Source organism: Apus apus, chromosome 2 (assembly GCF_020740795.1).
Source record: "Apus apus isolate bApuApu2 chromosome 2, bApuApu2.pri.cur, whole genome shotgun sequence".
In the NCBI taxonomy this organism is placed as follows: Eukaryota; Metazoa; Chordata; class Aves; order Apodiformes; family Apodidae; genus Apus; species Apus apus.
Window position 1 is genome coordinate 149,123,185 of NC_067283.1, and position 144,179 is coordinate 149,267,363.

The 144,179-nt window shown below is 43.4% G+C and overlaps 1 protein-coding gene and 1 long non-coding RNA gene across 5 annotated transcripts; one reads left to right on the plus strand and one right to left on the minus strand.

Moving 5' to 3' along the window:
* Positions 1-3,195: 3,195 nt before the first annotated feature.
* ST3GAL1 (ST3 beta-galactoside alpha-2,3-sialyltransferase 1) lies at positions 3,196-81,053 on the minus strand. 4 transcript variants are annotated; one of them, XM_051612106.1, is made up of 8 exons: positions 79,290-79,355; positions 58,115-58,214; positions 27,435-28,270; positions 17,932-18,128; positions 16,176-16,355; positions 11,688-11,733; positions 8,064-8,183; positions 3,196-7,424 (listed from the first exon to the last, which is right to left on the minus strand). In XM_051612106.1, the coding sequence occupies exons 3-8, from the start codon at positions 27,744-27,746 to the stop codon at positions 7,251-7,253; spliced, it is 1,029 nt and encodes a 342-aa protein (XP_051468066.1). In that variant the 5' UTR covers positions 27,747-28,270; positions 58,115-58,214; positions 79,290-79,355; the 3' UTR covers positions 3,196-7,250. The 4 variants fall into 4 exon arrangements, with proteins under 4 accessions (XP_051468066.1, XP_051468064.1, XP_051468067.1 ...); XM_051612104.1 differs by lacking the exons at positions 58,115-58,214; positions 79,290-79,355 and adding an exon at positions 80,934-81,053; XM_051612107.1 differs by lacking the exons at positions 58,115-58,214; positions 79,290-79,355 and adding an exon at positions 80,336-80,589.
* Positions 81,054-112,525: 31,472 nt separating this feature from the next.
* On the plus strand, positions 112,526-126,959 carry LOC127381587 (uncharacterized). Its single transcript, XR_007888762.1, has 3 exons — positions 112,526-112,605; positions 114,163-114,348; positions 126,477-126,959. It is a non-coding gene; the product is annotated as an uncharacterized LOC127381587 (long non-coding RNA).
* Positions 126,960-144,179: the final 17,220 nt, after the last annotated feature.

The following is a 144,179-nucleotide window of genomic DNA, read 5'->3' on the forward strand; positions in this document are numbered from 1 at the left end:
AATAAACTGAGATGGAGGAAGAAGGGGATGGAGGGTTGATTTCCAAAGTGGCAGTTGTTCAGACCCTGACTGAACATTGGTCTGCTGTTGGCAGGTAATGAGTGTTTGATTGTCATTACATAGCTTGTTTTTTTCCTTCCTGTACTGATTAAACTGTGCCTTGAACAATGAGTTTTCTTACTTTTGTTCTTTTTATTCTTTCCCCCATCTCACGGAGGGGAGGGAAGGGAAGGGGAAAGTGAGCAAGCAGCTGTGTGGGTGCTTGCCTGCTGGCCAGGGTCAAATCACAACAACATGTGTTGCCCAATAGTATCATCAGCCTAATTCTCTCCTGGCCCACCACAAAGAAATTATTAAAACACTACTTTTTTTTTTCCCAAAGGTTTTACTACAAGCTCTATTGAGTTGATTTTTATTTACCCTGTCTTGCCTTCAATTCTGTCCATTTCTACTTCCTTACCTACCTATTCAAATCAAACCTTTAAAAGACAGAGCCTGTCAGCTTGCAGAACTTCTCCCCACAGCCAACTCTTTCATGTCCCCAGCAATGAACCATCGCTCATCAGTCGCTCCCATGACTCTCCCTGTGACTTCACTGCAGGCAGAAACTCGGTGCCTCATCAGCAACTTGGGGAACTTGCTCACACATCACCACCTGCTTGATATCTGAGCTTGAGGATATTATTTGAGATCCTCCAACACTTACAGAAGAAATAAGAGTGGAGATCGCTCTTTACATTATTTTTTGCCATATGGAATCCACTCCAGCATGTGCGCAGGCTGCACACATGATGTGGCTGTAAATTGGACATGCTTCAAAGCACAGCTCAAGTACAACCAGTCTGTTCAAACATCCAGCCCCAGACTGGGGATTTGGGCTGGGGCTGGGTGAGCAATGTGCAGCTCCCCTGGGTGATGACAGTCGTCTGGGGCCAGCCCTGGGAAAGCAAGGAGGGGAACACAAAAATCCACACAGGGAGAAACTGCTGTGAGGGGCTCCTTGATGCAACACCTGATACAAAGGTTTGGTCGGGGCATCCTTGGAGGAACATCAAGATGCTGCAGGGTGCAGCATCAGTGGCATAGGCCAGGATGCTTTACTTACTGATTTAATGTCTGGGTGGAGAGGGAGGCAGCTGGTAGTTGCTGTGTAGTTCTGGAGTCTCTGATTATGTGGAAAACGTATATATTCTGGGAAATGTCCTGTCTTAGTAGGAGTGTTGATGTCACCGGTCCAGACGAATTCCCATATGGATCTATTTATGTGCTGCCAGCCAAAGGCAGTCATAGAAACTAAGGAGTAAAGCAACACACTGAATTTCCTATTAAAGAAAATTAAACTGAAAACACGGAGATTTACCTCTGCATAAAAGTATCTAACCTTGGAGAACTTTTCGCTGTGTGAACCACATTTTATTTCCCATTGCCTGAAGATAACAAAATCTAATGAGATTTGCTCCCTGAAAGTCTGTAGGAAAGACAAGTGAAAACAGAGATCTTAAAAGGTGGTAAAGGAGTCCCTTGCCTTTTCATTTGTTGGGTTTAATTACTATCCTGAATGTGAGACATCAAAGGAATCCATGCCATGGACTGAAGCCATATTGTTCCCCTGTGAGTACTTTCTTTCTTCATTTGATGGTGCAAGCAAAGTCCTTTGTCCAACTCCTGTGGTTGGTCCATCTGTCTAGATGTTGCTGTTGTCACTGCTGCATGTCTTACTGGTCTCAGGGGGTGTTCAGATTGTAATTTTATGCAAACTACTTTCCTGACAAAATCATTTCTGACCTGGAAGCTGCATTTCAGTGCTCTTCTTGTCAGTGGACATGAAGCAAAATGCAAAATTATTTTCAAGAGCAAGCTGTTCCCTGGTGTTATTTTGCTTTAATGAGGATGAGAGGTTGCCCAGAGAAGCTGTGGATGCCCCCTCCCTGGAAGTGTTCAAGGCCAGGTTGGATGGGGCTTGGAGCAACCTGATCTAGTGGGAGGTGTCCCTGCCCATGCAGGGGGGTTGGAACTAGATGATCTTTAAGGTCCCTTCCAACCCAAACCATTCTGTGATTGTGTGACAGAGAAGCAAATGCTTTTGCATCTCCTTTGCACAGTGGCAAGTGTGAAGATGAAGAACCACTATGAAGGACAGTTACATTTGATATCCATCCAGGTTAACACTCCTGCTTTCTCAGGAACAACCCTGTGATCAGACTGGTTATAGAAGCCCTGGGCTGTAACCAGGCTATGGGACCAGAAGTGACTAGGATAGCTCCTCAGACTCCTGAGACTCTGCTTCCCATTGCTTTTCAACAAGTGTGATTCTGGCTGGGCTGTATCCATCAATTGTGGTTAATGTCTCACTGATGCAGCATGTCTGGAATCTGGGTTGAAAAACAAAGTGTGAAGCAGCTCTTCAGCTTTCCCACTGGGAAGCAGCCCCTACTGTGACCATCAGACCCTTTATCTAAATAGAGGCTTCCTGAACTGCCCTGTGATGACATCTTGAGCTTGTACCACTAAGTGGTTTTATTTCAGTGGGCAACTTGCATCTTAGCTGGGCTGTCTACCCTGATCACTCCCTTAAACAATGAGTGGAAATGGCACACAAGGAAACTGAGCAGCTTATGAGGTCCACAAGAAACAGTTAAGGTGGAGTCTTCCCATGTAAAGCCACAGTCATGCAGAAGAGATGGTGGCATACTGAAGTGATCCATGACCAAAGATGTCCATCTCCTAGATGGAGTTCTTCTAATGGACAGCCTAGGCCACCCATGACTAAAGAGCTTGTGTGGTCACAGCAGCTAAATTAGGCACTTGAAATAGGAGCCTGGGGTGTATCCTCAGCATCTCTCCTATGGAGGAAGCCAGGTCTGTCAGCGTCAGAGAACAGGTGAGTTGAACCTCTTCTCAAGTCACTGATTTCTGAGTCTACAATAATTTTCCTTAAATATAACCTAAGTACAGCACAGATCCATCAGGAGACCATGAGCGTATGAAGTGTAAGTTTTTCTCCAAAGAGATATAGAGCTACCATAAGCTGAGCAGTGTGATGCCCATGACCACAAGCTTTCTAGCAGCCTGAAGAATCCAGCGTCACCTGAAGGATGGATGAGAGGGAAGTGGATAAGGCTTCCTTACTTTTATGTGACAAAGGCGATTCTAGAAGAGAGAAGTGCACACAGAGAGAAACACCTTTGATTTGATTACAATAAAAAATTATTTTTATTCATATCATACAGAAAAATTAAATAAATAAAATGTCAAAGAATGATTGAGACTCCCCACCATCAGGGAAAAAAAATATCATAATCGATCATGTAGACAAAGAAAAATAGGAAGAAAATCTGATTGTGGGAGAAAAAAAGTGCTCAAGAGATTTGGCTTTGGTAAAAAACGTAACACAGACTTAAGGAGTGCTTCAGAGACTTTGCAGTGGGGGCAAAAAAAGTCCAAGAGTTATGAAGTCATGACATGTAGCTAAATATTTTACTTTGTTGTTGTTGTAAACAAAATAAACCCAGAAATCTTCTAGCAGGAACACAGTCTTCAACATCGGCAGTAGGAATTCATTCTGCCCTCAGCATCATCTGTTGGTGTCTCCTTATTATGAAGGCATTTCAAAGAGCAGCAAAATTGTAGAGAAACTGAGACAAGGATCTAACACAACAGTCAGCTGCCTTAAGGACTTGAGAAAAAGTTCCTCTGGAATAGAAATGTGATGGCACAGACTATCGCTCATCCTACAGCTTGAAAGGTCCACTCTCTGCTCTCCCCATGCTCTGAAATATGAACATCAGTGGCAGAGTTACTGCTTGCTGTCAGCAAGAAAATTCAATGGGAATTGCAGCTTATTCCATGATGAAGACACTAAATCTATCCATGGTAGTATGAGCCACGATGTTTCATATCTGCTGTTACAGGCAGAATATTCAGGGAACAACTGGAAATTAAATTTGGACAGCAAAAAGAAACTTCCAGAACAACATGGACTAGAAAATGGATGGGTTTTTTTAATCACTTTCTTTGATCTCCAACTGCCACCTGTGATGAAAAAAAATCTATGGAAATTGAGTATCAAACCACCACGAATTTTTTTTACAAGTCTTTCTAAAAATGACTGAAACAGCTAGGAAGTGTTTCTGAATTGCTGACATCTGTCCATGGAAGAAAAAACTGTAAAATATTTGAAGTTCATTACCAAAAAAAAGTGTCTCTAAAATCCAGCCACAGGGTGAAGATACCACTGGAGTGTTCCATGGAGGTCTTTTTCCTCTTAAAAGTTGCTTTGCTTGTATTACTGTGACATCTCATCAGAGGTATATTATTTAACAACAATTTAAACAGTGGGAATGCTTAAGAAAATCAAACAAATACAGTGAAGGTAGAAATGTTTTATACTTTTACAAAGGACATGTAGAAGGCAGTAAGCCCATTGAATTTGCTGCACCTGTGACATGCAGGTGAGTTCTGCTGGCCACCATGCTAGGAGAGGGCTTCTTCACATGACGATCATCAACAGGTCTCAGCATGAGGATGTGAAAATCCTGCCCTTTCCATATTGCTAAACTCAGGGTCGTGTGTGTACAGCAAAGGGAGCTCAGTTCCCCACACAGGCATCCGGAATTCTCCTTCCTTTATACACTGTGAGTTCAGTGACACTCATGCAGGTACAGGAGGTCATGTTGGCAAGTGGTGCTGTGGCCCAAAGTATATTCCAGCAGACCATGCCATTGTGATGTGAATTGCTGCCCTGGGAGGCCAGCTCACTTAACAGTTGGCATGGAAAGACAAGGGGACAAATCCTGGACTGAAGCACATCACTGGTTGTAGGGCTAGGCTTTCACTGAGCTCACATACTCATCTGCTTGGACATCCTGCCACAACTGGTGCATGAAAGATGAGTTATTTAGACGATTTAAATTGTCACAAACCCCAACCATTGTAATTCACTACACACGAAATAAGCCATTTTTTCCAAGCCTGATCTAAAGTCCTTTGAAGTCTGTGGTAGGAACTCCATTTGCTTCACCAGAGCTGAAAATGGGTCATTAGTCCATGAAGCCTATTCTCATGATAGAGGGAACTAAAAAAACCACCACTGTTCCTTGGTTCTTCACCACCATAACTTTGTTCTTGGATTCATACTTTTATCTGCCCTCAAGGATTAAACGTGTTGATTGCAGGAAAAAAATCTGTGGATTTTGTCCTGGTTTGAGCCAGGATGAAGCCAATTTTCCTTTTTACTGATTTTTTTTTCCTTCAGTAAGCTTTCTTTTAACTAGCAACAGTGTGTTCTTCTAAAGCTGATAAGACAGTGGAATGTTTTTCTAACTGCTGGGGCCTCAAGGTCGCACCTTCACTCTGCCGGCTCAGACACTATGAGAAGATCTTTGACATCCCCATAGGAGGCTGAGTTGGATAGACAGCAAAACTGGACAGAGATATTCCATTCCATATGTCTACGTAAGGTCAGAGGAAGGTCAGAATTCACAGAAGACAACTTCCTTCTTCTTCCCTTCTCTTCCGTCCATGGCCAGTGTCCAGGGAGGACTCCGTCCATCCAGCACCATCAACCCTTAGGCTTGAGCTCTCCTGACCCTCATCACTCTCCGCTTTCTCCAGCAGCAGCTCTGGGATTTCTCGGGATTGTTCCAGCTCAGGGGAGTGTGGTGGGAGTTGCTGGGGGTGGGGAGAGGCGAGAGGCTCTTGCACATACCTGAACAAATCTGTATATAATTGTATATATTTTCTTATATCATTGGTGTTTAATTAAAGCTGTGTAGTTTAGTTTTCAATCCAGCCAAGTCTCTCTCTTTTTCTCTCTCTCCTTCCCTACCTGGGTGGGAGGGGGAGGGGATCAAGAGCATTGTTGTTGGACCTGAGTCAAACGGTGACAGATAGAAACTCTTCTCACTGCCTAGAGGTACTGACATTAATACACTCATTCCTCCAGGGATGCACGTAATTTTGAAGTCTGGCTTACAGGACAGGATCAGCTCACATAGATTGTGTCCTTGGAGATGCTGCTACAGGGCAAAAGATTCCTCTTGTATTACCAGCTGATATTCCAACTCATTATATTTCCTCCATTTCAAATAGACACATTGCGAAGAGATTTGTAGAAAAATAAGAGGAAAAATTTCCTTGGAATTTCTGGATATTTTCCCATAAAAAAGGTAAAAGCTACCTTTAAAAAGCTGTTTGTGTTTGCTTAAATACAATATAGGAGTTGTTCTTATTGTTCCCGACTACAAAAGTATACCACATGGAGGCTAGACTTTGGTTAATTTTCCCCCTTTTCATAAAAAAAGCTCAATTTAGGATTTGTCATCTTTAAAAAAAGAAATAAATCACATATGTTGCACAATTATAAAAGGCACATATAAAAAGACTGAAAGAAAAAAGTCCACTTTCCAACCTTAAACTGATTAAATAAAAATGAGCATTCCAGAATATTTTCCACAAAAAAAAAAAGAAAAAAGAAACATTATATATAAAACCAAACAAGACAAACATACAAGTGGCTAAAAAGGCCTTTTTTTTTTCCTTTTTCTTTTTTTGCTGGAGTTTTCAGTGTTGTTTCCTCTCTCATTATGGCTGTGTAGAAAGCAATATTAAATAATAGATGATCAGAGATTATTTGATCCATATTTTCTAGATGTTATCAATACAGAATGAGGCAATGGCTGAAAACTTTACTCCTTCAGGCAACTTCATCATATTTTTTGCTTAATACAGCATGAAACCAGGAGTAACACAGGAAACAGAAAAGACAGTTCAAAAAGAAGATCAACAGCAGAAATGAAATTAATTTCTTTGAGGTAATCCTTTCTATGATGTTCACAGCTGCCCTAGTGTGTCTCAAGTCTCAGAAGTCATTTTCACTCTTCTTCAAGGATCTCCTGCCTTACTCGAGGAGAGAACGGACACACAAACAGCAGTTCCTGTGCCCAGAGTTTTTCCTTAATAGGCAGATCTTTCATCAGTAACTCAAGATTCAAGCTGTGGAGCCTAAGCAGAGCTTCATTAATTCCCACGAGTGACTGGTAGTTCCCAGATGTCTGTAGACAGGAAACCAGGTGCTGCATGGAAGTTGGGCCTCGGCCGAGCTCCCTGCGCTCAGCACTGCAGCAGGGAGAGGCTCCAAACCCGCCGCCGATTCCCGCATTCAAACCTGGCTGGTGCCCAGATCATCTTCACTGAGCTTTCTTCTGCTGCATGTTGGAAATTGCAGCCCTCACTTCTCCCCATGGCCAGGGTCATCTGCCCTTGAAAAAATTTATTTTTTCAAGGGAGGCAAGAGTCAAAGTCACATTGTACTCAAAATCCCCGTCATGGACACCTGTCTTCCGGAAAGCCCCAGCTGAAGCGTTGTTTTCCCAGTAGTGGTGCCAATGGCCTTTGCTGTTTGCTCCAAAACCATACACATTCACCTAGAAAGTAAGAGAGATCTAGTGTTATGGCCTCGAAAGCTCTGAAATGTTTAAGGAAGCCTCTAGCTTCTGTTTATCTACAGGCAGCAGGACCTGAGGACCTCAGTCACGTGCCAAGCTATTCTACTGCATGAGATGATGCAATCACAGAGTAACAGCTCAAGGCTTGCTCAAGGACCTATGCTAAGACCACCACCATATCTGAACCCAGACAGAAAAATACATTTCTATCTATGAATTCTCATTTAGCAATATGAAAAACACATTCCTGTCCTCTAAGCATGATTCTAGGTGCCTAAACAGTGATACAAAATACAATTTGGGTTTCCACTAACAAACTGGACATGGACAACATCCACACGTAGATGTCTTTAAATGCTAAGTGGAATCCCACTATTTATGTTTAATTATATTCCCCTGGAATGTATCTCAAACCCTACCACTTGCTGACATTAAAAAAAAATTCAGTCACTGTCAGTTGAATATATCTGTATGCTACTGAGGACTCTGCATGTTTGAAGAAGCACATGGCAGACAAGGTGGAGAGGGAGAAGGCTGAGTGAGTGGCCTGGGTGTGTTCCTGGCACTTAAACGTGAAATGTCCTGACATTTTATCCATAAATCCAAACACAGCCAGACCTCATCGCATACGTGGAGTGCAAATATCAAGGACAGGAAGCCTGTCGAGGGGTATCTCCCGTGATTCTGGAGCCAGTTTTCATAGACATATTTCATAAAAGCTGGATTATAAACAAGGACCTAGGCAAAATAGGAGAGAAAGACTTATTAGTAAAATACTCTGGGAAAAAATTAATTGTAGCATGTCATCCCTAAAGGAAACTGGTGTAAAGGACTGGGGGAGAAAGGAACAATAGTTACTCCCTGAGGGCAGGTGAAAAGGAAAATTAAAGATCCATAATTAAGTGCATTCAAGAATATTTCACATATGCAATCACACATGAACCTTCCTTCCTTCATCTTGATACCCCCCTGGCTTATACTAGTGTTAATCCTGGGTACTTTCTACTGAAACCAATGGATATGAAATGGTGAGAAAGACAATTTGTCATTCAACTCTCCCTGCAGCTTTCTGCTGTAACACAGGTGAGCTCTGGTGAGTTGGAGGCCTGAGCAAGACTAGTGTAAGATGTTGTGCCAGATTTCATAGAATCATTTAGGCTGGAAAAGACCCTTAAGATCATTGAGTCCAACTGTAATTTAGATGGGAACCTAGGAGCATCTGCATCTTCTGCACAGCATCATAGAATCATAGAGTGGTTTTGGTTGAAAGGGACCTTAAAGATCATTTAGTTCCAACCCCCCTGCATGGGCAGGGACACCTCCCACTAGACCAGGTTGCTCAAAGCCCCATCCAACCTGGCCTTGAACACTACCAGGGAAGGGAAATCCACAACTTCCTTGGGTAACCTGTTCCAGTGTCTTACTACCCTCACACTAAAGAATTTCTTCCTAATATCTAAGCTACGTCTACCCTATTTCAGTTTAAAATTATTACCCCTCTTGGTATCTCTAAGGGACAGATCTAAGGAAACTGGGAGTCAGGTGTAAGCTATCAGGAAGCCTATTAGGTCATGTAAACTGCTTTTCTGCTCTTTCTGAAACATGCTATTTCTCTATGCTTTTTCTTTTTTTTTTAATATTTATGTTTTTTTTACAAGACAAAAATTGCACTTGCTTATTTTCTGGGGAAAGCATGAGGCCATCTAATGGAGACAGGACATTTAAGAACAGACCTGAGTGTCCACTAAATTCAAGGGCTGGTGGGAGCTCTTGGTTTCAACTCCCTTCCTAGAATCAGGCAGAGAGAGGCTTTCCCCTCCATGCTGTGTTTGTAATTTGAGTGGCAGTGTTTCAGTGCTCTGGTGGTTAGCTGCAAGGCTTTTTCCTTCATGAAGCCAGAGGTTAACTGCTGATACGGTTTGTAGCTGTGTGTAATCACTTCTCACAGGGTGTTTTGCACTGTGCAATGTGGGATGATATACAAGCTCCTCATCTCCCTGCTTGGGAAGCTGCTGCTTATCATGAGCCATATGTTAGACGTTAGGAAGAAATTCTTTACTGTTAGGGTGGTGAGACACTGGAACAGAGTGCCCAGGGAAGTTGTGGATGCCCCATTTCTGGAAGTGTTCAAGGCCAGGTTGGAGGGGGCCTTGAGCAACCTGGTTTAGTGGGAGGTTTGGAAGTAGATATCTTTAAGGTCCCTTCCAACCCAAACCATTCTATGATTCTATACCCTGGGCTGGTGCTAGTCAACTGTGTTTAACAGCCTACCACAGTGCATTTCACAAGGGTTTTGCAGAGGTTAATGTTTTCCTCACAACAGGTAGGCATGAGCTAAAAGATTATTTAATGCCCCCATGAAGCACAAGGATATAAGCTGATACGGGTTAAAGGTCTCACCTGAAGCCTTTGGCAAAACCTGGATTCCTGAATGAAGAATGTGTGCTTTAATCTGTAATTTTAATGTTCTGGGGCTAATGCCATACTTTACCAGCCCCTGTGACATTCAGAGCCCAAGCTCCTCTGAAAATCATCCTCTCCAAAGGCTGAGAGAATGAGACTTATTTTGCTGGAAGGTTTGTGGAAGAGGAAACAACTTTCACCTCTCCCTACATAGCCTGCCTTGGTTATGCCCTCAAATCATGCAGCTACAACAACAAAAATCTGAACAGTGACCAAAGGTACCAACACAGGAATGACAGTCCTGCTCCATGGAAATCCTGCCTCCAGCAGCAGGGCATGTCTACTAAACCACAGCATACTTGGGCAAGGAGTAGGTATGCGTGGGATGGACTCTCTTCTGACTGTCATAGGGTGGGCACCAAGCCTGTCTGTCTTTCTCCAACCTTCTGACAGTGGTGAGGTCCCCTGAGTGATTGCCTTCTACACATCCACACTATGAATTAAAATGGGTCAGAGGAGTTTTGTTAACCTTGAGGGAAGTGGCATGGCACAGATCCTGTCCACATTACTCAATTCTGTCCCTGTGCAAACTGGAATATCCCCAGATCTGTGCTATCCTCCAAACCTCACTTGAACATTGCCTGGGAGGGTATTAATAATCAGCATGGACTTGGCCTGAGCCCAGTCTCCAGGCTTGTTTAATTGGGTACAGACAGTTATATTACAGCTGTGGGCTGAGAGCTGTCCCCAAGAGCCATTATACCATCTTGAATTTGCCATTCACTTAAAAACACACAGCTTTATTTGTTCAGAATTAACTTAACTCTTTTATTACAAGAAACTGACCCACAAGGGAGAAACATCCTTGGCATTCAAATAGTCAAATTATTTTTAAAAAACTCCAAAGTTTTTCCACAGCTCAAAGGGCAGTTACATCCAAATGACTGCAAGGGTTGGGAATGGAGCAACTGCTGTGGAAGGTAAGCAGTTTTGTGGTTTGTTTTTATTATTTTTTTGAATGGTTTGACTTGGAAGGGATCTAGAAGATCACCTAGTTCCAACCCCCCTGCAAGGGCAGGGACACCTTCCACTAGATCAGGTTGCTCAGAGCCCCATCCAACCTGGCCTTGAACACTTCCAGGGATGGGGCTTCCACAACTTCCCTGGGCAACCTGTTCCAGTGTCTCACCACTCACACACTAAATATTTCTTTCCTAATGTCTAACCTAAATCTCCCCTTTTCCAGTTTTAATCCATTACTCCTTGTTCTCTCACTACACACCCTTGTAAAAAATCCCTCCCCAGTTTTCCTGTAGCCCCTTCAGGTACTGGAAGGCTGTTATGAGATCTTCCCAGAGCTTCCTCTTCTACAGGCTTAACAACCCCAACTCTCTCAGCCTGTCTTCATAGGAGACATGCTCCAGCCCTCTGATCATTTTTGTGGCCATCCTCTGTACTCTCTCCTGGAGCTCCATGTCCTTCTTATGTTGGGGGCTCCAGAACAGTATTCCAGGCTGGGTCTCACAAGAGCCGAATAAAGGTGCACCTTAAATCTCCATGGGCTGTACCAGAGGAATCAACACAACGTTCAGAACAGCAGTAATAAAATGACATCCTGACAAGAGTTGTTTCTTTCCAACCTCAGTTATTTGGTTGTTGATCTATGGCCTGAATGGCACACAGGAGATTAACTTTTAGCTGAGCCTTGTAAAGTGTGTGTATTCTGGTTACAGTTTTTATGAATGTCAAGGAGCTCTCTGGAGTATTTGCAGTCTTGGAAAGAGGCAAAAAACCTAAAAATAGATTAGCAGAACAAATTCACAAATCAGCATTGCTCACCTTTTCTTTTTTGACTTTGATCTTCCGTGGAACTGGAACATATGTGCTGTTAGAAGTGTTAAAAGGAAAAAAAAACACCAGAACATCAAGATTAGTAAAAGCCTAATATATTAATATTTTCCTGTATTTCCAAAGAAAGAAATAATAAAGAATATTCTTAATAAATTCTTAACACATTAAAATTATTTGAAAGCAATACATTCAAGAAAGTGCTGAAAAATGAGGCTGCAATTAAGTAATACAGCATAAAATGAGCTGAGGTGTCACTGAAGCAAGTTGAAAGGAAGCCATTACTTTTATAAATCTCCAGGTTAATTATTGATGGTAGGACACCAAAGATTGTATTGACAATATATTGCACAATCTGTATTATGTGAAGCCCATGACTTCTCATTCTTGGCCCACAACTGTTGCAGCAAGGACTTTCCAATAAATTTTATGGCAGAAAAACCTTTTCCCACCAGAGGGAGACTTTTCCCCTCCTAATAGCAGCTACTGCATGATTTTCTGAGTAGGTGGTAGCAGAGTTCATAACTTCTGTGGTTATGTGCAGCTCTGGCATTCCCCCTTCACAGCCCCTCTCCAACAAGCTAGTCCCCTCCCCCTCAGGGGATTGCTGAAGGCTTCCTGCAGTTCCCAGCATCAAACTTCCAAGTCATACCTTATGACTGGGTTGAAATCACGAGTCATGTCTTATAAACAAAAAAATCTTTTTTCCCCCATGTCTCAGGCACAGTGCAAGCTGGCACTGCAGAGCTCATCACAAGTGCTGTGAAAAAAATACCTCCCTGAGTTTGTTTCAAGTGAGAAAATTCTGAACTGGCCTTGTAACTGGACTAGATCCCAAAATACACTCTGCATGCTTTCTAGATGGATTGTGATAAATCATCAAAACTTTCCATTAGTTGAAGCTATTTTTTTTTGCTTGATTTTTGGTAACCACAAAGGTTACTGCTGTTAGTGTTTAATTGCTCTTTGAACCATATATCATCAGCACTTTGAAACATTAGTCTAAGTCTTCCCAAACCAGTGGTGACATGGTAATGTCCTCAGGTACTTCTGGACACCCCTGACCTTAGATCCTTGCTGCAGGCTAGATGTAGTCAAAGATATGACCAAGGGGCTCCAGCCCCCCGAGATGTGACACAAGATGCTAAAAGGGAAAGGGACACCCATACGACTTCTTAACCTACTCCCAGCAAATCTGCCCTTGTATCTGCTTCCCACACCTGACTGTGGTTAGCAAAGTTGGTAGAAGTAGGCTTGGTGATCTCGTGTCCTTTTTGTGGTTATGAAGACATAAAGGGCTCCTTTGCTGGCAAAATCTCATCTTTATTATTGAAATAAACAGCCAGTCTTTTCTGAAAAGGTGATATGGAGGAAACAGGAGGGCCATATTACACGGACATCCAGCCAGGTGCAATAGAAGACCAAAGTGAATGGCGTGCAACATTCAAGACAGCATTTGCAGTGAGCTCTAATCCAACCAGAAGACTACTGCAGCTCTTGTCAGATTATGTCAGCAATTTTAATCATGGCATATTTCATTTTTTCAGAAGCAATACCCAAGTCCTGCTGTCACTTGGCTGCAGAATTTCATATTACTGCATGGAAAGTCTTGGCACACTGATTAAGACCAGATGGAGACCTACGCTGCTATGATCATGTAAACACTGGGCTGCATGGAGCCAGGGAGTTAGTGACCCAGTAAATACCACACAGGAGGAGGACAAAGAGTGAAGCCTGTGATGAAGGGGGAATTCATATAATCTGGAAAACATCTTCTATGAGCCACTTGGCAGGGCTCTAGTGAAGTCTGTCAGCATCACTGGCCACCATGTACAGGATGTCTACTGTACTATTGACCACAGTGGAAGATGTGGGACATTTTAAGGAGTACAAAAATAGCTCTTTACTAGATCACAAGGAGACACATGGAGCTTTTTTCACTATGGAGATTCCTAGAAGACTTGCAGGAGGTAAGTTAAGGCAGCTAGACGAAATATATTACTGATGAGGGCCCGAAGGTTTTCTGCCCCAGAAGGCTTTTCTTGGTCTTTTCTGGGACAATGCTCAGTCTTAGAGGATCAGTTTGAGATGGGACATCAATCAGTCAAATGGGATACATCTGAGATAATAATTTGCTTATCAATTCAATCTAATATTAAGGCCACATGCAATTTGGCTTTTATTTTGAACCACAGTACAGGATGCTTATCCTTTTTATCTGTAGATGCACTAAGTTGAGTATTTTTCTCTTCTGAAATACTAGGGGTTTATTTTTATTAGATGCCTTCTCCCTTTACAAATATCTAGTCAGCAATCTCCTTATACACTGTATCTGACATCATTTGTTTAATGCATGCTCACAGGTTTATTCCATTAGCCTAAAATTTTGTTAAATGTATTCTTATGATTTGTGTGCTTATGATTTTCTGGTTTTATTGCTCCAGCATGTGCCACTGTACTAATTATGCAACTTCTCTGCTTCAAGTATGGCAAAAATCTTAAAATACTGATGTTTCTTCCATGGGGTTAAATACACAATAATTTATACCAGATGCTTACCAAGCTCATGTATGGAATCTAATTGTAAAGATATTATATATCCTGTAATGTATTAAGCAAATATGTTTTTCTTTTCATGTGCTGCAACTGCCTGGTAATCAACCAGTTATATCTCCCTAACAGGCTAAGTGCTCACTCAGCTTTACTGCTGCAAACCACTTGTTGCCAGTTCTGAAGGAAAATAATTGATAAAAAATAGCAAATGGCTCTGGGCATAGAGCAGTGACAGTGATGGAAACACAGATGGGTGATGATGGCAGAAACTGGCCCTCTTTGGGCTCCTCTTCCTAGTGTAGACATGGATTTGACAAAGATGCAGCAAGGGGCTTCATGCCAATGCCAGTGAAGGCAGCTGGGAGCTTTCCATCACTTCTGACAGGAACTGGATACAGGCTAAAGGGTGGAGGTTCTCAGCTTGTTTTATCAATATAGCTTTTGAAAAAATAACCCAACCCTTGCATGAAATGTCATTGATACTTTTTAGACCATTTTCAACTTGGCCTGATTTTTCTGAGTTGCATGTGCTGAAGAGGGGACTGTTCAAGACAACTTATGGTTGTATATACTAAGTATTGGGGGGGAGAAAAAAGGTAAAAACAGACTAAAACACATTTGTTACAAGTTAAGAGAATCTTAATAAAAAGTGAAAAGAATCAAAACGCATTTGCAGAGAGAAAAAAAAAAAAAGTAAGAAGTAAAATTCCATTTGTTGTTCCATCAAAATGTTTTCCCTTAAAAACGAGACGTGGTTCTTATCCCATCAGCAGAGACCTACTTTTCCAAGCTTTTAATCTTCTGAGACTCTGAAATTGGGAAAAACAGTTAAAATGTCTTGAAATGCTTCTCTCTGCAATAAAGTAATCTGATCTGCTGTTGCTGTGTATGTGTAGCATGGCACCACTGAGCAATCCTAGTAGACTGTGGCTTTACATCCAGCAGATAACCTCTCACCCAGTACAAATGTCACATATTTCATTCTCTGGATTAGGAAAAACCAGTTTACAGGGAGGGAGAGAATCTGTTAGCAGGCGTTCAGAAGAAACACGCATTTTGTTCACATTTCTAATTCTAGTGCTGCCACTAATGTCCTGAGCAGGACAGCATTTACTTCTGAAAGTACTCACGAAGAAGAAATGGAGAATAAATACCACTGTGGGACATCATTGCCAGGCACAACAGATAAATTTAAGGTTAAGGTACGCAGGTGACACACTAGAAAATGGTGTGTCCCCAGCACAGCTCTTAATCACGTTCCACCAGGAAGAACAGACCAAGCTCCTGACCCACCTGTCCAGGGGAGGATGCTGTGGATGGGGGCTGAGTGCCATGGTCTGCTTCTGCTCTCACAGCCTTGCATGAGCAGCCTTCACATCCCTCTCTGCCTCCCTGCCCCCTTCTGCAACTGGGATAATATATGTTGGAGGATCACTTGGCCACCCAAGTGTCTCATCTCAGGTGAGATAATCTACTACTGAATGAGTAACCCTTCAAACATCTGATTCTGCAGGTGGCTTTCTAATAAATACATCTGGGTACAGGCATGCTGGCTGCACCCACTGTATTCCCAAAGGGCTGGAGAGGAGGAAGTCTAAGCAGAAGCCCAAAATGAGGCACTGAACCCCAAAGCCCAGAAAGCTGCTGATCAAACTGACCACCTCCAGCAGCAAAAACTCCCCCTTTCATTTCTCTGAGGCCACCGTGTTGAGTTTGGAAGAGCTGGATCTGGATCTTCACCTCAAAGGCTGCACTGTAACATTTAAGCTTTTCCTAGAAAGCAAATGCTCAGGACAGAACCCTTACTGGAGAGGGTCTGTAAAGCTCCCTTAAGCCTTATCAAGAGTAGGGATTTGCCCAGTGTGGGCTTTTCTGGCCTATAGCAACATGTGAGAGCTCCCAGCCCTTCAGCCTGCCCTTACTCACAAGTTGATGGTGCCTGTGGTGAGAGCAGTGACGACCCAGCGCAGGTCCAGGGTTTTGAAGGGGATCAGGATCATGCTCACGTTTTCTGCCAGCTCTTTGTAGCTCTCAGGGTAAACAAACTGGTGAGTGGTCTTGCTCCCAACATCTGATTCGTAGCCAGTGGTAGGGGCACGGTTCATTCTGCAGCCCAAATGCAAGAGGTGAGAGAGTGAGGAAGTGGGAGAGGAATTAGGTAGGTATAAACATGTATTATTCTTTCTTGAATAATTTGCTTGTGGTAGAAGGAAAAAGCTCCCACAACTTAGGGGAGTGCTGTGTGTGGGCTCTTTCAACGGCCTTGACAGGGTGGTCCTCAAACAGGATGAAAAGACCATCATCCATTTACTAAAAGTAAATGAAAGCTCAGCTTTAGTGTGGGATTCCCTGGACTGAATGGGAGTTTCTGCCAAGCAAGTGTAACTCTGAGCACAGCCCTGGTTTCCCTTTACAGTCACCAGAGCAGTGGGCCCATAAGGACACATCCTAAAGCTGAAGCCTCCAGTAGGTGAGAAAAATATTACCTTGAAGTCCATCAGCTTGACTTCTTGACATTTCATTCTCCCCCATCTGCTCATTTCTATTTGGATGTCTAAGTGTCAAGGTAACAAATCTATGATAAGTAGCAGCAAACATTTCTTATGGTCCCCCCATGAAAAGGCAATAAAGTAACAGTGTCAGATTCAGAACCTACTGCTGGCACCTTATCTACACAAACCTTACTTTGTAGTATGTCCTCAGCTTCAATACATCTTCTTAGGGTCACTCCACACAGTTGGTGTGGTCTCAGTAACCCTGAGGTCAGTGCATGGGCATCTGTCCAGGGCCCACAGGCCTCAGACTAAATGTGTTGGCCAAACAGGGCTTCCTTATGTTTGGCGCATCAGGGAACAGAGCAGGGGTTTCTGAACTCAGGACTGCAGAAATGCCTCTACATTTGTGTCGACTTCTGAAAGCAACTTTGGGGACATTTCAGCAATTCCTTCTTTGACTCATCAGCTCACTGCTAGTAGAGATCTGCATGTTTCTGTGGTGCAGCGTAATGGACATTAGAGATCCCCAAAGTGTCCCTGAGTGACCTTGAATGAATCCATGGTGCTGTGCAACACCATGGAGAAACTCCCAACCTAGCTCTGAGAAGAATGGCAGCCCAGTGGAGTCATTTGCAGAGACATAAGCTGAGGTCCTGGCAAAAATACAGGGAAGACAAGGAAGGATGTAGCTGACAAGATGATACGGAGCACTGCACACTGCCCTACAACATGCTGCCCTGGTCACTGATAGTGGGGGAGCTCAGAAGGAAGAGGTTATGTGACCCTTTGCAAGGGCACTACAGCCAAACTGTAGCTGCAAGGTAGCTGCAGCTGCCTCCCATCCATCGCAAAGTGACTTTGGCTTTCTCATCCCACTATTGCTTAAGAATGAACCAGTGCAAGAAAGTAAAATCTGACACAGGTTTTTTCACCTGTATTTTTTAACACAGGCAATTATGGATAGTACAGAACAAGCTACAGTATCAACACCTATTGATGTGGGGCTTTTTCCAAGCTAAAACATGAAGTCATATCTCCAACACAAACAGCTTACATCCTGTGCACTTAGATTTGACCTAAGCACCAGATTTCACTAGATTGACCCTGAAATCTTATTTGCCCCCTTGTCCCCCAAAATACCAGTGAATCTAATTGAGATATCTGGAGCTGAGATGCTGTCTACTCACCTGAGCACAAAGTCATGGGAGTCAATGTCTTGTCCATACTGAGACTGCAGAAGATTCCCAGAGTTGCCCACGACGGCACAGCGTCTGCATGTGTAAGTGCCTCGCTCCTGCAGTGGATCCCGATCCCCAGGAATGATCTCAAACAGTTCCTTGAGAGTAGCATTAATATTCTTCGGAGTTTTCTCTCTTTGCAATTTCTGTTAGGGAGAAACATCCCTCCAGGTTACCAATATAGCTAGCTTTTCTGAGAGCAAGATGTAACTTCAAATGTCTTCTCAAAGACCATTCTTGCATCTACCTGCAGACGCTGTCTCCTGCACTATGCAATACAAGGCTTAGAGTTGGGAGCAGAAGTGTGGGGAAAAAAAGTGGAGAATTCCTTCCCAATAACTTTTTTAACTTAGTTCCCCTTTTCCCTTCATTTTCCTTGGATTCCCTCACCTCCTAAGTCTATCCAGACGTGGTGGAAATGATCATGTGATCTCCCCAAGGCTGACTCTAGAACAAATGTCCCTCTGTTGTCTATTAACCTAATCCTATCTTGGATCAGAACTCTTCTTTCAGGACATGTATAAGATTTCTTTTAAAACCTCCTAGGAAGGATAGAATCTGATGGAAGACAGATGTGCCTGACATCCCTTCCACAAATTTTGGCATATGCCAGAAGTGGAGATCTCACTGCTGCTTTTCTGGACTGTGGAAGAACCAGCTGCTATGGCATAGAAAACTATGGGAAAAGTTAGCCCTGATGGCTGGACATGTAAATCCATCTAAAAAATTCTCCAGGATGAAGAAAACCACCCGGACCTTGGCCATTGTGCCTGTTGCCATGGAGGGAAAATCTTTTGTAGCAGCTCTGTGGTGCATGGTGGAAACAATGGCTAGATTGGGAAGGTATAGGCAAGGTGCAGGGCAGGTGGTGCTCAGCCACTCCCTCTCTAGAGTTCTGCTCTCTGAGGGCTACCAAAGAGGTCAGGAGCACTGGCAGGCTCACAAAAAGCATTGTCCACCCTTGTGGTGCTACTTGCTTGCAAGTTCACAAAGGGAGTACAGCTCTTAACACAAAATCTGACAAAAGGCTCTTTCCTTGCTCTGCTACCCCAGGTCAAGGAGACACACAGAGAGAGGGAGGAGAAACACCTTTTCCCACGACTTCCAGCAATGGCCATGGGGTAATTTGGCTTTAGTTTCTGATGCTTTAGTTTCCCCTGATTTCACCAGGAACTGTTAACTGGTCCTGCTCTTTCGCTCTGTCTCACATGCAAACACAGAGATCTATCACTGTAATTTTTGTTTAAAATTCATGCTGTCTATTTTCAGATCCAGGTAGGTAAAGCCACCTTATTTGCACTGAAATGAACAACATGTCCATGGAACTCAGAACTACAAGACAACAGTGGGACCAGGGACTTGAAACAAAGACAAAGAAATATCACATAGAAAGACTTAATCTTCCTGCTAAACCTTGCTAGTCTATACAGTCATCTATGGACTGCACAAGGTGATTAGGATGCAAAGTAATTAGGATGCCCAAACAAGCACTGTCATTATTACCACGTATGTCACTATTCTGTGGATGGCTCCAAGTGCAAAAGGTTATCATCTTCTAAATTTGTGTGTGATGCTACAAACATGTTGTTCACATATCTGAACACATCTGATTTTTTATTAATCCAGTCTAACCTATTTTTAAAACTCTGAATTTATGAAAAACATGTAATGTTAGAAAGCCTGCAGCCTTCGAAAGAAATGTAGACTCATCATAGATATCATGGAGTGTAGGCACAGGTGTATAAAGCAGAGAAGTACAGTTTTTTTATAAAAAAGGAACTTCATTTGAGTTATTTGAACACTTATGTGCATACACCTATGTATACCTTCTTTATCTATAAGTGAACTGACTTTAATTGTCATTAAGAAACAAAAGGGAAAGCCACCAAATACACACCAAAAGACTTCTAAGAACGCAGTTATTCTGGGGAAAAAAAACCAACAAAACACCACAAATACCTAATTTTGAACTGCTTTACCCTGAGAAAATTCAGAAGAAGATAATAATTTTCAGAATATCCTAAGCATCTGAGCCCTTTTCTGAAGTTAAAGTAGCCAAAATGATAGCATACCTAAAGGAAAGGGAGTATTTTCTTCTGCTTGATGCATTAAAATTACAAGAAACATTATCACCTCCATTTACACAGAACAGGGATCTACCTTTTCTTTCTGTTATGCTGCTACCAGCCCAGAGTAACTCTATTGCATCTGAGTTAAAACATGGGCACTGACACCAGCTGGAAAGCAGGACAGCATTGTCCTGAGATCCCCTCAGCTGCACATAACTTCCACAGCAGAGATTCTTACGGATTCCCTGAAAGACCTTAAGTTGGATGATGACCTTACTGCACTGCATGCTGGACATCCATACAGTAAGACATGCATCCTTAACTTATTAAAAGTGCTGTTTTAATTTCCTCTGTGATTATCTGACTACACTTTTCAGGCCTAATCTTCAGACAGCACTGGTTAGTCTTTGTTATTTCAGCAAAACACAGCAGACAGAGCAGGCAATGAAGCTGGTTAACTCCAAGGAAGATAAAGCTTTTAAAAGTTCAAGCTTCATGTGCAGCCAGTTTCTTACTGCACAATGTTTACTTAACTTCTTGAAAAAGATAATTTTAAGAGCATTACAATTACAAGCCAATTATAGTTCACTTTCCCACGACAAATATTTGTGAGTTTTTTGAGCAATGTTGTGGGGTTTTTATTTTATACTTTTTAACAACCTGACACCAGTCTGGCCTTTCCCATAAATCAACAAAAGCACTGAGTGAAAGTTTGCCCATGTCATAGCAAGGCAGAGCCATTTCAGTGACATATGGCTCTGCTGGGACAGCATCTTCCCTCCAAGTGGCTACAGCTGCTGTAAGTGGGCTTAAATATACCTGACCCCTATGTCCTGAGTGAAGTGGCTGTTTTTCTTGGAAGTCTGTGCAAGCAACAGCCATTGCTTGCTAATGACACAGCTTAACATCTTGCCCAAGTCCAAAAAGCACTTTAACTCACCTTGTGTCCACATATAAAATACCACTAGATCACTTACCATTCCAGCTGCCCTCCGCAAAATACTTGTCTGACTCTTGAGAGTCAACTCTTCACCTCAGGTTGTTAAAAACTATAATTAAGAGTCCAGATTGAGAAGTTTCCTCATCGTCTTCACAGGGAAGACAAACTACCCTATCCTCCCAGCCTTACAAACTCTCCACTTCATATACACAGAAGCTTATTAGGTGGTTTTGCAACTTCTTATTGAAAAAAAGAAAGGAAGAAAGGAAAAAAAAAAAGCACAAAAAGAAAAAAGCAAGAAAAAAGCACCTGCAAAATGTATGCACTTATTTTCTTTAGACATGAATGGCTTTTCAAGGAAGAGTCTCTTGCTCCTTCTCTCATCACTGTGTGCACACCTTCATTAAAGATGACAAGGGACTTTGCTGCTTTTACAAACTTCTCCAAAGGCCTCCCTGGGTTCTTCAGTACCATCACATCACCAGAGGTCACCAAGAAGTAATACTCACACTCAGCTAAGGGGACGCAAGGGGAGGATGTGAATTCAGTCAAGGGTGCTCAGAGCTAATGGCCTTGGAGTGGTGAGGACAGAGGTACCATCAGGAAAGCCTCCAACACAAGCTCTCCTGGTGCCTCTGCATCCCTCATCCATGGACACCAGTACCTGAAGGGGGTCTACAGGAAAACCAGAGAAGAATTTTTAGAAGGACATGTAGTGAGAGAATGAGCGGGAATGGTTTAAAACTGAAAGAGGGTAGATTTAGATTAGGTATTAGGAAGAAACTGTTTAATGTAAGAGTGGTAAGACACTGGAACAGGCTTCCCAGAGGAGCTGTGGATGCCCCCTCCCTGGAAGTGTTCCAAGGCTAGGTTGGATGGGGCTGTGAGCTGCCTGGTCTAGTGGGAGGTATCCCTGCCCATGGCAGGGGGGTTGGAACTAGATAGTCTTTAAGGTCCCTTCCAACCCAAACCATTCTATGATTCTATGATTGAATACACCTTCAAAATCCCAACTTATTAGCAGGTAGAAAACATCCTGCTTAACCTGTAATCACTGCTGTGATGTGGATACAAATGGAACATGGATTGAGTTGCAACCCCACATGGTGGACAGGCAGAGATAGGTGTAGGTCTGGCAGCAGCCAGCACTGCTGGGGCAGCCTTTTGGCAAGCACATGGCCAGACAGCCTGGGGAAACTGGGGTAGCAATACTGTTATTTGTGGCTTTTCTAATTTTTAACTGTTTTTGAAAGATAAAGAGGGAGTAACGTCCCATGAGAATCTCTTCTGCACAGCTACAGATTGCGTCGCCACAGCAGTTCGCAGGCATTAAAATACTCATGCAGTGCTTTCCAGCTATAAGACATTGTACAAAGATTAATCCTGGCAACAGCCTGGTGGGGAAAATCCAGGTAATCTCCATTTTGCAGACTGAAGGAGAGGTAAAAGGAAACCATCAATTTTAAAAATGTCTCCTTGGTCTGGAAAATATGGCATTATTATTGTTATACTTAATGTTCTGCAATTACTATGCATCAAAGTGCTTAAGGGGAATAATACAGGGGCTTTCAAGAGTTTGGCCTTTGTTTAATGATTCGTGTGTGTTAAAAAATACACATCCTCAAGTACGATTGTAATGTGCATATATTATGGATTGAACACACAGTAACACGGGTATGACACATTGTATGATTTCAGCCTCCCATGGCTGGTGCAGGTCACCTTCATGCTACTCTAAGGAGCAAAGATCCTGCCTGCAGCAGCTCTGTATGCCCTTGTTTCTGGCTGCAGGACGCTTGCAGCTCTGTAGAGCACACTGTAGTACTTGGAGGGACCCCATGAGCTTGAACCATCTGTCAGTGCCATAGGAGACCCTGGAGTTGCAGCCCAGCTAGGTGTTTGTAGGGGCTGCCAGTGGGGAGAAGAGGTAGCTCAGGGCTGGTCTGAATGTCACGCCTGCACCCAAGCAGCACACGACCAGGTGGGACTGGGCATGTGGCAGGCACCGGGACTGCAGCTTGGGATCTGGGCTGGATTTGACACCACCTTCTGCTGCAAACACGCTACCTTCAGATTACTTGAACCCTTTGTACTGCTTTCAAAGTATCACAGACAGCATCCCAGTTTTAAAGAAGGCTTCTGGTGATCAAAGTATTTGGGCAAATTTTCTACAAATAGCATTTAAAATGCATGACTCAGGTGCCAAGTAGCTCTGCTGCTGCCTTAAAAATAAGTGCAGCTTCCATGACTTCCCCAGCACACGTGCTGGGGATGCCCTTTCGTTCACCGTCTGGTCAGCAAATCTTTAAACCATATATTACATTTTTTCCTATGAACATAAGGTCTAAAGGCTAAACATTTTCTTTTAGATATACTAATCACATGGCTCCAATAGCTGAGCTTCCCCCCTCAAAAATTGAAGATAAAGAAAGCAAAACCTGCAAATACTTAAGACTCCAAATAAAAAATGTGGGAATGTGGTAGTTTATGAACCATGTGCTACAGATTAAGATTGCCAGGGAATTCTGAGCCTGATTTTACTTATCACAGCTTTAATCCCTCAACATCATGAGGTTATTTCGGATTTAGAACAGCAGGTTCTGATCTCCTAGTTTTCATACTTTCTGACCATCAAAAGCAACCCCTCAAAACCCCTGAGAATAAAATAAGAAAACTATAAATAAATGCCATGTTGTGCTACAGTATTTGGTTTTTGCCCTGCGTCCTTATATACAGGTCACTAAATTTACTGGAAATGAGAACAGCATTTGTGTCATGGAAACAACAATGAAAAAATTGCAGGTGAACTGCCTCAGGGAGGTGGGAAAGAAAATATAAACAGAAAGTAATGCATCACATAACATGAAGTGCCAACTCCCTGCATCTAAAATGAGGGAAGGCAGAAGGACAGACAGGAAGAGGGACACACAGGTAGAGGAGGAGGAAGAGGAAGGAGAAGGGGAAGGGAGGAAGGGAGTTCTAACAAGCTGGTTAAAGTCCAGGGTGTTATTAATGTCACAATCATCTCTGAGATGAGGACTCCAACTTTAAGTCACAATAAGCACAGAGCAACCACAGGAGGAGAATTTGGGCGATTATTTGTTATGTGACTGAAGTAACTACGTGAGAGTTTATCAGCTGGGTAGATTTATGCAAATGAAAAGTAACAGCCCTGACAACAGCCCCTTTGTTTCTGTGAACAGAGAAACTGCCACGTGCATCTTCAGATGCCTTCAGCCCTGCTCCGTGCAGCAGGATGGGCTGCTGAAGGACAGTGGCACTGCCCTTTTCTTCCCTGCTCCTTCCCACTCCCACAGGTGGTACCGCTAACTCCAATACGGACAATGCACTTTTATTCACAGCAGCCAGAAATATTTTCTTCCAAATGGCCACATCCTACCACGCTGGAAGAGTTTAAACTGTATGTTGTCCAAATAAACCGTGAAGACGCCTGGCAGCCATGTGAAGAGGTATAGACAAGTGAAACCACCCAATCCTTTACCACCAAATGTCACTTCATCTCAAATACTGGTCATGCTCTGAACTCAGTCCTCACTTCCCTCAAAGCGGAGGAATACTAATGCTACGGCATTATTTGGGTGAATAATCCTTATTCAAATCTTAATGGGAAGAGGGGGTGGACTGAGCTTGGTAGACAGACAGCTCTCCAGCAAGGACTCTGTGTTTAGTCCAAGCACATCACACGGGTCTCCCCATGACAGGAAAGCCACAGCCCTATAATGAATAGCTCCAGTGCAGTCACCATCGTCTCAGTTACAGCATAACAAAACCATCACGTTGTCTGAAGTCAGCTCCTGAGAATGGACACACTGTCCCTTCTCTCCTGAAATGAAGTTTAAGCAATCTCAGGTCTCCTCATGCTCCAGATATAGTAAAAAGTCACAAATCATTGAGTTGGTAAAGTAATCAACAGTAAAACATTGCCATGAGCAATGTCTTCTTTATGAGTGGCAGAAATTGCAGAATCACTTCGAAGACAAGCCTAAAAACGGGCAACGAAAAGGGATTGCAGTCAGGATGCACTTGGGAATTCCTATAGAAATGACACTTGGAAAGGCTTAATCTGAAGCAACATGTATTTAGGAAATAGGTTGCAATGAGGGCCTGAGGCCACATCATGCCTGGATCTTTCAGAGCAGTCTCGGCACCTTCTCCATCCACTACAAAACAGAGTAAGCATTTTCAGTATGCAACTGCTTTCCAATAAATAGTGCAGTCTTGGGGGACACCAAAATACTTCACATGTTCAAGTTGAAAATAAGTTCTGGCTGAAAAACACATGGTGGATAAAGTATAGAAACTTTAGATGATTCCTTTTTACCATCGAAGAAAAAGCTGCTTTGATTTTGTGTTCTAAAGTGCTGTACTCCCTTTGAACTTGACCTGAATTCAAAAAGTGAATGAAAACACTAAAAATAGTGTTAGACAGCACTGAAAATTAATGGATGAGCTTTTATTTGGGCTAGGAGAGGGAGAGAAAAAAAAACAACTTCTGGCTGTCCTGAAAGACACTATTATTTAACTTAGCTGAAGAAGAAACAACTGTCCCCCAAAATAATCTGTTTCAGTTTGAGCTGAAGTCAGATATTTGTGCCCTTTATTTTTTTTTTTTTTCAGTTTCACTACAAGGCGAACAAGAAATTCAGACTGTACTGAAAGTCCTGAGCTTCTTCTTACTTAAAAAAAAACAACAAACAAACAAACCCAAAACCCAAGATAATGCACTGAAACCTCATGTTTAAATTGGAGTGAGGTCTGAAAGCAGAATTCAGCATGGCTTTGCTGATGGGTGGTGATGTGCAGAGCCCTCTTAGCAGAGGGGCCACCCTGCCACATCTTGCAGGACTCCTCCTCAGCCTGGGTGCTGCAGGAGCTCAGCCACCCCACCAATGCCAGGATTTAGGGTTGATCATCCTACTCTCTCCTTGGCAGCTCCTGGAGGTGCTGAGTGCTCCCAGTCTGTATTCAGAGGCAACAGGGAGGCACTTCACAACTATACTCAACACTCATGGAGTCCATGAACAACCTCATCCTCTCATCTGCTGAATCTGACGTGGGGCATCTTCCTTCCTCCAAAAACTGCCTGTTGTTAGAGCAGTTGTTCATCCCTGCTGAAACCTCACCCTGGGGCACAGGGAACCAGGACCTGAGCCTGCCATCTTCCCCTCTCATGGTTCCACCAAAGCCCAGCTAGGAAATGTGGGCACTGGAAGGAAAAGCACCTGGAGGCTGCAAGAAAAAAACGTTAAGTCCCAGGAAATCTGAGTCACGGCCAAGGGGCTAGTGTGAAAGCATAAGACACCTGAAATATGTGAGACTCACAGCGAAAATAAGGGTTTCACCACAAAATGAGAACATCCTTTATGCAACAGTTAAAGTCACCAGAGTTCTGTGGCATCTCTCACTGCTAAATGCAGCAGCCAGCAGAGACAGAAGTGATAAATCAGAGACAACCTCATTCCCACAGCACTTGGACACCTCCTCCGAAATCCAAGTCTCCCCCCTGCTGAGGGGCCTCCCGAGAGCACCAGGGAAGGGCTGAGAGCTCCATCAAATTCCACATTAATGGTACCCCAAGTTACAGGCAGTTGTGTGTTCAAAGAAAGGCACAGGGAGACCATTTTTGTCTAAAGAGGGGGAAAACAACCCCTAAAGAAATGGTGCATTGACTTGGGAGCAGCAGCCAGAACCTGCGCTTCGCCAGCACAGGCCACGAGCAACTCAGTTAATCAATGTCTTGTTTCCAGAGAACATAAAAGGGGCTTTAATTAGGCAAGACATCAGGATACGCCTTCTTCCCTTCTGTGCTTTTTGAAGAAGGTATCTGCTAGCTTTCATGATGCTTGGATTGGGCTTGTTGAACCACCCTGCTCAAGGACACGCAGGGGCTGCTCCTTCCTTGTGATCTGTGGCCTATGTGCTTTACAGAACCTTTTACATCATAGGCCACAAGGGAGACTTTTCTCATACACATGGAATTAATCATTTTGCATTTAATCCTGCTAACTATTTACACGTCTGACTGTAGGGAAAGCCTCAGGGGAATTACACACTTCACAACAAGCTTGCTCTGCTACCTCAATGGACAGCAAAAGCCTGAAGTGAAATAAGCCAGCTTATGAAGTCTAGTCCTTCCAAGAGAAGGGAGAAAAAGACAAATACTGACATTTGCAAATTCTGGATTCACTTCCTAACTGTGCCAGGGAATCTTCTACGCTGAAGCAAGTGAATGTGTGCTCTGAGTGCCTGTGCCTGCGTGCTAAACAGCAGCATGAACTTTCTTCCACCTCTGCCTGCCTTGTCAGCTGAGATGGCAAAAGCTTCTGCGAGGAGCCACCTCACACTCTCTGCTCAGCACCACTCAAAGCCTGACAACACAACCATCACATGAACACTGGGCCATATCCACACCCCCCACTTACCAGCCACCAGCTGTAGCTGTCTTCTGGGATGAAGGCATTTTGTGAGGTCAGAAAAGGTTGCATAGTTGAATTAAATCTCTGATTGAACCAGAGGGACTGTCCCAGCTCAGAAATGCAGGTGTGACAGCTGCAAGGTCTCCTGGGGTGTTTGAAGAGTTTTTGGACTTGGTCTGAAACCTGCATGATGACATGTCTCAGATCCCAGCTGGTCACGGTCACTTGGTGTGTGTAGTTCAGCAGAAACGACGTTACTGTGATGAGCAAAAAGGCAAAGGTAAACACTTTCACGTTCCTCCTCCTCACGACGACCATCTTTCCTGCTCAGGTTCTGCCGTCGCTACTGACCAAGTGTGATACAGGGTCCAAGTAAGGCGTAAAGGCAAAGGGTGCTGCAGGAGCCTGCCAGTTACTACCCCTGGCTCAGGCAGAACATACCGACTCCACCACCTCCACCATAAGGGAAGAAGCTTACTTTCCACCGAATGGGCTTAAAAAAGGCAAAGCTGGGTATTTCCTTTCACCTTCTTACAGTGCTTCCAAGTCTCTTCCACCTCTCCTATTAACCTCTCCCACCGAAGACCCAGTGAAGACAGACCATTGCCCCTCTGAGTACCAGAAGATTTAGAGGGGAGCAGTATCAGCATTAAAACTGAGGCTTTCTGTGTGGGAGCAAACCATAAATTAAAGCAAGCAGATTGCAGAAAGAAGTAGGTGTGCGGGTTTGTTTTTTTTTTCTTGGAAGTTAGTTCACAAAGGATCAGATCATCCAGGGATGTACATTCCAGCAGAGAAATGTGCTTTGATGTCCACTTAAGCCATGGAGAGCAGTTTGCAGCCTGGAGAGACACAAAGAAAGAAAGAAAGATTATAATCAGAATTTTTTTTACATTCCTCCCAACCTAATTTCTCTCCTTTTCTCTGCCCATCTCAAAACTTCTGATCAGCCCAGAGTACTCAACACAGCAGCACCAGCTGGAATTTCTGTTGTGGTATTTGCATACTGAGAAGTTTCAGGGTGAAATTTGCAAAAGGGCAGAGCATCAAGCTGTGGATATTGAGTCCCTCTGTACTGAACGTGCCCTTGTGCTCCACTCTGGCCTTATTTGAATTTCAGTTTGTAGCCATTTAAGTGTCAGTGACTCACCTCCTTCCCTTAGGCTGACCTTGATAGCCACAACACACAGAGCAAAGTATTCATAACTCACTGCAGCTGAACAAAAAGCACCCAGCAAAAGAGGGAGGAGCAGGACATGGAGGAAAAGGAATTGGTTCCTTTTTCTTCCTCCTCCCCAGCTGGCTTAATTTCCTAAGGATGAGGGCTGGACTCGTGATTCAGAGGAAGCCCAACAGCCTAGGACAGAAGGGAGAAATCAAGGTATAAATGGCCTTTGTTTTGGGTGGATAATTGCTATTTTTCCTTCCAGGGAAAGGGTAGATGAGGGCAGCTTATGAACTCATAAAGTTCCTGTGAGATCCTGAGCAAGGCAGAGAGGCAGGGAGCTGCTTCACTGGGTGATGCAGAAGGAACCAGAGCTGCTCACCTCTCCCCTCCTCTCCAGATGTCCCCTGCCTGGCACCTTAAATGAGTTTGGAAAACCAAAAAAATTGATCTCTTCCTCCCACATTGCCATTGTTTAGTGAGAATAAAAAAGTGTTCTGTCTTTTAAAAATGTGATGTCTGTGAAAAACCCCAAATGTGCCATTACTTAAATAATACTCACAACCAGGAAAACTCAGAGGAGCATATTTATCAGAATATGTGCAATTTATGAACAAGTAGAAGCCTGACAAAAGAAGTCTCACTCACTACTATGCTGCAGTCTTCAGGCTAACAAACGAAGAGCAAAACTGCAACTGCTGCCAGTCAAAATGCCTCATTTTAATCCCTTCTGTGAACAACACTCATGCAGGATCCCTCCATTTCATCCCTGTTGTGGTTTTTTGTCTCTCTCTCCTGCCTGGCTCGCCATTAAATGTCATGGTTTGGGCCCAACACAACAACAAAGAACAGGCACTCAACTCCCCCTCTCACACACACTCTGGGATGAGGAGGACAAAGCTCATGGGTCGAGACAAAGGACAAGGAGGGTTCTTCACTGATTAAGGTCTCGGGCAGAACAGACTCAACTTGGGAAAAAAACTAATTTAATTTCACACTCATCAAACACACATAGGACACAGACATACACAGAGCAGGGCCTGCATATGTTACCCCACCCCTCCCTTCTTCCCAGGCCCAAATCCCTTTGTTCCTGGTTTCTCTCCCTCCTTCCCCCCAGCGGCACAGGGGGATGGGGATGGGGTTTAGAGTCAGTTCACAGGCTGGTGGTTCCTGCTGCTCCTTCCTCCTCAGGCAGAAGGATTCCTCACAATCCTTTCCTGCTTCCCCATGGGATCCCTCCCATGGGAGACAGTCCTCCAAGAACCTCTCCTTCATGAGTCCTTCCCACCAGGTTTGGAGCTGCTCCAGCCTGGGCTTCCCAGAGAGTCACGGCTGCTTCGGGAACAAACTCCCCTGGCACCGGGGTCTTCCAAAGATGCATCATCAGAGTCCACAGGCAGCAAATCCTCTGGACACAGAATCCAAGTCCAGTGGCCAAGTTCACCCGTCCTGGTGCCTTCAGGGAATGTTCCACCATGTTCCTCCACAAGTGCAGGGAGACAGGTGCCACCTTGCCATGGGTTGCAGGGAAACTTCTGCTTGGGCACCTTCTTCTTCCCCACCAACTACCAGCACTGCTCTCCTCCTCCAGCACAGCTCTTCTCCCTCTAAGTGCTTCTCTGCTCAGGAGTTATACGAGTTCTTTTGTATGTTAATGGCAGAGGCACATCTATTGTCCCTCTAATGGCTCTCTGGCTGGGTTTTGGAGCAGGGGGAGTTCTCAGCTTCTTACCGGAGCCACTCCTGGGGCCTTTCTCCCACTACCAAAAAAACCCCACCAAAACAAACCAGAACAATCCCCCAAAACCAAGGTGAACACGAGGAAAGTACATCTGGTGGCTGTAGGTCTGGGCGTGGCTGCAGCACCCCTGGCTTTGTTGCTGTTTTTTCTCCCGGGGTTCCACGAAGATCCACAAGGCTAAACCACTTTTCCAAGGGGTTTGACATGGTGTTTTAGAGACGGCCTGTTTTTTAGAGGAAGCATGTAAATATTTAACAAGCCTGGTAATGCCAAATCCAAAGGCAGGAGCCTCAGGCTGTGGTCTTAAGCTTTTGCTCTGCTTCAGGTTTCCCATCTGCAGCACATGACAGGCAGCGTGTGCCGTTCAAATTAGCTACTATTTTCCAAATGCCTCGAAATTTATTTTGTCTGGCCCCTACAAATACATTCACAGGAGCTCAAGGGCTGACAAGTGGGTCAAGCTGGATAACAAAAGGCTTTATTAACCCCAGATGTTTGGACTGGCCTGCACCAGTAAATTAAACAGCACCAGGGAACAATCCTGCACTCTAACTTTTTAGAGAGAAGTTTTGGAGCTAACCAGAAATCTTCCAAACTGTTCCCAGGTGCAAATTGGGAAATGCAACCCAAAAGGCAGTGGGGATGCTGCTGCTGTGCCTTGGGGAGTTAGAAAGGGAGGTTAAGAGTAGGCCCTGTCCTTAGCCCCATCCATGTCAGCTGGCCTCTGTGCAGAGTAGCCCCAACCACAACTGCTTTACTAGCCTGGATGCAGTTGTTAAGTCTAAACAAAAACACAGCCTCTAAACCCCTCCCAAATATGTCCAATCCCAGAAGCAGATCAATCCTCCATTTATGGAGCTGGTGGGTCAAACCCCTAGGCCTGTAAATGCTGGGCCAATTCAGCATTTGTAAACACAACTCTTGCTCTTCTATTATTTTTTTAAGTGGAGGAAGGAGGGGGATTATCCAGCCATTCTTTGAAAAGCCTATAAAATGGAGTATTGTTCCTAAAAGAAACAGTTCTGATTTCCAAAACAAACACACATTTCACCAGATATTTTTTGTTGTTGTTGTTAGTAACTGAGCTAAGGTTAGACTCATATTTAGAATTTGAAAACAAAAAACTAAACCAGTGCTTATGCAGGGGATTGCAGTGTCTCCAAACTCCTGATCGCTCCGTCTTTTATAACGTGATAGGAAAGTTAGAAACCAAAAGGAATCCCAAAGTCTTTTTCTAGTGTGGAAATAAACACTGCATACTATTTTAATTATTGCTACTTACAGTTTCCTATGAAAGCTCATATTTCCTATGTATACTCATATATACATATATATATGTATATATATTTAACTTGACAGAGAGGCTCTGGGGACTATAAATATAACTTAGGGTCTGGGGAAAAGGAAATGAATGGAAAATACTTTCATCAAGTTCACTGTGACTTGGACCAGGACCATTTTTTTCCTGTGTTAGAACACCCATTAGATCCAACCCAGACTTTGGTACTTTCACTCTTCCCAGCATCTTGCACTGCATCTCAGACTGTTCCTGTGGCTCCCTCTGCTCACAAATATTCATAAATCTTCAGAAAAGTGTTTCCATAGGATTCACCAAGATGCCAGGAAGCAGGAAGGGCAGGGATTATGCCAAAGCAGCTGCTGGTGTGGGAAACCACACAGGGCTGCCAACACTAGCTGTTGGGAATGTTTTACCTCCTGATACTATTTGAGATAGTTAATTTAAGCCACTACAAGTAAGCAGTGTGATACCAACCACAGACCTTATCAACATAACTCAACTTGACTTTGGCATTGGTACACCTGTGAGCAGGCTATTTTGGCCTCAGACCCAGAAACAATTTCTGGGGACTGCAGGTATAGAGACTTCCATTACATGCTTAGCCCTTGTCCCAGCCATGGTCCTGAGAGTTAAAGAGACTGAAGAGCAGCTTTGGGACAGCAGTGAGTTGCTGCCTGGAGGCATGGGACACAGGAGAAAAGCACTGGGGATTGCACAAGATCTGTGTGGTGGCCACAAAAATATTAGCAGAATGCTTCTTTATTTTATTTTTTTTTTTTAAGTATATAGAAAGTTATAATGACAAAATATTGAGGAAAAAAAAAAAATCACTGCACTTCTCCCCCCCCGAAGTTGTATGTGTCCCACGACACTGAGGTAATGTCTGACCCTTTTTTAAAGCCTACTTTGCTAGCAAAGTACTTAATACCAGCATCACTTTGAGGAGATCTTTGTTAGCTCACATTAGATGCTGCTGGTTCAGGATCCAGCTTTTGCCTTTTGGTTTGTTAGTCACATTAAAACCCTGGTGTGAAACACACTTCTCTAGTTTGAAGTTGCCAGCGTTCTCCAAATGCAGAGTGTTGGGCAGAACAGCACAGAGGCAACAGGGAACAGCATCACCGTAGAGAGACACTTCCAGTTTTCCATTCACTGCTTGAATACTTGAAAGGCCCCAAAGTCCTTTAGACTCAAGCCCCACATACCCACCTGCCCCAGCAGAAGCTGGGGAAGGACAACGCGACCTGCCGCAGCTCTCTCATGACTGACGGTGGCCATTGTAGAGCCACTCTAAACCCCACAGTATTTTACAGCTGGAAACTCTACTTCAAGGAGAAATTTGCTGCAATTTGACTTCAAGAGACTGTGATGTGCTAGAGAGGTCTTGGTGGCAGAACTGAAAATGCCCATTTTCAGATGCATAGCTCAGGTTCCCCCCCCTGCAAAATCTCCAAAGATGAGTTAGTTTCACAGCTAGGCCACTGACAGCCATTTTGTTATAAAGCCTTTTGGCAACAGAAAGTGTATGTCCTCAAGCATCTTCCTGCTGTTGTGGGACTTCCTTCCTGTCCACACTTCTCATAACTACCTGAGAAACCCCTGATCTCAAAGCCCTGGCCTGGGAGAAGATGGAAGGTTAAATATGATGGCCCAGAGCAGTCTCAGAAGATGTCACAGCAAATGCCTGTCCCTGGAAAAATACACATACATTTCCACTTTATGTCTGTGCTCAGGCCTGGAGAGGAACAATGCAGGAGACTGTTTCACTCCAAACCACAGGCTTGTGTGCCCTGCCCCAGCTCATCACTGGCTACCTCCCACTGCCTGGAGCTGGCTGACATTTTGAAAGAAACACTTCACTGGTCTGACACCTTACCAGAGACCTGCATGAGGCTTTAGCTATGTGAGATAGATTGTACAATTAATTACAAGACAGCCTGGAAGCCTGTCAGAGTTAAACACAGGGCAGAAACTTGTATCTCCCTTAATGAGATGAAGCTGAGAGCCTATGCAAGACATCTGGTCCATCTCCTCCAGCTCCACCAAGCATCAAAGGCCACGTGAGGGCTGGAAACATGAGGGGATGCTGTCTGTGCCCCAGAACAGCCTCAGCTACTTCAGCCTTTTCTGTGGAGTGACAGGTGCTGGCAGGCAAAGGTTGAATCCCATCCTTCTCAGACACCAAAAGCCACCACAAGATGAAATTTTGAAAAGACACCACCTTCCCCTTTTCCCTCCATAACTTCATTAAAATCAGACTGTGTTTTGTATCTCAGAGCTAACTGGCTCCTCTGTGTACATCTTGGCATCCTCACAGGGATGACATAGGTGCTGCTGTCCTCTGTGGCCACAGCCACTAAAAAGGCAGCCTCAAGTCTCACTTGCCATTTAATCAGGGACAAAATGACCTGTAACTCTTCTGCACCATCCCTGACCATGCTGTAAAGCATAAATCTGTTTGCCACTGTCAACCAGGGTCACAGCATGGAAGTCAGACAAGCCAGTTAGTATATTGCTCTTGGATTTATTAAAATGCTCACCCCAAGCAACTCCACTAACATATCCACACTGTCTAGAAAACAAAACCATTCAGGAACATCTAAGCCATGAGAAAAAGTAGCTTTAGGCAAATTTGAAGGCAGCAACTCCTCCATGCTTCTTGAATCTGGAGCCAGCTATTGGGCAGTGCTTCATCCGTCTCGGTGGACAGAAGAAAAACTGGACATGGTTTATGGAGTGTAAATGCATGGCATTTTAGGTGCCAGTGATCTGAAAAAAAAATCATTACATACTTGTGTCTTATCAGTGAGCAGGTTTGCTGGCAGGCTCGGGCTGGCCAGGTAGAGCAGAGATCTCCCTGGTGCTCCAACAGGTCTGTGCAGCCAGGGTGAGCAAACAGCCTTTTGTGCAAGATGTGTGTAAGATTAACAGGAACTTGAGTGGGGAAGTTGCATTGTTGCCTCAAAACAAATCTTTGTTTTGGCAGGCTTCATCAGGCATGTTGCTGGGCTGTCTGGAAATGAACACTCCCTTGCATTGCTTGAGGAAAGGGCTGGAGCCTCTGGCTTAGAGAAGGTCATGATCCTGCCTGTATCCCTGGGTGCTAAGAGCTACCATCCCTGCCTCCTCTCACTGGGGTGAAGATGTTTTGTCCAACATTGCGGAGGGGTTTGTTTGCAGCAGCAAAAGCTTCCTCCTCCCTCACATTCCAAGAGTCAACTCCTGCAAGGGGTGTTTGGTCTAGAGAATTTGCAGTGTTAATAACCAGGGGCTACAGTTCCTACCCACGTCTTCAGGCCAAGTGGGAATTTTTTACTTTGAATGGGGCTGGAAGTACCATGAAAGATGGTCTGGCTCCAAAATTTCTGCCCTTTTCCTCGCCACCATGTCTATGTAAGAAGTCATCTTAGCAGCTGTGCATGAAGAAGGGTGAATTCTCCAAACACCTTTTCTATGGGGCTACAGGACAAATTAACTTCACTCTTGGGGAGCCAGTGTGGCCAGTAATGGGGCTGAAACGAAGTCTGCTCTGACCAACACAGCTTGCGTCACACTCTAAATGAAGAACTATCCAGGAAAAGGTGACAACCTGAGCTTAATTAAGTCTTTGTTCTCCTGGTTGAACCCAATGCTCTCCTTGATGAACCATCCAGATGGAGATTAATGACAAATCATGTTCCTCAGGGGTCTGTACTGGGACCGGTGCTGTTTAATATCTTCATCAATGACATACCCAGTGGGACTGAGTGCACCCTCAGCACCCTTGCACATGACACCAAGCTGAGTGGTGTTGTTGACATACCCGAAGGATGGAATGCCATCCAGAGGGATCTGGACAAGCTTGAGAAGTGGGCTCACATGAATCTCATGAGGTTCAACAAGGTCAAGTACAAGGTCCTGCACGTGGGTTGGGGCAAACCTTGGTATCAGTACAAGCTGGGGGGTGAAGGGTTTGAGAACCGACCTGTGGAAAAGGACTCTGGGATACTGGTGACATGACCCAGCAATGTGCACTTGCAGCCCAGAAAGTCAGCTGTATCCTGGCTGCATCAGAAGAAGTGTGGCCAGCAGGTTGAGGGAGGTGATTCTGCTCTTCTACTCCACTCTTGTGAGACCCCACCTAGAGTACTGTGTCCAGCTCTGGAGTCCCCGGCACAAGAAGGACATGAACCTGTTAGAGAAGGTCCAGAGGAGGGCCACAAAAATGGTAAGAGGACTGGGACATCTCTCCTATAAAGACAGGCTTAGAGAGCTGGGCTTGTTGAGCCTGGAGAAGAGAGAGCTCTGAGGAGACCTTATAGTGCCCTTCAGTGCTTAAAGAGGGCTTATGAGAAAGATGAGAACAAACTATGTCTTAAAACTAAAAGAGGGTAGATTCAGAATAAAAATAAGGATTAATTTTTGTACAAAGAGGGTGGTGAAACACTTCAACAGGTTGTCCACAGAGGTGACAGATGCCCCATTCCTGGTAGCATTCAAGGTCAGGGTGGATGGAGCTCTGAGCAACCTGATTTAGTTGAAGATATCCCTGCTCATTGGGGGTGTGTGTGTGTACTAGATGGTATTTAAAGGTCCCTTCCAATCCAAACAATTCTATGATTCTATGAATAAAAATGCTGATGCTGCAAATTAATTCCAGGAGCCCAATCAAGCTGCCACTTTTTTGAAAAAACACTGTGTCCTCTGCTGCCATCTCTTCATAGAGCACCCGATCTTCAGCCTTGAGAGGGGCAGCAAAGCTGGGTTTGGGGTGAAGGGCAAAGCTGTGGGGAACCCAGCTCCCTCTCCTGGTGGCACCAACAACACAAGGACAGCATTCACCTGGATACCACTTATCACTGGGAAACACATGGATGATTGTGACTGTGGAGATACAGTCATGATCAATGTATTTCCAGTGGGATTTATAAAGTAAGTAAAATAGTGTTTATATAACAGTTCTTTGTTACTGTTGGCAGGCTTGGTATCATGCCAGGCTTGATGGAAAAGCCCACTGATCATGTATAAAACTTGTGAATATAAACCTCATCCTAACTCTTCCAGATGCCAAGGAAGCACTCAGCCACATCTGCAGACCAGGCACACCCTATGAACTGGCCCCTGAGTGTCTTCCTCATGGGAGGGACTGGGAGAGACCAGTGAAAAGGGCAATTAATTCAAATTTAATGGGCACCTACACTGCTGACTTGTTTATGATCCATTCCTTTGGCTCAACACTCAGATTTAGTATCTGCAGGACAAAATAGAAGCACCGGAAAAAGAGTACAGTCCAGCCAAGAAGTGAACAGTAGTGATTATAAAGAGGCTGAAGTCAGCCAGGTCTCACCAGGGGTGTGCTGAAAACCAGCAGTGAAAAAATAAACTGCTGGTAGCAACGTCTTCCCCACCCCCATCTTGCTAGAAAGTGTTTTTTGGAGGAGCTCTACCTCTTTGCACACACTCTTATCAATCAAGAAATGGCACCTCTGCTTCCCTGGTGGTACTTCATTTTCTTTCGTATATTCCAATCTCCTTCCCCACAGACACACTGATGTTTTAAATAGCAAATATATCACTGCAAGCTCTTAAAAAATATTATTTCCCTTCCTCATTCTGTACTTTGCAGTGCTGGACAGACACATAGGTTTAACCTGCTGGACTATGAGAGCTTTTCTGTGGTGAGCCAATATCCACTGGTGGGTTGAGATGGGAATTTTTGTGCTGTCTTTACATAGGCAGGCACACCAAGAGCCCAAAGCTGGGGCAACAAAAGCATCAACTCTACAATGAAAATTCTAAACTAAAATTCACTCACTCACTAATAGTCATTCACTTTATCTCTTTGAATTGCTCTATTTCAATGAGCTCTTTAGAAACATCCAAGCAGACAACTGGATGCATAAAAACTGCTGTCTGATTCTTGTTGACGTCCTTGGATGGCAGAGAATCCATGGTAGACAAATTGCCCTTTTACTCTCAGATCTTTCCTATGTCATTAGGTGATTTGTAGGCAGGGATCAAAGCTCTAATACCCTCAGCTTGGGAAAAAGGAGCTGTCAAAAGGATTTCCAGGGCATCCAGTGTGTTTGCACTCAGTATAAGTCTTTTAACTGTTTGTGACAGGACAACGATAGAGCTGGAAAGGAGTTTTTCAAGCACAGCTTGTTTCTATTTCTCTCTTTTTTTCTTTTTTTTTAATTACTTTGTAAAAAAATAATCTTTCTGTGGATAAAATTATTTTTCATCTTGATTTACTGTTTCAGGAAACTGTCAAAACAGAAGGATCTGAGGCATTTTAATTGAAAAAGTCTAGTCCTCATTTTGAAAAAAAAATGTCCTTTTTTCTAGAAAATGTGTAATTTATGGTAAATGAAGGGAAGTAAAATATTTAAAAGTTTAAAACGGGACAAAAAAAGCTCTATTTTCACTGCTGCTAGGACAAAAGTGAAAAAAATTATCACCTCTTCTTTTTGGTTTTACTTCATATTGGGCTGACTATACATGTTTTTAAGTCTTACTAATTCCCTGGGACAGAAGGAAGAGAATGCTACCTTCAGGTAATCCAAATACGGAAAGACAAATTAAAAGTGGCAACAGCAGTAGCAGAAATAGAGGCAAGCTAAAAGTACTGTAGAATTGAATTCCTTTACATGCATTAGTATCAGTTTTATAGGATTGCAGGTGAGGATATAGGATTATTTCAGATTATAGGCCACTCTAAACTAAAGGAGGAACTCAGTCCCATTGTCAGCAGGTGTTTTGCTAGCCTGTCTATGAGTATACAGCTCAAAAATATTCATCAATCTATTTCTTGGTTAAAACTGTATGGAAGCATATCTGACTACAAATCTAGTTGTTCATGTGGCACAGGCTTCAAAGAATCCATTGTGAGAAATCCTGATTTCTGACGTTAAGAGAGATTAACACACTGCAGGGACCCTCATGGCATTACAAATGCAGAGAAATATTACATGATAACAATACTATTGATGGTCTTGTCAATAACCCCCAAAATCTAGGAAACATACTTCTGTGCCTACGTGAGCGTCTCATGACTCTCTTCACTGGGATTCCTGCCTTGAATCAATACCAAGCAGCTGTTTGCACTGTGAGGTTGTTAAGTCGTGTTCACACTGATGGGCTCCTCATTAAACCACTGGCATTTCTCTTATAATCGATAACACCAACTGGTAAGACTCTGCATTAAACATTTATTCATCAGACAGATTAAATTCACTCTGGAGAAGCTTTAATGACACCGCAGGGATTTTCTCCCTCATTAACCTGGGATTTACATTTAGTTTTTCTTGTGCTAGGAAGGCATAGGTGTTAAGCTGCCCACAATTAAATTCAGAGGTGTTTTAGCATCTGTGCCTATCCTGGACCTGGTGGGCAGTGCAGGCTATGGCAAGTACAAAATAATACTTGGAGTTTTCAATTTACTGTGCACGTTTCTGAGAGTCTGGCAGACACAGTAACTTTATAAGGAGTCAATAAAAAATGCATTAAAAATATATCACAGATAAAAGTAACACATTTTATAATTAATATACTCTATTACAAGCCAGAATTACAAAGCAATGAGGCAGCTGCTTTAATAGATTGATCATTTATATGTCTCTAAGAGGAGTACTTGACCTATTTGGATCCAAATGCACTGTGTGCTCTTGCTCCCAGCCCGGGCATCATCCAGCCTCTGTCCATATGGTGAAGCTCCTATTCCAGTTTTTGTCCTACACCTAAAACAGTGTTGCCAATCAAGAAAGAACTGAATGATTCAGACTGCCTTTTATCCAGAGGACTGCCAGATCTTAGGCTGCCTCTAATACCTGATGATAGAATAGCTGCCCAGAGCAGGCAATATGAACATGGCCCTTAGGTGCTCCATCACTGCAAGCTTTGCTTTGGACTTAGCTAGCCTGGGTATGGAAAATCCATGGGATTTTAGTGAAGAAGAAATTTTTGTCTTTCTGTCTGGACTTTGAAAGTGTTTTTAGAGAAACCAAGATTAACATACATCAGAGTGGCACAGAAAAGGCTTCCTGTAATCCTGCATTTGAAAAGAACGTCAAGAGCTGCATGCAAAATGGATTCACACACATCAGAGCTGCACATACAGACACTCGACTGGGCGTCCTGAAGTGCATTAAAAATGTTAATACTGAATTATGCAGATGCTGATAATTGAATGCTGGAGAAACACACACAGACATGCAAAAACTATGGCATCTTTTCCACTTATGTTAAAAGAGGAGACTGCTAAGGTAGCCACCAATCCTTGAATATTTAAGAACTTTCTGGTTCAAAGAGAAATTCAAAGTATCACTTTCCCCATCAGAAATAACTAGCAGTGGAAGGTTTAATTTATTTAGTATTACAATTATCAGCTCTAAAATTGCATCACACTATAATTTATTAATTTTGCAAAAGCTGAAATTTTAACACAAGAAAGTGGTGATCAATTCAATTTTGCTTTGGTCCTGCAATCTGCAGTGCTGCAAACCACATCCAACCTAGAAATCAAGCCATAGCAGGCCAGATGCTGGAAACATCAGTCTGGATTTACTCTTTTACCTATGACAAAAAGTAGAAAAGATCTCTGTCCTTAGACTCTGATGATGAAACTGGGATTGGGAAGTACCTGCAGCTTACCTTTCCCCAACAATAATTTCCAACATCTACCCAGTTGGTGGTGCATTAGAAAACCAAACTCTTTTTCTCCTGCATCAATGAAAGTTCAACACCAATCCTACATGGGCTGGTTTGGTGCTGGTCAGAAACCCCAGCTGCAGCCCTGGGGTCACCATCCTTAAATTATCATAACTGCATCAGAGCTATGGCAGCACAAACCCTACAGAGCAGCAACATCTAAAGCTAAATACTGTTTTCAGGTTCAAGATCACTCCTCCCATTCAAATTCTGAGAATGGGATCCCATGTGCATTGCAATATCCCTTTCCCATCCAAAACATCCCTCCACTTTCACTGGGACAGGGAAGCTGCTTCTTTCTGCTGCAAGCTTTTGTGCATATTACTGTGGCAATGTATGTGGGACCCTGTTCTCACTCCAATGAAAAGTTTCACCATAACTTTTAAGACAGGCCTTACAAAAATGTGACTGTTTGCTCTATGAATAAAGCTCCTGGCAAGTTTTAATGGACACAGTGTTAAAAACTAGTAATTCCCAATGATTGCAGGCAGCAGAGCCTTGGGGCTTCGGGTTTTCTTTTAAATGTGCCACCAACTTATGTAAAAACTCTTGCTTTGCAAGTGGGAGCTACACTCCCACTCCTATTTATGTTTTGCCTTTATTAAGCAAAGGGGAAGAAAAAAAAGGTAATTTCACCTTTATTTAAAACCTCTCAAGGATTTGTGGGAACTGTATACCAAGAAACACTTGAAAATACAGAGTTCTGCTTGGCTTGGTTTTGAACAGGGCAAAACGAGTTTTTAATCTCTTCTATTACATCTCTCTTGCTCAAAAATATTAATAAAAAAAAAGTGGAGGTTGAAAAATAATGACTACATCCAAAGGGAAGTCATTACAAATAGAGTTTAAATGTTCCCAGAGGAGAACTGACCTATGACTTCTTATGGAGATGTAGCATTGGCTGACGAGCATAATTGTTTTCAAGTTGTTTAAAAAAAGACAAGAATTCCCAGCCCCAGAGGCTTTGACATACTCAGCAATAAGGGGTTAATCCACTATGTGGCAGTTGTTGCTGGTGTGTTCCCATCCTTAGGAAAAGACAGTGGATGCCAGGGGATCCTGCTGTGCCTCAACAGATTGCTCGATCACTCCTAGATCTTTGTATAAAAGATGAAGTTTTCAGTGACCAACATTGGTGCTCCAGAGACATTTCCAAACTTGCAGCTGATGGAAATCATTCTCATTTTGCAGCCTCCTCTATCTCTTACTTCTGAATTTCATTGATCCTGCTTTAATTCATGTGCACAGCATATTTGGTGCATCACTGATCTGTATGAGAAACAGTGAGGAAAGTGTGAGAGACAGACAGTGCCGGGGCTCACAGTGACAGCATATGGTATACAAAGGCAAAATGATCTTGCCTGAGTTTTACAAATATATGCAGTCATTCCTGTTCAGGGAGCTGCCAGGCAGAAAGGCAGCTGAGGAGAGGACTGCTTACCCCTTGCAGCCACGCAGCAAGGTGCAGCTCCCAGCTGACACCCGCAGCTCAGACTGTTTGGCTTTAATTCTGGACTTTTGTTCACAGACTCATAGGAAGCTCTGCTGGGTGAGGTGCTGAGGTTTCCTCCCATGCAAAGGCAGCACTAACCACTTACACATAACTATTTTAAGAGATGTTTGTCTAACTCCTTCTGAAAACAGTCAGTAGCAGAAATTGCTTCTCCGAGCAATTCGTTATCAGTACAAGACCATCCCTGACACAGACAATAGCAAAAAAGCCCTTCCTGAAACTCCCATTTGAGTCAATAGTCTTAAAGAAAGAAATTGAAACAAGGCCAGCCTCTAGATGAAGCACTACTCTGTGAAACTTTCAGCTCTGACTAACTCAACCAAATTCTCAGAGATGACCACAGAGCATCACCCTGTAGCATCTGTGAGCATCCACCTGCTGCTGAAGCTGCACCCCAGCTTGCACGGCGATGCAGGGGGACAAGCATCACAGAATCACAAAACCATGTAGGTGGGAAAAGGCCCTTAAGAATGCCACATTCGACCACAAACCTAACATTACCAACTGACAATACCTAACATTACCACTTAACCACATCCCTCAGCACCACATCTACACACCTCTAGGGATGGTCACTCAACCACTGCCCTGGGCAGCCTGTTCCACTGCTTGACAACTTTTAGTACACAAATTTTTCGTAATATCCAATGTAAACCTCCCCTGTCTCAAGTTGAAGCCATTTCCCATTGTTCTATCACTTGTTACTAGGGAGAAAAGATCAACCCCCATCTAACTACAACGTCCTGTCAGGATAAGGATTAATGAGAAAGTCTCCTCTCAGCCTCCTTTTCTCCAGGCGGAACAACCCCAGATGGAATGTCTCCCTGCTCCCAGCTAGAGGTGTCCTGGGAAACAGCTTCAGCCTGCGATCCCATCCCTCATTTACAGGACATGACTCTATCTTGGGAACAACAGGAAAAGTCCTGGGATGCAATGAGCCAGGAGTCCAAGTGGGGAGGAGCACAAAGGCTGAGCAGGCTATGCACAGCCATATGCAGGTAGCCCATAGGGACAGGGGGTTCTCTGCTTTACCAGGGGGGACTGATTTTTGCTTCCATGAGCATACCAATATGGTTCAAGTGTGCTTCCATAACTTTTCTTTGACCCCACATTTTTACCCCAAGGTAGTGGAAAAAAGAGAAGGTTCAAGGAAAGAGGATTTGCCTGGATTAGCTGGGAGCAGGAACAGCCTGGGAGCAGGTTTACTGCCCTGCTGACAGGGCTTACAGCTGGAATTAACCCTTATATGGGTCATGCTGCTGTGTGCAAGGAGAGGTGGGGGCACGCAAGGACCCAGTCACAAGTTTCTGCTGGTCTGAACTAAATCAACTTCCCACCGTGACAAAAACTCTTTTCTACAGTAAAGGCTGAAACAAATGAGAGGGACATCACCCCTTTCCTCCCCATGGCTTGTATTAGAATCAAAAACCAGTTTGAGTTGGAAGGAACCTTTAAAGGTCATCTAGTTCAACCCCCCCCTGCAGTGACCAGGTACATCTTCAACTAGATCAGGTTGCTCAGAGCCTTGTCCAACATGGCCTTGAATATTTCCAGGGATGGGACTTCTAGCATCTCTCTGGGCAACCTGGGCCAGTGTCTCACCACTCTTTCTTCCTTATATTTAGTCTGAATCTACCCTCTTTTAATTTAAAACCATTACCCCTTGTCCTATCACTATTGGATCCAGGGTATTATGAGTACCCTCTCCAACTCATCCTCTGCAAAGCAGGTCTGGGGTTGCAAAGCATCCCTGGGGTGAAGCATGATTCACAGCTCAACTTGCTCAACACCGGCAGGATAAAAATGGAACTTGCTTTCAAAAATAACTTTACAAAAAACACAGAGACAAGCTGCACATTTGGTGGTCAGACTCCATGGCATCATCACAGGAGGCAGAAGGAAGGAAGAAATTTTTGCAGCCCCACTGATGTTACTGGGGAGGAATAAAGACCCTTTTCTTCCCAGATGCCTGTCAGCAATGTTCCCCTCCATGCAGGTGAGGCCCCTGCAGGCAATACCTGTCCCAGACAATATGGCTTTGTGAGAGCACACAAGGAGTGTAGGTGTTCTCCCAGCTCTCTGGCCTCGATATAAAGCCCTTGGCTTGACAGGTGTTGCACGTTACTTCAAGTTGGCCAGACATCTTCAAGTGACTCTAGAAATACCAAGCTAATAAAGAAATGAAAATGGAGCTCTCTTCCTGATGAGCAAGCAAAAAAAAAAAAAAAAAAAAAAAAAAAGAAAACCCCTAATAATCCTATACCAAAAAAAAAAACACACCCAAATGAAAAAATCCCTGGCAATGCCAGACTTGAAAAGATCCAGGTGTCATTTATAGCAGCATGATGACAAAAATGCAATGGCCAAAATATTTCTGATTTCATTTGGGGTACTTGAGATGACAAAAATGCAATGGCCAAAGCATTTCTGATTTCATTTGGGGTACTTGAGATGTTCAGGGATGGTTTCCAGAGGTGCTGGGTGTTCACCCCTCACTGATTTCCACAATTTTAGCCACTCAACACCTCCAAGAAGCCAGAGCAGTATCCCTCAAGATTGCTGCTCTTTAAACTGAGAAATCCCAAGTTCACTCCTGTTTTCAGCAACATCCAGTTTTGGTCTGACAGCATCTCTTTCCATGCTTATCTACAGACATCCCAGAGGAAAGAGGGCTTTGCTCCCAGTTTCAAAGCACGTTGGAAATGTGTCACAAAAAAGGATTCACCATCTCTGTTTTCATTTCCCAACCCACCAAAGCTGGCTTGTTATGGGAAGATTAACCTGGGACCAAACCCTTGGAGGGGCAGGTGGCACACAATGAGCCAGTTAATTCAACTCCCTTGACAACTCTTCACCACAAGCCTTTTTTAACATGATCCCTCCAAACACCACCATGCACAAGACATGGTGCTGCCAGCTCTGCTTCACCCATGGGGAATGGTTGAGGGAGCCTGCAGGCATCTACCTTATTCTCACCCTTACAGAGCTGGACCCAGAAATGCAACATCCTTCTCAAGCTCCTCAATCTGCTCCCAACTCTGCTCCTTCCCTTTCCCACTGCTGCTCAGGACTTCCAAGGTAAATCATTAACAGCAGGAAGCTGAAGCAGTAACAGAAACATTTCTTTGCCCTCTGTACCCCCTTTACCGCTCTGACCCACAGCTTTTCCAAGGCTGTTTTTTCAGCCTGGATCCTCCAAGCACTTGTTAGGCAGCTGTCCCTGACAGGGGTAAAAATTAGTGTCAGATGGAGTTGGCTGCTGTTCCCATCGCTCCCTGCCAAGTCTGATGCCACCCTCTGCAAATTTTCTGGCATAATGGGCCACAGTTGGACAGAAAAAGAAGCACAGGCCATATGAGGGCTCCAGCTAAGAGCGACGTACAGTCACAGTGTCATTGGGGTTGGAAGGGACCTTTGAAGATCATCTAGTCAAATCCCCCTGTCAGAGCAGGATCACCTACAGTAGATCTCATAGGAACACCTCCAGGTGAGTTTTGAATGTCTCCAGAGAAGATGACTCCACAACAGGAGTGGAACTAGGTGGTCTTTAAGGTCCCTTCCAACCCAAACCATTCTATGATTCCATGATTTTTAGGCTTCTTTGGTCCAATTCACAACCTTGTGCATGTCCTTGTGGTGGATTCAAGCCAAGTTCCATTGATGTCCACCTTGTGAGAAGCGCTGCATCCTACCGGGGCTGCTGACACTGCACAACGTGCAGTCACAACGGTCACTCCTCCATCATTTGGGCATCCACCAAAAAGCTCGTATGCCCCCTCTGCCCAGCTGTGTTGGGACATTTAGCCCTGTTGCCACTTTCAAAGGCTCCCATCTTGCAGTGGCTACATTGGCTCCTTCTGCAGAGCTTTCCATTCCCACCCTCCTTCACTGACACCAACAAAGCTGCTAATTACAGTTATTGACCCCTGTATGATGATCCTCATCTATACAAAACTTAAGAGTTAAGGGGTCACATGCTGCTTTTTATAACCTTACCACCAACTCAGTGTTTAACAGCCTTTTCTTCTACTGTTCTGGACAAGATTAGCTACTGCAACTTAACTGTGTTGCTATGGCAGTAGTAAGAAAAATAATTTATTTTTCTTAAAAAAAATAAAAATCAATAACTGATATTACCATGTAAGATCCCTGACATTAATCTTAAATAAACGTTAGACCTACTAAAATAAGGGAGTGAATTTATGGCAGCAGGCTGCATGCTGCTGCTGAAGCCTGTGTGGCTGCCACGATACAGATATGAAATACAAAAATTATTGGGGAGTGCAGTTTGTATATTATTGCCTAGGAAAATGAATGTGTAAATAGCAATAAAACACAATTATTTAGCAGAAAGCCAACATAATCCACAGCGTTTATATGCTGCTGGATAGCTTGCCTGCCTGCTCTAATTTACCATAAAACAAGGAAGACAAGGACGGAGGAAAACAAACAAGGGCTCCTGTCAATATGATTAGCTGTGAGGCGACAGGTGAGAGCAGCTGGTCTCTGAAGAGGGTAACACTGAGCTGCTTCAGCTGGCTTTTGCTCCGGGAATTCCGCCCGGATGGCCGTGCTGCCTGGCAAAGGCAGCAGCAGCGCCAGAACTGAGCATGGAAGCAGGGATTGCTGCTCCTGGCACCTTCATGGGCCCCATCCCTGGGTGCCTCCAGCAGGAGGATGGAGCAGCTGATCAGTCAGGGGGTGGTTGTGTGCCTGGGGCAGGAGGAGGAGGTTACCAGGCAGCCTTGTAACAGATCAGTTTCAGGGCAAGAATGAAAGCTTGCTGGAACAGAAGTCAGCTGTCAGGGGCATCACCCATGACATGATGGGAGGCAGGGAGAGACTGAAAAAGAATGGGGGGTGGGGAAAGTAAAAGTCCTTTAATGCCATTTGTTAAAAAGCAAGGAGAGAGAGAGAGAAAGAATAAAAGCATTTGAAACACTTTATGGGATAAACTGCAGACAAAGAGAGCACTACCAGCTGGCTCCCTGGCTGCGATTCAGCGACCCGCAGAGATGCCTGCAGAGGAGCTGCAGGGACCCGGGATGGGTCTCAGCAGCAGGAGCTGAGCCTCAGAACAAGCCCTCACCATTACCTATTCCCTCCACCTGCATCTAGAAGACTGTTGTCACCTACCCTAGTCAAGAGCATTTCTGAGTGTGACATGGATACATATCAACTCAAGGTTTATATGTTTTCTTGGTATGTATCTCCATGTAGGCATTTGAGCCTAAATTTTACACACTGCCTTTCCCTGGGGCAGGGAAGTCATGTGCATCTACTCACATTTGCACCACCCCTTTTAGATCAGTGATGTTGCAGAGACATGAATCTGGTGTAGTGTGGTGTCATGGGCCGGTATTGGGGGGCTAGCACATGTGGGATTACCTGCAGGTTCCTAAACGCTGACAATGGTGCTCCTGCAGAGGGCAATGTAAGTCACCTAGGGATGATGGAGCAAGTGAATGGGAGCAGATGAGCTCTTGAGTTGCTTCCCATGAAAAGTCAGGCTGAGAGCCAGGACGTGCAGCTCTAGCCTGGCACTGGACACCTCCATCTCACACTTCTGCTCATAGTTGTAATTTCAAAGTTAAATTCCTCCACTCAGCAACCATGGCACAGGGGCTCTCTCCCTCCATTGGCAATGTGGGGAGCCTCATTTACTAGCCTCCTAATTTAGGCATCAAAATGAAGTGCCTAAGGAGAGGCAGTGTGAATAACCCAGAGTCCAACGGGAAGGATACATCAGCTGACAACAAACAGATTTTTTTCACTGCTGGACTTGTCAGTGTGTTTTGAGTCTGCTCCAAGTTCACATAAAGCCAGCTGAGTCTTTCAAATTATTTCCATCAGCTGTTTTATTACAAGATCCTTTTTTAAAAATCCAAGATGAATCTTAAGATTGCTTCTGTTTACAGTAGTAGACAGTACATGCAGAACACCTCCTATATTCAACCAAATCAGGACAAAAAAATTACAGAACAAAGATGGGTGTTTTCTATTCATGTCTACTCCATTCACTTTACTGAGAACTCCAGAAGCAGGTCCTGCAAGGAGGATCTTACTCTACCTACAGCAAGGGACCTATGAAGGACTCCTGAACTGGCTTGTTAGACCAGGTTCAAAGCCCATAGCCAACAGAAAAGCTTCTAGGAATACATGCTAGTATCTTTCATAAGTTATCAAGCTGCAATGTAGAATCAAGGGGGGAAGGGAAGGGATGCCATCCAGAGGGACCTTTACAGGCTTGAGAGGTGGGCCCATGCCAACCTCATGAAGTTCAGTAAGGCCTAGTGCCAGGTCCTGCACCCAGCTGGGGCAATCACAAGCACAAACAGATTGGGCAGGGAATGGACTGAGAACAGCCTTGAGAAGAAGGCCCTGGGGGTGCTGGTTGATCAAAAGTGTAGTGATAAAATGAAGGGTAATGGTTTAAATTGGAAGAGGGTTGATTTAGGTTAGACATTAGGAACAAATTCTTTACTGTTAGGATGGTAAGACATGGGAACAGGTTGCCCAGGGAGGTTGTGGATGACCCCTCCATGGAAGTCTTAAGGGCCAGGTTGGATAGAGCCCTGAGCAACCTGATCTAGTGAGAGGTGTCCCTGCCCATGCATGGGTGTTGGAACTAAATGATCTTTCAGGTCCCTTCCAATGCAAACCATTCCATGATTCTATGAGGAAATGTAGAACACTAAATACTGAGTTCTGCCTTTCCTCACATTTCCCTTTATAAGCCAAAAAAATACAAACCAAAAAAGAAGGCAGTAATCATCAGCATGATTGCCTACTTGGATTTGAAAGCAGATAATAAATAGTACATCTGTCTTTTAGTTATTAGCATAACTAAGCTTATTGCATAAGATCTGCTTATTTTTGGAAAGCAGCCCTTCTACCTGTCCCAACAGCACATTACTGAGTTGGCAAGATGCAGAAGCATTTGAGTGAATAAGGGAATTCTTCAGATCAAACTCACTTGTCAAAAATTTTGACTTAAAAGTTCAGAAGTTTTGTCTCAAAAGTCTGAGTCACCAATTGCATAACTTTTTAAAAGAGAAAATCCCCTTGACTTAAAAGTTCCCTTGTCATAGTCCTCTTGATCAGCTTTGCCATAGCTTCCATTTCATTTGGCTGCGTGATGCTTGTAGTTTATTCATCTCACAAATGATCACTAAGTAAATTTTGGTAGAGAGCACTCCTCTGCCAGATCACGTACTCAGAGTGCTGAGATGACCCATCTCTCACTTTTCTTTGCTCAGGAAAAAATGTGTTGCTCCAAATCTGGGATTAGACTCCCAGAAAATAACGCATAATAGCTACCATGCTGCACCCTGTGCCAGGTCTGCTCCCTGGAGAAGGAGGCTTGATTCTGGATCATGCAGAAGACAACGACCCCACAGGATACTCTGACTGGGCTCGGGTACACATAGGAGCTTAAGCCCAAGGACATCTCATCCCTGCATCACCAAAAGATCTGAAACAGTTGAATACTTCCTGCAATGTTTAGATGGGTTCTCTCTGCTGTTCTGTGCTGGCTCTCAGTAACTGGATACACTGCTGGAATGGTCTGAATAGCCAGTCCCATTGTGCCTGTCACCCACTGCTTATATTCCTTAGTTCTGTTCTCATATAAAGCCCAATTACTGGTCTTGAGATGATAAATCAGCATTTCAGAATATACTCTTGCTTCCATGCAGTGCCATCTATCACATCCAGTATGTATCTTATAGCACTTCCCTTTGACTTCACCTTATCATTGCCCAAAGCATAGTGCTGGCAGGCAGGGGGAAGAACAGCATCAGCATCTCTGTGAATACAAACAATAACAAGATTTTACAGTTTAGGGTGCTGTGCTGCATCTGTATCTCTGAGGGGAGTTCAAGTTTTTTTGAAGGTGATAAAGCCCCTGCTCAGTGCCCTGGGAGGCCTTAGCCCTCTAGTGCTCATAAAGTAGGTAGAAAGAAAAAGACCAAAACTATTAACCTTTCTGATCCTCAGTCTAGCTTTCTTCTAGCAAGGGGAGAAACAACACTGCAGGAACATATTAGCACAACAAATAAGGCACTAGTTGGCACTTCAAGTGACTTCTAATGTCCCTTCACAAAAGTGCAATGTGCTGTCATCACTACAAGTCAGGCACCAGATGCCTTTATTTTTAATTGCACTGAAGAGACACAGGTCTCACAGTCCTTATCACAGACTCTGCCCAAAGGCAAGACTGGTCACAGCCCCTCCCCAGGCAAGTCCTTTTCCTGTGCACTGAAAAATGTTTCTAGTTCATAAATTCATGGCAAAGGTTCAAATGGCTCCCAGAAGCTCTTTTAGCCACAGCCACAAATATGGTTTTGCTCTTCAAATGCTGCATTGGCAGCAAAATCAAAGCTTCACCACTACTTGGCCACTCTAGTTTGGAAACAAATTTTTTGGCTAAGATTTCTACCATCAGCCTAATTCCCACTGGCCATCAATTGCAACAGTCAGCTAAGATGAAGGCAATAGTCTGAAAGCTTTGTCTACAGAGAAGTAACCCCTTGATTTTGGTGTTCTGGTGAGCTTTTCCTCAAAGGCAAATTTCTCTGTGTGAATCACTTAGACAGATCCATCCTCCCTCCTGGATTTCAATTGAACTGTCTAGGAGACAGCATTTAAATGCAAGAAGGCAAAACAATAGTATTGACTGCCCTTTGTCCAGGTTTATTTAATTCTGTGAAGCAAACACTTTGTGTGAAATGCACTCCTGCTAATAAAATTGTATTACACATTTGCTTATAGAGGGTCGCCAGGGAGAGCAAATGTGCCTGTACTCAGCAATAAATGTTTGATTCTGTGTTGCACAGCAATTATTCAAAATGAGAGGGACTATTGAATCCAAGACTGCTGCCCGTTAGGACTCAGACTGTCAAGTTGCATTGCTCTGTACTTCTTAACCAAGTGGATCTCTGTCTCCACACTCTTATTGCTGGATGATATTCAAGTCTTTAAATCCAAGTTGCAATAAGCTTGGAAAACATTTGACTACCAGACTGCCCTTTCTTTGTTAAAAGGAGCACAAGTTATTATTATTAATAATAGTTATTATATATATTATTATAATTATACATTATTAATAATAATATGTCAAAGCATATTAAAGGAATAAAACTTAACACACATGGATGGGTTATTCTAAGACTACAGAGAAAGACAAGAGACTTTGATTAAATCACCCATAAAATTGCTTCTTCCCTAACTTTAAAAATACTGTAGCTTTAGCCATCAAGGGGAAGTTCTGTTGCTACTATATATATTATTTTTTTTTTTTTCCTTTTTTTTTTTCTACATACTTTGGAAATTAATTAAGAATCTGGTATTTTTCTCTCTTCTGAAATGAGACTGAGAATCATTAACATGTTTTACACATATCTCTGAAGAGATACTTTCTCAACACTTATTACCTATCTAGCCTTGCACTTGATAGACTTTTACATCTTGCTCTGCGAAGAGAAATCTAACAAAATCCCACAGAGCTTAAGCACACGTAGAGATTGTGCCATTTCTCCTTAAAGTAAGATTTAATCAAGGCAGTGCCACCTCAACCCTGACCAGATGATCATCAGTCAAAGCAGCTCTGAGTAGTATCTTGGAAAGTCAGAGCCTACAGACAATTACAGACCACTTAATCACAAAATTTAATCAAGATAATTATTAGACGCTGCATCCTGTTTAATGCACAAGGATGTGAGCTTTCCAGCTCCTGCTGCCAGATCGGAACTGAACACAGAAATGGGGGAAAGAATCAGCTAAGTCAACAGACTATATCCTTGATGACAGAACTAAAGCTTGCCAAATCCTTAAGAACTCCTCCAGGGCTTTGTGCCAGCTGAAAACCCAATGCTACAAGATTCTTTCAAAGATGTGTTTCTTCAGAAGATCAAATTATTGTTTGGTTGTTTTTTTTTTTTACCAGGCTTGAGAGATAAAGCTCAGGGTCCTGGCACAGAAGGTAACCTACTGATGCTTAGTAAGCACTTTTTTGGTCAGATAAACCTTGCCCTGCAGAATGGATAAGGGTGGGAAGGAAAAGCTCTATTGAATGACTTTCTAAAGGTCAAAATAAGAGTATAAATCTGTCAGTCACCTGAGCCACTGTACTACACTGCCTCTGTCAGGTCAGCTTTGTAGGTCTAAGCAAAGAGTTACAAGTCTCTGCAGTTAATAAATGTTTTGAAGTACCTCATATTTACTGTAAGCTCAGCAAAGTCACTTTCTGGGATAGATGCTATTTAGAGGATTTTTCCTTATATTTCTGAAAGTGCTGTGTGAGTCTCCTTGTTAGAGCCAAGTGACATCCACACTTACTGAGTGGCAGCAGCAATGCATCTGCAAACACTGAAAAGCCCAGAAATATGAAGGCTTGTCAGAGCAGCAGGGTGTAGAGAATGGACTCCACAACTCAGTAGGTCACTTCCATTTCTAAACTCTACATAGCCTTTGAGTTAAAATCAGGATGAAATGTATTTTATTTTTTTTTTCTTTAAACCAGTGCTATGCTGCACATTGAGAGGGTCACAAGTAACTAGAGGGTCACAAGGACTATACATGCTCTGTGCAGAAAGAATGCATCCAGACAGGGTGCAAAACACTTCCTTGTCTTCTGGGCAAGTACTGGCATGCTTTAAATGGCTTTTGGACAGCTTTATTTATATTTAAGACCATGTTAGTCACAGTGGTTGGAAGTCAGGTGCCAAATCAGTTGAAACAACATCCCAATGATACCTACACACTCTCTTTTCTCTCCTCAACGCACAGTTTGCTAAGAAATGAAGAGGGGCAGAAAAACATACCAAAGGTGCACACCATCTCACCAGTATCTACCTCTCCATTTGCAGTAGTAGGACCAGTTTGCACCAGCTGGGGATACCAGCAAATATTTTACATTAACAAAGTGAGTAGCTCCTCATTGGGGCCAGCAGAGAAACTGACAGGGAAGAGAAATACTTTCTTGATACATTAGACTTAAAAAATAAAATAAACCAACAAAAAGTAGAGCAGAATGATGGCAGAAATTCAATCTTCAGAGCTGCTGTTAGCTGCAATGAATCTTTTTTGTAAATTCAGTATCTTGCACTGCAAATAGTTATCAAGAGTGTTATTATCAGCCACTGTGAGCCTGCAAACAAGAATTCCCCCTGTATTTTAATGGCTGCTGGCCACATCCATCAAAAAAGAGACTCTAATAGGCATACAGTTATCGTTGTTCAAATTTTAATGAATATATGGCATTCCTATTCATTATTTAGGTGACATTCAGATGCAGTTTCAGTCAAAGCTGCCTCTTCATAAATGCTATTAGCTACAAATGAGCCTTTAATAAATTATTACACTGTGCAAAAATAAACTGTTGTACTGATAATCAAAGGAAAATGAACTGAAGGAACTAAAATCCATAGCAATAATCTTAACTTATTCACTCAAAAACCTCTTTGATTTTAATGGGCGATTTCTCACAGCCCAGAGCAGGAAACACAGGGTCAGGACCACTGGGCACCCACAAAGACACCAGAAATACCTCCCAACTCTTGTGGCTCACACACAGACTGCTACCCAAGTACTTGAATCAGAACATGTTTATCTGTGGTCAGACTGACCACAATTCAACTGTACTGTCTGCAAACCAAATACACATGGCCCTCTGGACAGCTTTACATTCATTATCCAAGAGTTTGAACTGCACACTTTGGAAAACACTCTGTAAATGAGCGCTTGGGAGGTTGTGGTTCAGACTGGTTAAGGGTCTGCTTTTCTCATGGGTGCTTGTATTTTTTTTTAATCAACTTGTGTGCCGAGATATCTCAAGTCAGGCACTCAGAACTGAAACATCTTTAATCAGGTTGGGAACACTGGCCTCAGACTGCTATATAAGCCAGGAAGCAGCTATTTATTTTCTTTAAATTAATCCCAGCTCAGCAAGACACTTAAGCACATATCTAACTTCATGGAGACAGAGTGGCTTTCCCACTCACTTAAATAATGCAGATGCAAATGCTCTGCTCAATCAGGTCTATAAAAATCCAATAGCAGTCAGTAATAAATACTGTTATACACCAGAGCACTCTCTGCTCTGCAGGCAGGAGGCAGGAGCACACTGCTGGGCTCTGTAGCATCCTGCTCTATTCCCCAGGCTGAGAGCCACACACACTCCTCATCTGTGTCTAGGATTAAGATGTGTCTTTATATAGAAAGCATCTATTATACAAGATTTATCTTGTTTCCCTGCCCTGCTCTTCTAACCATGCATTTGAGATGAAAACACTATCAGTGCTTAGGCTGGGTGCCTGAAGCAGCAGGGGCAGAAGCAGAGGTGGTGTGTATGCTAGAGCAGAAGGCTTTTCTTCTGCAGCAACTTCGTATTATATTGGTTTATTTCAACCAGGATAAAAGAGCAAACTGATGCTTTACTGGAGCTGGGAATCGGCCCCCATGAACAGTATATATACAGAATGCTGAAGAGAGGTGAAACTGGTCCCTGCTAAACCTGGTCAGCTCTGATAGACTCAGCTCTAGGAAAGGGTGAGACAACAAAAAGAGACTAAAAGGATGCCTGAGTGCAAACCTCCACTTTTAACTCCTTCTGGCTAGCAGCCCTATTCCCACACTGGCACCTAAACTCTGAAGGGAATTTGTCTTACAGAAAATATAGTATAAACAATAATCATCACCATCATATGATGAAGAATAGTTCTAATAGCAGCAGTAGCAGTAATAAAACTGTCCCCAGAGGTACCTGGGGTGAAGTCCCTCCATGTTGCATCATGGTAGAAACTAGTATTTGCCGTGGCAAATGGCTGTGCACAACAGGCACCTAAAGAGTCAGGCATTCCTCTGCCACTACTTCCCTGGGTTCTCCACATTGTATATGTTGTGCACAACACACACAGACAAGATGGGCTTTTGCAGAAGTCAGCCACAAGCATGAGTTATCATTGAGAAGACTGAAAGATGTCCTCCCTTCCCACTGCTGAGTACTCTGCTCAGGATCCGTGCCCTGAAAAAAGATAGCAAGTACTGCTTGTGTTTTTTATTTCAGGGGGAAAGATTAGCTTGAGGAAGTACTTTTGGTTGAAGGTTCAAGGTGAAGGAACTGGAGCACAAGAAAGGCAGCCTCCTTCTAGCCTTGAGTAAGCCCTTCAAAAAGGCACGACTTCATGCACATAGAGGTCCTCTGGTGGATCTATCCCTGACTAATCTATGATATATAAATTACACAGAGACCAAAGGAAAAGAACCAAAACAATCCCCTAAATGATTATTAAATTGGCTTGAGGCAATGGATCATCAGCATCAAGAAAGACGGGGCAACAGAGAGATGCTCCAGGGCAGAGTGCAGTTTTTCAGAGTAAATCTGGATTAGTTCAGCCATTTTTGGTGTACACACACCCCACATAAGCACACCAGTTTTTCCATGCATCAATAATGATTTTTTTCCTACACTTTGGGTTAGCCCTTCACAAATACCCACCATTTGATCATGAAGGTTTGAGTTCATAAAGAAGTTGCAGTGCGAGGTGGTCATCCTCCAGTCTGGGTGGAATCTGTCACTTTTGTAATTTTAAAAAGCAATTGTGAACAGGCATCTCACTCAGGCTGCAAGAAACAGCATCTTAATCTTGAAACTCCTTCTGTTCTGCAGGATTATTTCCATGGAGCCAGAGGTAAGAAGCATCCTCTCCACTGCTGCTCCCTGGGTAGAGTTAAAATGCTCTCCGAAACATTCATTTGCAAGCAAGGTAATTTCTCAGTCCCTTTGTTAGATTTAAAAATTAAAATTAAAGCATTGTTAGGGGCTAAGGGTCAGGCACATACCCAGCCAACTAGCTGGCAATGAGTCCTCCTGGAACAAAGAGATTCCAAAATAAACTTTTTTAATGAGAAGGATGGCAAAAAGCCAAGCAGAAGTTGCAGAAGATACCTCATTAAAGAAATTGATAAGCCTAAATCAGGTCAATCTGTTTAAGTAACTCAATGGCTTCAGTCAGATAGGAATAGATCTGTTTAATTTGCTTTCAGAAAAGCAGCAGCACAGTGGGAGTGGAGGCGGAGACCTCATAGGGAGCCATAAGCTTTCCATAAAAGTTGGTAATCAGACAGGAAGTCTCTTCTGTGGTTTACTCACTTGGAAGAGAGATATCTCACACAAAGTGAGCTGAAACAGTTGTAAGCAGCGAGAGCAGTTGCACACGAGGAGCGGATCTGCTTTTGGCAGCACGTGCTAATGCCCTGGATCTTCCCTGCACAGCCACAGGCCGTCCAGGGAACACAGGACCCACCAAAAGACCCATCTGGAAAACACAACTGATTTCTTGTTACACCTTTGCAGCAATAGGAAATGTTCAGCAGGAGCAAGCAAACCAAGCTGCTTTTCTGCTGGAACAAAAAGCTCAGAATATGATTTTTGTTTTGAAAGTCAAGCCCAGGGGCCCCAAATTGGGAAAATAAATTCCTGCAGTTTGAAAAGATTGTACTGGGAACTGAACAGCACTGCCTGGCCTCAGTCAGGATGTCCACTCTGCTTACGGTTGCAGGGTTATCGCTTACTCCAGGATTTCCATAACGCTGAGACCAGCACAGCCCCCAGCATCCAGGCTGGAAACTGCCAGCAGCCACACAGCATCTTGCTAATGACTGCTGCTTCCAGCACACCATATCAGCAGTAATTAGCAACCCATTGCTAAGCTCAGAGACCTCGTTTGCAGGTATCTGAGTGACCCCACTGATAGGGCTTTGGGGTTTATTTCATCCTATAGCAGAAAAATAATGTCTTTATGTAATTGCACGGCTTGGTAATAGGTAAATAAGAACTTTGCTTCACAAACAATTAATATAAATCTAATGTTGGTTTTATTAGGCAGATCTCAGCAGCAAGCCACTAGGAGGTTCTGTCATGCTTGGACTTAAATCTACCTTTTAAGAGACGATGTATAATGAATTATCATAATGATTAAGTGCCAAACGCAGCATAAAATGGAGTCTCTGTCACCCAGGCTTCAAGCAAACATTAAGCTTTATAATGTATGAGTGTACACAGTAATGAGTAAGTATGTGTCTTATAGGCTCTTGTTCCTTGCAAGCATACTCTGAGGGGTTTGGTGAATGTCAACAGCCCCAACCATTTAATACGCTTCTGTCAGGCCTCAGGAATCAGAAGTTTTGAATTCTTTAAATAGACCTTCTGGTCTCAGCATTGACAATCAAATCTCAAAGCTTCTCCTGCTGATAGGCATGTCAGAAAACAACTTAAAATACAGAGGAAGAGATTCCCATATTCCCATCCAACCTGACAAGGGGGTGTTTCAGTGAAACACCATTAAGATAATCACATCATCATCATTAATCTTACCAACACAGCAATCAAGCACAAGACTAATATCTGCAGCTCCAATGTCAAAGTGAAACTCATTTCTCTGGAATCAAGTAGATTATTCTTACCCTGGAAACAGCTAGTACATTGCAATTGAAGGGTCCCCTGATTTTCCTAAAGAGGCCATGTTAGGCACACACTTCAGCAGGGATGTGGGGATCCCAGGGGTCCTGGACACATCTTGCTGCACAAGTATCACCTGCCCTATTCATGGCACCAAAGCACAGAATCACAGAGTAGTTTGGGTTGGAAGGGACATTTAAGATGTAGTTCCGCCACCTGCCATGGGCAGGGACACCTCTCACTAACTCAGGTTGCTCAAAACCCCATCCAACTTGGCCTTCAACACCTAACAAGGCATAATGTGGACCCTCCCACACCCACCACATACACAAATCCCTTTGGGATGAAAGGAGGCAAACCCAGGAGCTACACAGGTTGGAGAGATGAGGAGATTTTAGCCAGGATTTTAGCTAGATGATTACTATAGACCATTAAGCTGTTCTCTGGCTGAATTTATTGTTGACTCAACAAAAGAAAGCACAGAGCTCAGTACCTGCCAAGCCTGTGCAGAGCAGTTGCGCCAAACAGAAAAAAAACAGTGTGAAAACAGAAGGAAGCCACACACACTTGCTTTCTCTTACAGCTGCAAAACCAAAGCTAACTTCCCTTTTCTCTCAGTAGATAACCTGCAAATGTAGAGCCCTGGGAGAAAGCCACCGCCCACGCTGTGAATACTTTAAGTGGATGTTTAAAAATCCCATCCCAAACATCACTTCCTGAACTTCAACATATTTTGATTCAGCTCCTTCTATTAACTTGCAGTTCCTGTTCCAGCGGATAGGAACGATAAAGCAATGAGAAGAGGGAAAAGCAAACCTGGTAAATGCCCACGTCCACAAGGCAGGCAGCTCCGAGCAGGTGGACACAGCAGGAATCACTTGTGTCTCAAGAGCAGCGAGAGATGGGTGATCTGGATCTGCAGAGAGCTTGGGTTAGTCAAATGACTTTTCCAGGGCTTTGTGCCAGATTGAAGAGGAACGAAACAGAGATAATCCGCTGAAAGAATGCCCTGTGCAGCAGGGGAACAGCCAGATGCTTCCTGTGCATGAGATTTCAGGGTAGCATAGGATATATATGAGACACAGGTTCAGCACGGTCAGCAGCAGCAGGTCAGGGGGAAAAAAAAGGTAAAATAAAAAAAATTGGAATATGGCAATGCTAAAGAATAATGACCAGCTGAGTGCTTTGTGTGGGGAAGGTGTCACTTCCTGAGCCATGGTAATGAGAAACAGCGAAAGCCAGAGCACCAGAGCCATCCCAGGGCAAGGCTGAACAGGGATGGACAGTTATGTAGGGGGCTCTGAAACCAGATATTCAGGAAAGGTTCAGCACAAATAAGAAGAGCATCACTGTGAATCAGACTTAGCATTCCCAGCAACCTGAAATGCCACTGACTTTGCTTTAAAAGTTACCAAAATAGTAATAATAAAGAAAGCAGCCTGCTAAAATGGCATATCACAGCAGTTTGTTTGTTGTTTTTCTGGACAGATCTTTATTTTGAAAGTCTAATTATCACCCGTCACTGTAATTTTAGACCTCAAACAAAACACCCACAACTTAGTTGCCTTTTTAAAAACATTGTTCCCTGAATGTCCAAAATTAGGTAAAATTAGTAAATAGTGCCTCTAGCCCTATTTGGGCTTCCTCTGGTCAGACCTTCCAGTTACATCATGTGCTCTTCAGCAACACATACTTGCCTCTGGGTATTTCAATGTCTCAAGAGGATTTTAAATCACATCAAATCTACAACTATAGCTGTACAGCTAGTCACAAATACTCAAAATATTATGAGCTGAACACACAGAGCAGAGCAGTGGGTGGCAGAGGTGTGATGTAGAATTAGAAACCAAAATCTTCTGAACAAGAATTGTGTTTTCACATCCCACAGCTGCATTTGCAAGACAGAGCTCCTTCTACTTCTATAAAGAATGACCAACATTTTTAGCTTTATTCTTTTACATATTTAGCTATTAGCAGAGTGCAGAAATTATGTTTCTTTACTAAAGAGATTTCACTTCTGCATCCCCCATCCCTTCATGAGAAAAGCCAATAAAGACACTTTTTACCATGACAGTGAACACGTGTAAGAGCAATGGGGCTATCAAATTAAAGGCAAACATGTTATAATATCCTGCTGAAAACAGAGCTCATGAATCCTATGCTCCAAAACATTAGACAAAACCATTTGAACAGGTTGAATGAAAGGGAAATTGCCACAAAAATTACAACTGATCAAGAGGCTTCTGCGAGATAAAATTCCTTTCCCAGATTATCAGCAGCAATTAGTGCTTCAGAAGACCACCAGGAAGTTGTAAAAGGTTCTTTAAGGCAGCAAAAGCCATCTCCTCCTCAACCTTTTAGAGACAATACAGCCCAAAGCATGCAATTAAATGTCTGGCATATCAGAAACCCTGCTTTTCTGGCTTACTCAAAACTGTAGCACAGTGACAAGCTTCAGGGTCAACTAGACTTGGACAAAGCAGCAACACCTCACTGGAACCAAAATGCTGCTGTTCTTTCAGAAAAAAAATGCTCATGTTTGCCCTGCAGCAGAGGGTTGCTCGAAGCAACCTTTTAAGCAGGGGACAAGGCCAAGTATGAAGTGCTTGAAGAATTTGTTTTCTCATGTGGAATGCAAACACTTTGGAAAAAGCTTTCCTCGTTGCACGTGTGTGTGCCTGAGATCAGGTCAGGCTGGTCCTCTCAGCTATGAGAGGGTACAAGGTGGGGTCACACATTGGGAAGACACCAGCTGGGTTAGCTGAGCCATGCATCTTAGCATGATTGATTATTTGGGTTTTGACTCTAAGTGTAGTAAGCTTTTCTGAAAAAGAGTTCAGATCCTAAGGTCTGCAGGGCAGCTCTGAGTTAATCAGGTCAGTCATTTTTTTTTTCCTCCCTACAGGAAGAGAAGCAGAGGCTGTGAATTAGAAGCTTTTCCAGCTCTTTCACACTCATCTACAAGGGATAACACCTATGTGCTGGATTTAATAGAAATCAGCAAATTATATTTTTTTAATTATTTTTTTTTACATAGCAAAAGAGCAGGGAGGCACAACTCTCTCCAACTGAAGTAAGCTGCGGAGAGCTCAATGCTCTTTGGGCTCTGAAAGCCTCTCATCAGCTTACCTGACAGATACAGCCTCAGAGCTTCAATGCTCTACAGAAGAAAAATTACAAAATCAACTTTAGTTCCCTTGATTTAGATGCCCCAGCCTCTGTCCTATGGCACTAGCATCCCTATCAAAGAAATTAATGGGACCTCACTCCTAGCCATGTAAGGGCAGAACCCATCTGAACTAACATTACACCTCAATGCTTGACAAGTCATTAGGGCTTGTTTAACTGACAAGAGAAACAAACTCCCATCTCCAGACCCTGTTTCTTAGATGCTTCCTCTAGAATGAAATCAATCACATGCTAAAGTGCCCGTTTCTCTTTGCAACCTGTAAAAGGACAGATACCCAGCGCCGTGCATGTTTTGCAGATGCTTGCAATCAGCCAGATCCATCCCACGCTCGTGTTCTGCACTCTGAGCAGAGTCCCAGCACAGGAAAACACTCTCTGCTCCAGGAGCGCGAACGGCTCCCCGCATCCCCATCCCTGTCTTCCATGTACTCCCTTTCATTTCATAAGGTGAGTAGTTTTCTCACAATTACAAGAAATAGGAGTAATCTTAAAATTAAATGAAGCTCCCTTTGTCACTTCCCTTTGTGACACCAGAGAACGTACTTCCTTCTGCAAGGTTGTTTCTAAACTATGAGGCTGCAGAAGTATTTTACTCCCAGTACTAATTCTGTCAGTAGTGCTGTCAGCCAGCAGCACTGGGAGGAGGCAAAGCACAGGAGTCTTGCCCATGAAAGCCACATGTGTGCTACACCTGGAAGAGTGATGTGGAAACCAAGCCTGACCCTCAACACTGAAGAGAAGGACTTGTTGGCAAACACTAACATGGTTTTCCTGTTTATCTTAGTCAACTCACATGTTTTTGCTTCCTGCTGTATTTCCTAAGAAAATTAATCCCTGAAGCCATGGGGCTGTTTTCTTAGCCATTTGTTTTCTCCACTGAACACTGACTCTATTTAACAGCTTTCCCTCACCCCTTTTTGTTCTCACCACCAGCCCAGCTCACCCAGAGGGACAAGCCCCAGAAATGAATAAAAACATGACTGTGAACATAACGTACGGGACCTGCCAAGGACAGGAAGCCCTGAGAACCCAAAACCACCTTCCCTGGCGTGGGTACAACCCCCACATCTCCAACTCCTTTCCAATGCTGTGACCAAGAGGAAACGGAAATAACTGTCCTATTTTCATCCTGCCAAAGAAGAAAAGACAAGAGCTGTTGTTGTCTCCATCACTGCATGTCAAGTGAAGTACGAGTGTCACATCTCTGAGCAAGTACCAGAGTAACTGCAGCCCATACTGCACCTCAGATTACAGAGTTGCCTGGGCAGAAGTAAATGCTCTAGCAACTAAGGTTTTTGCTTGAAAGGCTGACATGTTTGCAGCTGCTTTAGACCTGGCAGATCTTCAAACTCTGATCACGTGGGGCACCACTGTGCACCTGGACAGACTCATTCTTGTACCCATGCATCCCTTGCTGGGACATCATAGCTGGATTTCACTTCTGCTTTCATTGGCAGCCAGCCAGCAGCATGTCACTTTGACACCCTCCCCAAAGATGTTCCACCTCTTTGCCAAGCAGGGCCACCAAATCCTGCTGAGTGACACCTCCTCTCATCACACTGCCAACCACACACTATCATTTGCAACTCTTAAAGATAATCTGGTTCCACCTCCCCACCATGGGCAGGGACATCTTCCACTAGGCCAGGTTGCTTAAAGACCCATCCATCCTGGCTTTGAACACTTCCACGGATAGGGCATCCATACATTTTCTGGGCAACTTGTTCCAGTGTCTCATCAATCTCACAGTAAATAAGCCATGTCCATTCTTCTCATTGAGTATATTAAAGGTTATGAGGTTATAGCTTACTAAATCAAACCCATTTAGTTAAGAATGTCATAAATGGAGTGCTCAGGTACTATAAAATACTAGTTCAGCAAAAGGAAACACACTTTATAAGTAGTCATATTTAGGATCAAATAAACTCCTTTCCCCATCCAAAACAGTGGAGTATCAAGGAGTAGTACTGTGGCACATCTTAACATTTCAGTCATGCTGGCACAATATGGGATATAGAGAACCACGAGAGAGGGGAAAAAAGAGTCCATACTGTTATTTATGCAACCCAGAGCCTCCTTATACTGCAAATCCAAAGGTTCCCCATGTGTCTTCATTACTTTAAAATTTTGGCATCGGTGACTTCCCCACTGAATAAGCCATCTACATTTCAGCTCTACAACAGTGGATGCCTGAGGATTGCCAATACTTCAGGACCCTGTGGAGATCCATCCAGCTGTGTCACAAACATTTTTTAGTGTGATAGCAAATTCAAAAAAAGGATAGAAAATATTAATTGATAAAAAACCAGACGATCTGAAAGAGGTGTAAAGTAAGTGTCATAGGCTACAGCTGGCAAAACCACACCAAAGCAGAGATCCCAGCTCTTCTATGGCAGAGATAAAAATTAAATCCTGTCTTCAACCCAGTGTCCTACCCAAACTCTATCCTCTTTTGTTCACTTTAAAAAGGAGCAGTATCTACTTAATCTCTACAAACACAATGCCTTCAAAGGCTGGAATCAGATCATATCACAGACTTTCGTTAGAACAAAGATAAAGTAAATGTTGTTTCCCTAGAATTGTAGGTCATCAGCACTCAGCCTGTGATTATACAGTAGTGAAGAATGAGCTCAGGTCAATGTTGTCACTGAAACACATCTTTTCAAAGCAGGGCTGTAGGAGCACTACAGGTAGAAGGGCCAAGTGTTACCAGGTGTTGTTGGGAAGTGCAGTTGCAAGGCTAATGATTCAGGCTTGTATCAACAGAGTGTGTTACACACATACTCTGGATATTTCAGAAATAACAGACTTCAGTCAGCCAGGAGAGTTTTTTCCTTGATCAAGGGCAGGTTGATAGATAGTTGTGTGTTATATATATGTTTATCTCCTCACCTGGTCCAGGAGGTACCTTGTGTAGGGGAAATCTGTGCTCAGAATGCCCAAATGCAACACATAAACCTGCTTCTATTTTTCTTTCCTGTACATTAGAAGGCAAGAGAAGTGCTCCCATTTTTCTTGTTGGAGATTGCGACCTCACAACACATACCTCACTAGTTTTATTATTCCCACACGTGGCATAGTTCCCCTTCCCGTTGTTAGCCACTGACACATTGTCACTGCAAAGGGAAAAAGGAAGGAGAAGGTAATGACAAAACACAAGGGTTTAACCTGAAGTTTATTCCTCTTTGGCTGTCTGAGGCTGCTTGAAGCATGAATCTAGTTCTGCTGTTTCAAAAAAGGAATTACCCAAGTGACTCACCTCTTGCTGAGCAAGAGACCGCTGGCTTGTTCATCACAAGCCACTGTTCAGAGCACACCACTTGTCTCCGCTTACAGCAAGAACCTGAGCCCTGCAATTTATTCCTGGCTCTGCCACAGGTTGCATGGCTTTGGGCAAATTGCAAGAAAAACTGGCAAAGGTAACAATTTTAAACCAATGCTTCCCTTCCCAACAATCTCTTCCTTTACAGACTTGTGTAAGTTCAAATACTGAAACAGAGTTTTTGAACTCATGCTTGCATTTCAAGTCTCGTTCACACAATCATTAGCAATATTAAATTGAGGGAGAATCTGCTATGAAATTCAGTCTTCTGCTACCACGAAAAAGTGCTGGTATGGTTGTTTGATGTTCTGAGAGGGACTGGTACTCCAAATCTGGAGATACCAAGCTTTGCAAGTGCTGCTCATTATTTGTTTTGCAATGACACAAGAAAAAGTAAGGGCTTTAATCTGTAAATAATCTCTCCTTCAGGCATCTGGGAGCAATCTACAGGATAAGCAGTTGATTTTTTTTTTTTTTCCCCCTTCGTGAAATACTTTATTAAACTACTGCTCAGTTTGGGGTGGAAAAGAAAAAAAAGTGTTTTTACACAAAGCCAAAACTCCTGCACCTCTTTGCTCTTGTTGTGCAACAAACAGCTTGATTGAGTTGTAGGGAACTTGGCCTTGCATAAAAATGTTTCACAGAACTAGAGGGAAAACCAATTCTTAAACACAAGGGGATAATGAAGAGGAGAAATGCAAGATAAGATAGCCAGATGAGCAGTTAAAGGCTCCAACACCTTGATCTCGGCACATCAAATAGAATACATCTACTTACTTCAGAATGTGCCCTTTTACAAGTACACTCCCCCCTCAGTACACAGATATTCAACTTCAGATCAAAGCATTTTCGAGGATTTTTTTTTTTAGCCACTTCCAGTCACTTTCTCCAGTCACTCTCACTCCTTCCTACATCCCTTGATACATGGGATACAGGGCAGCACTTCGGATTCCAGTTTTAAGACTGTACATCACTGTGATTGATTAGACTTCAGCAAAAAGACTGTGTAATGATAATTTCAGGAAGAGGGAGGATTAATTTTGGTGTGTTACTGCAAATCAATCTTAATTTTAGTGTAATTCATTCCAGTGGCTACAAGACTGGCAACACAGACCCTTCTGCTGCAGGTCCCCAGGAACAGCCCAGCCCAGGGACCAGCCACAGTGCAAACTATGGGCTTTGTAACCAAGACAGGTTTATGATGGGTCTCTTCTACCCAGTAACCCTCACTATTGAAACAGTCCATTCTAACCCAAACCATTCTATGATTCTTCTTCACTGACAGCCTGCCCCTGTGATCAGAGGCAGAGGACTATGCTTGCAGGTTAGAGGAGCAACACATACAAGAAACACCTAAAGGAGCTACACTCCTCATCCTGGCAAAATGGGGTGAAATCCTGGCTACGGTAAACTAGTAAAAGCTGCAGAGACAGGAAGGAATTCAACAGTCTGATTTGCAGTGGGTGGTAATACTAAGAACACTGGAAAACGTATTGATGATCTTGGTTTAATAATTAAAGAGCATCAAACTATAGCTTTGGGCCAAATTATTTTCCCATTTTAGTTCATTTAGATCTGTGAAAATTAATTGAATTACTCAAGATCTTCACTGACATAATAAAGCTGGTCATTTTGGCCATGAGTACTCATTACAGAAGCTAAGCCATAGGCTCGCTCCAGATGGCTTGTCTCTACAACACAGAACACATTCAAGGCACTTTATAAACTAATCACCTACTGATCATATCCCTTCAATTAAAAATTATTCAGTATTTCCAAGTACTAGCATCCATTTTAGAAATGCCAGAAAATTATGAAGTGCTTGAACAATAATATGCAGCTTTTTTTTACATTACAGAAAAGTCAGCTAAACAACATGAACCAGTTTTGTAAGGCAGGACAGGTTACATTTGGCACACGGTGTATTTGGAGGATTTTCCACCTCTAAACCTCCAGTAGAAACAGCCTTAGTGAGACCAGCTGTAAACAGAGAAACAGGGAAAGAATGTCTCTTACCCTACAGTGGGGAGACAGAGGGAGAGAACTTTTAGAGCAATCTGATTTAATGAAATGTCAAAAGCTCCAAAGGAAGCTCCAGCATTGCTCCTTTTCAATGAAGCAGACCCAGGTTGATGCACATACAGAACAGATCTTTGCTAAGCAATGTGGGGGCTAACTAGGAGGTTTCACTCCCCCACTAAACCACACATTTGCTTATGTGGCTGTGCTATTTATTCTGGTTTGTGTCAAAAAAAAAGAAGTACGGACCCGAAAAGATGAAGGTATTTTAAGTGGAAAACAGAGTAACACAGAGAGCTCACTATATGGTTTTCTTGGTTCCTTATATAAACTATAGACACACAGCTGTATGAGTTTTTTATTCTTAATGAAAACTCCTCAGAGCATCACTCACCAGCTATTTCAGTTTGAATCAATGAAGCCTCTTCTCCAGGAATATGGTGTCTACTGATAAGACAGGCAGTCATCATTACATTAGTCATGGCTAACCACTTGGAGCAACTAGCAATAGAGCTAAACTACGCCTCTGATGAAGTTGTAGACTTCCTTACTCATTGTAAAGAAAATTAAGGGGATTCTCCAGTCGAATGGCTGTGCGTGTCAAATTTGGTTCAATATATTTAATGTCATAGCCACTCTTTCAGCCAGGAAAACGTGGCTCAGCTCCACAGCAGAAGCAGATGTTTGTATGGGATAACTGAACCAGTGTGAGCAAAATCTTCCTCTACTGCACTTTTTTGACAAGCATCCCAGAATTCAGTGTTTTTCACTACGCTGGGTGAATTACAGGTCATAGGTGTCCTGCAGTCCATAAACACAGGACCCTCTGCAGTCATCTAAACAACTTTGTGTATATCCTGTCATTTCCCTTTGTGAATACACCCGGTGAGTCTGCCGAGACAGCTTTTTACCATCTCTTCCCAAAGACAGCAATTAAGACATTTGATTCAGTCACTCACGTCCCCCATGCTTTTAGTGTTTATAAATATTAACAACCCTGATTGCTATATAGCACTACTGTAGTTTAAAGCTTGGAGTGTCTCATATCGTCATGGCAAAGAGACAGTTGTTGTGAAATCAAAGCTGACAACACAATTCAAGAATAGAATTTTCAAAGGGAATAAGGGAGGCCATGGTATGAGGCTACCCTTCTTGCTCCCTGACATTATATGGCTGCCTTTAGGTAGTTCAAACACTGCACATGTGTGTCACTACTACCAAAATCATGCTTTGCAGCAATGACAAATGTGACTTGTTCGTTTGAGAATATATAACATATAATAACACACTAGTTTCCTTCAGAGCAGCCCTCTGAAAAGGTGTATCCCACTTTCCTTTTATCACAATACAGACAAGTATGATATAAACACAGCCTTTCAAATGAGTATGCAGACAAATCAAAATATAAACTAAAAGTATAGAGGTTTGGGGCTGTAGAGGAAATGGCCATAAATATCTAAAAACCAGCTGTGTTTTCCCACTCTGAAACTGAAGGAACTCAGCCCAGTGAGCACTAGGTGAACTTGTAATAATAAAGATCAGTTTTCTTCACAGCAGATAAGTATGCTATAGCTTTTACTCCAGAAGCCCCAGTATTTTCAGCTAAAAGCTTCACCCTGCTCTAGGTTGCAGGCCTTTTCTTATAGATGTCACTCATGACTAGAGACCTGGTATACTAGCTTATTTTTACTTCCCTGCTAGCAACTAGTCACTGCAGGTCATTAGAGACACTTTTCTGGCTGAACAGCCTCCACAATGGCAGTAAAGTAGTTCTTTAATATCCTCAGATGAAAGGTACCATGCAAATAAAGAGCACTGTATTGTACCAAAGAGGGTCCTCTGATTACCATCCCTCTTATTAGTCCAATAGAGGTAAACGGATTCGAGCCTGAGTTTTTGCAATACAAGTTCCTGGATAAAGAGTCTTCAGTTTAAAATAAACCCTGCTAAACAACCTATGGTCCACTCAGCTTGACAAATTTAAACAATGATCTTACAAGGAAGCTAGGCTTCTTTTTCATATTTGCAGGTCAGCTGCCTTGAGACAGCATCTGAAGTACAAAGAGGCCTCCAGGACCAGATTCTGATTTCATTCAGCATGGTGTTAATCAGGAATAATCCTTTAAGAGATTAGTAGGAGTGAGATCAGGTTCAGGCTCCTGGAATTAAGCACAAGCCATGTGCTGGCTTGGCTTATTCTAATTCTCCTAAACACAGAGCAATTCTCCTTCAGCATGCCCCTCTCTCATTCTGTCTGAAGCACTCTGAGCTGGGGAGCAAGGGCAGTGCTGCTGATAACATCCAACAGAAGACATTTGTCATTAAAAATACTTTTGCCTTCAAAGTTATTTAATAAGCCTTGCAATTGAAAACAAACAAACCCCCTTCAAATTACACAGAGCCAAGTTAAAGATCCCTCCTGACCCCAGAACCATGAAATGAACTACAAAAACCATCTTTTACAAGAAACCAACACTTTGAATTACTTTGATTAACAGCAGCTGTTTCTGGGCACGTACCAATGAAAGACATACACAAAGCTTTGCCAGATGCATGCAACATCCCTAGGAACCATCTCAACAGGAATTCCAGCATTGTTAAAAATAGAAACAATGCCATCTGAAGGTCACTTGTGTCCTTCTCCGGCCACCACCACCTTTGAAGTCTCAGGCAATAAAAAGACAAATCACACCAGTTTGCTTATTTTTAGGTAAAACCAAAAGCCAAGTCACTACTTTGTTGAAACTGTGCATCACTGTGTAACTTTTGCCATTTGTTGTGCTTGTGGTACACCCCTGCTAACATTCCACTTTGAGTATGCACCTAGACAATTGTGATGAAAGAGGCTAAGACACAAGTCTCCCTTCTATTTAGATCAAGATACAAATCTCACAAGTGGTGGGGAACTATTAAGGCACCCACTGAGGATAGAATGAGCCTGCACAAATGCTATTCCTATTTGATGTGGAGCAGTTTAGTCTCTCTGCCATGATGCTTACATTGTTTATGCCTCCCAAAATAATCTGTTGAGCAGACTGAAGGACACCTTTGATTTTAGGTGCCAGCTATGTTATTTTATTCAGCACATCCTGGAAAAAAAACCAAAACAAACTAAAAAAAACATCAAGGCAATTTTAACTCTCCCAACACCCAAGCTACTCTGACGTTTCCTGCTGCATGCCTTAAATATCACTCATCAGGGAGGGCAAGTTTGTAAGAGATAAAAATCTTATCTTTATTTACATTCAGCTGAACTCTTGGACCAGATGACTGATGGCTCTAACTACTCTGCTATAAAGACTGAAGAGTCCTGTTGGTTTCAGGTAAGGAAATCACTATCAACAAGCCTGTTCATACAAGTGCCACATGTAAAGATCATGAGAAGTCACAAGCTTTGTAAGTCTCATTAAGCAGATGACAGCTTCAGGAATCAGTCAAATGCATGTGAGCAACATCCCTGTGCTGACTCAAGAGGGAAGCATGCTGCCCACTCTGTCTCCATGAGGTATTTTTGTCTTGCCTTTAACAGCTTCCAGGTAACAAGCAGATCAAGCCCTAATGAGCTCATTAGATATGACAAGTCTATACTCAAGGTTACCATGCAAGACCCTTTTCTCTCTTGGAGAAAGAGGAAAGCATCACGCAGCATTTGTTAATGATGGAAGAGAGGATTAAATACAAAACAAAGCACTTGGTCCAACATGCAGAAACACCGTACTTCCTTGGAAATCAGTGTTGGTAGCAGCCAAAGCAATGCTGCCACAAACCCACTCAGGAGTAGCAATCAGCTCAGAAGAGATCATGGCAGCTGGAAGGGGAAAGACTGAAAGATTGATTCTGACAGGTATAAAAGCAAGAGGCTTTTTAATATTCAGAAAAGTGTCAGTGCCCTAATAACAGAACTTCCATCTCTGAGAGCTCCTCTTGTCAAATGAAACCTGATTAGATACAAAAGCAAAAAAAAAAAAAAAAGGCAACTGAACTTTGAAAAATTCAGAACTTGTACAAGTGAGGGAATGTGAAAGAGATGCTTTTCAAAACAAGCAAGTCTCACCTGGTTTTACCCTCAACTCAACCCTCAGGCACTGATTGCAGAATGCCATATTTCACAATTTCAAGCAAGGAGGATCCCTGCAGCACAGGAGCAGGCATCACCAGTTTCAACAGCACCAACTTTCACCCTAGGGAAGAGCTGTCTTGCAAAGCCAGCTGGTTTCTTCCAAGAGTGGGAAGGGTTGCATGCCACCCTGGTAATCCCACCCGCAGTGTGTGCACCTCTGCCAAGCCCAAAACTCCCATAGGAAGCACAGCAGGTTGCCTTAGGGGTGCCTGTTCCACCTCCAGTCTGTTCCCTGAGAAGCTTCTCACTGAGGACACCCACCAATATCTTCTTTATTTGCATATGACAGCCAGTAAATTTCCAGGAAAGACAGTAAGAGCATAAAATCTTCACTGGCACACAACAGCCAGACTCATAATACTATTTTCCAAATTCAGACACATGCCAAAATTGTGGTTAGTGACTCTGAGAACAACCTCACAGGAGAGTTACACCTTGATGAAATGCAGTTTTCCAAAATCAAGCTGTGCTGGTTTGGTTTTTTTTCATAAAATACAGAGAACCTCTAGGTTTGTGTGTGGTAAGATAAATCAGAGAAATGATATTTTGAGCACAGCTCCTTTAAGAACTCACACAAAAAAAGAAGTTGGATGTGTGAGTCCCTGACAGCTCACCTGAGGGGCATCTAAGGATGGCTTTCTGCAGTGCTAACTCTCAGTCAGGGTCAGGCTTGTTCTCACAAGAGAACTGTCCTTTTTCCAAAATAATAACTTCAAATAGGGTAAACTTCTGAGGATTGTTTGTCAATTAGTGTGATGACAGTCCCCACAGACAGGACTTGGGCATTTTAAACCACAGGGACAAAGGCCTACTATCTAAACAGGGTTGGGGGAAGCTCTTCCCCAAGAAACAAGACTTACTGCACTGAGCACCTCTCACTTAATCTGATAAAATTTTAGCTTTATACAGCATTCTTCATCCAGATCTGTTACAGGAAACTGAGAAGTGTGTACCTTCCTTTTAAGGTAGCAGAAACAAAGCACAACAAGTGAGCCCCTCTCCCATGCCAGCTGTGGGTCAGATGGCAGCAGAGGAAGAAACAAGCAGCCTTTCCTCCTGGGGAGCTGTGAAACAGAGACAACCCACTCCAACCAGGCTGGAATGGCAATTCTAACCTATCAATTCTCTTCCATCCAGACTTCTCTATTAAAAAAAAAAAATCCCATAATGTATTGCAATGATGTAGCAACATCCTCTGCCAATATTCACGCTCAACCTAATATGAACAAGAGACTCCAGCATTGCAGGGACAGAACTTACTTTGAACTCCCTTTGTTTCATTGCTACTAACAAATGTTTTGTCCTCTTCTGTTATTACTGTATCACCTTGTATTTCTTCAGTAACCTTGTATTTTTAAAACAGGTAAACAGTTTTAAAAACATACTATTTATGTGGCTGCTCAAGGCTTATTTCTGTTTGAAGCATTGGTCATTTTGCAGACCAGAGTTGCAATGCTCTAGAAGCCCAGGTGGGGCACAAATCAGTGTTCTAACTGGGCATTTACACCCAACTCTTGTTGCTGTAACTTAACTGTCTGAATTGTGAGCATTACATCAAACCACAGAAACACTTGAGGGATGAATATATATATATGTATGTGTTTACTTTTTTCCAAAATGTTCCACAATTTAATGGTCCTTTAAAAAAGAGACAAAACTGAATTAGGTGTCTCAATGTCTATCATATTTATTTCCTGTAACTTGAGTGAAATTCCCACTTGTAAGTGACCTAAACCACCCCATTTTTCCTCACTCTGGAATATGCACCATAGTTCACAGAATCATTCTGGTTGGGAAAGACCTTTAAGATCATCAAGTCCAACCATATCCCAGCTCTACCAACTATTAACCTAACTCTACCAAGTCCAGTGCTTAAACCATGTTTTTAAGCACCACATGTATACATCTATTAAACACCTTGAAGGGTGGTGATTCAAGCACCTCCCTGGGCAGTGTTTATTTACTCTTTCAGTGAAGAAATTTATTCTAATACATTTCTCCAGTGTTCTCAAATATTTCACAGTGCACATAACCTACAGGTGAATGAAACGCTTCCAGTTTTTCAAAGGGCCCAAAAAAACCCACCTAAATATTGCACAAACTAAGTATATAAATCCTATCAATCCTAACCTGGTGGCCTGGGGCAAAATATATCTCTTATCAGTCTACTTTTTTATGAGTTTGCATTATTGGGTTGTCTCCCAGACCACACACATCTCTCTGCCCCAGCAAGCTAGTGAAGTGACCCTTTGAGCTAGAGGGTGACTGTGCTCCAACATCCTGCAGTTTTATCACCAAGTTGTGTTGTTCCTACTACAATACAGGTTTTTCCTCTGTCATTTCTGGTCTGAAGTGGTTTTTAATTCTGCATAACTATTTTTCCATATTTTTGCAATATTCACAGAAAATCTGCTGTGACAGCCAGCAAGAGTCAAATGACTCTTCAAGGTCTCAGGAACCAGGCAACAAGCAGCAGCACACCAACAGCCACACGGAAAAAGTACCAAACTGCACCATCCTTGCAGCACTACAGTGAAAGCCTCATTGCACCAGCCAAAGCAGAAACACAGGTGATTTCTGTCATATCAGCAGTGCTTTTGCACATCTCTGATGACTTGTTACTCAACGGAGCAGCAGACGAACAATCACTAAAGCTGACATCTCATCTCTAAAGCTCTTCTGTCCATGTGGTTCAAGATTTCCTTTTACTTTCCCAATTCAAAAATCAAGCTGTTGGTCAAAAGAATGTTTGTATCTTTGATGGGGTCTCCACGCATTTAACAGGCTGAACTCAACCTCCAGGAAACTAAAGTGCTGTCATTTATAGTTGGGAAGACTGGAGCAGAGATCAGACTGGGCTTGTCTCTCCAAGCAAGCCACAAGTTCTCAGCCACATGTGTGTCCTTCCCTCAGCATATGCATGCCCTCTGATGCAAAGATAAAGTGTACCTGGCTCTCCCAGCCTCTTGATTCACTTCAACCTTGGCATACAGAGAACAAAACAAAGCAGAGAAAAGGGAGTGGTGGGAGACAAGAAAAACGTCTGCTCTCCAGCAAGGAGCAGCAGTGGAAATAGGCTCCAACGAGAAAAGCATAGAAAGGGGAGGTAAAAAAAACATGTAAGGGTACCAGACTACAGCAGGACTGATGGATATTTCAGTGTGTACTCAGTAAGAAGAGAATTGAAATTAAACTACAAAACCTCTCCATGAAGCTCTGAAGGAGCTCTCAGTATCTCACGTGAACTTTTATTTCTACGGGCACCTCACATCACCACATTGCAGACATCAGAAAAACATCAGTGGAGGGAAGTTTTTCACCTGGAGTGGAGATCTTGGAGCGAAGTCATACCCCCTGACCCCACAGCTGTGGCTCCTGCCCAGTTGCTCCCCATTAACCCACCACAGAGTTCCCAGTTACATGAGAAAGCCACACTATAGGCACTCCTGGCAGCCCAAAACAAAGGAGCTGCCTTTCGCTACATCTATACAGCATCCCCACACTACCCTTCTAAACTCTTTTCCTCCTCTTAAGCATCATAAAAAGAGGACCTGGATTTCCATATGATATTTTGTAAGAGGCAGTTATTTTAATGTTGCCTTCCTAAGCAAGAGAAATTATTGCAAGGATCTGTTAAAGTACCACCCCTTTCGAAATGCTAATGCAACTTCTCCTTTCATGTCTGATTTGCCATTATAGCATAATCTTGAGAGCATGAGAGATAACTTTATCATAACTCATTTAACTTAATTGCAAAGGTTACAGCATTCTCAGCTGCTGAATTCTACATGCCTTCATGTCCTATCTGCAAGTTCATTATCTACCTGCTTTGTGTTCCCACAGGGGCTACCGCTTGATCATTTGGACAAAACAAGTAGCCTTCAGCATTAACATTTGAAGTTTGATGCTGAAGCTGTGTTAATAGGATATAGGGCAAACAAAAGTTCATTTTTACCTTTCAGGGTGAACATTTAGGCTAGAATTAAGCCAAATGTTTGGAAAGAGAAGCAGGTCTGTTTGCAAGACACAAAGTGAAGCCACAGGAGACCTGTTCATACAGTCATCACTTCTCAACAAGAGCCAATTTTATCTGAAGGGGAAAAACAGGGGATATGGGAAAGGGAGGAAGAGGAGACATAGCAAGAAGGATTCCTAATTCTTCTAATAAGCGTCAGACTGAGAAGCAGGGCAGATCCTTTATTTTCTTGAAATGCACAGAATTGCCCCTGGAAAGAAAAGCTGGGTGAACTGTCTGAAGAACAGTAACTTCAATAAAAAAATAGTTTCAAAGAGACAGGAGACAAAACCCTAAATTCAGGTATAGTTTAAGTATTGCGAACATAACTTGAGTTCAGGCAGGCCACATAAAATTCACAGGAATCATTCTGACATTTCTGAAGGCAACCTTTCTTCTTGGTTCTTTCCAAACAAGTAATTTTGACTACCTGAGAGTTTAAAATGGACCTGGAATTAAAAGTAAAGTAAATCAAAAAGCAAGGATGCCTCACGTGATTAAAATGATAATTATCTTGATCTGCCTATGTTTAACTAAGGTTTGCTTCAATATTTTCTGTTTTGTTACCAAAAAATCTAAGTCAGATCATTTGCACAAATTGATATGATGAGGGGTAACAGTTTAAAGCTGAAAAAAGGTAGATTTAGATTAGCTGTTACAAAGAAATTGTTTACTATAGGGTTGGTGAGACACTGAAACAGACTGCCCAGGGAAGTTGTGGATTTCCCATCCCTGGAAGTGTTTAAGGCCAGGCTGGATGGAGCTTTGAGCAACCTGGTATAGTGGGAGGTGTCCCTGCCCATGGCAGGAGGTTTGGCCTCAATGATCTTTGAGGTCCCTTCCAACCCAAATTGCTCTGTTATTCCATGAAATCAAGATCTCGTAAGAGAAAGCACTAGATGCAGGGAGCAACAGCATTAGCAGCTAAAGTCTCACACCAAAGCAGACTGCAGCCTGTGTACCTGGCCAAGGGGAGGTCATGTAAAAGGCATTTTCATATCCCACCAGATTAAAGGAATTTAAGATATAGAGATGGATGCCTATATTGCACTCTGACAGTTTTGGATGCACTAGGGCATGTCATTAATGCAACACACATTGTAAAGTCAGCTCCAATTCAAGTTGCAGGTGGCCCTAAACCATTCTTTCTATATGACTCTGCAGAAGTCTCAGGACGCAGTAACACAGCTCTGTGCTTCAAGATTAATCCCAAAGAAGGACTTTCTGTAGGACTCAAACAGTTATGTTTCAACCCAAATATGCAGATAACATATCCCAATTTGATACAAGGTTTTGCAGGTACCTTAGAAATAAAAATATCAAAATCTGGCCACATGTATCATGTATTGAATTTGAGCTAGAGACAGGGAACCTGATTCCTACCTAAAAAAAAAAAAAAAAAAACCCTGAGGTGATACCTTATGCTTCCCTGGTAGGGTCATATTAACTGAGCTGGTGGATTTGATAGAATTAGATTTCTTTGTCAAGCTGGTACAGCACTGATGTGTCAGCACACACAGCATTTCAGATATGTAAGATTAAGTCGTTGATTGAAGATCCAGACTCCAGAAATAATGTAGTGTCCTCTAAAAGGAACAAACCCTGCTTTGTGTTGGTGTACCACAGCTAAAATAAAGAAAAAAGTAAACTTTAAAACCCCACCAGTTCTGGGAGAATATCAGTAGCACTTATCTAGTCCAGAGACACTAGAAAATTGCATCCAATTTAATACCTCAGCTTCACTGGACCAGTTTTGGCTCTGCAGAATGATCCTCTAAAGGGATGGGTAAGGACTGATCCACCTCAGGAGACTTCTAGGGATACTCAGAGTGTGCATAACCACCTCCATGTCACCAACATTCTTGTGTTAGGTACCAAGCAGCTGGGGAAGGTCATGTTAGGCCTTATGACTCCAACCACAGGAAATCCCTCCTCTTTCATTCAGGCCCTTTGTGGTGCAAAGCTACAGAGGGCTGAGACTGCATTGAAAACTCCTGCTGTGAGAAAGGAAATGGAAGAGCTTCTTCCAAAGAAATGGAAGAGCTACTACAAAAAACAAAGGCTCTATTGAGATGGTGTCCTCAGAGTAAGAAAGCTACACTTCAAACATTTGTCATCAGACACAGGGTCCAACCATTTACTTTGTGCCTTCTACACTCGGTGATACCCAGAGATCAGCCAACAGAAACAGCTGTCATTTGATGAGATTTAAAGATTTCTTGTCTGCCCCTGGAAATAATACACTCCTTCTCTGCCCAAATCACACATAGGACACAAGTCTTCTTCTCCCAGAGGAGGGACATGTCAGTTCAAATGAAGCAACTTAGTCCAGAACACTTCAAATCACAGCAGAGCCAGGAGTTCCTTTCCACTCTCCTCCAGAATTGCCCTTTAACCATTACTAGTCTTTACAATTTGCAACCCCTCTATTCTTAGCTTGTGCTTCAGTGAAAGGTTCTACTGATGACATGTGTTTCTTTTAAAAAGAGTTCCCTGTCCCACAAGAAGGCCCATTTGCTGCCCTCCACAGCTATTTCACAGCACTGGGTGTCATGCAGCCTCGACTTACAGGAACTTTTCAAAGCCTCATGGGACATTTTTCCACAACATGATTTGAGTTTGCTACTTACAAGCCACAGCATGGGACACTCAGCATGCATGGAAACTGGAGGCTGGGATAAGAGTGGAAAAGATGACCAGAAGTGTGATGACAGTTCCTTTGTGGTTGCTGCTAATCAGTACCAGGGTGGCCCAGAGCTCTTATCAGAACAAGAGGAGTCACCTGCAGTAGGAGATAACTCCTCCCTAACGAACTTACTTCTTAAATAAAGGCCACTTATGTTTATAACATTTTCTGGTGCCCAGAAAGCATATGCAGCTCCTACAGGGTCAATTCAGTTGCCAGACACAGATTTCAGATGCCACTAGAGATGCCTTAGACATCAAAGCAGTCTTCCTGGAGTCTCAAATATGATACAAGGAGTCAGAGACTCACATTTTTCTGGATCAGCTCCCGAAGGCCAGCAAAACAGATAGCTCAGTGAAGCTGAAATACCTCAAGGGGGCATACAGGAAAGCTGGAGAGGGATTTAAAACACAGGCATGCAGTGATAGGACCAGTGGGAATGGCTTTAAGCTAAAATAGGGGAGTTCTAGGTTAGATACTAGGAAGATACTCTTTACTGTGAGGGTGGTGAGACACTGGAACAGGCTGCCCAGAGATGTGGAAGCCCCCTCCCTGGAAGTGCTTAAGGCCAGGCTGGATGGGGTTTTGAGAAGCCTGGTCTAGTGCGAGGTGTCCTTGCCAATGGCAGGGAGGTGAAACTAGAAGTTCTCTAAGGTTCCTTCCAACCCAAACCATTATGTGATTCTTTGAAATAGCACTAAGTGACTATGGTTAAGAAGCAAAGATCCCTGAAGCCTGGTACATGATTCAGGGCTCCCTGGAGCAGATATCTGCTGGGAGATATGGAGCAGACCCCTACTGGGAGATGAGTTGAATCAATCTACAAACAGCAGACTAGCTCTGAGTGGGAGGCAGACCTCCTCTGGATGGGCTGCAAAGGCATTTATCCATTTCATTAGTGGGACCAGGGATGCTGTACCTGCCAGGACTCAGAGGCATATGGAGGCTACAACCTTCCAGGGCTAGAAGAAGCCTCCATTAGTCTGTTGTCTACTGACACAAGCACTATAGCAATAAGAGCAATAGAGACATTTACAACAACAATCTGCCTGCAAGTTTGCCTCTCTTGCATTCAGCATAGTGCTCAGGAAACACCTGTACTGGACAAGGAAACTTCTCACTATTGTAAGAAATTCCACTCTGAGGTGTGAGCTGACAGATGGTCCTAAAGTTATTTTTAAACTTGAATACCTCTGACTCAGATTTTCATTTAGCAATTACTAGGCAAAATTTAAGTGTGACAGATTTTGATGCACGTAGGCATGACTACATATATCAGGGAAGTGGCAAAGGTGTCTCTTCCACACTTCACCTTGCTCAGTGGAAGTTACACCCATGTTTTGCAGCCTGTATCAATAATCTCAGATCAGTCAAAAAAAGTGGCTGCTTCTCTTCTCCTTACAAGCTTGATTGCTCACAGACTGTTTAGCAAATATTTTATAGCAATGTTTATATCAAAATTATTAGGACAAAGCTAAGTGAGCTTGCACTGAAAGATTTTATCAAGAGTATCCTGGAAGAGGGGCTGGCTATTAAAAATAATTCTTCCATTAAGAAGTGCTCCTAGTTGAAAACAAATAGCTTTTGGCTGCCCAAGTTATTCAAGTTTTATGCCAGCATTGTACTGCCTTTGAAAAGGGAAAGAAAAAAAAAGAAAAAAGAAAAAGGTGTGCTACAACTGAAAGGCAAGGACAGGAAGGAAGGAATTTATCTCCTACTTTGATTCATCTGTCTGCAGAGGAGTGCTGTTTCAGATCAAACACCAGTAGACCTGTGCTGCCTTCTGCAAAGTATAGTATGTATAGAAGATACAGAAAATTAATTTAGGCTGGTATGAGGAAAAAAAAAAAAAGTTTAAGGAACTCCACATGTAGCCTCTGACAGAATTGAAATAAGACCAAAAAAATGCATCCTTATTCAGAGTTCCCTCAGCTGGTGCCACGAAAAGCTCCACCAGGTGGTGAGATTACCAGCACTTTAAATTTACTATAGAGCTGGGTTTGCTCTCACTCCTTTGCTTTTTAAAGCACATTTCTGCTTCACCACACTTTTGAAAATACTTCTAAAAGAAGCTTCTAATAAAAATGTATTGCTAATATCATTTAACAGCAGCATTTGCCGTGCAGTTGGTATAAATGATGCTGTTATAAAATGAAACTCGCATCTGCACAACCCTCATTTCCCCTCAAACTACTCCCAGTTCCACATAAACAAAAAAGCAAATTGATAAGCAGACACAAAGTCACGTAATAAATTATGTTTAGTTGTAAAAGCTACCCTCCCCAATTGAGATGAAACCACCAGGATTAATATCATCAAGTTTGAAAGAAAAATTGCAAACCGGGCTACAAGTCCCCTTCTGGATGGGCTGTGTGATAAAAAAATCAATACAAACAGGACAACTTGCTCTCTCCACGGCACAATCACACCATGCACCAAGTGAGTGAGCCAAAAGAAGTAAAAACTGGACTTTTCTTTTGCTCTTTCAGAGACTATGCTACAGTAGTTTATGTTCGAGTAAACTAAGTGAGAAATTGGCAGAGGAACACAGCGCCAAGTTCACCATAGACCTATGCTGGCATTCTGTTGCTTCCAGGATAATCAGGAAAACAAGTATATTTAATTAATAAACAAACCCACCTTTTTTATTCCCATCCAACCAATCCTTCCTCCACCCCTGGCCACCTTTTGAACATGGATTCAGAGTAAAAACAGTCAGGTTCCCAGACCAGCCCAGAAGGGACCTCAAGCGCAGCTGAGCCCTGCAGATAAGCCCCACGCTATCACCAGAAGCTGGAAAGAGGACCCGAGCCCAATCCCAACTTCTTCTGACGCATTAGGAACAGTGGGCAGGGCACCTCCAGCTTTGGATCGAGCCGTTAAAATTAAGGAGGGGTGAACACACTGGCTGCAGAAGGTCCTGGGTGGCACAGATAGCAGGGGACACTACAGATGTAGTAATTCAAATATTTCCAAGCAGATGCTTCACACAGAGCCACCCTTCCAGCTAAGATCTTGTAAATAATATACAGGAGGAGTGTGCTGCTAATTGAGTATCTTCCAAACTGCCAAGAGGCAGGAAGAAGACTCCAGTTAAAGGTGACTCTTCATTTTAACTTCTGTCACTGAAGTGCACCGACATAAATGTACTCCTGAGGACAGGATCAAAGTGGAACCGGGAGTTTCTTTTTTATATCCTTGAATTTCCTGTCTCTTTTCCACACTGAAATTTAATTTCCTTTTCAAAGAGAGCTTTTGGAGCTTATGAAAATTGACCCAAAAGATTACAAGAGCTTTGTCACCCTTCCAATCTCTCTGAAAGATCCATAATTAGGGAGGTTTTCCTTCAACATGTGTGCCCAGCAGGCAAATACATAATTCAGACTTACAACTACATATACAATGAGTTATTTCAGTGTAGTTGAAGACATACAAGCCCAACCGCTACAAAGAGTTGAAAAATCTTGTGTCTCTCAAACAAGAAAGTACGCATCAAGGCATTTTTTTACCGGTTTATTTTCATTTATGCCAAGACTAAAATAAATCACAGTGAAGACCTGGGCTGTATGTTTGCTATAGAGATAAATATATCAAGTGTAATAAAAACACACCTAAAAATCAAACTGCTGGCCTCGAAGACTAGTTATTTATACTTCACTGGAAATTAATTCTGCAAACAGAGGTACCTAAGAGAGCTGATCTGCTTCTTCCCCTGTAACGGAGTGGCACTGGCTTTCCTCTCTCACCGCACATCCCACCCGAGGGAAAAAAAAGGAATACACAGAATTAAAAAAAAGCCCATCAGGGTGGAGGGCTCCGTCAGGCCGGTCCCCCCTGCAGCGGGGCAGGGGCAGCACCGCTCCCCCGCGGACCAGGGGATGGCAGGGGGTGTCCCCCGGCTCTGCCCCCCCGGGCACCCGCTGCTGCACGGACCCCGCGCCTGACTCCGGAGCCCACTTCGGCACCCACCGCCTCTCCCTCTGCCTCCTCCCGACCGGGGAAATCCCGGCTGGATGGGGCGAAGCTTCCCCGCTCCGGAGTGTCCGGGGCACCCGCCGGAGGATGCTACAAGCTCCGCCAGCGCCGGGGCCACCCCTTGCTTTTAAATAATAACAATATTTTATTATATATATATATTTTTTAAAGAACTTAACAGGCGAACGAGGAGCTGGAAGGGAGGGGGAGGCTCCCGCCGCGCCTTTTGCAGCAGGGGGGAGCGGGAAGCTTTGCAGGTAAGCGGGAAGGAAGAGGGAGGGCACGGAGCGGGGGTCCCGCGGTACTCACGGCGGGGCGCGGGGGGCGCCGAGCCCCATGGCCGGGGAAGGAAGGAAGGGCAGGCGGGCGGTGTCTGCGGCGGCTGCTGCCTCGCTGTCTGCCGGCGCTGCCCGCGGAGCCTCTCCGGGCGCCCCGTCCCTCCCCTTCCCTCCCCAGCAGGGCTTCCTGCCCGCTCATATAGCTCGCCCCCAGCCACGTGGACGGCGCCGGGGGCCCCCGCCGGCTCCTCCTCAGAGCCGGGCAGGGCGGTGCGGGGGCGGCCCCCCCCCTCTGCCATCCCCTCCTTCCCTCTCTCCCACCCGGGCCCCGATGCTGCGCCAGGCTCCGCGCCCGCGGGAGCTGCGCAGCGCAGAGGAGCCCAGGGGCGGGCGGGGGGGGGGTTCCCGGCTGGCCAGCCAAAAAGTTCCCCTGGGCTGAAATCCCCGCACACAGCGTGACCTCCCTAGAGCGTCACCACCCAGAAATACACCCCCGTGTTCTCACACCCCCACCCCCTGAAACTGCGGGGTCTGGGCTGTGTGGATCCCAGAGGTGATGGGCAGCGGGGCAAGTGAAAAGGAATTTGGCGCTTTTCAGAGGAGCAAAAATACTTTGCATCATTAATGACAGCTTTAATTATAATACAAAAACAGCACGTCTTCTTTCAGTAGGGCATCAGACGTTTTTAATGTGACTATAAAACGCTGTAGAGTTAAAAAGAATACAGCATCAGTAAAGAATTCCCCAGACAGAGACATTCAACTGATAAAGTGTCTGCTAAAACTATTTATAAACATAATGCTGGCTTTTTTAGTGTCGCTGTGTGAAGACTGGAGCCAAGATGAGAAGTGGCGAGGGGATGGTACGTCCCGAAGAGGCAAAAGGTCTCTCTGGTTTCTCTCTTGCCCCTCCCTGTAGGCAGCCTAAGGTGCACAGTGAACATCCCCGGCACATGTCAGAGGGGAGAACATGTTCTTCAGCTCTGAAAAACATGCTCCTCAGTGCTGGGCAGCCAGCGCGTAACTCCCTTTGTGAACTGGATGAGTTCATAGGTTATTAATCTACTTACTGAAGCTGCCCACGTTGTTGGTTCATTACATCCAGCATAACATACTTCCACTGGAAACTGTAATGTGCTACGTAGGAGCTGTTAAGTCATCAATCAACACTGAGCTGGTTTCCATAGAGTTGTATTAGTAAAAGCTTAAGCGTGAATTTCGACCCGTGTCACATCACGTACCGAGCTGTGCAGATATTTGCATTGGGGTGTGAGTACCTGTGACAGACTGAGTTTAGCAGCATAAAAACCTTCAAGGGACTCAACCTGTCACTAAATCCTGCCCCTGGATACTGCAGAGCAACATAGTAATATGCTTTCTAAACAAGGCTTGGAAGAGAATCTGGAGTAATGAGGATATTAAAAAAAATACAACAAAAAAACAAACAACAACAAAAAACCCAACCCAAAGCCACACAAGGTTTCTTTTACAAGGGAATGTATCAACAAAAGGAATTACTGTGGGCAGGATGCAGTGTATTAAATAGCTTCTCACTGCTTTTGCCCAGGAGCTGCTAGCCACTTTGTTGGAGGTGGGATAGGTGCCTTGAGGACCTTTGACTTGATTACCTGTGACAGTTTCTGTAACCCTCTGGACTTGATCTCATACCTTCAGGAAAATTAGTTGAATTTGCTGCTTGATTTCCTTCCTGATGATTGTGGGTGAGTGGATCTGTTTGTGAAGGAATTTCTGGGGAACAGCTCACTAGCAAAAGGCTCTGCATCAGGTTTGGAGATCTCTCCCGAGCATTTTTGAGGTGATGAGAGGGTGATTAGGGTTCTGAAGAATATCCTATAAAAGAAGCAGTGCCTGGAGAAGGACAAGTCTGAGCACTCTGCATTTTGCTACCTGTTGTACCACACCTGGTCTGTCCATGCATTTAACAGATAAACAGAATGATTCTAGTAAAACAGGTGATTTCTCATCGTACGGTATATAAAGTTTTACTCATGTTTCTAGAGGTTGTATCACAGGAAGCACCGTGAGGTCAAGATGGTCCTAATTAATGACATTTAATTAAGATGACACAGGCACAGGTTGCTCAGGAAAGCTGTGGATGCCTCCTCCCGTGGAGTGTTCAAGGCCAGGTTGGATGGGGCTTTGAGCAACCTAATCTAATGAAAGATGTTCCTATCTGTGGCAGGGTGTTGGTACTAGATGATCTTTAATGCCCCTTCCAACCCGAACCATTCATGATTCTATGATTTTATGACTGAAGAAAGGGAGCAGGGGATAATGCAAAGTTTTCTCTGCATTTTCAGCCCTAACCCTGCACCATTTCTCTGGAGTATACAAAGGGTAAGACAGGGTGCACCCCTTCAGCCACAACAGCCTTGGTTACAGATTGTAAGGAGGACATACGGAAGAGAGCTGTGCAGCTGCTGGGTTTGATCAGAAAAGCTCTCTTCTGTAAAATATGTAGAACTAGGGAGAAGAGGATGGTGTTTGCCTGTTTGCCCAAGGGGTGCCTCAGGGAGGTGTGACAGAGGGATACAGGTAGGGCACGGAGAAGTCCCGCAGGTCTCCACCGATACTGCTTTGAGCAGCTGAAGGCGGAGCCCAAAGTAGAGAACATGACCAAATCCTCCTGAAACAGCAAGTGTGGAACCTATTTCTCTTTGATATACCAGTGTTACACTCAGTTAACTCCTTTGGATGCTCTCAACCTCGCCGATGCACCCCAATGAGCGTGCGGGTAACAAGTTCTCTTCAATACGCCCTAGTAATTACAGCAGGGTCTGGGTTGGATCCACTCCCCTTTATTCTGTAGCATTTCCCTAGCAAGTGTCATTTAAATGGTTTTGGGAAAGAATCCAGGATCTGTTTTGCAGACAGTATTTCCTCAACAGCTCAGTGAATATGAAATAGTTTGAACTAACCATGCAAATCTCACTTGTCTTCTTATGTAGAGAAATGATATCTATTCTAAACTCTGGGCCAGGGCTTTCAGCTGCTGATGGGGGATAGCTATGCAGACATCAAAGGAGCTGTATCAGCTTTCACCAAGTGGGGATCCAGCCTTTTATTCATATTTTAAAATGCAGAAACTCTGTCTAGGTGAAGCATTTTTCTCTATATTTATAAGTAGCCAATATTTTATTTTATAGCTGTTCTCTCAGTGGCAAGATTCTCAGTAGTCAATGTTTAAAGGCCCTTCAAGGCTGAAGGGATTAAAAAGGAATAATTTAAAGCTGGTCTATGATGCATAATTTTTAACATACGTTTTACAGGCCATGTAGATTTTTTTTTTTTTTTTGTCTTGTCAGTAGATATTTAACAAACATGCTGTGCTGGAACCAAAATCCTTTTTTTATTTAAGACATATTTGAGCCCTCCTATGCATCAACACAGCAGTGTGCTGGAGCCTGTAAGTCATAATCAGGCAATCATTGTCACAAGCACTGATGAAAAAAGAGGAGATATGAAGCCATTTCACCACTTTTTCCTCTTACTCTGGTAAACCAGAGGTATGCAGGACTATGGCTCTCCCATTTCTGAAAGCCTCATCCCAAGGCAGAAACAAAGGAGCTGTGATTTGTTGAACTTAAGTATTTTTTGAAGGTTGGCTGGGGTATTTTTTTCCCAACCTCCTGTTAGCTTCCTAAAAAATGTAGTGCTGGTAAATCCCCCTTAGTCACTCTTGGCAGTTTTAATAGGCAATGCTAATTGCTGGGGAATAACTAATGATTCACTTTTTGGGGATTTCATTTACTGTGTCTTCCTGACTCTTTGCAAGAGCAAAGGGAGGAGGCACCTGCTCTGTGGGTGCCCAAAATCAGCACGAGTATCAGCCTTATAGAGTAGTTTCCACAGTCTTTCTTGTTTTCCTGGATTATCCAGCTCTTCTTTCCTATTTTATAGTTACTCCAGATTTGCAATTAAAAAGAATTTTTTTAAATTATTATTTTAGAAGGTCTTTGGGCCCAAAACCAAGTTCAAGTATTTCAGCAAGACGTAAGGTCAGGCACTGCTCTGGGAGACTGCAGATTTGGGCTTGCATTCGCTGTCCCCGTATTTGCTCTCCCTTCAGTAGGTAATCCGTCATCTTTCAAAAAAGCCAATTGCCATTGAGTCTAGGCCAAGAAGAACAAGTTAAAATAGAAAATCAGCATTTGGTGTGTACACAGTTGCCAAAAAGCTATTTCTCCTCACCTGTGTAAATAAATTGTCATTCAGAAATGGTTGGCTTGCTCTAAAATGTGTGCTACCACTGCACTGTGCTCCCAACGGGACCAAGAGGAAAGGACCCAGGAGCATGGGCAACTAATGCCCCATCCCTAGCTTCCCCCACTGGTTCTGTCAAAGGGTTCCATTCTTTACCCAGGCCAAAATGTTGATGGATAATTACTCTCACCATTGACATAGGACTGATTGCTGAAATCATAGAATCATAGAATCATAGAATCATAGGGGTTGGAAGGGACCTCGAAAGATCATCTAGTCCAACCCCCCCTGCCAGAGCAGGGTCACCTAGAGTATATCACATAGGAACGCATCCAGGCGGGTTTTGAATGTCTCCAGTGAAGGAGACTCCACAACCTCCCTGGGCAGCCTGTTCCAGTGCTCTGTCACTCTTACAGTAAAAAAATGTTTTCAGATATTCACCTTGAACCTCCTATGCTCCAATTTACACCCATTACCCCTTGTCCTATCACTGGTCATCACTGAGAAGAGCCTAACTCCATCTCCCTGACACTCACCCCTTCCATATTTGTAAACATTGATGAGGTCACCCCTCAGCCTCCTTTTCTCCAAGCTAAAGAGACCCAGCTCCCTCAACCTTTCCTCATAAGGGAGATGTTCCACTCCCTTAATCATCTTAGTAGCTCTGCGCTGGACTCTTTCCAGCAGTTGCCTGTCCTTCTTGAACTGAGGGGCCCAGAACTGGACACAACACTCCAGATGCGGCCTCACCAATGCAGAATAGAGGGGGAGGAGAACCTCTCTTGACCGACTAACCACACCCTTTCTAATGCACCCCAGGATGCCATTGGCCTTCTTGGCACCAAGGGCACATTGCTGGCTCATGGTCATCCTCCTGTCTACCAGGACCCCCAGGTCTCTTTCACCTACACTACTCTACAGCAGGTCAGCCCCCAACCTATACTGGGACATCGTGTTGTTCTTCCCAAATGCAAAACTCTACACTTCCCCTTGTTGAATTTCATCATGTTTCTCCCCCCCCAACTCTCCAGCCTGTCTAGGTCTCTCTGAATGGCAGCACAGCCTTCTGGTGTGTCAGCCACTCCTCCCAGCTTAGTGTCATCAGCAAACTTGCTGAGGGTACATTCTATACCCTCATCCAGGTCGTTGATGAAGATGTTGAACAACACCGGTCCCAGTACCGACCCCTGAGGGACTCCACTAGTCACACACCTCCAACCAGATTCTGCCCCATTGACTACAACTCTCTGACTCCTTCCCATCAACCAGTTCCTAATCCACCTCACTACCTGATCACCAAACCCATACCTGATCAACTTATCTACAAGGATGCTGTGGGAGACGGTGTCAAATGCCTTACTGAAATCAAGATAAACCACATCTACCGCTCTACCATCATCTATCCACCTAGTAATTTCCTCATAGAAGGCTATGAGGTTAGTCAAACATGATTTACCCTTGATAAAACCATGCTGACTGCTCTTGATGACCCCCATGTCCTTGATATGCCTAGAGATAGAGACAAGAATAAGTTGTTCCATCACCTTTCCAGGGATGGAGGTGAGGCTGACCGGTCTATAGTTACCCGGGTCCTCCTTCTTGCCCTTCTTGTAGACTGGACTGACATTTGCTATCCTCCAGTCCTCAGGCACCTCTCCTGTTACCCATGACTTACTGAAGATGATGGAGAGTGGACTAGCAATGACCTCCACCAGCTCCCTCAGCACCCTTGGGTGCATTCCATCCGGACCCATCGATTTATGGATGTCCAGATTACTCAACTGATCCCTAACCCAATCCTCATCTACTATGTCCTCACCTATCTTGACTACTTCTGGGGCTCTATGAATCTGGGGCTCATGGGGAAATCCTGCAGGAGTAAAGACAGAGGCAAAGAAGGTGTTCAGCACCTCTGCCTTCTTTATATCCTCTGTCACCAGGGCTCCCACCTCATTCCTCAGTGGGCCAATATTGCCTCTAGTGTTAGTTTTGTTAGCTATGTATTTGAAAAAGCTCTTTCTATTATCCTTAACCTGACTTGCAAGGTTAAGTTCCAAGGAGGCCTTAGCTTTCCTAATTGCCTCCCTACGTTCTCTGACAACATTCCTATATTCCTCCCAAGTGACCAGCCCCTCCTTCCACGATCTGTAGATTTTCCTTTTCCACTTAAGTTTGCCCAGCAGTTCCTTTTTTAACCATGCTGGTCTCCTAGCTCCCTTACTAGATTTCCTAACCCTTGGGATGCTCTGATCCTGTGCTTGCAAGAAGTGGTCCTTGAATGTTGACCAGCTATCTTGAGCCCCTTTATCTTCCAGCACCCTGTCCCATGGGACTTCCCTTAACAGTTGATTGAGGAGGCCAAAGTTCGCCCTGTGGAAGTCCAGGGTTCTGGTCCTACTGGGTATTCTGTTCCTTCCACACAGGATCCTGAACTCCACCATCTCGTGATCACTGCAGCCAAGGCTGCCACTGACCACCACTGCTTCAACAAGGCCCTCCTTGTTGGTTAGTACAAGATCCAGCAGCGCTCCTCTTCTAGTTGGCTTGTCCACCATTTGCATTAAGAAGTTGTCATCAATGCACTGGAGGAACCTCCTAGACTGTGAAAGGCTGGCTGTGTGAGTCTTCCAGCAGATATCGGGGTAGTTAAAATCTCCCATGAGGACTAGGGACTGCAGTTGTGAGGCTACTGTCAGCTGCCTGTAGAAAGCCTCATCAACCTCCTTGCCTTGGTCAGGTCTGTAGTAGAGCCCCACAACTGTATCACCCACACCAGCCTGCCCCTTAATTCTTACCCACAGACTTTCAACGTGCCCCTCATCAGTCCCTGCACAAAACTCAATACATTCTAGTTGCTCTCTCACATAAAGAGCAACTCCACCACCTCGCTTCCCCGCCCTATCTTTCCTAAAAAGCACATAACCATCCATGGCCACATTCCAGTCATGTGAGCTGTCCCACCATGTCTCTGTTATTGCTACCAGGTCATAACCCTTAGCCCGTACACAGACCTCTAACTCTTCCTGCTTATTCCCCATGCTGCGTGCATTAGCATACAGGCATTTCAGGAAACAAACAGAGCCCACTGGTGGGACTAAATCTTCCTTAGACCATCTGCCTTCAGGCCCTGGTACGTTCCTCTTGTGCTTGTCCCTAACAAACCCAGTTTTCTCCCCTTCCCCCTTCACATCTAGTTTAAAGCTCTCTCAATGAGCCCTGCTAAGTCCTGCCCCAAAAGCCTCTTCCCCCTCTGGGACAGGTGCATCCCACCTGCCGCCATCAGGCCAGGTGTCTCATATAGCATCCCATGATCAAAAAAACCAAAACCCTGTCTTTGACACCAATCTCTTAGCCATTCATTGACCTGGAAACTCTTCCTATATACCTCCCCACCCAATCTTGCAGGAGGGATGGAGGCAAACACTACTTGCGCACCAGACCCCCTAACTAGCCATCCTAGGGCCCTGAAGTCACACTTCATTGCCCTTACATTTCTTGTGATAATTTCATCACTGCCAACCTGAAAAATCAGCAGTGGATAGTAATCAGAGGAACCCACAAGATCAGGGAGTTTCCTTTTAACATCTCTAATCCGAGCCCCAGGGAGGCAACAGACCTCCCTGTGGGATGGGTCCGGTCAACAGATGGGCCCTTCTGTCCCCCTCAGAAGGGAGTCACCCACTACAATTACTCTCCTTTCCTTCTTGATTGAAGAAGTCCTAAGGACTCGAGGTAACTGATGAGTCCTAGGTGCTTCACTAGATAAATCTACCCCTCCGACTTCATTTTCCTGTCCCTGAATTTCCAAGGCCTCATATCTATTGTTCAAGGGCAATTGGGAGGGTGGAAGGGGTTGGGAGGATTTTTTCTTGCCTTTCCGAGGTTGGACCTCCTTCCATTCCTTAATATCTCTTAAGTCCTCTCCATCTGTCTGGTGACAGGAGGGGAGGGGGTCCATCACTTTCTCAACCTCTTCGATCTGCCCCTGCCTCAGGGTATGACTCTACCAATCTATTTCATTTTCACAATCTCTAATGGCTCTCAGTCTTTCAACCTCCTCTGTCAGGTTAACCACCTGCCTGAGGAGATCATTTACTTGCTCACACCGCACACATGCAGTGTCACTGGTTCCCTCTGATACCAGTGCCAGGCACAGGCATTCACTGCAGCCAGAGACCTGCACGGCTGCGTGCCTGCTTGGGAGCTCTGTCTGAGTCCCCACATTCTTCTTCACTATGGTTTTTGGCCGCGTAGTGACCATGATCTATCTAGCTACTAGTTTGCTTTTCTTGCTGTGAGAAGGCACCCGCTGCTCCCTCCGTGCCTGCCCTCGTGCCACTTCCTGTGAAGGCCGCTGCCGCTGGCTGCTCAGAGGAGGCTGCCAAATGGCCGCTTTTTAAACCTTGCCGCCGTTCTCAGCCACACCCCCTGCCACGTCAGCCTTCCTCTCCCTCGCAAGCTTCCCGCTCAGACTCAGGTCTCCTGGCTCTGCCCCGGCTTCACTGTCTCTGGGAAGCCCGGCTCCTTCTCAATCCTCAGCGAATTTAAAGGAACAGCTTACACAGCTGCCGCTCTCTGCTCTGCGCTGCCGCGTGCTCAGAGGAGGCTGCCAAATGCCCAACTGCCAAATTGCCAGTTATGTTCCCAGTCCAGGACTAAGGTTCATACAGGTGTATCTGTTTACAGAGCAAAGTGATTTCCTTGGAAGTCTAGAATGTTTATATATTAAACATTAATGTTTATCATGTATTTCACAGTCATGCTGTGGCATTCAGGGTGTATAGTGCTTGTCTCTAACAATCCAAGAGATAACTGATGGACTTTAGCACTCAGGATATATGTTGTCTGTCTTGTGGCATCTGAGAGTCAAACAACATTTGTTGATGGACTAAAGAGACGTCTTAGCAACCCACCCAACCATTTTGCTTCCCCTCCTGTGATGTGTACCTGAGAACTGGGGAGTTTAGTGTGGGACATGCTGAGATTGGAGACAAAGGAGTTCTACAGCTGGTGCTGGGAGCAGAATATCCAGTGATGACCAGGCCTTGATATCTCATTAAAACCACTGACTTAGCAGGACAAGACAAAGAGTGCCGGTCTCAAGCTTCTTCTTAGGACCAAAACTCCACTGCAACAAACTAATCCTGTGGTACCAGCTGTCTCAACCTCCTCTTTTGCGATGGTTGATCTCATTAATTAGCCAAAAAAATAATCTCTGCAGGACATAGCCCTGGCACCATACCTACCCCCCCTCCTTATCTCGGAGGAGCACGGACAAGAAAGAAGGATTTTCTCACTTATTCAGGGAGAAAAGTGGGGGTGCAGTGGCCAAGAACTGTGTAAAAATCTGGGACACTATGGGTGCAGGGAAGCACTTTCCCACCAGGAACCACTTCCCCACCGACGACATTGCTGGACCGTGGTGGTAACTGTGCTCTTGCTTGCTGTCCTCTGTATCTCTGCTTTCTCCTTTCTTTCCTGCCTCCGTTTTCCACCCTGTCCTATCTGCTCTAGGGACTTTGTTGTGTTACTGTAATAAAAGTTTGTTGTGCACGTGACATCTGACCTCGTTTGTGTCTTAATTTCACCATTTGGGATCACCTTTAAACTTCTTCTCAGGTCCTGCCGGGCACCAAAGGGTGCAGCTGCCGTGCAGCTCATCCCAGGGGAGGGAAGGCAGAATCCAGCCGCCCCAGCCTCTCACTGGTGAGGAGTGTTAGAAAGCAAGGGGGTTCTGCCCCACCTCTCGTAAGACCGCACACCAGCCCCGGTGTCTGTTTGTGCACCCGATGTTATCTTTGGTTTGTCCTGGCAAGATCATAAAAAATCGCCATGTATCCGAATACCAGATCGTGACATATGCCTATTGATCAGCACAACTAGCAGTGAAAGAGATTAAATACTTCCAACGAAGTTATAAATGCATGACTAAGAATATTGACCTAAAATAGACTCTACACAACTTGTTTATTTAAATTTGTAAGAGACAGATGGTCTACATGTATCTTGTCTCCACTGAAGAGATCAAAGATTTTCTGTATTTGAATGTGTAGGAAACTCTCCCCTTCCTTACATACCTTGCTACAGTAGCACATTACACACAGTGAGAACAAACTTTAAAATGCTATCTGGTGTCAATGACTTGGCCATAACTGATAGATAGTTTTGTCTTTTCCGGTTTAGTCATTGTGGCTTTTTTTTTTTTTCTTTTTTTCCGGTTTTGCAAACAACTTGCACTTCTGAGAAATGTCACAGAACTGTGGCAGTCTTCCCAGATCTGAAGCTAACCCAAGGCAACAGGTAAGAAGAGCTCAGATGTTTAAGATGGGCTTTTAGATCATAACCTCAGCTTCCACAGAATCACAGAATGGCTTGAGTTGGAAGGGACCTTAAAGATATCTAGTTCCAGCCTCCCTGTTATGGGCAGGGACACCTCCCACTAGACCAGGTTGCTCAAGGCCCCGTCCAACCTGGCCTACAACACTTCTAGGGAGGGGGCATCCACAGCTTCTCTGGACAACCTGTTGGAGTATCTCACTACTCTCATAATCAATAATTTCTTCCTACTATCTAATCTAAATGTAAAACCATTCACCCTCATCCTGCCACTCCATGCTCTTGTAAATGTCTCTCCCCAGCTTTTCTATAGCCCCTTCAGGTACTGGAAGCTGCTCTAAGGTCTCCCTTGAGAGACAGGCAGAACAACCCAAGCTCTCTCAGCCTGTCCCCATGACAGAGATGCTCCAGCCCTCTGATCATCGTCTTGGCCCTCCTCTGCAATCACTCCAATGGGTCCATGTCCTTCTTGTGTTGAGGGCTCTAGAACTGGTCACAGTACATGGGGTGAGATCTCAGGACAGTGGGGTAGAGGGAAAGAATCACCTCTCTTGCCATGCTGGTCGAGTTTCTTTTGATGCAGCCCACGGTGCTGTCCACCTTCTGGGCTGCAAGCACACACTGATGACTGATGTTGACCTTTTCATCAACCAAAGCCCCCAGATCATTCTCCACCCTTCTTTCTTCTGTTCTATATCCATTCTGTCTCGTCTGTACTTGTGCTTGTGCTTAAACCCAGTTTCAAGACCTTGCGCTTGGCCATGTTGAACTCCATGCAGTTTGCACAGGCCCACTTCTCAAGCCTATCAAGGTCCCTCTGGATGGCTCACTTCACAGAATCAGACTCTAGCATTGAGGTGCATTAAAAGCAAAGAGAAAAGGAGCAAAAAAGCACACGACATCCTTCCCTACTTGCTCTTGGAGTTAAAATGGTGAGGAGCTGCAAGAGGTCAGTGATACTGACATATGGCTGTTACTCTCAGCACCTGTTTCACAGCACCTAGGTGCAGGACTGCATCTGAGATAGCTTTGACATCTCAACAGGATTTCTTCTGAGGCCTGACTATTGCACCGAGACATGTTTTTACCTTCTAGGATTCATTAGTGTGCTGTATCCAGGAGTGTCAGCTGTGGGTGAAGGTCATGATATGGCACAACCTGCCCTCAATAAATATCTGAGAAAACCTTTCAATATTGCAGCAGATGAAAACGCACAGTAAACACCAAAAGCAAATCTGGAACTCAAGCAAACTCACATAAAACAGTCTGACCTATGAAATACTTCTTTGCTTTTGTACTCTGCATTTTTTGCTATAAGGACAATACAAAGCCTGAGAGGAATAAGAAACACTAAATAAAATTAAAACACGGTGAGGATATTAAAATAGATAAAAGCATCGTACTTCTGTCAGGATACAGGAAGTTAAATTCATGTAGGAACATTCATTGACCATCAATAATTTATTTCAGAACAAGTGAATGGTACAAGCACATAAAATGAGGATAAAAGTAAGTAACGATATAGCAAAGAGAGGCAGATATGACACTCTTTTTTGGTGTTTCATGTACATGTAGTATCCTCATTCTCCCCAGGATAAAAGACCCTTCTTGGCAGTTCAGGTGTCACCTATGGAAAGTCAAAACAGTAAAATTTGCCTGATTTACCTTTCTGCATCTTGATCCCACAGTGTCTTGAATACCATATATTCCCAGCCACTTCAGCTGGAAATCCTCAGCTTTTCCCAAGCAAACACCTGAACATGTGTGCATTAACTGATTGAGAAGTTATTAGCACAATTTCATTTTATTGCATTTTAGCTCTCCCCCAGGATAGTCAGGAATAAATTGGAAGGTGGAATTAGACTCAGACTCAGAAAATAAATGTTGTTGATTAGGTTGAAATGTCTCTTAGGCTTGTGTTAGAGTTTCCAGCCCACAAGAAGAACAGCAAGCAAAGCTTGTTTTAGAAACATTTTGACAAGAATGCATTTTTTTTCTGTGGCTCAAACAAAATAAATATAGTAACGCAAAAGAACCTTTTCAAAGTCAGGCTTATGTGCTTGTCTGAGCAGCACCAACTAACCATTTTATCTCTCTTGAGTGTCACAGAGGCACACAAGCTGTGCCACCATGCAGTTTTCAAGATAAATGTTTTTTCTCAAAGGACATTTCACACATACCAAGGGCTGAACATGCTGCATTGAGTGAAACACACTAACAAAACAAAACCCTAATGGCATGTGGAAGCCATCCTCTGGGAAAATGTGAGTAAAAACAATGAACCACACCTGGCAGATGTTAGTCATGTAGCTCAGTTTGGTATGGAAAGACATTTATGTTAAATGGTAGAAAAGCAATATAATAAATTAGATAGGGTAGAAAAGGTGGGGTTTTTTCTGGTCAGATGTAGAAATTAAAATAACAATTTGCATTTCCTTCCAGCTGGTGGAATGATCTGGGCAGGGGTAAATAGTGTGGGCAGAAACCTTCCAGGGAGGGACAGTGAGCACTTCTGCTGGGTTAGTTCTGAATCTCTGATGTTAACCCATAGCTTGGAGCTTGGTGTAGAACAGAGTCTGAGATGATACTAGATAAAAAACAAATAGGTCTAGAAATAAATTTCCCAGATGTAGACTGGAAAACACTTAAGTCACATTATTTCTATATGCAAAAGCTACAGAATTCTTCACTAAAGCAGCACTAAGTCAGCTGTAATGCTGTTTTAGAACTGGTATTAACAAATCAGCAATTAGATATGGTCTTGTCATCAAAGATAGCCTTGGAGTAACTGATAATGACTTTTTTCCACTTAAGTTGCACAGTAAGATAAACAAAAGCAATACTACAAATAAATACTCCTCCCTCACCACAGAAGAGCAAAGTTGGGCAAACTAAAGGATGGCTTTAATGATTAGAGACAAGAGCCAGACAAAAGATTCAAAGACTTGAAAGTGGTCTTTCTGTAAACCAGAGAGGTGCTACATTCAAAATATAACATACATTTAAAAATTGGGAAAAAAAAGATATAAATTTTAGAAAACCGGAGAACAATTAATATAAGCTTAATACATTGTGATTTCTTAGAGTAAATTTATAAGAAAAAAAAAAAATAAGATCTGGAGATAAATACAAATTGGGATAAAAGGCAAACCTGTGTTTAGCAGAGAAAGATTTAACAAGATTAATTTGCAAGTTTATTTGAGACAACAAGTGATTCTCAGGAAAAGACTAATGTAGTAGATTATGTTTACCTGGTCTTTGATGGAGCAGATGACAATAGCTGGCTGTTTTCTTGGAAGCTAAGGGTAGAACAAGACAGGTGGTCCAAAGTCCGTGTATGCTGAGCATGAACTGCCAGAAGATACAGACAGAGATTTTGGTGCTTTATCTAAAAGTGTATTCGAATAGCTTTGTAAGAGGATATGAGAACCTTTGCACTTTTCCCAGTCTCCCACCACCTCACTGGGTGTACCCGTTTGGCTGGTGTTGAGTTGCTCACGTTCACCACCACAGCACCTCCGCTGGCCTACAAGACTCCGTGTGCAGCCAGGGTGCAGAAACGAGTCTATCCCAAGCCCTGGGGCAGGGTAAATGTTCAGTGTAGTTTAAAGCAGCAGAGCACACCTTGATGCTGCCACAGACACAGGAGGATGTCTTGTAAAAGATTACCCTCCCATTCAGGAAGAGGAGGTAGCCTGTTAAAGCACAGCTCTTGAGTGTGTAGGAAGAGTTACCTGGGCTGGGGAGTTGTCAGCAAATTTGAGAGAATTATCAGGATGCACTTTGGACCCAGGATAAGAGAGATGAAGTTCAGGCTTAGGAATGAATAAAACCATCTGACTTGAGATAAGAGCTCTTTGCTTCTTTCCAATTAAGGAGGGGAAAGATGGTGGTGTACAAGATGACTTTAAGCTGCCAGCAGGATGAAGCCGTGAAATGTGCAAATGAGATTTGCTCAGGCTTGCAAAATGAAAGCTGAGGGGGAATCTGATTGCTGTTGATTGATTGGGAAGTAAATGTCAGGGAAAAGGGGGATGTATAGCAGCTAAAGGAGAAATGAATACCAGCTGCAGATGGATATATTCAGGCAGTAAATTAAAACAGTGTTACTACCTATCATACAAAAAGACAAAAAGATGCAAGAAAGCCTCCAGTGGAGACGGAAGAAAAATTCTCCAATGTATACATATGGGGCTTGATGCCTTCCTGGGGAACATTTTATATGTTTTCCTGTATAAGAAAACAACTTACCTCAATGAATTAGACCTACACTTCTTTATATAAGGAAATGTAGCTTGATGTTGCATATGATCAAAGATGCACATCACTAGCAAGTGACACCAGCTATATTGTGCTAAAACGAGGAAGAAATAAAGACATTAAACAGCCTGGCAGAGATTCTGCTGGCTCTTGTAAACATCACTGTCCAGAACCCGTTCCTAACCTTTCTGATGAGCAAAAGGATGGCTGGTTTGCTCCTATGAGAGCACTGAGGGTATGATCAGCCCAAAGGAGGCTGAAAATGTAGAGCTGTTTGTCATGGCAGGTGCTGCTGAGATCTGGTATTATTAACATTTTCACAAAAACAGTCACAAAGTATGCAACACTACAGTTTTCCACAGATAAATTGTACCCTAATGCAGTTTCTAAAAGCTTGCTTTTAATCAGAGAAAAGATTTTTCATTAAAAAAAAAAAAAAAATAAGAAGAAGCTAGCCAGTACAGCATAGTAGTGTTTCCACAATATCTCAGAGAATCATAGAATGGTTTGTGTTGTAAGGAACCTTAAAGATCATCTAGATCCAACCCTACTGCATGAGTAGGGACATGCCCCAAAGGCCAGGTTGTTCAAAGCCCCATTGAACCTTGCCTTGAACACTTCCAGGGAGGGGGGCACCTACAACTTCCCTGGGCAACATATGCCAGTGTCTCACCACCCTCACAGGAAATAATTTCTTTCTAATACCTAATCTAAATCTACCTTCTTCCATTTTAAAGCTATTACCCCTTATCACAAAGTCACAGAATCATCACAGTTGGAAAAGACCTCTAATGTCACTGAGTCCAACCATCAACCCACAAAAAACCACCATGCCCACTAGAGCATGTCCTGAAGTGCCACATCTATATACCATGAGCCACAGTTCTGTTTCCTCTGCTTCTGCTAGCTTGTGTCATCAAATGACTTACTGTTTTCTTTCCTTGTATTGTACTTTGAACAGTTTGAGAACTCAAAATAAGTTTTGATAAAGATACAAGAGGGAAAAAACTTCTGCGATACAGGCTGACATTCCAGTTTCATCACTGTTAATTATATATAGGATGTGTTTCAAAGTAAGCTTCATAAATACGTACAAGGCCTTTGCAATTGTCTCAGCCTTCTACTATTTTCCAAGAGGACATTTTACACTGGTTAAGAACTTTCCCACACAGTCTGCCTGGGCATTGTAACTTGATCTATGGGCAACTTCAGACACAAGGGCTCCATCCTCAACTTTTTGGTGCCTCCTATAGCTCTGTGATGACTTGTGTCATCCAGGGGTCTTTTACTTTCTCTTTTACAAGACACTCATTATGTCTTTCCTTCTGACATTCATGTCACTAAATGTACCATCCAAGTATTAACCCTATGAATAGTATCCATCGTATGAACACAGATTATAGACTAGGAGCTGAAAATATGTGGTTGTCTAATGAATAAAACACTGGATTGTTACATTCCCCTTTTTCCCATGTTATTGTCATAGGTCTTCTCAGTGATTTACTCTGCCTCACTTTACTTCAGGAATACACTCATCTTAATGGGTATAAAATGCTGTTTCTCTGTTGTTCCCCTTCTCCATACCTTATAAAATCCCATGTATTGTCATCATTGGGTGATATCTATACAATTGACACTGTTATCATTCCTAGCAGTCTCCATCAAGGGTCAAGGATCTGTTTAGTACAAACACATTTCCTCCTGCAACTGGCTCATTCTCCAGCTACTTCTCCAGAAGAGCAGTTGCATTAGGAACTGAAATACCATCTTCACAAGATTCCCTTGTGTCTCTGGGCACTGAGAAGAGCGATGCAGCTTCCTCCCAAACTCTTTCTTGTTTTACACCAAGGAAAATCAGCCAAGCAGGAAACACTATAAGTATAAAGACATGAGAACAGAGCACAGTGCACACATCACCTCCCGGCTGCCCCTGGGATGCGTTAACTCTGTTCCACAAAGGAGTCAGAAGACCTGGTTGGCAGATGTTCTCATGAAGCAGTAGAACGTGTTCTACTGAATTCTCTAAGATCTGAATTGAGCCTGAAAGGCAGAACTCAGGGCAAATATGTCTCTTTTTTTCAGAAACTAAAATGTTATGGACACTGGTACTGCCTGAAAGGGGCTGAACGCACTCAGTCTCTCTAATCTCCATTTGTTACCTCAAGGTGGTACGAGACTGAAAACACATTGCTTCCAGAGGCAGCAGCTCAGAATACTTACCCTGTTTTGCTTGAATAATTGATCCTATCTGTGCAGATCAAATCCTTGTGATCATTCCCATGACTATGCAAAATGTAGTTATGTTCAAAAAAAGGATTAACTCTCTTTTTTAGCATACAAAATAACCTGCTGAATTTTTATTTGTGTATTTATTTCCTCTGTAGAACAGAGGAAAATGTGGCATTTTAGGTATAGAAAAGTAAGCAAGCTTTAAAATAAATTTAAGATAGGGATCAGCCAGAAGATCTGGACAAGTATTCTCATCTGATTCCTGCAGAAACACAGTACACAGGGATTTATTCAGTTAGCTCCTATTAAGTGGGACAAGGAGTATTGGTCTGAACAGATGTTTCTGGAAGACATCAGAGGCTCCTGGAGACCAAGAAGCCAGCTCTTCTCTTGCTACTGTTGTACAATGGTTTATCTCACTCATTGTATAGAAAAACACCTTTTGTATTTTCTTTGCATGTATCTGGCTTCAGCCTACACCTGTTAATTATTGCTTCTCTCTGCTGGATAACAGAACTGTCTTCATTTGAAGGTCCTCCATGCTCTAATCAAGTTAAAACTGTGATCTGCTTCTGATGAATTAAGTAGATAGAGCTTTTCCAATCTCTCACGTGGGATATATCTGACTAGAAGTGAAATTCTACCCAAGAGATGGCTATAAAATACTAGTCACCATCACATTGGCGTCAGCAGAGAGAAATGAGCCCTTTCAGATTTGTCTCATCTTAGAGCGGATGTTTAAAACAGACCAGATAAATGTCTGTCACAACATTCCTGTTTCTCTCTAGCAACATCAAGGAAGACTGAGCTGACTACCTCTCATGCCACTGCCTGCGTTATAGACCTCTGTATTCAGGCAAGATGAATCTGACTCTTTGACTAAGTAATTTTCCCAGCTTCGAATCTTTTCCTTGGCTTCCTCCTCTGCACATCACACAGATGAGACTTTGCAGCATCTCTAGCAGATGCATGACATTAATACCTATGTATGAGGAGGCCTCGCTTAAGTGCCAGGAGTGCACAACTGGGCCAGTTCACTGAAAATCTGTTTAGGGAGGTATAGCTGAATTTCATACATGTTGTCCATAGTCTGTACTTTCTATTGATTATACCTTTCTAATGAGATGCATGCAGCACTGATGAGAAACTGTCTTAAATTATGGCACCCCTGAGAAAAGACCAGATTCTGTAACTATTAATCTTGATATTTTTGTTCCTTATCTGCTTTCCAATTTTCTGATATGAACAATCCCTGAAGCATCATGGACTTCTGCTCCTTCCACCCAGCCTGGTTTTCAGGATTAACCATTCAGCTCTATTTAATCACACCAGGCTCAGCCACAAGCCCATCCAGACGGTGGCCAGATGTTTTATTTTTAAATAAACACTTACATCTGTTGTGCTATAAAGCAGAGAGCAATTCATCCATTCTTGATGACTTTTTTGTTTTCTCTGCCACTCAGTGTAAGACAAGCTAAGAAATACAGAACCTCTGTAAAGAGTTCAAAGCATTCATAGATGGAGTTGGCAAAGCAGCAGCAGTGACGGCTGAGGACAGCCTGAGGTGGGAGTTCAATCGTGCGGTACAGGGGGGGTTCTGAACTCGGGGACCCCAATCACTGACGGACCCCGAAGCGGGAAGTCGGCAGCCAATCAGGGGCAGGGGGGTCTGGAAGTCATAAAGGATGCAGGAGACAGGAAACACCTCAAGGGTATAAAAGGGTGTCCCTCTAAGAAGGTGACACAGCCAGCAGCCCAGCTAAGTGCCTCTACACCAATGCACACAGAGGGCAACAACCAGGAGGAGATGGAAGCTATCGTGCTACAGGAAAGCTATGATGTAGTGGCAATTACAGAAACTTGGTGGGATGAATCCTATGATTGGAGTGTGGCTGTCGAAGGCTATAAGCTTTTCAGAAGGGACAGGACAGGAGGAAGAGGTGGAGGTGTTGCCCTGTATGTAAAGAATTGGATAGAGTGTGAAGAGTTGTCCCTAAAAATTAGCCATGAGCACGCTGAAAGTTTCTGGGTGGAAATAAGGGATTGAAACACCAAAGGGAGCCTAGTGGTTGGAGTCTATTACAGGCTGCCTGATGAAGTGGAGTCTATTGATGAAGCATTCTTACTCCAGCTTGAAGAAACATTGTGATCACAGGCTCTCATCCTGCTGGGTGATTTTAACCATCCTGACATCTGTTGGAAAAGTAGCACGGCAAGTTGTAGGCAATCCAGAAGACTCCTGGAATGCCTTGATGACAACTTCTTAAGTCAGGAGATTGACAGTCCTACCTAGGGGGATGCGTTATTTGACCTGATTGTCACAGATGTAAGTGAACTCATTAGAGTATAAAGTTGAAGGCAGCCTGGGCTGCAGTGACCATGCACTAGTGCAGTTCACTGTCCTAAGGGGTAAGAGGCAGATGAAAAGCTTAGTCAGGTCTCTGAATTTTAGGAAAGTAAAATTCCATCTCTTCAAGGAGTTAGTAGATAGGATCCCATGGGAAACGGCCCTCAGGGACAAGGGAGCAGAAGACAGCTGGCAGATCTTTAAAGATGCTTTCCATAGGGTGCAAGAGGTCTCAGGCCATGTTGGTACAGGGCAAGGAAGGTAAGAGACCAGCATGGCTGAGTCAAGACCTGCTGGTCAAACTGAAAGGCAAGATGGACCTACACAGGCAGTGGAAGAGGGGACAGGTATCCTGGGTAGAGTATAGGGATGCTGCCTGGTTATGCAGGGGTGAGGTCAGGAAGGCCAAGGCACAGTTAGAACTGAACTCGGCAAGAGATGTTAAGAAAAACAAGAAGGGCTTCTACAGGTTTGTAAACCAGAAAAGGAAGGTTAAAGAAAGCATAACCTCTCAGTGAGCCACAATGGTGAAATGGTAACAACAGACGAGGAGAAGGCTGAGGTTCTCAACAACTTTTTTGCCTCAGTCTTCACTGGCAACCCCTCTCCTCACAACTCTCATGTTGATGGCCCACAAAATGCAGACCAGAGAGACAAAATCTCCCCCACTGTAAGTGAAGATAATGTCTGTGACCATCTGAGGAACCTGAAGATATACAAGTCCATGGGACCTGATGAGATACATCCCAGAGTCCTGAAGAAATTGGTGGATGTAGTTGCCAAACCACTGTCCATGATATTTGAGAAGTCATGGCAGTCAGGTGAAGTCCCTGGTGATTAGAAGAAAGGACATGATGCTACACGCATATTTTAAAAGGGTAGAAAGGAGGACCTTGGTAATTACTGACCTATCAGCCTCACCTCTGTGCCTGGGAAGATCATGGAACAGATCCTCCTAGAAAACATGCTAAGGCACATGGAGGACAAGGAGGTGATCCAGGACAGCCAGCACGGCTTTACCAGGGGCATATCCTGCCTGACCAACCCAGTGGATTTCTACAAAGTGACTACATCAGCCTACCCGGGAAAAACAGTGGATGTCATCTATCTGGACTTCTGCAAGGCCTTTGACACAGTCCCCCAGAGGGACCTGAACAAGCTGGAGAAGTGGGCCCAGGTGAACCTCATGAGGTTCAACAAGGCCAAGTGCAGGGTCCTGCACCTGGGCCAAGGTCACCCAAGATATGACTACAGGCTGGGGGAGGTCACACTTGAGAGCAGCCCTGTGGAAAAGGACCTGTGGGTACTAGTGTATCAAAAGCTGGACATGAGCCATCAATGTGCAGTTGCAGCCCAGAAGGCCCATTCCATCCTGGGCTGTATCAAAAGAAGTGTGGCCAGCAGATCGAGAGAGGTGATTCTGCCCCTCTACTCTGCCCTGGTGAGACCTCACCTAGAATATTGTGTCCAGCTCTGGTGCCCCCAGCACAAGAAAGATGTGGACCTATTGGAACATGTCCAGAGAAGGTCCATGAAAAGAGGGCTGGAGTATCTATCTTATTAGGACAGGCTGAAGGAGTTGGGGTTGTTAAGCCTGAAGAAGAGAAGGCTCTGGGGGGACCTAATAGTAGCCTTCCAGTACCTGAAAGGGCTACAGGAAAGCTGGGGAGGGGCTTTTTACAGGGGCTTGCAGTGAGAGGACAAGGGGTAATGGTTTTAAGCCAAAAGAAGTGAGATTTAGGTTAGAGATCAGGCATAAATTCTTCAGTGTAAGGATGGTGAGACACTGGAACAGGCTGCCCAGAGATGTTGTGGGAGCCCCATCCCTGGAGGTGTTCAAGGGCAGGTTGGATGGGGCTCTGAGCAGCCTGTTCTAGTGGGAGGTGTCTCTGCCCATGCAGGGGAGTTGGGACTCGATGATCTTTAAGGTCCCTTCCAACTAAAAAATTCTTTGATATTGTGATATATCTGGGCAGGTTCCCTTTGATTTATGCAAAGTGTGTTTAAGTGTTGGTGTGTTAACCATCACTCCATAGTGGTTTATTAGGTGTGAAGGAAAGAAGTGTAATGAAAATCCTTTCTCTTGCCCAACAGCTTGTCCCTGATTTAAGCATGGCTGGTTGTAACTCTCTCATGTGATAAATATGATCAATGTAATATATTTATATATTGTTTACTCACGTGGGCAGCAGGTGTGGCTGAGCAGGAACTTGCACATCTTTCTAACTGGGAAAAAATGAGTATTTCCATCAGAGTCCTGCTGTTCCCTTTGGGGGTCTTCTGCCACAGACTGTAGGAACAGTCCAATAGGAACAGGAATGTCCTATCCCTGTCTGTCCCTCTCTTCCTTCTGTCCTCCAAGTCTGTCTCCATCCCTATCTTCTTCATTCCATCACATTTGCTAGCTCTGATTGCAGACCCATTCAGGAAAACAGTCAGTGAGCCGAAAAGATTCAGGTGAGACCACAAACCTCCTCCTGCAGCTCCCTCCAACATTGTTCTAAAAGTTATTAGTGTCCATTAGGTTTAGTTGGTAGGGATCAACTTAAGCAAAATCAATATCATGTGGGCTTGTATTGATTTGAGAAGGTTCACACAATGTGTTCTGCTGGTTTAAAAAATAATTTTCTAAACATTTGGTACCTTTAGTTAAAAAAACCTGACACATAAGCCACTCTGAGAGCTACAGATAAAACAGATTATTTTAGTAGTGGTTCATTGCAGGGGTAGTAAAGACTAGGCAAAAGTGAAAGTCTTGTGGAATAAATGTGAAAGTGGTAGAGGCATGAAATAATTTAGAGAGAATTACAACCATGTTTGGTATTTTAAAACTAATCTTTACTTAGCTAATATAACCCTGCATTAAAAAACATATATAAAGTGTAGGTTGTTCATTACTTCTCTTATTTTACTGCTATTTACATCAGAAGATTTTTATAATCATCTGTTAACAATATCACACAAACAACCCTGTGACAACTGGAATAATGTTTCCTAGAGGATGAGAAGAATTTGTAGAAAGAATCATTGTTTCATGTGGGAACAATCAAACACTCATTGCAGGCATCTTTGTTCCTTAATTTCTTTGTGCTGATACCTTGATTTGTTTCTTAAATTTAACAAAGAAGGGTATGAAGCCACTAAAAATCTAAAATTACAATGTAACCATATGGAAATATTAAGTTTAGGAAAAATAAGCACTTAAACCAACTGTTCAGGGTATTTTCCCCTTAATAAGCTTACATAAATCACATTAGTTTTTATGAGAGTTATTTTTCAAATTTATAGACTTTTTCACATGGATCTTCATCTCCCAAGGTGGCAAGTGTAGAAGCTGAATGTGTTTCTGCAAATTAAAGACTGTGGAGTTCAAATTTTAACTCTGACACTGGATTTGTGGGTGTTATGGTATATAACAGTTCTGACTTGGCTTTTTTGGAAATAGCTTTTAGTTTTTAATGCTCAGCTTTAGAAAGCTGATTGGTCAGTTCTGAATACCCACCATTCAAATTACTGCTGTAACATGCAATATTTGTGTGGCAGTTTTAGAACTGGTCTGTATTATGGCTTCACCTATAACAAAATCCGAAGGGGGAAAAACTCACTGCCACTATTTAGCAAACATCGTGCACGGAACTGCTGCCTACCTTGGATTTCTCATAAATATTTCATTGAAATCCCCCATTTCTGGAAATAGCTGATTTGAGGGTGTTTTGGTTAACCCTGGTAGGCAGCTCAGCCCCACACAGGCACTCGCTCACTCTTCCCAGTGGGATGGAGGAGAAAATGAGAAGGCTAAAAGTGAGAAAACTTGTGGGTTGAGGTAAAGATGCTTTAATAGGTAAAGCAAAAGCTGCACGGCCAAACAAAGCAAAAGAAGGAATTAATTCACTAGTTCCTATCAGCAGGCAGGTGTTCAACCATATCCAGGAAAGCAGGGCACTGTCACACTTTGCTTGGGAAGATGAACACCTTCAATCCAACCATTCCCCTCTTCTTCCTTCTTACCCCAGATTTTGTTGCTGAATATGATGTAATATGGTATGGAATATCCCTTTGGTCACCTGGGGTCAGCTGCCCCAGCTGTGTCCCCTCCCAGCTCACTGTATACTCCCAGCCTACTCACTGGTGGGGTGGGGTGAGGAGCAGAAGAGGCCTTGATGCTGTGTAAGCCCTGCCCAGCAACAAGGAAAACATCCCTGTGTGATCAGCACCTGTTTTGATCACAAATCCAAAACAGAGTACCATATGAGCTGCTATGAAAAAAACAAAACACTATGCCAGCAAAAATCAATACAGGGGAAAATCTTGTAACTTAGAAAAAGCAGATTTCTAGCTTTGAATAGTTGTATTAATATTTATGTATTGAAATGTTTATATTCATATAATAATAGTCATATATAATGTGAATGTATTTTATTTGTATTTTTCTTTATGTAGGCTAATTCTAGTTTCAGAAGCAGAATGCAAATCTGAACTTTTATTACAATATTGAATTCAGAGTTATTTTAACATTTGTTTGGAGATTTTGGGATTACCTCGTTTACCTGTTTTGAATTTTGTATTATAATGAAAATCAATGGGAATCTCCTGAGTGCATTTGTCACTTAACCAACTCTTTTGGCACCACTTCTTATGCATTTATAGGTGTAGATTTTATAGAATCATAGAATATGCTGAGTTGGAAGGGACCCATCAGGAACATTGAGTCCAACTCCTGTCCCTGTGTAGGGCACCCCTAGAATCACACCATGTGCCTGAGAGCATCATCCATTTAAGGGGGACAGCTCACCTTATTCCTATGTACAACCCCAACTTTACAGTACCCAGTGAGGGCCAGTATCTGGAAAGTGAACCTAAACATGTTTACAACATAAATAAATTGAGAGTCCGCCACAACAAGGCTAATGAATAAGTAGGATAATTCAGGGAAGTATCCTGGTAGCTAGATCCTGACTCATGTCACCTTTGAACCTTGGCTATAGCACTCTATCTTGCCCTACTGAGACTTGGAAGTTGTTCAGAAAAAGGAGGACAAAGGCTCACCAAAAGGTCAAAATAGTCACCAAGAAGGTTTTGCTTCACCATTGATACAGGCATTGATACACATAAACACTCAGCAACTAGCAGACATGGTAACGTGCCATTAGCTGCTGCCCCTTAGCAAGGTTGATGTTAGAGACCACACAACCTTCACTCCTCTGCTCTGTAACATTGTGCACATGGTGAATTAATTCCATAGGGTGGGGTTCACTACATACTTGAAGTCTGGCCTATTTTGTTCTCTTTTCTCCTGGCTAGGAGACATCAAATAACAGCGTAACTTCTGAACAAGTTAAAAGCCTACCATATTCCTTCTGACATAGGAGCTGAGCAGATTTTTGTGCCAAGAGGCAGTCAGTCCTACTTTGGACAAGAAACCAGTGAGTGGGGAGACCAGTGCCTTAGGTTGTGCTGACCCAGGTGCAGGACTTGGCACTTGGCCTTGTTGAACTTCATGAGTATGGCACTGGCCCACCTCTCCAACCTGTCAAGGTCCTTCTGGATGGCATCCCTTCCCTCTTGGGTGTCAACCACACCACACAGCTTGGCATCATCAGGAAATCTGCTGAGTATACACTCAATCCCACTGTCCATGTTTCCAACAAAGGTGTTAAACAGCATTGGTCCCAGTACTGACCCCTGAGGGACACCACTGGTCACCTGCCTCCATTTGGACATTGAGCCATTGACCACAACTCTCTGGGTGTGGCCATCCAGCCAATCTCTTATCCACCGAGTGGTCCATCTGTCAAATCCATGCCTTGTCAGTTTGGAGACCAGGATGTCATGTGGGACAGTGTCAAAGGCCTTGCACAAATCCAGGTGGATGACGTCAGTTGCTCTACCGCCATCTCTGTAGCCTTGTGGTAGAAGGCCACCAGATGTATTATGTATTATTGCACTGCTCTACATGGATACCCTTTGACTTGCAGGCTTCGTTTATTTTTTCTGAAATTAATGCAACAACCTGCAGTAACTATGGAGATGTGGACTACCTAACTACCTTGGGCTGCACACATACTCACGTGTGAACTGTTTCTTTCTTCGCATGAGGTTTGCTGGCCTCTGACTATGGCCAGACTGCAAGCCAACATGGAAGAATGGCTGGATGACCCAAGAATGAGACTATAGGTTAAACAGAGAAATTTGCTGTTCAGTAGCTAGGGACTTGTTTGGGTGTCTCTGTGTACCTATAAGCTCCATGTACTTACAGGGAACAAGCACAAATAACCTGTGATCTTTTCAAAGAAAGCAGTGACACAATCCATGTTTCCCAGCCTCACTGCTCATGCACCAGTGTATGATGCTTTTATTTTGCCAGGCTTCTGACTTAAGCAAAGGAGGTAAAGGTACTTCTGAGTAACTCTCTTGACTGCAAAATACAAGAGTTCAGAGCAGATGGAATTCACCCAGTGACAAGATCCTCAAAGTGTCTGAAATACCTCAGATTCTGGAGCACCCTCTATCTCCAGGGCTTCATGATATTTAATAGATACACTGTACTTACATTGGTTCTCTGCACTAAAGGCTCAATTTGTATTTACTTCCAAGAGCTTTAACGGTTTGACTGTGGCTGTGGAAAAGGGTGAACTTAATCAAAACCATGATTTACCATGAGTTACTCACTCAGCTGTTGATGGTGTCTGGGTTTACCCTGCTCCTTGTTCATAATCACTGCACCCTCCAATACCTGAACATTGCCATGGAGATTTTATCACACTCGACCTTCAGAAATAAATCTCTGTGTCCACTGATGGCTCAATAAGACCATTTGGTTGCCTCCTACAGCTCACTGTGGCACACAAAGTTGTGCTGTAGAGTATGATGAAAAAGAACAGAGTTGTTCTGATATGCTGTAACAAGGACAGCCTTCCTGCTAGAGGGGCACAGAGATGTTTACTCTGTTCAGAGATTAAATAACATCTGTAGAGCTTTCTGTTAATAGGAATGTGTTGCCCCTCAGCAGGCTGTTTGCAGAATCACTATATCATTACCCAAACTGTTCTGTCTGCAGCTTCATGTTGCCCAGAGGAGGAGGTATATGAGACCCATTGCATGGCTACTGTTGCAAAAAAGCAAAAAAGCAAAAGCCTGGTCTGGGTACTGGTGGTGGTGATGGAGAGATGTTTAGATTTCCCAACAGACCTGCTTCTGACTTACCTGCTGCTTGGAGCACTAATCAGTGTCAGATCAATACAGACTACCAGTCTGGAGATGCATTTATAGGTAGATTTTGAAATGTGTCTGTAGGTGCAGAAATCTTGCCAAAATAGGTTAAAAAAAAAAAAAAAAAAAAAAAAAAAAAAAAAAGAAAAGGAAAAAGAAAAGAGAGAGAGAGAGAGAGAAGAGAAAGTGAGACACTAAGGGGGGAATTAAGGGAAGTCCCCTGTCACCGTTTGACTCAGGTTAGACAACAATGCTCTTGATCCCCTCCCCCTCCCACCTAGGTAGGGAAGGAGAGAGAGAAAAAGAGAGAGACTTGGCTGGATTGAAAACTAAACTACACAGCTTTAATTAAACACCAATGATATAAGAAAATATATACAATTATATACAAATATGTGCAGGTATGTGCAAAAGCTTCTTGCCTCCCCCTACCCCCAGCAACTCCCACAGCATCTCCTGAGCTGGAACAGCCCCAAGAAATTCCGGTGTTGCTGCTGGAGAGAGCACAGAGTGATGAGGGTCAGGAGAGCTCGAGCCTAAGGGTCGACGGTGCTGGATGGACGGAGTCCTCCCTGGACACTGGCCATGGATGGAAGAGAAGGCAAGAAGAAGCAGGAAGGAAGTTGTCTGTGAATTCTGACCTTCCTCTGACCTTATGTAGATATATGGAATGAAATATCTCTGGCCAGTTTTGCTGTCTGTCTAACTCAGCCTGCTACGGGGGGGTCATAGATCTCCCCGTAGTGTCTGAGCTGGCAGAGTGAAGGTGCGACCTTGAGGCCCCAGCAGTTAGAAAAACATTCCACTGCCTTATCACCCTTAGGAAGAACACACTGTTGGTAGTTAAAAGAAAGCTTACAGGAGAAAAAAAAATCAATAAAAGGAAAATTGGCTTCATTCTGGCTCAAACCAGGACAACCCCACTTCCTTTCTGCATTTGTAAACATTAAGTAGCTTTGAAAACTGTAACTGAGGCATATGGATGTCTTTGAGGAATTTATCTATACAGGGTTATATCCTTGGATGTCCCACGAACTCCCAATGAGTCTGAAGCAGGTCAAGTGCTCTCTGACACCCAGAACAAAGAGAGAGAAGGGTGCTGTGAGTTTTCCATGTAGACCTGTGAGGATGTCCTTGACAGTTAAAGGGAGGAAGAAGAATGAGTGGATTGAGCTGTTTCAAAGGTATTTCCTGGAGATGGGACAGGGGTAAGAAAATAGAAAGCCTGAAAAATGGGAGGCCTCAACACATCAGGGTCTCTAATAACATCAACCCACCAACTTTAGGATAAATTTGCAGATTGTTTTAAAGAGTCTAAAGAAAAGGAGTGGTCATGCAACAACAAGCCCGCTGGGCGACACACTGATGTATCTGAGCTTTGGTTCTATCACATCTCTGCATTTCAAAGTGAATTGTCTGCCATGAAACCTCTCCTTGCACAGGATGGAACAGACCCAGCAGGTTAACATGTTGTGCTCCACACAGATTTGCCTCTGATCCTTCTTTGTTTTGTTTTTCCTTCAGTGAAAGAACTTATTTTAATGCCATTTAAGCTGAAGGAATCGGGTTGCTGTTACTGTGTGCTGTAAATCTGCTGCCCTCCCTCCTGGCACAGCACAGCCCTCCCCCACCCATGGCAGCAAAACAAGCTGAGAAGGAGATTGGAATGGGATCTGAGCTACAATAAGGGGTGATTGTTTTAAAAAGCTCATTGGACAGTCTGTTTGGCAGTACAGGTGTCACCTGCCAATAAAACTGGAAAGGAATTTGGTCTTTTCTCTAGCTCACAGCAGGTGTTTTTGTCTAATTGAAATGTAATACAGGTAACTGCCCAGCTCAGGCTGAACTTGCATGCTCCCAGTGCTGCAGACCTGGAGCTACTCTGGTATTTAACTGCTTCAGCAAAGAAAGACAAAACATGCTTTCCAAAATAAATAAGAAGCAGAAGACTGGACTTCCAGGCAAAAAAAACCCAACATCCTGTGTAACCACACAATGCCTCTTCTCTCAGCCCTCTGTATGTCCACAGGGTCTCAGTGTGAGAGGCACAATCATCAATTCACGTCACTAATAAAGCAAATTAGGTAACCCTGACTCATCATGAACAGTGACCAGTCCAACCCACCCACATCAGAGAAGAACCAAAGTGAGACTGAAGTTACTGAAAACTAGTTGAGTCCCTAGAGGGACGGGATGCCATCCAGAAGGACCTTGACAGGCTGGAGAACTGGGCCAGTACCAACCTCATGAAGTTCAACAAGGTCAAGTGCCAAGTCCTGCACCTCGGTCGGTGCAACCCCAGGCACAAATACAGGCTGGGGGAAGAATGGCTGGAGAGCAGTCCTGAGGAGAAGGACCTGGGGGTGGTAGTTGATGAGAAGCTTGACATGAGCCGCCAGTGTGTGCTGGAGCCCAGAGAGCCAGTTGTGTCCTGGGCTGCATCCAAAGAAGTGTGGACAGCAGGGCCAGGGAGGGGATTCTGCCCCTCTGGTCTGCTCTGGTGAGACCTCACCTGGAGTGCTGTGTACAGCTCTGGGGCCCTCAGCACAGGAAAGGCATGGATCTGTTGGAGAGGGTCCAGAGAAGAGCCATAAAGATGATCCAAGGGCTGGAGCAGCTCTGCTATGAAGACAGTCTGGGAGAGTTGGGGCTGTTCAGCCTGGAGAAGAGAAGGCTCCAGAGGGACTTCTAGTGGTCTCCCAGCACCTGAAGGGGCTACAGGAAAGCTGGGGAGGGGCTTTTCACCAGAGAGGGTAGTGATAGGACAAGGGGCAATGGTTTTAAACTGAAAGAGGGGAGATTTAGGTTAGATATTAGGAAGAAATTGTTCACTCTAAGGGTGGTGAGGAACTGGAATGGGTTTTCCAGGGAGTTTGTTGATGCCACATCCCTGGAGGTTTTTAAGGCCAGGTTGGACAAGGTTTTGTGCAACCTGATCTAGTGGTAGGGTTCCCTGCTCATGGCAGGGGGTTTGGAACTTGGTGACCTTTATGGTCCCTTCCAACCTTAATGATTCTGTGATTCTATAAAGCAACTGCAACAATTTTGAGTCATAGATTCATAAACATCACACTGATTTTTATGAAGCCCACAACATGGTTGGCTTTTTGGCCTGTAAGTGCACATTGGTGGCTCATGTAGAGCTTTTCATCAACCAACAGCCCCAAGTCCTTCTCTTCAGCGCTATTCTTAATCCATTCTCCACGCAGCCTGTACTTGTGCTTGGGACTTTCGTGACCTATGTGCGGGACCTTACACTTGGCCTTCTTGAACTTCTTGAGGTTAGCATGGACCCACCTCTCAAGCCTGTCAAGGTCCTTGTGGATGGCTTCCCTTTCCTCCAGCATGCTGGCCACACCACACAGCTTGGTGTCATCAGCAGACTTGCTGAAGGTGCACTCAATCCTACTATCCATGTCGCTGACGAAGATCATAACCAGCATTGGTCCCAGTACTGACCTTTGAGGAACACCACTCATCACTGGTCTTCACTTGGACATCAAGCCATTGACCGCTGCTATTTGAAGCTGACCATCCAGCCAATTCCTTATCCACCAAATGGTCTGTCTGTGAAATCCATATCTTTCCAGTTTAGAGACAAGGGTGGGACAGTGTCAAATTATTTCCTTTTATTTTTATAGTATAATTCTTAGTGATGTCATGGGACTAAAATCTTGCTTCATATACTGCTTACTGTGATTTTTAGCAGTTACCACTTTAAATTCTCTCTTTATGAAAAAAAAAAATCAGGAGTGGTCATGGATACATCTCTGTACAGACACAAGGGAATCTATCTAATTAGTACGGAAACAGCTGTGTCCCTGTTCTGTCTTTTCTTGATTTATTTTACTTTCTCCAGATTTTGGGTGTTCTTCATTGACTAGTGCTTGGTATGACATTAAAAGGTCATTCCTCCTCACAGCACAGCTGAATTATATGGAAAACAGCCTTTTGCCTGTGGCACCAGGTAAGTACAGGTGATTGACATGCTGCCAAGGGGTTTCTCCAGTGTCTCCAGGATGCTCCCACAGCTGCCTCTCATGAACCCTTTCACTTTCCTCTCCTGAATTTTTCTCCCTTTCTAGTTTAGTATGAGGTTAATCGATCAAGTTGGTGAATGATTTAACAGGCTGACAACAGAGGACCTGTACTGATTTACCAGGACATAAACCCCATCATGGGGTTCAAAATGCAGCATGTAGTGTGTGTGAAACTTCTTTGTATGTCCATTCTCTTTCTTTCATACAACTGTGGAAGATGATAACCTACTAACACTGCTTTGGAGGGTTTAGAGCAAGAACTATCCAAATATTGACTTACCCTCTGAGATAGCAGGGGAATGAAGAGAATTAGCAGCAGCAGCATAGTAACTGTTCACGTATTTTGCAGTCTACCTCATTTCCTGTCTCCCCAGATAAACAGGGGAACATATTAACCATTTTTGGCTATCAAGGGCATCAGAAGACACGTCAGATTTAGCTGATAGCAATACTCATGTTGCAACAAGGGGGCCCAAACTGGCCTGTTGTGTGGGTGTTTTTATCTCAGGGGACATATTCAGCATGGCCATAGCCTGTGTTTGAGTCTCAGTTTGCCTTGTATCTGCATTGGCAGAGTGAAGACATGAATGTGGGTTGCAGGGAGCCATCAGAAAAACTTGGGAAAGCATCTACACCTGTGCAACCTCTCGTTGTGTCTTTCAGGGGAGACTCCCAGTCCACCACCTTCCCTTCCACCAGCATGGCCAGTGACAGCTGATGGGCAGAAAGTGTGGCCATGGGATGCCTTGCAGAGTCCTGACCCTAAAAGCTGTGGAGGAGCCTGGGTCTCCACGTAGCCTGCACCCTGGTGTAAGTGTGCCAGTCTACAGGCAGGTGCAGTATATAATGCCAATTTAAACAGTGTTTTTGGTTTCACCTGCTTCTTGGATCATTGCTCTCAGGACACTGTAGATGCATCCTCAACCTCTGTTTGTTTGTTTGTTTCATAATATTGTCCTTTGCTCTGATGAAGTAATTATTCCCTGAGCTAGAAAACAGGAGAAGGAGAAGCAAGAGAGGGATCAACAGTGTTAGATTCTCAGAGTCTCACCTGGAAGGTAAGGTATCTGGGTTCTTGCTGCTGTGCTAGTAAAAATGTAAATATTTTGTAAAAATTGGAATAATTTCAGCAAAACAGCAGACATAAAACTCTATAAATTTACAGAAGGGGTGTTATGTTGGAGAATCTGAATAGACCTGTTATCTTATAGCCTGCAGGGCTGCCATAAGGTATGATTTATTAGACAAAAGGACAACTTTCTTAGAGTAAATTATTGTATATATTCTATATATGTTTAAATACATAAATATATATGGTCAACAGGAACTCTTTCCCAGATTTGACATTTGGCAAATAAACCAATTACTGGAAGAGAAAAATAAACTTTTTACTTTATCTGTGTGTCATGGTTTAACCCCACACAGCTGTTTGCTCACTTCCCCAGTGGGATGGAGGAGAGAATCGAAAGAGTAAAAATGAGAAAACTCAAGGGAGGAATCACAGAATCACAGAATCAACTCACTACTTCCCATTGGCAGGCAAGTGTTCCACCATCTCCAGGAAAACAGGGCTCCATGAGGTATAACAGTTAGTTGGAAAGAAAAACACCATCACTCTGAATGTCCCCCCTTCCTCCTTCTCCCCCCAGCTCTATATGCTGAGCATGATGTCCTAGGGTATGGAATATCCCTTGGGTCAGTTGAGGACAGCTGTCTTGGCTGTTCTCTTTCCCAACATCTTGTGTACCTGCCCACTAGCAAGACATGGGAATTTGAAAAGCTGATTTCTTAGTAACAATCAGAAATATCAATTAGATTATTAGCATACTTTTCATAGCAAATTCCAAACTAAATCCAAGCCACAATGCTATTCTAGGTACTAAGAAGAAAATTAGCTCTATCCCAGCTGAAACCAGGACACTGCTGTTCTAGTGCACTGACACTTCACTTGTTCTCTCTATTTATTGATGGGATTTGGCACAAATGTTTTGCATAGATACAACAAATAGATTATAGTGAGGAAATACAGAGGAGAGGATGAGTGATGATGGAGTGTTTGGTACTGGTGTTAGGCCAGGACATTTTTTTTTAAAGAAGATACTGAAAGAAAGGAAGAAAGACTGAAATGCAGGAAGCTTTAAACTGGAATTAGTGGGGGAAGGGGATGGAGGTTTGAGTAACAGGGAAGAGCCAGGGGCTGCTGATGTTTTAGGAATCAACAGGAAAACACGTGCAAAATTCCTCAAAGGAATTGAGGCTTGTTCCTTTAAAAAGGTGACATGATTAATAGCCCAACTGAAGTGCTCCTACACCAAAGCATGCAGGATGGGGAAAAAACAAGCCATTATCCAGCTAGAAAGCTACAATCAAGTTGCTATCACCAAAATGTAGTGGATTGGATCATACAACTGGAGTGCTGCAGTTGATGGCTATAAAATATTCAGAGGGAACAAGCAAGGAAGGAGGAACAAGGGGGTTGCCCTCTGTGTAAAAATAAATAAATAAATTAGTGCATGGAACTCTGTTTAAAATGAGTGATTAATAAGTTGAGAGCTTATTGATGAAAATTAGAGGCCAAGGCAACACAGGAAACCTGTGGTTGGTGTTTACTACAGGCCACCCACTCAAGGGGAGGATGTTGATGAAGAGATTGTAATTCAGCTACAGGAAACATCACACTCACTGGCTCTGATCCTGCTGGAGACTTCAATCACCCTGACATCTACTGGAAGAGCAACACAGTAAGCTGTAAGCAGTCCAGGAGACTACTGGAGTATGTAAAAGTCAATTTCTTAATCCAGGTGAGAGACAGTCTAACCAGAAAAGAGGATTTACTAGACCTATTACTTACCCTAACATACATGAACTAATTTGGGATGTAAAGATTGGTGGAAGCCTGGGCTGCAGTGATCATGTTCTGGTGGAAATCATAATCCTGAGGGATATGGGCTGGGTGAGGAGTAGAATCAGGATGCTGAATTTTAGGAAGTCAAACTTTCAGCTGTTTAAGTAATTAGTGGATGGGAGCCCTTGGGAAACTGCTCTCAAGGATAAAGGAACAGAAGAGGTCAGACCTGGAAGCTCTTTAATGACATTTTTCCTAGAGCACAAGAGCTCTTGATTCACACATGAAAAATCAGGCAAGGGAGGCAGGAGACTGGCCTGGCTCAGTAAGACCCTCCTGGTTGAATTCATGTGTAAGAAGAAGAGATGCCTGGGCAGTGGAAGCAGAGACATGCATCCTGGGAAGAATATAGGGATGCTGCCCAGATGTGAATATAGTGGTGCTGCTCCCAGAGATGATCAGAAATGCTAAGGCACAGTTGGAGCTGAGCTTGACAAAGGATATGAAGAACAATAATAAGAGCTTCTACACATGTGTTGGCCAGAAAAGGAAGATTAAAGAAAATGTACCCCTTGTCCCAATAAATAAGACAGGAGAAATGGCGAGAACTGACATGGAGAAGGCTGAGATACTCAACAATTTTTCTTTGCCTCAGTTTCCTAACTCTCTTCCCACATTTCTCAAGACTCTGAAACTCAAAGTGGATAGTGGGGGAACAAAGTCCCTCTCATCATAAGAAAAGATCATGTTCCAAATCACCTGTGAAACCTGAAAAGTCAAAAGTCCATGGGATCCAACAAGATGCATTCCAGGGTCCTGAGGGAATTGGCAGACACAGTTGCTAAACCACTCTCCATGATATGTGAAAGGTCATGGCAGTCAGGTGAAGTCATCAGTGACAGGAAAAAGGAAATACCCCATTTTTAAAAGAGCAGTAAGAAGGACTTGGGAAATACTGACCAGTCAGCCTCACCTCCATGCCAAATAAGATCATGGAACAAATCCCCCTGGAAGTTATGTTGAAACATATGGAGGTGATTAAAGACAGCCAACATGACTTCACCAAGGGCATACCTGGTTAATACAGTGGCTTTCCATAACTGCATGACTGCCTCAATGAACAAGGGAAGAGCTACAGGTGTCATCTATCTGGACTTCTGACATTTTTTACAATGAAGGTGATGAGACATTGGAACAGGTGTCCCACAGAGGTTACGGGTGCCCTATAACTGAAAGTGTTCGAAGATTGGTTGCATGGGACTTTGAGGAACCAGATCTAGTGAAAGAGATTCTGTCTATGGCAAAGAGGTTGGATTAGATGATCTTTCAAAGTCCCAAACCATTCTGTGATTCTATGCACTGTGATGAGAATGGGAATTCCTGTGAGTATCTCCTGGATCCTGGGCCAAGGTAACAAACTGGCTGCTTAATTTACAAACCTAAAGCAAATTGGCTTTCACTGGTATTTGGACATTTCAGACTTTTCATTTCTGGAGATAGGACATAAATTCTTAAGTCACTTTGAGATAGAATTTACAGGTTCTTAAGCATGTATCTTATAGGAGCAATGAATTCAGTACCTAGAAAAGTTTAAAGCCTTTAAAATGTGGTTTTTGAATGCCATTGAAAATGTCACCAGTGGTTTGTACTGAAGGTTAGCCCAGCTCTCAGTAGGGCACAGGAGCTGCCCTGCTGCCATTACCAACCTAAGTATTGAAAGCTACCATGTGCCTTCAGTAAATTTACTGAGTTGGTATAACTTTGTGCTGCCGGGTGCAACTCATAGCAGGATTTTGAACAGGGGCTTGCAAGACAGCACTAGGTCAGCATGAGAAGTGTACATCATATTTACCAGGAAAGCAATAATATATGAAGGATCAAATTTATTGGTTCTTATCGCACTAGCACTCAGACGAGGCAGGGAATTTGTCTTAAAGGACAAGGGAAGATCTGTTGCTGAGATCAAAGCTAATCCTCCATTATAGACAAAGCTTTAGTCTAAATAAACTACCATCAAACCCAAAAACTGCTGAAGGAAAAAGTGCTCTTCAAGTAACAGGACCTCTGAGATGCTCTGACCTCCTGGCCACCGCCCTGACAGCCACCTGTACATGGATTAAAAAAGAGAATGATGGTCTGAAGAATTTTCCTAAAGCCTGACTCATACACTGATTACACTAATTATGTAGACTTTGGGGCTGCTCTGTGGTGCTCTTGAGGAAAGAAAGCAGCCAGGATGCAGAGGGAGTCAGTTATTTTTTTTCCTGTTTGCCTTGGAAACAGACAGGGTTTACACTTTCACGAGCAAGATGTTGTGAAGGACAAATATGAGGAATACCAAAGTGCCAGCATTGTGATGACTCACTCAGTTTTAAAGGCTTTGATGGGTCCACCCTGCCAAACTGCAGTGCGAAGTGCCAGGTTGCTTGCTGAAATCCACAGCTGTGTTCTTGACCTCGCTGTGCCTCTCCCCACTCCAAAACCTGCTTTCCAAAAACCTCATCATTAGGCACAGGAGACAACCAGGTTTTGGACCAGGGCAAGGAGACATGACTTTGTAGCAAGTGTTAATCAGAAAGAGTGCCATCTGATTTTGTACCTTAGCTAAATATAGTATTACACTAATAGCAATTTTACAGCTTCTTTACTTCCTTTGAGAGTGGCCCATGAGCTGATTCATTGGTTAAGTCTCTTCTTGTGCTCTCTGTAGCCAAAACATAACCCATGAACTGGATACCTTGGAAGTTTATGTGAGGTAGTTTTCTGCAGCTGGGTGCAGAGCCTCTGATCGAAGGAACCCTATGAATTTCAAGAAGAAGAATAGCCCAAGGCAGCATGAACAGGTCATCCTTAAGCTCTGGGATTTTTTTGCTTCAAAACAAGGGAAAAGTCACAGGAATAGGCCTATTCTTGCAGTACAAGAGGCTCCACAGTGATATATAATATTGAAGATTGAAAAGATGCTCTCCAGGTCAGATTTGAATGGCTGTTATACCATGGGACTGGCAGATGGCCCAAGTCTTGTCCTCCAGACCTACCCAAGATTGCATGACTGAGCCTGTTAACTGTCGTCCTGGCAATGCACCCACCCAGAGATGGGGCAGGACACAGGCTGTCATGATCACGGCTGCTCCAGAAGCTCCTTCACCCCTGATATTTTGTCAGCGACTCAGGAACATCATCTGAATGAAGCCTTCGGGCTCTCAGCAGCCTTAAACCTCCAGATCCTACATTGTGATCAGCCTACATTTGTGATCACAAAAAAAGGTAAGTGTTCTAAAGACAACCCTCAGCCATGACACTTCTTTGGTTGGTTGTTTTAGGGTGTTTTGGTTTTTTTCCCACAGCTTACTGGAAACTAGAGCTGTAAACAAATAACTGCAGGTCAGAGAATGCATTTTTGGGGACTTCAGCTGCTGAGGGCACAAAGGCAGTTTGCAGCATTCCTGATCTGTGTTTCACATAGAGCAGCTGCACTCTGTAGTTTGATCCATGATTAAAGATGTTCTGGTCTCATTCTCTTTGCCCATATGCAACATGAGGAAGTAGTGTTTTATTTTTATTTTAATAAATGCTTTGTCTATCAGTCTGATTTCTTTCCCCTGCAAAGCTATCTATTTTCCAATAATCCCTCTGGCAGCACAGGTGCTGGTAACCCAGGTCACAGGTTTTGATAGAGAATCAACACCATCAGCAAGTCACTGCTAATGAATATGTTTCCTTCTTGCTCCTTGTGGATTTCTTCTCATGTCCAGCACTCCCCTACCTGGAGTGAGAATGAAAGATTTGTTGCACAGCAGCTTTAGAACCCTCTAAATCCTTGCGTAGTTCTGCCCCTTTGCTGAACTTTTAATTCCACTGAGAGGTGAATCCAAGACAAGAACAAGGTGCGCACCCCGTGCTGGGAATTATGGAGGAGGCGTCATGCAACAGAAGGAAAAACTGAGGGCACCACCAGTTCCTCTGCAGAGACTGAATGGAGAGGGATGGTGGGAACAGCACAGCCATGCCACAGGACAATTCATGGAATCATAGGATGGTTTGGGTTGGAAGGGACCTTAGAGATCATCTAGTCCCAACCCACCTGCACGGGCAGACACATCTCCCACTAGACCTGGTTGCTCCAAGCCCCATCCAACCTGGCCTTGAACACTTCCAGGGAGGGGTCATCCACAACTTCACTGGACAACCTGTGCCAGTGTCTCTCTACCCTCACACTAAATAATTTCTTCCTAATGTCCAACCTAAATCTACCCTCTTTCTGCTTTAAACTATTCACCCATGTCTTATCACTACAAGCCCTTGTAAAAAGTCCCTCCCCAGCTTTCCTGTAGCCCCTTCAGGCACTGGAAGACCATAATAAGGTCTTCCTGGAGCCTTCTCTTCTCCAGGCTGAACAAGCCCAACTGTCTCAGCCTGTCCTCATAGGAGAGATTCTCCAGCCCTTGGGTCATCATCGTGGCCCTCCTCTGGACAAAAATGTCTTGGTTTTCCTGTAGAAATACAGGGGTGTTTTGGTTGCCCTTCAGCTGGGAAGGTGAAGTGAAGGAAGGTGCTTTCTTCCTGCTGCTGACGACTTGCTCAGGCCTGGGAAAACATCTGACAATTGTTTTATAGCAAACATGACAGTTTTCAATCACGTCATGATGTTCCACCTCAGAATCACTGCATCCAATGGCAAGGAAGTCAAACAAGAGACAGAGGTAACTGGACAAGAAGTCCTATTGTGTATGGATTTCAGCATCTGGCATGGGTATCCCAGGAGCTCTGGGCTGAGTTGAGGTCACAGAGAGGTTCTTGCAGCGAGTCAATTGCTGCTGCCAATGTCATCTCTACAAATCAGCTGTACCTCCATTGATTTCAATATTGTGGGGTTTTTTTCAGTGATTTCTGCTGGATTTATACCTGAGAGCAGGCACTGACCTCAAACATATCAGCTGAATGAGGCCCGGTACTACTCTGTCAAAACCATTTGGAGCTTTTCCAATACCATTTGATTAGCATTAAGACTAGATCTGTAATGAAAGAGTATATAATAGCCTGAGAATTGAATCAAATGTATCTAATCTGGGTCAGATCTTTAGGCAAGAATGTTGATGGATCTTAAGCTAGCTCAGTGCAGTTTTTAACCAAAAATCAGGATGTGGCTCTTTAAATTTCACTGTGAAAGGCCCATGTTTGATTATGCAATAACAAAGTTTTAATTGGCACTTGTTCCTTAAAGCACACAGCTTGCTTACTTATTAAAATTAATAAGCTTCTTTCTCTGGGAAAGACAATGCCCACACCTCCGTTTCAGGAAGAAAGTGACAAGAAAACAAGGGTGATGTGACAGTTCAGGAATTCCCAAAGCCCTTCCTCACTTCAATGTGATGCAGTGAACAATTTTGCACAGCTCCTTACCTGGGGCAGCTTTCTCCCCTGGGCTTTTCAATCTCTTATTTCTAAGACCCTGTGAATCTAGTGTACACACAATGCGTGACTGAAGCTTCTACATGGAACAAGCTGCATTAATTTTTTATTCTCGCCAACCACAGAACTAGAAAATTGCTTCCAAGATTGTGTGAATGTTCATCCCTGGAAAGAAATTACGACTTTGGTGGGTGGAATTGATCATAGATTAGGTTTGAGAAGTTGGAAAGGAGGGAGTCAAGCATTGGCTAGATTTGTGGAGTAATTACACATTTTCCTTTATGAAGACAAGAGCTTTCTGGGATGTGAATGGAGGAGAAATAAGGGGAACAATGACGATGAAACCCACAAGTCAGATGAATTCATGGATGGTGGATGCAGCTGCTGTCACAGCCTGGGTTTTATAGCTGTGCTTTCTCTTTCCTTTTTAAAAATATTTTCTGTTGGGGCGGGGACATTGGGCTGCCAGAGATGGGTCAAGCAACTCCCATCTGTACCTAGAGGTGTGTTTCATGACTTTTGATGGATGCTGTTGGGGGAGTCTGGATCTAGCAGCCTAAGGGAGGCACGGCTGGGGCAGCTCCATGTGGCAGGTCCCACCAGTAACCAGGCTGAGCACATACTCCAAAAGGCACATGCACCAAGCACAGCTCATACATATATACATACATGGGTGGCCACACAGATCACAGATAGACACACAGGGCACTCACATGAACACAGATGGCAACAATGACTTCATCCTTCTCCTCTGTCTGAGGAGGACAATGGTCAATTAATGTGATAGACACATGTACACATCCACACACATACATATAAAGTGTGAATTCCTCCAGCAGCTGGACTCACACACTCCATCTGCCCAGTCTCTGTCCCTGGATCCGAGTCTTCCCATTTGCTGGCACTTGGAGATACGAGTCCCCAAGGCCACGGTCCCAGTCCAGTTGTGGTACAGATCATCTCACTTGCATACACATGCACAAAGTGTTTTATCCTGAACTGGCTTGAAAAAAAAAAAAAAAAAAAAAAAAAAGCTTGCACACTTTTAAAATTTTTACATGAAGCATTAGGGCTCTAGGGAAGGGCCTGACTGTCCAAATCCATTCAGCCTCCACATTTTCAGGTGGTCTTAAATGATATGATATCTTTCACATCTACTTTTACAATCCTGTGTTGCCTCTGATGAAGATGTGTCCCCTCCCACGTTGCTTGCAAGTGTTGCTCTTGTGAGGTGAATTAAGAAAATCATTCATGAAAATGAGCAAAATGGGAAACACAAGAGTAATGAGGACACTGTGAGCAGAGCTGAGGTTTGGAGACTTGAGTATTTTTCTTTTATAATTATTTTGGCATTGAGAGACTACACTATGCCCTTATATGTACATTGCAACAAGACAACATGAACCCTTTGGTTCACTGAAACTCATTTTTCACACTAGCTTGAATAATACTTAGGGCAATTTTTTTCAGGATGTTTAGATCCTGAACTCACACTATAAAAACTGGCTTCAAAAAAACCCCACAACTGCCTTGAGTTCTCTTCATTGCATAAGAAGAGATTTGTCTATCCGTAAAATTCTGCTTTATCCCATCCATGTGGGACTCCTTTACTGAGCTGTGAGACATGGACAAGACAACAAGGAGAGGAAAAGGGATCAGCAGCCTGCTGGGTCACATCTGTTGCTTTTCTTTACACAAGCAGACATATACTGTCCTGCCAGCATCCTCTCCCATAAAGTAGTGCTAGAAAAATAGTAAAGATCTGGTTACTAAATTTTAATGAAAATAGACTGTTTCAAATGTTTCCAATCTAAACATAGGGTTGATTTAGCAATCCAGTATAAAGGTTCAGCAATGTTATGCTACATAATAAATATAATGATCAGGGTAATGCTCAGGTTAATCAACTCCAGCCTAATTGGATTTTGCTGCTGATCACTCCCCAGTCACGATGTTGGGAATGACTCTCTCAACAGAAGTAGAATAGATGTGAGGTTAAAAATGCTGCTGCCTGAAACTGGATTTCCAATTGCTTTGATACTACCAAATTTTAATTTCAAAAGCTCTACCAGGTGGTGTCTGGAAAAAGAGGATCTTCAGAGGTCAGCACTCAGATCTGACCAGTGTATGAGTTTCAGTCAGGTTCATTTGTGACAATTCATCTTCCCCAGACTGCCTGGGGATGTGGGCATCTATTTTCCCAGAGGACTCAGTCTCTGGGAAAAGTCAAGCAACATGGGAAGAATTAATGTATCTTATACAAGGAAAACTACTGGTTTGATTTTTATTTTTATTTTTCCAGAGCTCCTAGTCTTAATCTCCGGAGTCCTCCATCCACCTGAGATAGCATAGACGAGTTGTGAATGGAGTTAAATCAAACTGGTGGCTGGTCACAAGTGGTGTTCCCCGGGGCTCAGTGTTGTGGCCAGTTCTGCTTAGTGTCTTTATCAGTGACCTGGATGAGGGGAATGAGTGCACCCTCAGTAAGTTTGCAGATGACACCAATTTGGGCCAGACAGTTGATCTTCCTGAGGGTCGAAGGCTTTACAGAGGGACCTGGACAGGCTGGATCAATGGGCCAAGTCCATTTGTATGAGGTTCAATGAGATCAAGTGCTGGATCCTGCACTTGGGTCACAACAACCCCATGTAAAGCTACAGACCTGGGGATGAGTGGCTGGAGAGCTGCCCAGCAGAAAAGGACCTGGAAGTGTTAATCAACAGCTGGCTGAATATGAGCTAGCAATGGGCCCAGATGGCCAAGAAGGCCAACAGCATCATGGCCTGCATCAGAAATAGTATCTCCAGAGGGACAAGAGAAGTGATTGTCCCCTTGTACTCAGCACTGGTGAGACCACACCTCGAATCCTGTTTTCAGTTTTGGACCCCTCATTACAAGAAGGACACTGAGGTGCTGCAATGTGTCCAGAGAAAAGCAACGAAGCTGATGAAGGGTCTGGAGAATGTATCTTATGAGGAGGGTCTGAGGGAACTGGGGTTGTTTAATCTGGAAACAAAGGAGGCTGAGGGGGGACCTTATCGCTCTCTACAACTATGTGAAGGGAGGTTGTAGAGAGATGACAGTTGGTCTCTTCTCTCAAGGAACAAACAATAGGACAAGAGGAAATTACCTCATGTTGTGCTAGGGGAGATTTAGATTGGATATTAGGAAAAATCTCTTCACTGAAAGGGTTGTCAGGCTCTGGAACAGGCTGCCAAGGGAAGGGTTTGAGTAACCATCCTTGGACATGTTTAAAGGTTTGTATAGATGTGGCACTGAGGTGGTGGAATTGGCAGTGCTGGGTTAATTGTTGGACTTGGTGATCATAGAATCATAGAATCATTAACGTTAAAATGGACCTTAAAGATCATCAAGTTCCCATTCCCCTGCCATGAGCAGGGAACCCTACAACTAGACAAGGTCCTAAAGTTCTTTTCCAACCAAAATGATCCTATGATTCTTGGAAGGTATGAAAATCCCTTGTCAACCTGGGGCTCTCAAACCTTCCAAACTTTTATGATAGACTTGGGAGCGATACCAAAATGTGAGAAAAAGTATTCAGGATTTGGGACTGCTTGGGAACTGATGCTTGATTAAAGTCCTCAGTAGAGAGCCTTGGGACTTACTGTGTTTTCCAAACTGAAATGTACCACGCAAGTTCACAGTTTAATGAACTGTTTTTGCAATGGACACATTTCCATGGGTATTTCAAATTGGCATTTTCTAGCAAAATTCAGTTCTATACACTGCATCATCTTTATTCTTTTCTGGTTGTTCTCAATTTACAACACTAAACCCTATCACTCTAAATTCTACATTATGGCATGCAAAGGCCAAGGTGACCAACAACTAGGAGAATTAGAAAATCTTCCAGGAATCTATGAAGTTCCTAGGAACAGAGGTGTCTTCAGTGTCTAATTTGAGATCCACTAGTCATGTTTCTGGTCTAGAGGTATCAGATAGTCTTTGATTGCTATTTGGGGACTACTTTTATTTCCAAACCCCTACACACACTCCATTAGATCGCTCAAATCCTGCCTTCACAGTAATGTTTTATCATAATCTCACAGGTACAGATAGACTAAGATCCTTCCTCCTACCCTCCATCCCTTATATATGATACTATCTGTGCTTGGGCTCTATATCTATGTCTTTCATTCCTTTAAATTGCCTGGTTTATGCATGTTTACAAATTATGGAAAACATGGAATAGAGCCAGGGAAGACCAGGTTGATTACTACAAGTTAAAAATGAACAACTGAAGGAAAAATATCCAACTACTTGTTAGAATCCAGCTCTTTTATAGCACCTGAAACTTCTGCTCTGGAGGCCAACTATATGCAGGGTAAAGGATCCATGCTGAACCACAAGAAAGAAACAACTACTGTGCCCTTCGGCAAGGACATGATGGGCTTCCTTTTATTGTTAGCTGAACAGCAGAGTCAATGCACACAGGAAAGTTATATAGATTTGCTGTCATATAAATATGGTTTGCACACAGTGATGAATTCAGCACGTGTAGTAGTGCTTTCCCTTAGCCTCAAGGGAGACAATGAAAGAAGCATCAATACCTGAGTTTAGTGTCTAAAATTAGGAAGATGGACTACAGTCCCTCAGGGCAGTGGGGTTAGTATTGAAAGTTGTGTAGTATGGGACGAAGGGTGTGTGGTGGTATACAGTAGCACAAGTCCAGGATTCTGGCCTTATCCTCTCACCTACTCTCCTGGAGGCTTATTCCATGATGCAGAGACCACAGATCCTTTCCACGTCATCAAGATTTCCAAATACTCTTTAACTGAACCCAGATGTTCCAAGTCACCAGATAGTATCCTTCTTCTCAGACAGTACTGTCTCTCTCTTCATTTCTAGCATGCTCTGGAAGAACACAGTCCTGTGTGTTCCCTCCTTTAAGCCTTTTCTCGATGAAATATTTGGCAATATCTCACAACCATTAAAAAATGCATTTAATTAATACATCTTTCAGTGATAAGAAGTGCAACATCATCACCCTTCTCCCCTCATGCAATGCATGAAGCCCCATGGTATACATCAAGTAAATGTCTTACTCAAAGCTATACAGCAAGGCTGGAACACAGCTGCAGATCCCAGCAAGCAGCAGGTAGGACAGCTCCAGGGGATTAGTTTTTAGGATCTTCCTTCATCTGTTATGAATTATTTTGGAAAAATACTATGTCAGGTCATGGGATTAAAGGCTAGTCTCCACACACACAGGGAACCCAGAGGCACAAGGGCAAGTGGAAGAGACACAGCATCCTAGTCAGAGGTACAAGCAACTGAACTGGGCAAAGGCAGTCCCTGGAGAGTCTCAGGCCTGTAGGGAAACAAGAGCAGCTCCCCAGCTCACCTTGCAGATCAGAGAGGGATCATTGGTTGGATATGGAACACATTACGGAATGCAGGGGAAGAGAGGAGATCTGTGGGGAGCTGTTAGCAAGGAGACGGCCCTATTTTACAAGACCTTTCTTTTAGTAATTAATTGCTTCATTTCACACTTCCCTCTATCATAGCACAGCCAACAAGGTTTAATTCCCATCCCAAAGCAACACTAATGACTGGTGAAAACAGGAATGCATCTTACTTCTTTGTTCTAAGTTTCTTTTGTGTGTTTGTAGAAGCACTGCCAACCTCTCCCTTTTCCCACAAACAGAGGGGTTCACCTCCTCATTTCTTAAAACAAGTTGCACTTCTGGAGCAAAAAGCCTTCTTGAGAGCAACAAAACAAAGGGAACCATTTCTATTAAACCAGGCAGATATAGACTCTAAAGCAATTCCATCTTATAAGGAATCTCAAGCCTTGAATAAACTTAAATTAAGTTCTGAATTTGCTAGTTTAGAAGTCTGAGAGGTCCCAAAAGGACCAAATCTTTATTACAAAATACAAATCCCCATAAATCACCAAAACACACATATCTTGTCTGTGCTAATTATTTGCCAGATGGCAACTAGTATTGCTACATTACATTCAAGGTTCTGGGTCATGATCCTGAGGAGATGATAAGCATGGCCAACTGATGATGAGAACTTCCTGTTGGATGTAATTTCTTTGGTTTTGTTTTCAATGTGTTCAGCTCCACCTTGGATAAAACCCATCATTTCTGAACGTGGAAGTCCTCCAGTCTTTTGCTGTCCACCAGACTGATGTTCTTGTCAGGTTGGCAGCAAAGATCAACGGCAGCGAAGGCACATGTTTTGTGTGCAGGGTCACAGGAACGCAGATCAGATCCACTGAGCTTGGAGCCCTGTCTTGGGTTGCTGTAAGTTTCTTCCTAGATGCCAGATGTTTTCAGTGGACCAGTCTGGTCTCTCTGGACTGAAACTCTGCTCAGAAAGACTTCCAATAAGCTTTGCTGCTACAGAGTAAAAGTGTGGGCATGGTTTGACTTACCCATGTACAGCTTCTTTGGATAGTTTGTAAGTATTTACAAGTGCTTTGGGATGGCATCTTCTCTATTGCCCCGAACTCAAACATCGTTTCACATCAGGCCTGCTCCTCAGACAGTCTGATTTGTGCTGCTTTACTTTCATGCATAGTGAAGTGGCTCCTTGTGAGTTGTACAGCCCAAGACAAAATATAGTGCAATGAAAGAGAAGTATATTAGAGCTCCATGGGCAGTTTTATACCACTCAAAATGTCACTCTTCTCCCTTACAGTTATGTGTGCAAGACACATCAAGACTGAAAGACAAAACTTCCCTGTTTATCTCAGTTGCTTCCTGGGTTTCAAATCATGATGAGGAGAAATTCTGCTTATGGAGGAAGAATTCTGCATCTGAGAACCAGATTTAGGTTATTTACTGACCGAAGGCCCAGCGACGTGCACGTGTTGATCCTCACACTGGTGATTTTCCTCCTTATGTAGCTTGAGCTCCTCAAAGTGATTGAGACCTTCAGCTTCCACTTGGAGCCTGCAGGGAATAAAAACGATTTGGCATTTTCTTGGAGTAATGTAGAATAAGGCCTTATTTCATGCTGGTCTATTAAAAGGCCTTATTTATTTTTGCAGTCAGCTATTCTCTCCTCAAACAACTGGAAATGGTATGTCTCCCTCAGGGTGGAATTTTGTTCTGATGATATATTTTTCTGCAGCAGGTGGTCTTCTCAAAATATCACATTAAATTGATAACCTTCAAGGAAGCACTGTGCCTCACGTGATGACTGCGTGCTATTTTATCATGACAATTAAAGTTATTTTAAGATCTGGTGCTCTTCCATGTTCTGTAGGACCTGAAAGGACACAGTTTGCACTTACGTGACACCTGCACTGGTGGCTCAGTCTCCCACCATGTCCTGTGCCATTTGCACCTTTGGCAACTGGCCTGGGGTTCAGAGGGAGGCAAGTAGGATGAGCAGACATGTGAAATGGAGACATCTGTACAGTTACCTTGAGCATGCATGGCAAAAATGATGCTTGCTAGCTGCAGCATCTTTGTAAATATTTCGCTCAGAAAAAAAGCTGCCATCATTTTGTGAGCTCTGAGTTCTTTTATTGCCATTAGACATTATAGAGAAACCAGCATTCCTAAGTAATTTTTTAGAAGGGGTCTCCTTCCCTGTTAAGACTAATTGACACTGAAACAGATATAGGCATGTATATTTTCCTTTGGGGGTAGAATCTGAGTTCTTTCATTATGCAAAATCTTATCTACCAGAGAGTTTAATTACAAAACAATAATATAATATATAAGCTAGGAAGGGTTTTCTCTAAGCCCTCAGAAGGCAATGGATGATGCCATTGCAATGATTTGATTGTATGCACCCACCGTGCTGAGGGTACAGACATCACTGTTGCTCTGGTTCCAAACAGTCTTAAATCAGGGGCAATTAAATCATTGTCCAAGTTAATAGATTGACTTGGGACAGCAATGTGGTTTCTGTCTTGCAGACTGACAGTCTTCTTGCCCATGTTTCTAACCATGGATTAAATTCTCTGTTTCCTTGGTTGTGTATATGTATCCCACATGGCTCATGCATAATCATTTCAAAATAATCAAAATGCCTCCAGTCCTAAGTCCAATTTTATTACATTCTTAACAGTTTATTTTTAAACTTAGCAGAATGGACAAATTCCACTTCTGCCTAAGCAGTACGTGACCTTTAGCTTTCCATAAAAACTGGTCTCTCCATCTGTGTGATTTTTATGACACAAAATGTCATTTAATTAAATCAAATCTTCTGCTTACGGGTCTTGCCAGCTTTGCTTCCACCACTGCTTTTGGCACTGACTCTGCATGGACCAGGTTTCCATGTGAAAAAAAAAAAAGCACATGGGCTGAGGAGAAACTTTCTCACTTGTTATTTAGGTTGGTGTGCTTATACTTACCAACAGAGTTAAATTACCCCAACCACAGTGTAACTTTGCTAATATAAACTGCAAAGTATATTAGCTTAACAGTCAAGACAATCATCCTGTTGGCATGGCATGAGAAGTAGGTGATTGCTACTGATTGTCTCCCTCTGCTCCAGCAAGTAGCTTAAATCTCAGCTTTTGTTCCCCATTTTCTTCTCCAGGTCTTTGCCTCTCAGCCTGCCCTATAAAACAAGGGAACTTATGCTAATCAAATTTATTCCTTGATAATAAGGTAATGAGCACTGTGGAATATCAACATCTACATGTATACATATCTGTATATTAACGTGTAGCTCATATCTCTGTAATTCAGTATCTCTCCAGACATCTTATCTTTAACTTTTGGCTTATATCAGTATTACTAGATCTCATACTAGGTACCAACGGAGCTCATACCAAATTTATGAATATTTCCCTTCTTCCTAAATACGTGGATTAACTATGATATTTGAAAATAGTGCAGTGGACTTCCCGTTCCCAGGGACACAGATTAATCTTGAAGTAAGAACCTGAACAACTGTATTCTGAATCTGAACAGCAACAATTCTGTGATTCTGTGTTACAGACTGTCTGTTATACTGAAGCTCCCTAAACCAGGCTTAACCTCTATTATGCTCTACAAAGGGGAAGGAACACAACAGATTTTAAAGCCATGTCACTAGAAAAAAATGTCTGAACAAGTGTAGGTGTAGTTCCCCCTGGACACCTTAAAATAGAAACCAGAAATTTGTCCACGTTTTTTGCCCAGATGAGAACTGTCTGCAATACAATCCCTTGTCTTAATTGGTATAGCAATTGTAACAAAGCCTCTTGGAGATGATTCCTGGCAATTGTAAATCATTGTCATCCTTTCAAGAAGACCCTGGATCACTCTCCAGTGATATATCCTGTTATGCAGAGGGAGAGCATGTTAATAGAGGTGTATTTTTGGTATTACAAGTAATTGATTGGTACAGTAAAAATTCAGTAAAAGGGCCTTAGATAATCTCCGGGAGACACAGCAATCTGATGTCACTGTCTGCATCATGAGAACAGCAGATGTACAACAAAATGTTAGAAAAAAAAAAAAATGACCTTGTAAATTGTGAGCACACACTCAATTTTTAACATCACAGATCTGGGAGGTTTCAGAGGTTCTTAACAAAGTTCTGCTACTTGTCTTCAGCAAAACTAGATTAAGTAAATTCCTGAGCCAGAATCCATTTTAGGGGCTTGTGATCAAGCCCCTTTACTGATAATAAAATTAAAAGAGTAGCTGGGAAACAGGTAACAGTGGCATCAAATTGGAGGGGAATATATACTTATATAAAGGGCAGCAGCAGTGACAAAAAGTCATTCTCTGCATGCAGCCAAGAGCTAAAGAAATGCATGGACAAATGCTTATTCAGGGAGCAAGAGGTTGCTTCATTCAATAAAGTGATAATCTCTCTTCCTCTTGATGGATAAAGTTCCTGTCTAAAGGCAGAGTGGATTATTCTCTATGTGGAAATTGGATTATGGCTGAAGAAAATGGAGCACTCTGCTGTTACGGCTCATTAGACAGAGGCTTAAATGTCACCTTCCCACAAATCTGCTTGGTTCAGGTGCTGGAGATAGTGTGCTGTGGGTGATGCCTACTGATGTGATTCAGGGTGCAGGTGATAGCACTTGGCAATTCCTTTGCTGCTGTGGATGTGAAAAAAAGGAGCAGAATTTGATAACTGTCCAGAAAAAACTCTTCTCTGGAGGCTTTTTTTTTTTTTTTTTTAACATTCAAGTTCTTTACCAACACAAGATTTATTTTAGCCTCTTCACCTCCCCTCTTTCCACCAGGTAGTGGAGGTGGCTTAGGTTTTGTCTGAACAAGCTAGTTGATAGAGCTGAAAAACATGACCACTGGCTCCAGCTCAGACCCTTGACCCTTGTGATCCTTTGTCGTTGCTAATGCACATGCTGAAGGTAAGGCTGGAGCAACTGTCTTGTTACCAGATCAGGGACCACTTTAATCAGACCTTCCTCAGGAGTCTCCTTTCTAGGCTGAAGGCAGATGCTGTCAGAACCTTTCTGGCTTATCTCCAGCTCACCTGTGTTACACAGCTGCACTGCAAAGAATATTACAAGTCTTGTACGGGAGTCGCATGGTCTTCTTTTGCCCCTCCATTGACATTGGTGTGCTTGAAGGCTGTCTCTCCAGCCCACTTCTCACTGAAATGGCAGAGGACATTTAGATTATTTCCGTCACATATGGCAAGCAAACTACATGCCTCAAGGACCAAAGGAAAAGCAGCATTTGATACTGAAGGAGAATATGAGGCTGCTCCCATATGACTCTTCTAAAAATGAATGTAATGCTGAATGGGCAGAAGAGGAGACTGAGAGACCACACACAGTTCAACAATAAGAGGGAACATGTCCCTCATATTATGCCAATAAGGTCTCTCAGATCTTATTTGATGAGAGACCACTTACCTAATACACATTTGTCTAGTTTTCTCCCTTCCCTTCCCTTCCCTTCCCTTCCCTTCCCTTCCCTTCCCTTCCCTTCCCTTCCCTTCCCTTCCCTTCCCTTCCCTTCCCATCTACCATGACCCATAAAATAGTTTTCTGGAAAGTAAAATTCTTGCTGTTTTATCACCGAGGATGTTTTTTCTCACTTGCAGGGGCTCAGCAGCAATGAGAGAAGGAGGGCTGCAGGGAATGAAGTGGACACAGTGAGACCTTTTCCCAAAGCTGGGCTGTGGCAGACAATGTTCAGGGGTAGATGTGTCATCCATTTAACTTCTAGTGGTTTTTAAACCATCCAAGGTTATAACTCATCGTAACTTCCAAAATCCAATTTTTGCCTACCCTATCATAACTTGTTATTAAATATAAGCCAGTTTTTGTTCTAAATTTGGCAAGTGTGTGTTGCAGGCATAGCAGAAGGTGTCTACAAGGTCTAGAAGGTCTACAAATAGAAGGTATTTAGTAAAACAGGACATCTAAAACTTTCATGGAATCAGTTTTTGGGGAAACATTCTTGAGTGTGATCTCTACATTTCATTGCATTTTATTTTAGATCCAACCCTTAACTAAGCTGGTGTTTGGGTAAGAGATTTCCTTGTTTGACAAACTGTGCCCTGCACACATCTAATCCCCAAGGGGATTTCCCACTGGTGCAATGATGATGATGGTAATTATTCATCACAGGAAAAGGACTAAGCCCATGGAAAAAACATGCTTTCCTCACCTGAAGATTACCAGTGGTTACAATGGTTATGTTCTGCGATAATGGCTACACCTAACCCTTATTTAAAGAGCAGAGTATGACTTGTGTGCTTTTCAAACCACTCTGGACTTGTCAACAGTATTGTTTGTTTATCTGAGGTTCATCACCTTTTTGGGAGGAATCCAGGTGTGCTTTCAGACATTACAACATATCTGAGCCTTGGTGAGAGTACACAGACCTGAGGGGTGGACATGCAACCAGTGTCTGTTAAGCACTAAGGTATTTATGGGCCAGCACACAGCATCCAGTGGTGATCCTTCCTCCCTTTCTCCATTCCTCTCTTCCTTCTTCCCTTCCCCCCCTCCTCCCTTCCTGCCCTCACCCAGCCATTCTCAAACAGCTAGTGCTAACACCTATATTGCAGACATCCCTTTCTGGAAAGATTTGAGGGAATGGAATTTCTTGTCATAGCTCTAGGAGCTTTCACTCTCTACCCAGATGAAGACAGTGTCATCTAATAACCCTGTGCTGAGGGTTCAGACTAATGCATTTCTGGATCCATTGGTGGATATCACAGGGATGTAGATGAAGGCATCAAGTGTGAGACGTGCTGAACCCAAGGGCTTTCATCCAGAAAATGTATACAAGGACAACAATTTTCCTATTGAGACAGGTCATTCTCACAGGGTATTAACAAAACTTCCCTGAGAAGCTCATCTAAACGGCAGTGCCCAGCACCATTGTCTGCTGTCGAGGGTTAATGTCCTAATAGTTCTGCAACTGAAATCCAAAGCTGAATCATAGGATTATAAAATCATAGAATGATTTGGGTTGGAAAGGACCTGAAATATCATCTCATTCCAACTCCCCTGCCATGGGCAGGGACACCTCCCACTAGACCAGATTCCCCAAAGCACTGTCCAACCTGGCCTTGAACACTTCCAGGGATGAGGCATCCACAGCTTCCTTGGGCAGCGTGTTCCAGTTCTCATCACCCTCACAATGAAGAATTTTTTCCTAATATCTGATCTATCTACATTTCTCCTCTTCCAATTCGAATCTATTACTCCTTGTCTTATCACTACATGCCCTTGTAAAAAGTCTCTCCTGAGCTTTCCTGTAGCCCTTTTAGGTACTGGAAGGCTGCTCTAGGTCTCCCCAGAGCTTTCATTTCTCCAGGCTGAACATGCCCAACTCTCTCAACCTCTCTTCATAGGACAGGTGGTCCAGCGCTTTGATCAACTTTATGGCCACCACTTGCGCCAAGAGCTCCACGTCTTTTGTTTGCTGGGAACTCCAGAACCGGACACAGTACTCCAGTGGGGTTTCACAAGAACAGAGGAGGAGAATCACCTCTGTTGACTGGCTGACCATGCTTCTCTTGACACAGTTCATGACGCAGCTGTCTTTCTGGGCTGCAGGCACACATTGCTGGTTCATGCTGAGCTTCTTGTCCACTGTCACCCCCAAGTCCTTTTCCTCAGGGCTCTTCTCTATCCACTCTCTGCCCAGCCTGTATTTGTTCTTGGGATTGCCCAAACACAAGTACAGGACTTTTCACTTGGCCTTCCTGAAATTCATGAGGTTGGCATAGGCCCACCTCTCAAGCCTGACAAGGTCCTTCTGGATGGCATCTCTTTCCTCCAGCATGTTGACTGCATGACACAGCTTGGTGTCATTGACAAACTTGCTGAGAGTGCACTCAGTCCCACCATCCATGTCACCAATGTATATCAAGACTTTGTGTACAATGTATGATGAAGGATTGGTGGCTTTCCTGAACGTGGTATCCATGGGCAAGCCCCCTGTTCAAACCCTAATCCATTAAAAGTCCCATGAATGGAACTCTTCACAGTCTACAGCCATGCATGGCAATTTTCTGTATGAAAATTATTAAAAATTAATACTTGAGAAGAAGAAATGAAGCACAAAAGTGAATTGCTTTGCAAACCTACTTTGATAATCAGTAGAAATACTAACAATTCAGAACAACCTTTATCCCTATACATGGATGTTTCTCACCCAGAAAATGGCTCTAGTGTTGTGGGCAGCAGCAACCTGGACTCCTGGATTCCTGCTACCCAAGAGGTCCAAACTGGCAGGAAGACAAATAATTGTATTTAGGATTTATACCCTTTTTAATAAAATAAGGGCTATATTTTTTCATTTTATTTTTGTGTGTGTGTGTGGCTTTTGTTGGGGTTTTTTTGGGGGTTATGTGGGAGTTTTTGTGTGTTTATTTTTTCCAAAGAAAATAATAGATAGTTCCTGAGTCACTTATTTCAAGATTTGATTTAGTTTAATTTCTTTTGTCATTGTATGTCCAGGGTGCTATGGTTTCAACTCCATATGTCAACATTCTTCATAGCTGCTGGTGCAGAAGACATGGCAGGACAGAATCTGAAATGTAATTCAGACATACCTTTCCAGTTCCTTAAGACTTTTCCCCTTGAAGCCCCTGAATGTAAAACTGATTATAAATTTAAATATCAAAATGCTCAATATGTCAATCCTTTCATAGAAAAAAAGGTAGGAATTGTGTAGAGAATACGTGTAATTAGTATTAGATATATTTATTCCAGATGCACTGGAAAACCTGAATAATTATAGTGTAGGGTGAGAAAAAAAAATGGCTGAGGAATTGTCGGTGTCTGCAACTAGATTAAACAAATAGGAAAGGAGGGTCAAGGGATTGAAACTTAATGGCCAAGGTGTTTATGCAGGCAGACAGTTCTGCTTTGCTGGTTTAGCTGTCCAGGGGCAGTGACAAGGAATGCTGCACTATGGTGCCATCTTTCTAGACAGTGGCACTTGGGACCATAGGATGTATTTCTCTGCAACATGTCTATGCATCCTCCATTTCCCATACCAGGCCTGGATGGACAGGTGGATTTCTAGGCTTCAGTAAAGGAGGTGGATAATAAAGTTAAGAAATTTTGCTGGGAAAGGATTTGGTCCTGGTTGTGTATTTAACACGTGTATCTTTCTTCTCTCTGCAGCCTTGTGCTGAAGGGAATAAACTCAGTATGGAAAAGACCAGTCCTTTAAATCACCTCAAAAAGGATTGGTATGGGAGACCCTCTATGAATGAAGCAGTGGGAAGCTCTACTTCTTGGTGCTGGATAGTGTTAATCAGTTAATTAGCAGTGGAGACTGTTTCTTGAGTTCTGACCCAATGATGCCCCAGTTCAAAAGCTGGGCAGCACAAGGAAGAGGATAGACAGATCTGCCAAGATTTGGGCTCCAAATTGAAGCCTACTGATCATGACTTGGTTCTCATACTTGGTTGCAATTGTCAGAGTGATAAGGAGCATAAAGACACCAGATAATGGAGATGGGAGGTTGGCATGCTTGGCTGATGTATGAGTTGTTATGTAGAGGGGAGCAAGGTTTGGGATGCCTTATCTTTTATCTGAGAATGGCAGCATGGGAGAAGGCAGAAAGAGATGTCTCTACTTCACCTTTCCAATCAGGACTGGAAAGAAAAAGGAGAGCAAGAAGATGGCAGATACATGCACACAAGAAGAAAGGAAAGAAATGGCATACAGAAGAGAGATTCTTCCTAACACTCAGACTACTGAAGCTAGCAAGCTCACCCTGAAGTAATTACACATCCCAGCTGTGCTGATTAAAAATTACTGCAAGATTCTAAACCTTCCCTGACACAGAACAGGGATGGGTGTCAATCAGCTCTATTCATCCTGCTGCCACTCTGCCCCCAGCTGGGTGTAAGAGCTAGAAGGAACCTAAGACCCTGGGGAAAAGCTATCTGTGAGTTCCTGCTGAGGGCAAAGTGGTCTTTAATATCTTTCTCTCCCTCCTTCTCAGGTCCTTATTGCTTCTTAGAAATATGAGGCTACAACATGTGCTCTCAAGCAGTGATTCCTTCGTTCCTGGCATAGGCAGTATTTCTTGTGTTTCACAAGGGAAGCACACTTGATTTGGTCCCAGCTAAATACTTGCTGGTGGACTGTTCCTGGGAAGGGCATATCTTTATACAAATTCAGCTTGGACAGGTGAGAGGGTCCATATCCCATACATCTTATTTGTATGGATAAATCTGCTGTTCTCAAAGTTCTGCTTGTTTTTCTCTCTAGTCCACTGTGTTTTGCTCCTTTCTCCATCTCCTTTTTTATGCAGCACAGTTTCATATTGCTTTCTTCAAACTTGTTTTCCATTTCATTTCTGTAGCCCTCTCTCCTGCCCCAGTTTCTGTTTTCTCTCTGTCTCCTCTCATTTTCCCTCAGTCTGCCTTTTGTCTGGTTCGCTGTCCTCGTCCCTCCCCACCCTCACTTAGTCTTTGATTTTCCATCACTCTTTATCAACTCTGCCATCTCCACAATCCCCATCGGTGTTTCTTTTCTTGTTTAATGTTCCCAGCCTCCCCTGATGCAGGACACTTTCTGCTGATGAGGCTTCTCTAGTGGCTTGAAACATGACTGACTTCTCCATGCAGGAACCAGAGATCAGAGTTTGATGTAAAAGACATCTTAAGACTTTGATGCTTTCACTTGTGACCACAGACACTTCAATTGCCTCTAGAGACTCCATACTTTGAGTCATGTAGGCGGTTACCAGAGGTACCTACTTAACTACTGCAATTTTCTTTGTCTGATCTATAGCTTCAGAGTTTTTTAGCCTGTTGCCTCTTGGACCATTCTGCTGTGAGTTGTGGGAGGGAGCAGCCTGCTTCAGGAGCAGAAGGGGACATTTGAAGGGAGTTTCCTTCCACCTGGCTCTCAGGGAAGACATTTACCTGAAAGGGGCATACTGCATAAGTCTTGGATCATGGGCATGGCAAAAAGCCTCCCTGTGAAACGTGTGTCTGAGGAAACAGGGAATTTTGGAGTGAGGTCTTTTCCAAGAGGGCATGCAGAGGCAGGGAGCTCTAGGGAAAAAGTCTCTGAAGGAGAGCAAGAGATACAGTGTACAAGGAATATCAACGAGCAGATGTATTTATTAGATTGGAAGGTAGCCGATGAAATTATGATTGTTTCATGTCTCTCAGACCTTACCTGGGTCTTCTGCCTTTCCAACCCAGCCACATTTGCCTACTGATTTAGATCTTTTTAGCCCTTCAGACCTCTGGACCAAGGATGTTCTCCCAAAGACACAGAATGTTCTCCCAAAACCTCATCAGTCTCCAGCTTTCAAGTTCTCCATAGCACTCACACTTCTCAAAAGGTTATGTTAAGAGAGCAGCCTATTAAGCATACTTATAAATTAATTTATTTTAGTATTAAGAAAAGTAGAAGAATTCCCTGCAGAAAACTCAAGATTTCCACTTGCTGACAGTACATGTGCCCACTATAAGACAAACCAGACACAGAAGATATTATTTATTGCATAGAAGTTCACAGTTAAAGTAAACCAAACATCCTAAGTTTGTGCCTGGCTCTGTGCTCTTTTTCCTTCCTCTCCCTCGACCCCATTTAACATTCCCACAGGATGTATTGAGACTAACTTGAAATTATCTGAACTGGACTAAAATGACATCTCTAGTCCCAGCAGATGCAGGACTTAAAAAGACAGAGCAAATGGTCAGTATTCCAGATGATTGTAATACTGTTATTACACATACACACAACAATAAAATATAAACTCCTCTAATCTGTCAACACAAAATTAATAAGACAGAAAACTGAAACTTGTTTCAATTTTTCTCCCATTCAAAATGCTTTCAAAATTGGTAATTTGTTAAATTGATGACTGCTTATGAAATATTTTAATTGGAAAAGCAATTATTTTCCTGTCAGCAAAGTTCTAATGGCACAACTCTTCTGGGATCAGTTCCAAGAGGGCTCTTCTGAGCAGAAATAGCCACGACAGAAATTGTGACTCTCCCTGTTGTTATTTTTTCTGTCCTCTCACGCCTCCTGCACCCAGAGGCACAGACACTCTGTGCTCCCTGGGGTCCAGAGTTCTGGCTGTGTGCCTGGTGGCAGCCCTCCCCCTGCAAAACCCAGCATGCTCAACAATTTTCACTGTGTTTGAGTCTTTTGGCACAGAGCAAACCTCATTTCACTCATTAGAGGTGTGTGGTCTGGCTGTAGTCACAGTCCAGCAGGCAGGACTGGACCCAGGCAGGACAGGGAAATAGCCCCTCTTCCTCTGTGCTCCTCACTCTTCCATTAAGGACTTCTCCAACAGGGTTGTCCTCAATGATGCCTTATTTATTCCTATATTTCAGCATTTCATTTTGCTTCTTGTTGAGTTTCTTCTTTGCTTGAAAATCACTTAATGGGTTTCTTGCTAAAAAGATAGGACCAGTTGCTCTACAAAAGGAAGCACAAATTCCTGCATCTGGGAGAATAATCCCATGTATCAGCGCATGGTGAAAATCACCATGGAAAAACCTTTACTGTGAGAGTGACAGAGCACTGGAACAGGCTGCCCAGAGAGGTTGTGGAGTCTCCTTCTCTCATGACATTCCAAACCAGCATGGACACGTTCCTGTGTGATATGCTCTGGGTGATCCTGCTCTGGCAGGGGGGTTGGACTAGATGATCTTTCGAGGTCCCTTCCAACCCCTAAGATTCTGTGATTCTATGATTCCCTGATGAGGCACCACTGTGTGTTTGCAGCAGAGAAGGCCAATGGTGTTCTGGGCTGCATTAGGCAGAGCACTGCCAGCAGGTCAAGGGAGGTGATCCTTCTCTCCTACTCAGCACTGGAGAGACACAGCTGGAATACTGTGTTCAGTGCTGGGGTCCCCAGTACAAGAGAGACATGTACATATTGGAGACAATTCAGCAAAAGGCCATGAAGATAATTAAGGCAAGGGAGTATTTCACATATAGGGAAAGACTGAGAGAGCTGGGGCTGTTCAGCCTGGATAATAGAAGGTTCAGGGGGATCTTATCAGAGCATATAAACACCTGAAGGAAGGATGCAAATAGGATGGAGTCAGACTCTTTTCAGTGGTGCCCAGTGACAGGACAAGAAACAATGGGCAAAACCTGGAAGTTCCCTCTAATATCAGAAAACACATTTTACTGTAAGGCTGGCATGGATAGCCCAGGTAAGTTGTGGAGTCTCCCTCCTTGGAGATTTTCAAAAACCATCTGGACATGGTCCTGGGCAACTGGGTCTAGTTGGACCTACCTGAGCAGGGGGGTTGGAAGAGATGACCTCCTGAAGCCCTGTGTAACCTCAACCATTCTTTGGTTCTGTGATTCAGACTGTACAGATGCATGTACTGCTCTGCAGTATTTCTTTTACTAAAGAAAAAACCAAAACTAACAACAACAAAAAAGCCTTGAAAAGGTAGCAGTCTGAGATTCCCAGAGCTGGAGACCTTCTGTCCCACACCCATGCCTTTGATGGACATCTCCACACTTCAGGGATGATGGAGCAATTCAATTTTCATGACCACTCAGGCCTAGGCTTCTCTGCTGAGCTGTTCAGTTTGCAGTGATGGTTTCTGCAGTGTGGCCAGCTCTGCCAGCTTGGCAGCACCAGGTTGACAGCAGGGACCTGACTGCTGGAAATAAAGGAATGCAAATTGATTGCACATGTAGTGAAGATAGTAGCAAGTTTCTTCAACAGGAACCACAAAATGCTTAGGAGACAAACCACCCTCCCAGCCTGCCCAGAGATGTTGCTACAAGGTCAAATCAAGCCTCTCTCTCCCCTACGTATACTGGTCCTTTTGGCTGAGTACAATGGAGGCAGGTGCAGTTCAGCTGTGATGGTGATGGGCACCACTGTGGGACCTTCACATCTGCCCCGAGCAGAGATCATGTGCTGGTTTATCTATGGGGCTCTCACTGTGGTGACGAGTCAGAGCAGCTGGTTTCAACAATAGAGGCTTTTACAGCTCAATTTCTCAGAAAGGAATAACACAAAGTAAAAATGTTAGTCTCACATGGTGCTTCAAGAAAACTTGTGGATTGGTAATGCTGTGAGGGAGCATTATGAACATCTGCTCTGAACAAGCAGCTTTTGCACTTATTATAGCTTCTTTAAGAGAAAGACAACTCAGTCTTCTGCAGGAAACTTCCAAAGTCAGTTGAATTTCTAGTCTAAAGCTCAAGCTGAAGTGACAGAGCATTGCAGACTCCCAGGATTTCCAGCCTGGAGTGGATCATCTGCAGCAAGTCCTCCTGCCTGCCCTGGGAAGTGCATTTCCTCATGCCCTAAGGCTGCTGAGGCAAAGGAGAAGCCATGTGGCCTTCAGCATGGGCTCTTGAGTGGAACTTTCATGGGAGTCTCCTCTGCCACAATTACATAGAATCATCAAATGGTTTGGGTTGGAAGGCACCTTACAGAACATCTAGTTCCACCCCCCCTGCCATGGGCAGGGGCATCTCCCACTAGACCAGGTTGCTGCAAGCCCTGTCCAACTTGGCCTTGAACACTTCCAGGGATGGGGCATCCACAACTTCCCTGGGCAACCAGTTCTAGTGTCTCACCACTCTCACAGAAAATAATTTCTTCCTAATACCTGATCTAAATCTACCCTCTTCAGTTTGAAATAATTCCCTCTTATTCTATCACTACATCCCCTTGCAACATCTCTGTTAGCACTAGAATTGATGCTCACTCTCCTTCTCCCACCTTCACAGCACCTACTGAACAGGACTGGGTTGTGTCAGCTTCCCGTCTTCCACAGCCCACCCCATCTGATGTGGAAATTTTTGCTTTTTCAAAGCATGGTTGCATCTGAGAAGTAACATTTCCTTATCAGAAAGCAGCAAACATCCGTTCTCTGTCTGGATCACGTTACACTAAACAATATATTTGGCTATTATCTGGCTCCAGGATGTGACCTTTTGAGCTAATTAAATTTTGTCTACGTGTCAGTTTGCCCTGAATTTTCTACAGCTGTTAGTTTGTTATCACTTTTTAGGCAGATGCAGCCTTTAAGAAATTCACTAAAAGAGCATAACCAGTTGTTTTTTTTCTGAGTGATTAGTGAAAAATGTTGAACAATCCCAGCAGCTGTCTTTAGGCATTAGGATTTACAACAAATCCTTTTTTATTTATTTTTTTTTTCTAAAACTACTATCTGAGAAGTTTGTGGAAAGTATTAACAAGCCTGAGACATCACAGACATTTGTGGTTCTGTGAAAACTGACTTTTCTTTTAGTAAAAAATACTAATTATTGAAAGAAATATTTTAAAACCAGGGTGTGTTTGCAAAGCGCACAGACGTCTCCAGATAAAGGAAATATTTTTTGAAACGCCATATTTTAGTGGGAGGAGGGAGATTTTAATTATTTATAAACTTGAATGTTCCTGGATCAGGAAGCTTCTTGATGCGTTATGAAGAAATAATCTCTAACTGGTGTAAATACTAAGCAGAGCCAGCTGAGATCTCTGAAATGTGTATACCTGCTGCTTGCTATAGGGAAGGCTGGAGCCTGAGGCTTTATCATGAGGCTAGAGGGGAGGTTGCAGCCTCCCTCCCAATGTCGAGGTGCTCGGTGGGAACTGGAACTGGGTAGGGTGGGATTTGCTTGTGCCCTGGGGCTGGCAGCCCTGCCAGTGCTGAGCAGCTGCTTCACGCTCCCAGGGAAGTCAAAACCAGCAGCTCTGCTTTCCTGGAGATGGTTCTCCAGCCTCCTTGGAGAATGAGCTCAGTCTTACTCTTTTACTGCATTTTCATAGAATCATAGAATCATAGAATCCTAGGGGTTGGAAGGGACCTCGAAAGATCATCTAGTCCAACCCCCCCGCCAGAGCAGGGTCACCTAGAGCACATCACACAGGAAGGCGTCCAGGCGGGTTTTGAATGTCTCCAGCGAAGGATACTCCACAACCTCTCTGGGCAGCCTGTTCCAGTGCTCTGTCACTCTTACAGTAAAAAATTTTTTCCTGATATTCATCTTAAACCTCCTATGCTCCAACTTGTATCCATTACTCCTTGTCCTATCACTGGTCATCACCGAAAAAAGCTTAACTCCATCGTCTTGACACTCACCCTTTACATATTTGTAAACATTTTGGAAGGGCTAGGGTGATTTTTTTTTTTTTTTATATTATTATATTAAGTAAACTTTATTTAATAAACTTTGAAAGTTGTACTTAAAGAGAGAAGGCAATAATGTCTCTGTGTTCCCTTCTTTCACCTCCTTGTTACCACTCCTCAAATTCCACTGCACCAACTGAACGGCACATTTGACTCTCAATGCACACTGCATTGCAAGACCTTCAAGGAGGCTGCATCTGCTACAGGGAAAGGTGGAATTTCACCTAAAAGCTTCCTCTTCCCCACCTCTTAGAAGATAAATGTTTCTTTTTTTCTTCTTTTTTATGTTTTTTTTTGTTTTGTTTTGGATTGTTTTTTTTTATTGTGTTTTTTTTTCTTGTTTTCTTTTTATTTTTCTTTTTCCTTTTATTTTTATTGTGTTTTCTTTTTGGTTGGTTGGTTTGGGTTTTGTTTTGTTTAGCTTTGTTTTCCTTTTTTTCTTACATTTGCATCTGAGCCAGTACATGAGTGAAATACTGTGGCCCCATGGACATCAATGAGATGAGGGCACTACCCCAGGCCAACTGCAACCCATAATCACATATTACAACCCAGTGTGTGTGTTTATGGACTATCATAATGAAACAGAATCACACAGAATTATCATGATTGGAAAGGACCTCTGAGATCACTGAGTCCAACTATCAACACAAAAACCCCTAACAATAACAAAAAAAACCAACAAACGGGAACAGGGTCCCTAGAGTAGTTGTGGAGCCTCTTTCTCTGGAGACTTTCAAGAGCAATCTGGATGCATTTCTGAGTGACTTGTCCTAGATTTGGTCCTGCTCTGGCAGGGGAGCTGGACTCGATGATCTCCAGAGGTCCCTTCCAACCCCTGACATTCTGTGATTCTTTTATTCTGTGAAAAACCAAGAACAAACACACACCCCACCAAAAAAACCCCACAGAACCCCCCACAACCTCAGCAACATCTACATGTTTCTTGAATACCTCCAAGGACAGTGATTCAACCACCTCCATGGGCAGGAATTATCTACCTACCTACCTATGTACCTACATACGTACCTACGTACCTACCTACCTATCTACCTACCTACTTATTTACCTCCATCTCACCCACACAACTCATAAAAACTTTGATTTTAGATTAAATGCCAAATGCTTCACCTTCTACTCAGGAGAATATAAAATCATTACATAACCTGGACTTCCTTAGTAATACCAATGACAAGCATGAAGCTGCCTTTAAGATATGGCTCCAATTCGATATTCTTAACAAATTAAACAGAAGTATGTACTTGAAAGGAAAAGGAAACACCACACACAGACAGGTGTTCCCAAGAATTTTGGATTGTCCGCTCAGAGGTTTTACCTAGAGAGTAAGACTGATGGATAAACTTGTGTGGGCAGCAAAAATAAGACAGCTGGTTACAATACAGCCAGACAGTGGAAATAAAATATTGGAGCCCCTTCCTCTTCAACTGTTTTGCCCAGGAACATGTAGGTGCATCCCCAACAGTTGCTGCAAAACCCTGTTTGTCAAGCCAGAGCATTACTCTCTTGAGTGTTATGCCAGTAAGTCACCCAGAGCCAGTATATAACTCTCAAATCTTGGTATCTTGGCCAGTTTTAAAAAACATTTGCCTTCCCCTGTGGTGAGTTCTACTTTGTGTGTCTCTTCCTTGTGCTGGGCAGCAAAGTTTCATGGAAGGAATCCCCCTGGAGCTCAATGGGATTATTCATTCCTGTAGATGTTCATTACTTTCATGGTCACACAGAATAATCCAGAATCCAATTTTTTAAATAATATCTTAAAAGACACCTATATTTCCTTAATGGCTTTAAAATTTAAGTGCTGAATTTACTTCTTCAAAGAACATGAATGATAATTTTTCTAGCTGACAAGATTTTCAGGATAAGAAGCTAATGTTTCTCTAGAAGGACCCAACAAAAGACTTCAAAACAAGGCCCTCCTAAGCATTAATATGCACATTTCTATCCCAGATCTTCAGAGGATCATTAGTAATTCTGGGTACACAACTTCTTGTATCAGAAGCACTTGAGAAAGAGCTGAGTATCGTGAATCCTTAAACACCAGGTTCCTCCAAGGTCTCTCAAGACACCCATCAAAAATGTAGTTAATTTGGATCACATCCGACTCTACAGAACTTGCATTACTCTTAAATACATGTTGTTGTCCTCCACCAAACAGATGGAGAAACTCCATATTTGTTACCCCAAAAGCTGCTTTTTGGGTGGAACTATTTGCTAGAAAACAATACCATATGCCCTACAAAACCCATAAAGTGTAATAGTGGAAGCACTGAATTATTTGTGGACTGTTATTTTTCATTCATGTCAAATGACATGTTTCTTTTCAGTCTTCCTAATTAACAGTATTTTTTTATTATTCTTTTTTTTCCTTTGGGTGTAACAGTATCTGGGAACATTTACTACATGTCAAATGCCTTATTTATGTCAATCCACATAATTTTCAATTTGGGAGATTGGATTATTGCTAGTTCTGGAGATGTTACTTTGAATTATTTGGGAGGTATAAATCTGTAATATTTAATGAACTTCAGGAGTATTTTTTCATTAAAAATGTATCACAGGGGCTCAGTGTGTGATTTCTAGAGTCACACTAGGCATTTTTAATTAATTTTTGAACCTGGCAAAGTGCTTTTTCTTCAATGTTGTCTGCCAAAAGGAGTTTTGTGATGCTCTGAAATGTATGTTAGGCTCTCTAGCTTGTGCTCTGACTTGTAAAAAGAAGAAAAAAACAAAAAAAAAAAAGAGGGGAGACATGCAAATACAGCCCTTTCTCTGTGAGACTAAAATGCACAGTATTGCCTGTTATGAAAATACTGTTTTCTTATGCTG

Excerpts from the sequence above, each read along its gene's own strand:
- ST3GAL1 (XM_051612104.1), bottom strand. The coding sequence starts at position 27,746 with ATGGTCGTCGTGAGGAGGAGGAACGTGAAAGTGTTTACCTTTGCCTTT. Across the intron at positions 18,129-27,434 it reads ACAGCTACAGCTGGTGGCTG|AAATTGCAAAGAGAGAAAAC; the intron begins GTAAGTGGGGGG and ends TCTCCCTAACAG. Across the intron at positions 16,356-17,931 it reads TCCCATGACTTTGTGCTCAG|AATGAACCGTGCCCCTACCA; the intron begins GTGAGTAGACAG and ends TTTGGGCTGCAG.